General features: G+C 41.0%; 1 protein-coding gene and 2 long non-coding RNA genes across 3 annotated transcripts; 2 read left to right on the plus strand and 1 right to left on the minus strand.

Annotated features, from left to right (window-relative positions):
• Positions 1–31,677: 31,677 nt before the first annotated feature.
• On the minus strand, positions 31,678–33,316 carry LOC306918535. Its single transcript, XR_013789349.1, has 3 exons — positions 33,258–33,316; positions 32,917–33,036; positions 31,678–31,790 (listed from the first exon to the last, which is right to left on the minus strand). It is a non-coding gene; the product is annotated as an uncharacterized lncRNA (long non-coding RNA).
• Positions 33,317–51,611: 18,295 nt separating this feature from the next.
• Positions 51,612–52,882, plus strand: LOC306918534. The gene is made up of 5 exons (XR_013789348.1): positions 51,612–51,689; positions 51,784–51,859; positions 51,953–52,050; positions 52,140–52,208; positions 52,370–52,882. It is a non-coding gene; the product is annotated as an uncharacterized lncRNA (long non-coding RNA).
• A 6,186-nt stretch (positions 52,883–59,068) lies between these two features.
• Positions 59,069–61,775, plus strand: LOC306918536 (uncharacterized protein; the record flags this gene model as incomplete). Its single annotated transcript, XM_079531434.1, has 7 exons — positions 59,069–59,073; positions 59,657–59,802; positions 59,932–60,005; positions 60,237–60,270; positions 60,389–60,472; positions 60,657–60,748; positions 61,641–61,775. The coding sequence occupies 7 exons, from the start codon at positions 59,069–59,071 to the stop codon at positions 61,773–61,775; spliced, it is 570 nt and encodes a 189-aa protein (XP_079387560.1).
• Between the last annotated feature and the right edge of the window lie 82,404 nt (positions 61,776–144,179).

A 144,179-nucleotide genomic window follows, 5' to 3' on the forward strand; every position in this document is an offset into this window, starting at 1 on the left:
ATTATCATCCTTTGTGAAATGTTAAAGGTGCTGTAACTTGTAAGGGATATGTTTTGTTAAAATAGCTCTACTAATCATTGCTATATTGTTTGTTCAGTAACAGAGGTCTTCCCACGTCTCCATACCCATTTCACTAACATAATTATTACTATTTCATAATGTGAAATGTGTTAATAATAAAATTGACCAGTACTATGAAGAGAAGAAGGCCCATGGGCCAAATCTGAAATGTTAACCAGAGAATTGGCCATTTGAGATGCATGATCTGAGTAGGAAAGAGAGAGAATACATCTTGTGATGTCAACGTGCAATGTCAAATATAAAATAAAAAAGGAAATAAAAAAAAAGACAGAAATGCCTCATAAAGTAGAAAAACTAGAAAATAAAAAAATGAATTAAAAGTAATAAAAATCACTCAATGTCAGTGTTTTCAATTAATCTGATGAAAGGAGATGTAGTTCGCACACTGGCCTTGAGCTCAACATTTTTATTTAATGGAGAAGAGGATACAACGTTTCGACCCCTTCGGGGTTAAAATGGTGTTTGAAAATACAATGGGAAGCTTGTATATGGATGTCTGTGACTCCTTTCATATATTTGACCAATGGCTGTAGCCATAATATATAAGGTACACAATATGTATTTTGTAACACGTTTTATTTCATCCATACTTACACATGTATGTACAAAATGTGATTACGTGCTAATTTCTTCCCTGTCACAGACAATGTGTCTAATTTAAAATGTCTTGAAAATGTCCAATAAGAAAATCAACAAAAAATCATTTGGGTTTCTCTCCAGTGTGAATTCTCTGGTGCCTTTTAAGGTGTGCCATTTGAGAGAAGTGTTGTCCACAATCATCACATCCATATGGTTTCTCTCCAGTGTGAATTCTCTGGTGTGTTTTAAGACTGCCCATTCGAGAGAAGCGTTTATCACACTGATCACATCCATAGGGTTTCTCTCCAGTGTGAATTCTCTGGTGCGTTTTAAGATTTCCCATTATAGAGAAGTGTTGTCCACACTCATCACATCCATAGGGTTTATCTCCAGTATGAATTTTCTGGTGTGTTTTAAGGCTTGACATGTGAGAGAAGTGTTGTCCACATTGATCACATCCATAGGGTTTCTCTCCAGTGTGAATTCTCTGGTGGTTTTTAAGGTCAGACAACTGAGAGAAGTGTTGCCCACACTGATCACATCCATAGGGGTTCTCTCCTGTGTGAATTCTCTGGTGGCGTTTAAGGCTGGACATTTCAGAGAAATGTTGTCCACACTGATCACATCCATATGGTTTCTCTCCAGTGTGAATTCTCTGGTGTGTTTTAAGACTGCCCATTCGAGAGAAGCGTTTATCACACTGATCACATCCATAGGGTTTCTCTCCAGTGTGAATTCTCTGGTGTGTTTTAAGATTTCCCATTATAGAGAAGTGTTGTCCACACTCATCACATCCATAGGGTTTATCTCCAGTATGAATTTTCTGGTGTGTTTTAAGGCTTGACATTTGAGAGAAGTGTTGTCCACATTGATCACATCCATAGGGTTTATCTCCAGTATGAATTTTCTGGTGGCGTTTAAGGCTGGACATTTCAGAGAAATGTTGTCCACACTGATCACATCCATAGGGTTTCTCTCCAGTATGAATTTTCTGGTGTGTTTTAAGGCTTGACATTTGAGTGAAGTGTTGTCCACATTGATCACATCCAAAGGGTTTCTCTCCAGTGTGAATTCTCTGGTGTTTTTTAAGGCTAGACATTGTAGGGAAGCGTTTACCACACTGATCACAGCAGTGGCATTTTTGCTTAGCCAAGCTTCTTTGTTCATTCACCTCTGGTAGAACAGGGAAGCCAGACTGATGATGCAACACTGAATTGGAAACAAAGACAAAGGAAATGTTGTTTAGAGGCATTCCTGGACTTAAAATGTGACCACACGCGATGTACGGACTGCCATCGCGGGGGTGGCAACTGTTGAGGACAGCTGAAAAACTATTTTCTTTGTCCTTTTTTATTTTTCTGTCTAAAATAATCTGAAGCTATATTATTATTCATGTCATGTTAGAGCAGGTCTGAAATAAATGTCAGAGCTGATATCGACATATAAATATGAAATAAATGCTTAAACATGTCACTATGTCTAATGTTATAACCATTGGGTTAACCAATGCTAACTAGACATACGGCTTCCCTGATAAAGTATGCAAATTCCGCTAAAATCCGCCTTTTTGTACACAATCGTTTTGGAAGATAATACTAGTCTTTTACTAACTGGCTAACAGAAATAGCAGAGAAAGAAGTATTAACAACGTAAAAAGTGTGTTTATTTTGGTCCGCCTAAAGCTAATTCATGCTAATGTTCCAGCTGGTGACCACAACAATGGAAAATGCGGAAATGGCTTCCTATTTCCAATAGCAGAAGAAGAAGACTCGAATGAATGTAATGTAAACATTGTAACATTATGTCACCATAACGTGGTTATTATTAGTTGCTTTGGAATGTACCTGCCATGAAAATTAAGGTCATAATAACGCAGATCGCATCGATATGTAATATAGCGCGATAATGTACTTGTTTTAGCTACAGGATTGATATCAATATATTAGCTAAATTTAGCTAACGGCTATCGTTGCGGGGTTGCCAGTTTCTGCGAGAGAAATAAGCAACCCGGTATATGAAAACAAGCCCAAAATAGCCGATCTATATGCATACAAACAACACAAATCTTGTGTCTGGCATAAATTATTTTCAGATGGGGGTCTGCAGACAAATAATAATAATAACAGGCTAATCAAACAGGAATTAAGAGAAGAGCCAAGAGGGCACAATTTGTGCTGAGAGTTTGAGAGCAAACTGTCCTGTTGTCTGTTGGTTACTGTTTTTTTTTGCATTCATATAGCTCTTTTATTTGTACTCATCTGGAACATTTACATAGGCCTAATTTATCTGCCACTGTTATTTTCCCTTTTTCATATACAAAATGCCAAATAAATACAGTAGCCTATTTAAAAGAGGAGAGATAACAACATTCTCTAATTGTGTAGACTTATTGTAAATTAAGTAATGCAGATGTTTAACAATTATGAATATCTTGAGAGTGTAAAATTAAACAAAATTTACCTTTTAAGGTTTATTTTTACACTTGATAGTTAAAGATCTAATAAGGGTCCACTTGGTTACCAACTCTCCATAATCAACTACACTTTAAAAACAAGCCCAAATGATCAACTACACTTTATTTTTTGTCAAATACATTTTTATTAACAGGTTATAAATTATTATAAAATTGGTACAGTAGGCCTATGCATTATTTTTCTTTAGAAACAAGGCCAACAAATTATAATAAGCAGACATGGCAACACTGCCGGTTGACTAATGGAGGAATGAAGGGGAAACAGCACCCCCTAAAGTCACAGATCACTGAACTAAAGCTTAGAAGTCCATTTTCTCTGATTGGTCTTTTTTCCACTACTCCTGCAAGACATTTCTCTATAAGCCATATCTCCAAAACTGGTGGGTCAAACTGAACAACCAATATGTCAATTTGAAGCTATGATTCCCTGCTTTCATATGACATGAAAAAACGAAAATTCAAAACAATCCAATGGCAGTCCTTCGATCAAATCGTCACAAATAACAAGACCTATAGTGTTAAGTTAATGTACCCTATTATCAATTTAGCATCCATTTATAATTCGATTCTACAATCATTTTATATTTTAGAAAATACATGACAACGGGTAGTCAATGCTAAAATAAATCAAAACAAACAAATTACTAGATAAAAATAACATCCTTATGGCATGCTGTATATCCATATAGACACAGTAAGTAACTTACAGAGGTCTTGATGATCCTTGGGTGTGTTGAGAGAGTTAATCTTCAGCTGAAGTCTGGAGTCCACAGTCAGATGTGATCAGAAAGTATAGATATCCTGGAGGAGTTGTGGAGAACAACTACAAACTCTTCTTATACTAGAGAGCCTGAGGTGGAACCACTAACTGCTTGGTGTTGATTGGCCAAAGAGTGGAACAATACAGTCATCAGCCACCAATCTCAACCTAACAAACTGCTGCATGTGCTCCACCCCTCTCTGACTCCTCCCCCAGGTCATGCTCTATGCAACATTCTAGAAATAAACTGCTAACTGTGAGATTGCTTTGTAAGCTTCATATTTAATATATGAATCTATCTATATCCAATATAGAGTATCTGGCTATCTGGATAATATATGTATAGTCTAACAATATTGAATAAGTGGATATTAATTATAAATATAGCTGCAAGCAGCGATAAAGCGGGACCAAGATAGAAGAAGAACAATGCGCAATAAGAACAACATGCACAAATGAGACTGACGAGCTGAGTTGTCGGTACCGGGATTTGAACGCACAACCTTGTGGACCGAAGGCAGGAGCTCTACTGATTGAGCTACACAGAGACAATCAGTGACAACATTGTAAACAGTAAAACCATTCAGTGATTTGGTAACAAGAAGGTGTGTCCTCATTTTGGGCATGTCTTTATCCATTACTACAGTGTGTTATCACGCACAGTTAAAGTGCCTGCCTGCCTGCCTGCCTGCCTGCCTGCCTGCCTGGATCGAAGATCATCTCTTTAGTTTTTGTGGAGTTTAACATAAGGTGGCTATTATCACACCAGTCTTTAAAGTTATTGATCTCACTGATATGGCCCACAGGGCGTTCAACAATATGCACAAATGAGACTCACAGGCTGAGTTCTTGGTACCTGGATTTGAACCAACAATCTTGTGGTCCAAGGGTGAGATCTCTACTGACTGAGCTAGACAGAGACAATCTGTTACTCCATTGTTAACAGGAAAATCATTCAGTGTTAGTTCAGCATAAGTACTCAAACTTTAGTGTGTGTGTGTGCGTGTGTGTGCGCGCAATTTTCATTGGCTCATAAAAACTTCATTTTTTCACTTAACAAAAATGTGCTACGTTTATTTGTCCGTATAGGTCCAAAGTTCACGTGTAGAAGTTTTCGTGCATTTTGAGAAAGATTCTGGGAGGAGTTACATTTTAACTGTTTTTCATATAATTCAAAATGGCGGGTGATCTAAAGGTCAGAGGTCAAAAGTCAGAACACGAAAGTTGTTCGGCATGAGGAGACACATATGTGTATCAAAGTGTCATTGCCAACGGTCAAACGGTTCATGAGATATGCACGTTCAAAGTTTGCAAGTTTGCAAGTTTTGCATCAATTGAGTGCTATAGCGCCACCATTTGGCCAATCGTGATGGGCTTCGCATAGTAAAGTGACATAAGCATATGTGTGTATTAGAGGCAGAAGAATAATTTTCACAAACCAGCAATTTTCATTGGCTCATAAAAACTTAATTTTTTCACTTAACAAAAATGTGCTAAGATTATTTGTCCGTATAGGTCCAAAGTTCACGTGTAGAAGTTTTCGTGCATTTTGAGCAAAGATTCTGGGAGGAGTTACATTTGAACTGTTTTTCATATAATTCAAAATGGCGGGTGATCTAAAGGTCAGAGGTCAAAAGTCAGAACTTGTGTATCAAAGTGTCATTGCCAACGGTCAAACGGTTCATGAGATATGCACATTCAAAGTTTGCACGTTTTGCATCAATTGAGTGCTATAGCGCCACCATTTGGCCAATCATGTTGGCCTCGCATAGTCACCGTTTGGTATGGTCCTCTATCATGTTGACAAGTTTTGCGAAAACTGACTGCACGGTTCAGTCAGAACAGCTATTTTCGGCGGAAGGAGAAGGAGAAGAAGTACTGATCATATAATTCAAAATGGCGGGTGATCTAAAGGTCAGAGGTCAAAAGTCAGAACACGAAAGTTGTTCAGCATGAGGAGACGCATATGGGTATCAAAGTGTCATTGCCAACGGTCAAACGGTTCATGAGCTATGCACGTTCAAAGTTAGCATTTTCAATTGAGCGCTATAGCGCCACCATTTGGCCAATCATCTTGGGCTTCGCATATTCACCGTTTGGCATGGCCCTCTACCAGATTACCGCGTTTCGGAAAACCGACTGCACCATTCAGTCAGAACAGCTATTTTTGGCGGAAGGAGAAGGAGAAGAAAAATAAACACAAAAACAATAAGTGACCAAAGTCACTGCGTGACTTCTTGGTCCCTAATACACACTAAAACAATAAGTGACCAAAGTCACTACGTGACTTCTTGGTCCCTAATTAATTGTTACTGCAGCAGAGCCATAAGAGGATTGCTCCACATTCTTTCAGTAACATAGAACCAGCTCTGTGTGAAGAAACAACAAGAAAAACTGTTTTCCAAAATACTATTTGTCTTCCAAAACACAAACTGCCACCCACCCCCTAAAATTATTGCAAACAGTCTTCATAATTAGTACACAAGCCTTCACATCTTGTCTTTTACAAGTATAATACCGCACACCCTGTACGCACACCCCAACTTTAGTCAAGTCAAGTCAATTTTATTTATATAGCACATTTAAAAACAACAGCAGTTGACCCAAAGTGCTTTCCAGAGAACAGGTAGACCGTAGTCTATCACATTGCAATAGTAGAACAAACAAACAAAATAACAAACAATAAACAATAAAATAAAATAAAATATGTGTGGAAGATTATTCCAAAGTGTATAATAGATTTGAAGGGGGGACTGCAATGAGTTTGAGAGTGGAGGATCTGAGTGTCCTGGTGGTAGGGGGAGCAGTTATTAGTTCAGAAATATAGGAAGGGGCAAGGCCGTTTAGGGATTTAAATACAGGACCCTCTGTAGGCGGGAGATGGCGGAGTGGACTTTACAAGACAGTGGTGGGGTTTCTGTACAGGACTGGTCAAGGCCTAACAACAAATTAGTATATTGTCAAATCCTCAAAGTCTCATAGCCAATTGTGCTCTATTGTTCTCATTTAATCGCTTATCTATATTTACAGTGAAATCCCATTGTGTAATGTGTAGGCCTGTGTGCAGAAACATGTGTCATAGTGTAATAAGGCATTATTAATTAATGGTAATGCTGCGTTCACATGGGCAGATGCAAGCAGATACAGTCTACCATTCATTGTCAATGGAAGCCAGCATGAAGATACAAAGATGCATCTGACGTTTGTGGCTGCTGCGAAAGCTACAAAGCTACACAATGAAGCGGAGCTGGGTTCAACTTCCGGATGCAAAGGTACATAATCTGTAGCTGCAATGACACACATGATATATACACCGACACCGACTTTTGTCATCAGGGGCGTCAATATAGCTAGGGGGTGGAGCCGGGGGAAAGTTCAGAGTTCTCCCAACCGGAATAAACAGTGAAGTGTTTTTCAAACACAGATGCTTTAAATACTACTAATTTAAAAGTAGGCGTCATGGCTTGCCAGATCACAGGCACAGATCCTTGTTGCCACTCGACAAGGAACGCTACTTTAGAAAATGAAACAAGCTAGAGGCCGATTGTAATGTTTTTCTTGACTGCATGGGCATGATCCAGCACAACACAATGGACTGATATATTCACTATATGGTAAGAGACACTTTTCTATAGATATGATCACTGAAACTTATCATAATATATACATTTTAAAAAGCCATTAATTCATCAATGATGTTTTAGTGAATTCCAAGTAGACTACCGACACCATTCGTTTCGACCGCACAACGATGGCTCCGTGCCAAGTTCCAACTGTCTCTAAACTACTTAGAATTCACTACAATGTGTTCTATAAACATTATTGATGACTTAATGGCTGTTGGTTTTTGATATTACGTTAAGTTTAATTGATCATATCTATAGAGTGTCTCTACCAGGCGAGTAAACACCGCGCCGCGGTAACACAATGTTTTGTAACATGGAGGGAGAGGGAGATCGATGTCCGATTTCAGTGGTGGTTATGCTTGTGCAACTTGACGCTGCAATAAAGTATAATTAGATAAGGATACTCTGACTATAAACCACTTGAACCCCAGGACCCCAGCATAAACAAAAAATCTACAAACAACGCGTCGCAGCGCGCTGTGAGCTCATGGTAGCCCTGGCCTGGACTGAAGTGTTTTACACAAATGTTCCGATTACAAATATAAAGTGCTCACCCCAGGACCATAGATGTTACAATTCTGCTAGTTCGGGAATAAGTACCGGTATCTTCCGTATTGTTCAATAAAAAGCTGTTTAATCAGTTTATGGCCATGCGCCCCTATCGGTTGGTGCATTATAACTCTGATAAAATGGTCACCGATCGGATAAAAACGCTTTTTATTGAACAATGCGGAAGACACGGGTACTATTACCCACCCGACGAGGATTGTAACATCCCTGGCTCTGGGGCGAGCACTTTATATTTGAAATCTGAACATGTATGTAGACGTTAACGTTCTAAATGGGAAAAGTGCATAAAACAGGTTGAAGTTCCGCCATGACAGACGAGCGCCATGTGAACCATGGCTAAATCGTCTCGTATACGTAGTCAACTTTCCGAGGGCGAGTGTTCCAGATGTCTTTCTGATGGATTTTTCTTGGCTGGCAATATTTCTATCATCCAACACCGCTCTGAACGTGATCCAAAGGATCATACGCTATTATAACTCTATGGGGAAGACCATTTTGTTTACCCCGGGCTAAAACCAGATGTGACATTTGTGGGTGTTCCTGTCTACGATCGTGTCAATGTATACTATTCTATGCTATACATATGTAGGCTACTATGAAGTGCTAAGACTACATACAATGCAATTCTAGTGCTGTCTACATAACATGCTATAAGTATGTGTCAGATGCTATCCAAGTCTACAAAAGTGCTATCTAAGGGGGTAGGGTAAGTGCTACGGGCCATGATGGAGTCTGAAAAGGTGCATTCCATAGTTTTGGAGCCAGAAGGGGGAAGAGTTTGGGACGTGTGGAGCGTTGTCCCGGCGTTTTTAGTGAGGGTACTGCAGCTTCCCTGCGTTGGCTTAGCTTTGTACCTGAGAAACACCACAGGGTGAACCACCGCTATGTAACGCTCCACACAGATACAACACTGGAATGATGGAACAGGGAACCAGAAAAAAACACTAGAAGTAATGCGAAAAAACCCTGAACAAAATTAATGTGCATGTGAAGAGCCATGCAAAGTAAAAGACAGAGGCCAGGGAAGAGATGGTCACAGATACGATCAGGTTGAGATAGAAGAACTCGGAGGCGATCGTCCCACCAGCTCCATTCAGTATCAGCCACAGAACGTAGCTGTTGATGGGGAGACCTAACCTGACTCCGCCAGATGGGGCAGCAGAGAGTACCCAGTGTACTCTCTGCTGCCCCATCTGGCGGAGTCAGGTTAGGGGAGACCCAGGATGAGCTTGATGGAGTTGATAGACGCCATATCATGGATGGACACTGAATCTTATATGATATTGTTTATTAATCTTCTCACATTGTTTATTACACAGACATGGAGAGCCCTGTGACTGAACAAACACTATTACAATGAGTATATCAGAATATAGAGCTTTAACCGCTTAACAAACAAACACACAATAGTCCCATGCTGAACACAGAGCCTAAAGTGATTTCACTTATACACCCATACAGGGCGCCACACCTGCTACATATGTGACCAAGGCCGAATCAGCCACACAGAATTTGGGCAGTAGAATATTCTTTATCGTTATTATTTTATAAGACATACAACCTTTAATTATTAGAGTGGCACCGTTTAAGGTGCTAGAGATATCAAAGTTGTACACCTCACTAGATAATCCTGGGACTACGCCAGCCGTCATTTATTTACAGAGAAACGGCAACTATTTTATCATTATTACTCTTAGCTTCAGTTTGTTCAAGGACACACAGGTTCACGTTTACCAGGCGAGAGAGCAACCATAAAAAGTGGAGAGAGACTGACACTGAATCATGAATCAGAAATATAACATGTTTTTTTTCCTATACATGGGGATCTCTAAAACACCCTTAAAATACAATCTTTAATAAATCTAAAATCCTGTAGCAAAACTAATTATATAACAAAATAACAAAATAACCAACTCCTTAAAACCATTACATTACAAAAGTGCTGCTAAAGTGTGATGGGTTCAGACAGTTCTTTTGTTTCACAGAGAGAGAGTCCAATCAGTCCAACATCATAAGTCCCCTTCAATACATAATTTGGACCTGAAAGCATATAAGGTAGACGCCAGTTTTTCTGTTCCACCAACAAGTACAGCTCGCCTACGCCCCCGTACAGTGATGTAATCGACAGTAGTGCGGGATAGAACAATACTCACACACAACGGGCAGTTACCTGCCCGCCGATGTTGCTGGGTATCCGCACTCTGTAACACCACTCCTGGTCACTGGCTCGTACACGGCCCCCTCTCCGTCGTCAACAGGTAATATATATATATATAAGGAAGGATACTATAAGTCACTGATAGATATACAACAGATAATAAGTATGCAAAACAATTAAAGGAACAACAACAAAAAAAGAAAAACCTATTCCTGACACCGGTCACACATACATATGTTTACATATGTCACTGATCATGTGCAGCAAATGATGTACAAATATAACCAAGTTCCCTAGTTGATTCATACAATGGGAAGCTCCAAGCAATGTCTCTCTTCACAGACAACTCCAGCCATGACAATAATTCCACAGTATTCGCATATATCCAACGGGTTACAGTAGTTTGTTGTTGTCTTCTATGTCTTCATAGTTGTTGTCAAAATGAAAAACCCAAAACATCAAGGTAGAGCAGGGGACAACGACGTGAAGCACCGGACAAAGATTTATGTTCTGACAGTTCGTTTGTGCAAGGAGTCCAGTATTTATAGGTGGTGGGTTGATTGTAGCAGACAGAAAAAAGACTGGAAATGACAGTTTACTCTCTTCCTTCACATCTTGTCTTTTACAAGTATACTACCGCACACCCTAAGTTGCAATGCAAGTTCAATTTGTTTCGACTTTAGAAGACAGTGGTGGGTCTTCTGTACAGGACTGGTCAAGGCCTAACAACAAATTAGTATATTGTCAAATCCTCAAAGTCTCATAGCAAATTGTGCTCTATTGTTCTCATTTAATCGCTTATCTATATTTACAGTGACATTCCATTGTGTAATGTGTAGGCCATGTGTCCATAGTGTAAGGCATTATTAATTCATGACCAGGATAAGTCAGGATAAATCAGGATACGTCATTATTCGTATAATAATCATATCCTATATCCATCATTACATTGCTATTAACAACAGAGACACAATAACAGCAACAACTGTATTTGTTTAAACCTGGAAAACCTGGACAACTTTAAGTCATTGTTCAGGTTGTGTTGCTATGAGGGAATGAGGAGCATGCAGGTGTGTGGAATTAGTTTTAATAGGGTTCGACTGCACTTTTATTCAATGTTTTTTCAAATGCTAAATAATGAACAAAACCCACATTCTTACCCCAGGTTAAAATGTAAACAGGCTAAATGATGATGGCTGATGATTAATTCACTATAGACAATGCATTCAAATGCAGAGATTAAACGTGTTAATGGTCACTGGTTGTCTGTAGTCCGTAGTAGGCCTATTCAACTTGTAGAATCTGATTGTGGACTATGTTTGGTTATGTACGTTTAAAGTCAATACACAGCAACCAATTTTCCATCAGTGACACATTATGAGTGATGATGAAAAACAGATGAATTAAAAGTAGTTCATGAACAGGTCATATTACAGACAGTGGGTATTAAACCGTCACACATGTGTCATGTTCCATTGTATGAATAACCTAAATTAATGGATTCATAAAAATAGTTCATGAACAGGTCATATAATTTAGACCAGTGGTTCTCAGGCCAAGACCCCCCCAAATAATCCTTTTGGACTGGTTCCGCAGATACATGTTGTGATAACAGCTGATTTACAAGATCGTTGTGAGCATGTATCAGCTATGTTCACAATGGTTGCCTCTTTCTAATATTATTTGCCAATTTCGGCAATATTTGACTGGTTTTATAATAGCCGCCTAGCAGTGAAGGTATTTTCTATTATATTGAATTTATATATTTTGTTGTTTAAGCCTTAAACAAAAATTGAATATAGGCCTAATAGGAAAACAACTACTTTACTTTACCATCACCTGGGGGGGAGGGGGCAGATTTCACCTAAGAAACGCTTTACCATTAAAAAATGTATCTACATATGTTAAACATTAATGCAATGAGAGTAATTGTCAACATCTCTAATTACCACGAGTAATTCAATAAAAAACAACATATCAAATAGCTGAATAAATAAAATAGGTTTCTCTGACACAGTGACAGATTTGGATTACATTTGTAGGATTAGAGCCTAGTATCACACACAGGTCTGCATAATAGTGCGTTCACACGGGCAGATGCAAAGATACAGTCTACCATTCATTGTCATGGAAGCCAGCATGAAGATACAAAGATGCATCTGACGTTTGTGGCTGCTGCAAAAGCTACAAATTGAAGCTGAGCTGGGTTCAACTTCCAGATGCAAAGCTACAAAGCTACAACTGTAGCTGCAATGACACACGTCACTACGGACGCACGCTGGATGATGTCAATGACCGTGTGAGCAACAGATTTTACAAAACCACAACACATACAATTATGCTGTGGATTTTGCATCTTTTGCATCTGCCAGTGTGAACGCAGCATTAGAGATCTATCCTGTTTGGCCTGCTTTCAGAGCCCCTTGAAGCATGTTTCCCAGCTTTGTGGAGGTAGAGCAATGGATGGACAAACGCTGAAATCATGGCTACTGTATAAGTATATAGGATGGTATTAACAACTATGTTGGAATAATTCAGTAGTGTAAACACAAAAAGGGAATATAGCTCATTATAGCCACTGACATTACAACCAAGCTGATCAGAATGATTCTAAAAGCTCTTCTCTTCAGGCCGTTTCTCTCCCCACTGTCCCTTTGTCCTTCTCCTGGTCCAGGCTGTTTCAGAGCTCTGAGGACCGAGAGGCAGCAGAAACACACCACAGAAATGCACACCACCCAAAAGCCCAGCAGGAAGTAGTAAGGATACACCGTATCAGATATAACAGTTAACAAGCTGAATGCAAGCCCCGTCAGCCAGACAGCGCAGCAACAGGCCACCCTGTACCGAAGAGCTTTGTACCTGAGAAACACCACAGGGTGAACCACCGCTATGTAACGCTCCACACAGACACAACACTGGAACGATGGGATGGAGAATAAGAAAAACAAATCAAAAGTAAATTTAGAAACCTTGAACAAAATTGAGTTGTATGTGAAGAGCCATGCAGAGTAAAAGACATCAGCCAAGGTAGAGAGGATCACAGATACGATCAGGTTGAGATAGAAGAACTCGGAGGCGATCGTCCCACCAGCTCCACTCAGTATCAGCCACAGAACGTAGCTGTTGATGGGCAGACCCAGGGTGAGCTTAATGGAGCTGAAGGTAATCGGTACGGCCAGATCTGAGAATGTGAAAGAGGATGAGGAGTTGGTGCCATTCGCCAGTGTGTCGTTCATCTTCAGGCTCTGTGTGTGTCCTGTAACCGGTACAGAAGATGGATTTGAGCACAGTTGACCTGATATAACAATGACACAAGTAGTGATAGGAGATTAATCGGCAAACACATCGGTATCGGCCGATTTGAGTTGTTTTTAGATTAATCGGCATCGGTTCGATTAATCAATCAGACTTAATCGGTCCGATGAATCGGTCTGTCTTTAGTCTTTACAGATAAAGAAGCCCAAAGTAACAGCTTGAACAGATCTACAAGCTCACAATATTAAATATAAAGGTATTAAAGTTAAATCTGACTTGCCTAAGCCTGCAGTGCAGACACCCTGTTACATGTATTTTTCAGAATGGACAAAATTATTATATATATTTTGAATACAGAATGATATCATATCGACATCGGTAATATCGGTTATCGGCCATAACAGCAATTAGTTATATCGGATATCGATATCGGCCAAAATGTCTCCGGCACATTCCTAGACAGAAGTTAACATTTTTAACAACTATTCTCAATGTTCGTCTGAAAACAACAACTATTCTAATGAACAATGAACACAAGGTTAAAGGGATCTCACCTTTTGATGCCAGCAGAGTGTCTCAGATCTCTGAGTTGGTGTTTGGGTGAAGTCTCTTCGTCCGACGGTCACTTTCTTCCTGATGAGAGCAGATCCTCCAAATGATGAACTCTGTGCTTTGCCTTCTCTAACTATACCTTTCCCTGCTCCTCCTTCCACTAATGTTTGTGTGTTGCACACCTGCACTAAAAAACATTTTCATATTGTTTTTCTTTCCATGGAAATGTATAGTCACTATGCAAACTTCACCCTTAGATGTGCAGATACTTTATCAACACATGACACATTAAGCTGGCACACAAGGTGGCCCCTAGTTTAACTATGATACGATAGATAGATAGATAGATAGATAGATAGATAGATAGATAGATAGATAGATAGATAGATAGATAGATAGATAGATAGATAGATAGATCGTGACAGAACCTCATGTGGAAGTCTTTCCACGAACGACGGTCGGGGTCAAGGTAGAGAATGACATGTGGAATTCATGAATTATGATGTATTACCGGTCTTGTGCGTGCGTGCGTGTTTGCGTGATTGACAAGAACAGCAATCAGCTACAAATGGCCATTACTTGTTATTAACCCATGACACAACCCATGACTCTGCAGGTGTAAAGTTATGACTGATAGTCATAGATATAGATGGATGGATGGATGGACCCCTGGTGTTCTGAGGTAGCCATGCTCCAATATACAGTACAGGTATATACAAATTGGGAGTGATTGGCCCATTGATAAGGCACCATGTGCTACAAATGAGTGGGCTTGTAGCTCTCCACTATATTCTAAATTGAGGGCCGTAATAACCTTTCTGCTCTGTTTTTCTACTCTTAAATTAAATTTTTGGTGTTCTCAAATGTTTGTTTATAATTGTGTTTATTATGCTCGGTGTCTTGAAGTCTTAATACCTCATGTTTATTTTGTTTTATTTTGTTTTGCCATCCTGTATAGTTTAGTCTAAAATAGGCCTGCATGTGACATTCAAATAATGCGTGGTGCTCGATGATGCAGAAACGACCACAGATGGATGTTCAATGCAAAGTTATGTCCCAGACATCAACATGTTTGAACTGAAGCGAGACTCATTGGAGCTGCTGTCACCACAACATCTAACGTTAAAGGGGTATCAGCCACACACCAAGCAAATAATAATCTTTATTGTTCTGAAGGATATTCATCTTCAAAGTTCTGTTCAAACACCCACATCAAAACAACAAATAATGTAGGGGCGGTGGTGGCTCAGGGGTAGAGTGGCTGGATGGTAACCGCAAGGTTGCCAGTTCGAACCTGGGCTCGCCCAGAGTTAGTGTCGAAGTGTATTGAGCTGAACCCCTAATTGCTCCTGATTTGCTGGTTTGTGCCTTGCGTGGTTTCCGCCGCCAACGGTGTATGAATTTGTGTGTGAATGGTTGAATGTAATGTACAATCTATGTAAAGCTCCATGGATAAAGGCGCTACATAAATGTACCAAGACAATACAAAAACATGAGGTCCCCACGGTATAGAGCACCATCACGGTGGGGCAGTTTGTTTAATGCTGTGATGGCTGAGGGGACAAAACTCCTACTAAAACTGACCATTTTCCACAGCAAGGTTCTGTATCTTTGTCCAGATGGCATTAGTTTAAAAATCACACCCGTGTGAAGTAAGTGGTGCAACTCCGTGTGGCGGTCCCCGGGGGGTCCCCGAAACTTACAGGCCTACAGGAACGCGCCCAGGGTGCCGGCCCTGTTCCGATGAGCCGGACCGCGTCCGAAACGGTCGAGAAATGACAGAGTTACCGTGTGGGGGTCCCCGGAGATCCCCAGGGGGAATCCCCGGAACATCCAGACCCCCATGGGAACGCGCCCAGGGGGCCGGGCCGGTTCCGGCTAGCCACCCTGCGTCCGAAACGGTTGAGAAATGACGTGTAGGGGTCCCCAGGGGTTTCCTGTACTGTACTGTACTGTACTGTACTGTACTGTACTGTACTGTACTGTACTGTACTGTACTGTTACACCTGAAATCATCATACAGTTAATATGTATGTGTGTGTTAGGCTGAGCAGTTATTACATTATGAGTTGCTACAGGCTGCACTGTTTTGAAAACCAACCAAATGCTATTTTCGTGCTCAGACACAGCCAGGTAGCCAGGCAGCCATGCAGGCACACACAAAGCTACTTAATGAAGTGGTTGCACCACTTAAAAAAGCACTACAGAGGAGTTTCATTTGATATTGAAAGTGCTAACCTTAAGCTGTGGTATAAAGACGCCATATCCTGGATGGACACTGGATTTTATGATATTGTTTATTAAACATACATGGAGAGCCCTGTGACTGAACAGACACTATATTACAATGATTATATCAGAATATAGAGCTTTATCCTTTTAACAAACAAACAAACAAAAGTCCCATGCTCAACACAGAGCCTAAAGTGATTTCACATACACACCCATAGGTCCATAGGTAGCGCCACACCTGCTACATACACTTGTCACTGTTCATATGCAGCAAATCATGTGCAAATGTAACAGAGTTACATACAATGGGAAGCACCAAGCAACGTCTCTCTTCACAGACAATTCCAGCCATGACAATAATTCCACAGTATTTATAATGGGTTACAGTAGTTTTTCCTATGTTTGGTTCTGTACGTTTAAAGTCAATACACAGCAAAAAAAGGAAAAGAAAAAAACTTTCTTCACTAGATTTTTATTTTCCATCGATGCTTCATGTTCCATCAGTGACACATTATGAATGATGATGAAAAACAGATAAATTAGTAGTTAATGAACAGGTCATATCAGACCAGATCAAGTAATTTCCCCAAATTCAAGGTACCAAAAGTTAACTCTGAATTTGGTAGATCTGCTTTTAGCTTCTGTGGCCCTAATACATGGAATGACCTGCAAACAACATTAAAATTGACCACATTGGTACCCCTGAGTCATTTTAAAACCTTGGTGAGCATACAGATCCCAACAATATGTAACTGTTTTTAGATCGTTTTGAAATTTATCTTAGCTTTTATTTGTAACCATATGTAATTCACATATACCTTTTGTTTTTCTTTTCCTGATCGTGATGGTCGTGATGTGTTTTCAAATAGCTGATTAAATTAATTAAAATAGGTTTCTCTGACACAGTGGCAGATTTGGATTACATTTGTAGGATTAGAGCCTTACAGTATCACACACAGGTCTGGTAATACTGCGTTCACACGGGCAGATGCAAAGATACAGTCTACCATTCATTGTGGAAGCCAGCATGAAGATACAAAGATGCACACAAGGTGGCCCCTAGTTTAACTATGATACGATAGATAGATAGATAGATAGATAGATAGATAGATAGATAGATAGATAGATAGATAGATAGATAGATATGTGGAATTCATGAATTATGCTGTATTACCGGTCTTGTGTGTGTGTGTGTGTGTGTGTGTGTGTGTGTGTGTGTGTGTGTGTGTGTGTGTGTGTGTGTGTGTGTGTGTGTGTGTGTGTGTGCATGCGTGCGTGCGTGCGTGCGTGTGCGTTTGGTGGGGGTGGGGGTTCTGTACACGATGTGGTTTTATAATAATGAAATCCCAACATGGGTTCCGTTACAGCAAAGCCCCCTGCATGCATTTCTATCTCTGGGACCCCCCAATATGTATTGTAAAATCTATGTTAACACCCTGAGCGGCATAAACGGAGGTCTCCGTCCTATCAAATACGCTCAGCACTCAGGACGGAACATTAATGATATATCATAACCGAGCGCATCACTCCACAGGCTGGGAGCACCTGTTGGGCAACATTTGATGTAATTTACGGTTGGGACGTCATCCAAAGTGATCCCCCCCATTGTAGTGGATGAGATCGATAATCTTAAAACGTGAATAACTATTGATCTAAATCAATCCGTCCAATTCTAACCAAAGATTATGTTTTTGACGGCCCATTGCGGTCCCGTCGCTATAGTCGTGTTAGAATGAATCATAGCTCCCGTTGTTGTCGATCGCCTCGGAAGTGTTTTGGCTACATCTAGCTATACTTCAGCTATATTCAAGATGGCGCCTGGAATGCGCTCCGTAGCTGCAAATCGCTGGGCACCCTGATTTAATTCAATTTGGGGTTCCTTGACATGAAAACGTTTGGGAACCAGTGGCATAGGGCAACCCGCCGAGGAGAGGCAAAAAAATGCGCCAAACCGATACTCATAATAATAATTTTCTCCGCGGCTCCGCAGCTTAATTGTGAATGGTAAATGGTGCATTTACGTACATAGCGCCTTTATCCAAGGCGCTTTACAGAGATTACGCATTACATTCACCCATTCACGCACACAGAGAGAGAGAGAGAGAGAGAGAGAGAGAGAGAGAGAGAGAGAGCAGAGTAGAGATGGGGAAGCGTAGAGCATCCTGTCCAGACAGTGTGGTGGATGGAATGGAAGGGGTGTGAATGGCCTCAGGGTGCATCCATCCGCATCCATCCATCCATCCATCCATCCATCCATCCATCCATCCATCCATCCACCCCTCCCTACTAGTCTCAAATTCTCTCTCTCTCTCTGCACTCCATTATCTCCCATCGTCGGGTTAAAAGAGAGTACCTGGGCTATGCCAAACATCAGGGACGTGCACACATAGACATCAAAGGGGGGCTTCAGCCCCATGCCCTTTTACCCGTCTGTAAAACAAGTGCCCTTTCCAGACCATGATTTACTAGGGATGGTAACCTCAAGGTTGCCAGTTCGAACCTGGGCTCCCCCAGAGTTAGTGTCGAAGTGTATTGAGCAAGACGCTGAACCCCTAATTGCTCCTGATATGCTGGTTGGTTGGTTTCCGCCGCCAACGGTGTATGAATGTGTGTGTGAATGGTTGAATGTAATGTACAATCTATGTAAAGCGCTATATAAATGCACCATTAACCACATGACACCAAGACAATACAAGGTCCCCACTGTATCATCACCTTTATTTATACTCGGAAATACAGTTGAGGGCAAGCCCTCATTTTCACTGTAGCCGAGGTTACAATTCACAAACACAGTCAAAACAATACATCAACACAACATTATAAATCCGGATAAATTACAAACTTAAATGCAGAACAACCAGTAAAATAAATCAATTGAAGCAGGAGCAATCACGGTGAAAAATGTTCTGTATACTGTATAGAGCACCATCACGGTGGGGCAGTTTGATGGCCGAGGGGACAAAACTCCTACTAAAACTGACCATTTTCCACAGCAAGGTTCTGTATCATTGTCCAGATGGCATGAGTTTAAAAATCACACCCGTGTGAAGTAAGTGGTGCAACTCCGTGTGGCGGTCCCCGGTGGGTCCCTGTACTGTACTGTACTGTACTGTACTGTACTGTACTGTACTGTACTGTACTGTACTGTACTGTACTGTTACACCTGAAATCATCATATATACAGTATGTGTGTGTTAGGCTGAGCAGTTATTACATTATGAGTTGCTACAGGCTGCACTGTTTTGAAAACCAACCAAATGCTTTTTTCGTGCTCAGACAGAGCCAGGTAGCCAGGCAGCCATGCAGGCACACACAAAGCTACTTAATGAAGTGGTTGCACCACTTAAAAATCACTACAGAGGAGTGTCATTTGATATTGAAAGTGCTAACCTTAAGCTGTGGTATAAAGACGCCATATCCTGGATGGACACTGGATTTTATGATATTATTTATTAAACATACATGGAGAGCCCTGTGACTGAACAGACACTCTATTACAATGATTATATCAGAATATAGAGCTTTATCCTTTTAACAAACAAACAAACAAAAGTCCCATGCTCAACACAGAGCCTAAAGTGATTTCACATACACACCCATAGGTCCATAGGTAGCGCCACACCTGCTACATACACTTGTCACTGTTCATATGCAGCAAATTATGTGCAAATGTAACAGAGTTCCCTTTTCTAGTTGATTCATACAATGGGAAGCACCAAGCAACGTCTCTCTTCACAGACAACTCCAGCCATGACAATAATTCCACAGTATTCGTAATGGGTTACAGTAGTTTGTCCTATGTTTGGTTCTGTACGTTTAAAGTCAATACACAGAAAAAAAGAAAAAAAACTTTCTTCACTAGATTTTTATTTTCCATCGATGCTTCATGTTCCATCAGTGACACATTATGAATGATGATGAAAAGCAGATTAATTGAAAGTAGTTAATGAACAGGTCATATCAGACCAGATCAAGTAATTTCCCCAAATTCAAGGTACCAAAAGTTAACTCTGAACTTGGTAGATCTGCTTTTAGCTTCTGTGGCCCTAATACATGGAATGACCTGCAAACGACATTAAAATTGACCACATTGGTACCCCTGGGTCATTTTAAAAGCTTGGTGAACATACAGATCCCAACAATAATTATGTAACTGTTTTTAGATCGTTTTGAAATTTATCTTAGCTTTTATTTGTAATCATATGTAATTCACATATACCTTTTGTTTTTCTTTTCCTGATCTTCTGATGTATTGTGATATTTTTATGATATTGTATTACTCACTGAAAATGAGTTTAATTACTCAGTGTAATTTCGAGAATAAATCAAACTTGAATAGACAGTGGGTATTAATCTGTCACACATGTGTCATGTTCCATTGTATGAATAATCCAAATGATTGAATTAAACAAAGTTCATGAACAGGTCATATTATTTAGACCAGTGGTTCTCAACCTTTTCAGGCCACGACTCCCCAAAATAATCCTATTTGAACTGGTTACGCAGATACATGTTGTGATAACAGCTGATTTACAAGCTCGTTGTGAGCATGCAAATCAACATGAGCATGCATGTTCACAATCTTTGCCTCTTTCTTATATAATTTGCAAATTTCTCCAATATTTGACTGGTTCTATAGTGGCCTATAGTTTGTTGATCTTACTTTTGATGCAGTGATGATCTTTTCTATTATATTTAATGTATACCTTTTTTTTTAGGTTTTTTATTTACTTTACCGTCACCTGGGGGGGGGGGGGGGGGGGGGTTCAACTGAGAAACAATGATTTTCCATTCAAAAAAACAAATCTACATATGTTAAACAATAACGCAATAATTGCAGAGTAATTACCACAAGTAATTAAAAAACAACAACATATCAAATAGCTGTATTTTGTAACACGTTTTATTTCATCCATACTTACACATGCATGTACAAAATGTGATTACGTGCTAATTTATTTCCTGTCACAGACAATGTTTCTAATTTAAAATGTCTTGAAAATGTCCAATAAGAAAATCCATTAACAAGTTAAACAAAATCAACACAAAAACTCATTTGGGTTTCTCTCCAGTGTGAATTCTCTGGTGTCTTTTAAGATTTCCCATTGTAGAGAAGTGTTGTCCACACTCATCACATCCATAGGGTTTCTCTCCAGTATGAATTTTCTGGTGAGTTTTAAGGCTTGACATTTGAGTGAAGTGTTGTCCACATTGATCACATCCATAGGGTTTCTCTCCAGTGTGAATTATCTGGTGTGTTTTAAGATGTCCCATTGTAGAGAAGTGTTGTCCACAATCATCACATCCATATGGTTTCTCTCCAGTGTGAATTCTCTGGTGTGTTTTAAGGATGTTCATTTGAGAGAAGCGTTTACCACACTGATCACATCCATAGGGTTTCTCGCCGGTGTGAATTCTCTGGTGGCCTTTAAGGCTGTCCATTCGAGAGAAATGTTGTCCACACTGATCACACCCATAGGCTTTCTCTCCAGTATGAATTCTCTGGTGTGTTTTAAGATTTCCCATTGTAGAGAAGTGTTGTCCACAATCATCACATCCATATGGTTTCTCTCCAGTGTGAATTCTCTGGTGGCTTTTAAGGCTGTTCATTTGAGAGAAGCGTTTACCACACTGATCACATCCATAGGGTTTCTCTCCGGTGTGAATTCTCTGGTGGCCTTTAAGGCTGTTCATTCGAGAGAAATGTTGTCCACACTGATCACACCCATAGGCTTTCTTTCCAGTGTGAATTATCTGGTGGCTTTTAAGGCTTCCCATTGTAGAGAAGTGTTGTCCACAATCATCACATCCATATGGTTTCTCTCCAGTGTGAATGGTCTGGTGTGTTTTAAGTCTAGACATTGTAGGAAAGCGTTTACCACACTGATCACAGCAGTGGCATTTTTGCTTAGCCAAGCTTCTTTGTTCATTCACCTCTGGTAGAACAGGGAAGCCAGACTGATGATGCAACACTGAATTGGAAACAAAGACAAAGGAAATGTTGTTTAGAGGCATTCCTGGACTTAAAATAGCAAGACCTATAGTGTTAAGTTAATGTACCCTATTATCAATTTAGCATCCATTTATAATTCGATTCTACAATCATTTTATATTTTAGAAAATACATGACAACAGGTAGTCAATGCTAAAATAAATCAAAACAAACAAATGACTAGATATATCCATATAGACACAGTAAGTAACTTACAGAGGTCTTGATGATCCCTGGGTGTGTTGAGAGAGTTCATCTTCAGCTGAAGTCTGGAGTCCACTGTCAGATGTGATCAGAAAGTATAGATATCCTGGAGGAGTTGTGGAGAACAACTACAAACTCTTCTTATACTGGAGAGCCTGAGGTGGAACCACTAACTGCTTGGTGTCGATTGGCCAAAGAGTGGAACAATACAGTCATCAGCCACCAATCTCAACCTAACAAACTGCTGCATGTGCTCCACCCCTCTCTGACTCCTCCAAAAGGTCATGCTCTATGCAACATTCTAGAAATAAACTGCTAACTGAGATTGCTTTGTAAGCTTCATATTTAATATATTAATCTATCTATATCCAATATAGAGTATCTGGCTATCTGGATAATATATGTATAGTCTAACAATATTGAATAAGTGGATATTAATTATAATTAATTGTTACTGCAGCAGAGCCATAAGAGGATTGCTCCACATTCTTTCAGTAACATAGAACCAGCTCTGTGTGAAGAAACAACAAGAAAAACTGTTTTCCAAAATACTATTTGTCTTCCAAAACACAAACTGCCACCCACCCTCTAAAATGATTGCAAACAGTCTTCATAATGAGTACACAAGCCTTCACATCTTGTCTTTTACAAGTATAATACTGCACACCCTGTACGCACACCCCAACTTTAGTCAAGTCAAGTCAATTTTATTTATATAGCACATTTAAAAACAACAGCAGTTGACCCAAAGTGCTTTCCAGAGAACAGGTAGACCGTAGTCTATCACAGTGCAATAGTAGAACAAAATAACAACAAAAACAATGAACAACAATAAACAATAAACGTCACACTGTATTAAAAGCCAGATTGCAATGGTCCAAAATCTGTGTGGAAGATTATTCCGAAGTTTATATAGGTCCAGCTACAGACTGATCACCTTTTCTTTTCAGATTTGAAGGGGGGACTGCAATGAGTTTGAGAGTGGAGGATCTGAGTGTCCTGGTGGTAGGGGGAGCAGTTATTAGTTCAGAAATATAGGAAGGGCTAGGCCGTTTAGGGATTTAAATACAGGACCCTCTGTAGGCGGGAGATGGTGGAGTGGACTTTAGAAGACAGTGGTGGTGTTTCTCTACAGGACTGGTCAAGGCCTAACAACAGATTAGTATATTGTCAAAGTCTCATAGCCAATATTGTGCTCTATTGTTCTCATTTAATCGCTTATCTATATTTACAGTGAAATCCCATTGTGTAATGTGTAGGCCTGTGTGCAGAAACATGTGTCCATAGTGTAATACGGCATTATTAATTCATGACCAGGATAAGTCTGGATAAATCAGGATAAGTCATTATCCTTATAATAATCATATCCTATATCCATCATTGCATTGTTATTAACAACAGAGACACAATAACAGCAACAACTGTATTGTCTAAACCTGGGAAACTGGGACTGGGACACTGGGACAACTTTAAGTCTTTAAGTCATTGTTCAGGTTGTGTTGCTCTGAGGGAATGAGGAGCACTCAGGTGTGTGGAATTAGTTTCAATAGGGTTGTGATGACTGCACTTTTATTCAATGTTAATAATACATACCATGTCAATTAAAAGCACTAGGCTACTATACAGACCACTGCCTGTCTCGTTATTTTCACCCAACTATCTGTGTGTGTGTGGGGGTGGGTTCTCTAAGAAGTGTGACTTGATGGCCCATTTCAACGTAGTAGGCCTATTCAACTCCAAGGGGTGCTCCAAGGGGTGCTCCAAGAGGGGCGTTGATGTCTGTTGTAGGTGGCAGTCTTGGAATGGAATGCATTGTTTTGACCCACCCGACACCCCCTCAACTCCTGTGTGTGTGTGTGTGTGTGTGGGGGGGGGGGGGGGGGGGGGGGGGTGCTATAAGAAGTGTGACTTGATGGCCCATTTCAACGTAGTAGGCCTATTCAACTTGTAGACTCAGTGACACATTATGAGTGATGATGAAAAACAGATGAATTAAAGGTAGTTCATGAACAGGTCATATTACAGACAGTGGGTATTAATCTGTCACACATGCGTCATGTTCCATTGTATGAATAACCCAAATTAATGTATTAATAAAAATAGTTCATGAACAGGTCATATCATTTAGACCAGTGGTTCTCAGGCCAAGACCCCCCCAAATAATCATTTTGGACTGGTTCCGCGGATACATGTTGTGATAACAGCTGATGTACAAGCTCGTTGTGAGCATGTATCAGCTATGTTCACAATGGTTGCCTCTTTCTAATATTATTTGCCAATTTCGGCAATATTTGACTGGTTTTATAATAGCCACCTAGCAGTGAAGGTATTTTCTATTATATTTAATTTATATATTTTGTTTAAGCCTTAAACAAAAATGTAATATAGGCCTAATAGGAAAACAACTTTAAGGTATTACTTTTTTTTACTTTACCATCACCTGGGGGGGAGGGGCAGATTTCACCTAAGAAACAATGCTTTACCATTAAAAAATGTATCTACATTACCACGAGTAATTCAATAAACAACAACATATCAAATAGCTGAATAAATAAAATAGGTGACACAGTGACAGATTTGGATTACATTTGTAGGATTAGAGCCTAGTATCACACACAGGTCTGCATAATAGTGCGTTCACACGGGCAGATGCAAAGATACAGTCTACCATTCATTGTCAATGGAAGCCAGCATGAAGATACAAAGATGCATCTGACGTTTGTGGCTGCTGCAAAAGCTACAAATTGAAGCTGAGCTGGGATCAACTTCCAGATGCAAAGCTACAAAGCTACGACTGTAGCTGCAATGACACACGTCACTACGGACGCACGCTTGATGATGTCAATGACCGTGTGAGCAACATATTTTACAAAGCAACAACACATACAATTATGAATTGATCTTTGCATCTTCGCATCTTTTGCATCTGCCAGTGTGAACGCAGCATTATAGATCTATCCTGCTGACGTGCTTTCAGAGCCCCTTGAAGCATGGCAGTTTCCCAGCTTTGTGGAGGTAGAGCAATGGATGAATAAACGCTGAAATCATGGATACTGCATATACGATGGTTTCACAAACTGTGTTGGAATAATTCAGTAGTGTAAACAGAATAGGGGGAATATAGCTCATTATAGTCAGTGACATTACCACCAAGCTGATCAGAATGATTCTAAAAGCTCTTCTCTTCAGGCCGTTTCCCTCCCCACTGTCCCTCTGTCCTTCTCCTGGTCCAGGCTGTTTCAGAGCCCTGAGGACCGAGAGGCAGCAGAAACACACCACAGAAATGCACACCACCCAAAAGACCAGCAGGAAGTAGTAAGGATACAAAGTATCGGATAGAACAATTAACAAGCTGACTGCAAGCCCCGTCAGCCAGACAGGGCAGCAACAGGCCACCCTGTAGCGAAGAGCTTTGTACCTGAGAAACACCACAGGGTGAACCACCGCTATGTAACGCTCCACACAGATACAACACTGGAACGATGGGATGGAGAATAAGAAAAACAAAGGAAAAATAAAGTTGAACAAAATTAACAAAATTAAGTTGTATGTGAAGAGCCATGCAGAGTAAAAGACATCAGCCAAGGTAGAGAGGATCACAGATACGATCAGGTTGAGATAGAAGAACTCGGAGGCGATCGTCCCACCAGCTCCACTCAGTATCAGCCACAGAACGTAGCTGTTGATGGGCAGACCCAGGGTGAGCTTGATGGAGCTGAAGGTAATCGGTAGGCCAGATCTGAGAATGTGAAGGAGGAGGAGGAGTTGGTGCCATTCGCCAGTGTGTCGTTCATCTTCAGGCTCTGTGTGTGTCCTGTAACCGGTACAGAAGATGGATTTGAGCACAGTTGATATTACAATGACACAAGTAGTGATGGGAGATTAATCGGCAAACACATCAGTATCGGCCGATTTGAGTTGTTTTTAGATTAATCGGCATCGGTTTGATTAATCAATCAGACTTAATCGGTCCGATGAATCGGTCTGTCTTTAGTCTTTACAGATAAAGAAGCCCAAAGTAACAGCTTGAACAGATCTACAAGCTCACAATATTAAATATAAAGGTATTAAAGTTAAATCTGACTTGCCTAAGCCTGCAGTGCAGACACCCTGTCACATGTATTTTTCAGAATGGACAAAATTATTATATCTTTTTTTAATACAGAATGAGATCATATCGACATCAGTAATATCGGTTATCGGCCATAACAGCAATTAATTATATCGGATATCGATATCGGCCAAAATGTCTCCGGCACATTCCTAGACACAAGTTAACATTTTTAACAACTATTCTCAATGTTCTTCTGAAAACAACAACTATTCTAATGAACAATGAAAACAAGGTTAAAGGGATCTCACCTTTTGATGCCAGCAGAGTGTCTCAGATCTCTGCGTTGGTGTTTTGGTGAAGTCTCTTCGTCCGACAGTCACTTTCTTCCTGATGAGAGCAGATCCTCCAAATGATGAACTCTGTGCTTTGCCTTCTCTAACTATACCTTTCCCTGCTCCTCCTTCCACTAATATTTGTTTGCACACCTGCGCTTCAAAGCATTTTCATATTGTTTTTGAATCCATGGAAATGTATAGTCACTATGCAAACTTCACCTTTAGATCATTTATCAACTCATGACACATTAAGCTGGCACACAAGGTGGCCCCTGGTTTAACTATGATACGATAGATAGATAGATAGATAGATAGATAGATAGATAGATAGATAGATAGATAGATAGATAGATAGATAGATAGATAGATAGATATGTGGAATTCATGAATTATGCTGTATTACCGGTCTTGTGTGTGTGTGTGTGTGTGCGTGCGTGCGTGCGTGCGTGCGTGCGTGCGTGCGTGTGCGTTTGGTGGGGGTGGGGGTTCTGTACACGATGTGGTTTTATAATAATGAAATCCCAACATGGGTTCCGTTACAGCAAAGCCCCCTGCATGCATTTCTATCTCTGGGACCCCCAATTTGTATTGTAAAATCTATGTTAACACCCTGAGCGGCATAAACGGAGGTCTCCGTCCTATCAAATACGCTCAGCGCTCAGGACGGAACATTAATGATATATCATAACCGAGCGCATCACTCCACAGGCTGGGAGCACCTGTTGGGCAACATTTGATGTAATTTACGGTTGGGACGTCATCCAAAGTGATCCCCCCCATTGTAGTGGATGAGATCGATAATCTTAAAACGTGAATAACTATTGATCTAAATCAATCCGTCCAATTCTAACCAAAGATTATGTTTTTGACGGCCCATCGCGGTCCCGTCGCTATAGTCGTGTTAGAATGAATCATAGCTCCCGTTGTTGTCGATCGCCTCGGAAGTGTTTTGGCTACATCTAGCTATACTTCAGCTATATTCAAGATGGCGCCTGGAATGCGCTCCGTAGCTGCAAATCGCTGGGCACCCTGATTTAATTCAATTTGGGGTTCCTTGACATGAAAACGTTTGGGAACCAGTGGCATAGGGCAACCCGCCGAGGAGAGGCAAAAAAATGCGCCAAACCGATACTCATAATAATAATTTTCTCCGCGGCTCCGCAGCTTAATTGTGAATGGTAAATGGTGCATTTACGTACATAGCGCCTTTATCCAAGGCGCTTTACAGAGATTACGCATTACATTCACCCATTCACGCACACAGAGAGAGAGAGAGAGAGAGAGAGAGAGAGAGAGAGAGAGCAGAGTAGAGATGGGGAAGCGTAGAGCATCCTGTCCAGACAGTGTGGTGGATGGAATGGAAGGGGTGTGAATGGCCTCAGGGTGCATCCATCCGCATCCATCCATCCATCCATCCATCCATCCATCCATCCACCCCTCCCTACTAGTCTCAAATTCTCTCTCTCTCTCTGCACTCCATTATCTCCCATCGTCGGGTTAAAAGAGAGTACCTGGGCTATGCCAAACATCAGGGACGTGCACACATAGACATCAAAGGGGGGCTTCAGCCCCATGCCCTTTTACCCGTCTGTAAAACAAGTGCCCTTTCCAGACCATGATTTACTAGGGCAAAATAAACGCAAATGCCACACTCCTTTCCATGCCATGCCGGAAGGCAGCATTCAGGAGAATTGCTTTTTTTCCGAAGTCTCCTGAACTTCGACGCAGCATTTTGCGTTGAACAAATTTGTTTAGAAATCCATGTCGTTACACACCGCATCTCCACTAGCTAGAGTGCTGGCTAGCTAAATAGCCAGCACTAAGATCAGCTAAATAGCTGATCTCGTAGATCAGCTATTTTTGCTATTTTTGTCCAAAAGTGCCCAGGATTTCAGCCCCTGCCTCTTTAACACTCTCTGCACATCCCTGGCGAGCCTTTCCTGCTTCCTGCTGGCTCTACGGAGCCGGGGGGGGGGGGGGGGGGGTGGTGGGGGGGCAGAACCATGCAGGTATGTAACGTATGGGGGTCCGGTCATTCAACCCTATCGCCCAAGTCAAACGTTACTACATTACGTTTCTGACAAATGAGAAAACGTACCAAACGAACGTAATTCACAGTGAAAACGTTCGGTCTTAACGTTTGCTTATCTGCATTCATTTTAATGATAGCCAGAAAACGTTTGCATACAACGTTTTGTTTTGTTTATTTTGCTGTCCCTCCAGCACTTTCGATCAAAATGAATAATAATAATAATAGTAATTATCAATAAGGAATAGTGCTTACAGCATTTCAAATGTAATAATAATAATAATAATTAGCAATAATTAATTGTTTTATGCGTATTGCGGCCGTTTTTGATCATGTTTCAGCGTCAGTGTAAGAGGAGATCCCCTTCCTGATTTCCAGAAAAGGGGCGGGATTTGATGACGCACGTAACGTGACAGATGAAGTGAAGGGAATTTCCTTTTACTGTGTAATATTTTTATTTCCCCCCTCTGATGTATAACTGACGTTTTGTTTTGTTTATTTACTGTATAATAATACTAATAGCAATATGCCTAATGAATTGTGCTTACAGCATTTAAAATGTATTAATAATAATAATAATAATAATAATAATAATAATAATAATAATAATTAGCAATAAGGAATGATTTGGTGATGCAAAACATATTTGGAGATGAAACAGGGAAATCCATTTAGAACTCTATGAAGCGTAAATCATTCATTCATCCCCCCCCCCCCCCCCCCCCACACACACCTTTATGTAATATGTTTTTATTCCACCTCTGATTTCTGACTGTTGTTATTTGTTCTGTTTGATATGTTATTTGTATGTCTTTAAATGTTACATATTAAACGTTAAATGGTTTGATGAATTGAAAATGGAAATAAATAAATAAATCAGCATTGTTATATTATTTCGTCTGTTTATGAATTGATTGCAATAGCCTGCACATTGAGTTTTACTTTTTTCTTCCAAATTTAGCAGATCAGTATCATTACATTGTCACTTGTCAGTTACAGCTAAACTATTTACTCTCGTTGAATATATTTAATGACTTGTTGAAATGTGTTAAGCTTTCGTTGGGAGTATTAATACTATTAATTAATAGCTATAATCAGTTGTTCCCAAACCCTTTGTCAAGGACCCCCAAATTGACCAAATTAGACCGCGGACCCCCATTTGAAAAGATATGCCAGGGACCCCCATAAGAGAAGCTTTTACAGCTCTAGCAAACCCTGTTTAATTTCAAGGACCCCCAGTTTGACACAGACCCCAATTTAATGACATTTCCATCTCTGGGACCCCCAATTTATATTGTAAAATCTATGTTAATTTAACTCTCAGAGTTACAGACTCATAAGGTTTGGTTCCAAACTATCATTTAGCTTTAACTTAGATTTTGGGAACCACTGATTTATATCATTCCATTTGAGACATGCACAATCAAGACAACTAAATCTGTTTTATGACCCATGGACTGGATAACAACCTTAGAGCAGGCCTACTCTAAGATAACTAAACGTCTGCTTGCTATTCTTGTCCCCCCCCCCCCCCCCACCACAGTGAATCTCTTCGTAATCTCCTAATATGAAGTTTCATGAAGCGTTCTTAGGTCTGCTAGTTCGGTCAATGGGGCCAGCACGTCAAAACAGCGCCACTCATAGTGTCTGGGAGGTAATGACAGCTAAAATGTAGTGGCTATATATTAATATGAAAGGATTTTCTGCCATCTCGTCTTGCCCATTCTTTCAGGTCCGATCTCATTGACCTTGGCCAATTTTATAATATAGGTAGTAGTGATGTAATTTTACATCAACCATCCTCAATGTAATTAATTAGACACAACACCTATACAAAAAATATATATGGGCTCACAAAAAATAATTCATTGTTATTTTAGAAATGTATTGGCCAAAAACAATCTTTCCCCCCACTTTAACATAACCCCCACCCCCCCAACAACACAACTAAAAACACTACTTTTAACTGTAGACATTTTAATTGACTTTTCACCACAAACGGTAATAAAACAGAGAACAGACAGCAGAAACATTTTGTACAAATTAAACAATTCACAGGACAAATTAAAACAATACAAATTAAACATTTGTACAAAACCGTACAAATTAAACATTTGTACAAAACCATACAAATTAAAACAATTGAACTATTGAAAATCATTTTAAAATAGTTCAACTAGCCGATCTACATCTACACGTTGTGAGCTTGTAGATCAGCTATTTGAACTATTTTAAAAGGTTTTTTAAAATAGTAAAAAATTGCAAATAAGTTTAGGGATAAGGGTTAAGGGGTGACACAAGATATAGCCCAAAGTCTCTTACCCTTTATCCCTAAACTCATTAGCCATTTTTTACTATTTTGAAAAACATTTTAAAATATTTCAAATAGCCGATCTACAAGATCACAACGTGTCGATGTAGATTGGCTAGTTGAACTATTTTGTTTTTCAAGATAGTAAAATGTGATAACAGGGTTTGTCTGAAGGGACATTTTCATGTCAAGGACCCCAAAAATGATATGTAATTGGCCGCCAACCCCCATCTGAAAAAGTTGTTCCAGGGACCCCCCAAAGGCAAAGATTTGTTAAAAACGTTAATGAAAAGAATATACATTCAAAGATTTGAGACACATTCTCACGATTTTTCAAAAATAGCAGATCTACAAGCTCGTAGTGCAGCACTCTGTGCCGTGCTACGAGCTTGTAGATCGGCTATTTTTCAATAGCTAAAGTAGAACATAATGCTTAAAACACCAAAAGGGGTTCCCGTCCTTGGGTTGACACAGAAGAGTGAGACACAATACACGAAGAGCTGCCAGCCAGGAAAGTAGTGCTGTGGGAACGATGTGATGTGGGATGACTGGAAGCAATGATGGAGGGCTGAGGACGACCTAGAGAGAAACACAGACGTAAACGGTGTTAAATAGCAGATTTATGAAAAATAAAAAAGTTTAGTTAGGTGGTTTCCTCTAGATAGCAATGATACAAACATCCCATGAGTGATGCAGCTAACCGTTGTGACCTTGTAGATCGGCTAATGTATTTTCACAATATTTATCTGTGGAACCAAGTGAAACTACATGTATTGTCAATTCAAGTCATGTCTCAACCGCTACAATTCCAAGTGGTTGTCAGGGTGGGGGGTCCCTAGTTCAAATATTATTTTGGAGGGTCATGGCTTCTTAAAATTCTTTGGTTCCCATGGAGGCCAGGTATAGTTGCTGTTGATGAAGAAAATGAACACTAAAAATAGTTTCTATCATGAAACGCCAGACAATTAGATCTACTATTTTATCTATAAATGTACCAAGTCTCGGTACGTACGTGTGTAATCCACGTAACTCGACAACCAGTCGCCCCACCAACTTCAAATTCGACACACGCGTTCCACACCCCCACAGGGAGTGCAGTGCCCGGTGTCGGGCACTGTTTCTCTGTCAGTTTTCTCTGCTGTTTTCTACCAGGGAGGGGAGGGTTGGAGGGGGTCTCTGATCGGTGAACCAATACTTCTCCAGCACTTGTAACTTAGAAAGCACGCTGGCTGGGCCAGGCTAGTTCCTTACAGGAGCACGGCTCACAAAATGTAAAAATGTAGCTTATTAGTAATCAATCAAAACAAAAATCACACCTGTGTGAAGTGAGGTGCGCTCTTATCTTACAACATAATATTTGTTTAAGCAACGGGTGCTAATGTTTGTTTTAGTCCTCAAAACAAACATTTCTCTTTGTTGTCTATGGTGTTTTCTTAAACAAGCATTGTTGAAAAACAAACATTAAGCTGTATATAGGAGAGGCTAGCGCCCCTCAAAGATTATTGCACTTGTGTGAAGTGAGGGGCGCTCTTATCGTACATCACTGTCCGTGCCCAGCCAATCAATCATCACATTCGGTGGTACAAACACACAGACACACAAAGCTGGGCAGTGGGCATATGCGGGGCTAGCGCCCCTCAAAAATGAAAGAATAATAGACCAAAATGTATTGGAGAAAAAAAAAGGATTGGGCTACTTTATTTACCTTAGTTTTGAGCATCCCATCGTTTTCCCTTTCGGCACAGTCGGACAACAATTCTCTCTTTGTCGGCCATGGCTTGTGACTCTGCATCCGTAATTACAGAGAGATCCAGAATCACGTCATCTGCAAGGTTATTAGTTAAAATAATCTGTGATTAATCAAATTCACTTACATAAACAAACATGTTCTTAAACACAATATATTATTTATTTTGTATTTACATTTTTGAAAAGATCCAAAAAGTGCCCCAAAAAAGGGTTGCACACACAGTCTTCACTTACATCCCCAAATTTGTAATATAGGCTGAAACGTAAAGTTCCATTACGTATAGTTCCATTACACACCTGTTCCTGTGGCTCCCTGTGGTCCAGGTTCTCCCATGGAGGTCGAGGGTGGAAGTTCCTATAAGGCAGTGGTGGAAGAAGTACTCATTTTACTCAAGTAAAAGTATAATTCTAAGTACTCATTACACAAAAGGGCCCATTTAACTTTTTCCAGTTTTTAGATTTGAATTTAACAAAGAATAAAATGGGGCCAAACAAGGTCCCTTCTCTTAACAATTGACTTCTGCAGTGCAATGTCCATCTGTGTTTCTGCCAATAATGATTGATTGGACTTCCATTGAGTGTAACTTAATCAAAGTATGGACTTTTGAATAATTGTATTCCTATGCTCTTATAATACAATAGAGAAAAGGCTATCATGAATTCACAGAGATAGTCCTACTTATTTACCATCTCCACCGCACGTCTTTTAGTGGCGGACCTCTTCTTCCCCCTTTTCCCTTTACCAGGGATCTCTGAAAAACAGATTTAAAAGAGAGAAAGACAGACGGATTGAACTTGATTGGCATGTACAAATGAGGGTTGAGTCACAAGGTAGCTCTCCACCGCTCCACTGCAGTTGGCCGAGTAGGAAGTCTCCTACCGTCTTCCGACAACTTATACGGTGGATTTTTGAGGGGGGCTCTGATCATACACTTTTGCCCTCACTTTTATATTCAATATGTACTTTGCTCAGCCTATCAAAACATAGGCCTCCCAGTTCTCTGCTGCAGAGTTCTCTGCTGGAGGATGGGAGGCTACCACAGAGGTTGACAGAGGAACCTCCTGGAAGACAGTGGAGGAGAAGTATACCCAGTGGTTTTAATGAAGTGGAAGTAGCAATTTCACGTTATGTACTCATGAAGAATGTCCTTTACCACAAGATTTACACAATATTTGCAACCCGTTGTGAACTTTTAGAGATGATTGTTTGAATAACCAAAGTATAAAAAAGGCTAATAAGGTTAAACATTTGGAGTAAAATGTACAATATTTGCCTTTGAGATGTAGTGGATTAGAAGTTTTGAAAAATGGGAATGTTCAAAATTGTTACAGTACTTAAATGCACTTTGAAGGACTAACTAGGTGCTCAATGGAGATAAAGATGAGTTAAAAACATTGGTGCTGCTAAAATCAACGGGAATAATAACATGAAAAAGATGAGTGATCCGAGCACTCAAAAATAAATACTTCAAACATCACTCAGAATTGCCCTGACGAAGACCAGCATGATTTTACATTTTATTTTCGAGTGCTCTTTCACTTAAATGCACTTAATTACCTTCCTGCACTGCTTGGAAGCTGAGGTGGCCATCACATCCGTGGAGGTGGAGGGACAGGGACGTACATCCTTGGAGGCTGAGCTGCTGCTATTGACATACACTGAGACAAGCCATATGTATTAATAGCTTTGCTGCTTTTTTTTGTTTTGTTTGGGTTGCACCAAACATTGACAGCCCATTCATGAATTAGAAAAGTCCTATTGATTGTTATAAACAACAATAAGCCCATTCTGTCAACCAGTATGGACAGATTGGGTTATCTTCCGACTCTGGCAAGACTTTAGAGCAGTCAATGCATCTTCTTACAACGTAGATAAGTTGCTTGCAGCTACGTAAAAAGCCAATAAATTACAAAATATCAAGACATTCAGTACATCTTCACTCATAAACCAACTAAATGGAAAAAGCGACACTCAAAATAAGAGTTCAGAGCGGACTAAAAAGTATTTTTTTAATTCAGTCCAATCAGTACATCTGTAATAAAGGTCTAAACTAAAGGTCACAATGTGTTGCAACATGACACATTGTGAGCTTGTAGATCTGCTATTTTCAGTGCATGTTCCCCCAGAATAGGAATGTTAGTGGTAAAAAAGTTAATGGTTCCCATCAATGATTTGACTGCCCACCCTATAGTAACTCTGAGGACCCTATAGTAACACTGATATCCATGTTTAAACCTTTGTAAAACATTTATACATAGGCATTTTGATAATATAGAAGACTATTACTTACATTTTACTAAGGTCTCATATGTGGTCTTTAAGGTCTTCTCCAGTTTCTCACTGAGGTGAAATTCCTGCGGGTATTTAATGTCGCAGACAATCTTGCCCTTGAACTCCCTCGCCAAGAGGAGGACTGGAAAGGTGTAGTCCAAGTAAGAAAGTTCATCCAACTGCCAAAAGAAAAGTATACCGTTATTCAGCTGTCTTACACACAGAGTGAGGACCACTTAATTCACCCTTTGTCAAGTCCCGCCCGTGGTTGTGCCCCTCTTCACACCCATTGTTTGCCGTATTTGTTTTTAAGTTTCTTCGTATTGATATTCTGTGTATTCAATTCTTATTTTAAACTTAAGTAAAAAGGAACACAGATGCCTGGGCATATCATGTTCATTTCTAGTTTTTTCCAAAATTGATGTTTTAGCAAATTCAACATAAACAAGGTGGAAACAGTGCTGAACAAAGCAGAAAGAGCCTGCTGGTTAGTCAGTCGGGGATCAACCAGGAGGCTGACAAATGGTGAATTGATTTAGGGAGAACACAACAACATAACAGCTTGACTTTAAAAGAAATAGTGCGTTACCCATTACACCTATAACGGTTCCACTCTGGTCCCACCAAGTCCAGAAGATGCCATTGTGCATAAACCGCAAAGTTTATGCAAATGTTATCTTCTGCATCTAATTTGTGACACTCCCTCCATTGACAGCTTGTTCAGAAAACAGAAAAGTCCTGTAGGATTGTATAAATGTGGGATAGAAATAATCAATACACCTGTAAGGACAGCTTGGGTAACCCTTTGTCAAGACTTTGTTCATGTTATGAGCGACTTACTGTCAATAAACTGTGCAGTCCGTTAGGAAGCACTCGTTTTAAATGACTCCATGTCCTGTGCCATTTAACTGAGGTGGTGTACGCAGGACGTTGAGTGAATTATAACAAACACTTCCAAACTTGAACACAAGTTGCTCATAACATGATCTACATCAGACAAAGTCTCGACACAGACAAAGAGGATCACCCAAGCCATCTGTACAGCTGCAATGTTGATGATTTTATACTCTTAAAATGGGACTTCTTTTTCAAGAATAGACTGTCAATGAACTTAAGGGTATTGCAACTACTGCATATAGCAGATCTAAGTTGCTTGCGTTTGGCCCGAGGCCGTGCCAAACTAAATGGAATTAAGTGAACCTTGATGCACCTGACTGCAAGCCGTGTTTGCTGGTTACTTCATACTATTCAAAGTATTAGGTCTAATCAGATCAAGATGTAGATGTTTTAAATAATTGACTGCACAGTAAGTGTAACTGATGATTCAGCAGCTGTAAAGAAACCAATAACAATCAATGAACATATACATATCGGTAAAGTTATTTCCTTTAGTACGACTGTGGAAACTGACTGAAAAGGACTTGCTGCATGAAGACTCCTTAGACAGACTTGAGAAAACAATTAGTTATTTTTTGATGCTCATAAAAGTGCTTTGTGCTCAAAAAGTGAGGTTAAAACGTTTTGGCACAGGGACCTTCGTCAGTGCTATACAGGTGGATCACAGACAGGGTGCTCTTTTAGGGCTCAACTCAGGTGTTCAGGAGGAGGCGTGGACATCATTACAGAAAAATAAATCTAATGTTACACTTACAGAGCGTTGCATTTGGAATAATGAAGTACTATATTATTAGTACTATATTATTAGTATTTCAACATGTTAGTGTTACTATAGGTAGCACTGGACGGAGGTCTTCATTCAGCCACCCTGGTTAACAAACTGTAAATAAAAAATCCATCTAGATTCAGTTTGAATGAGTCTATCACCAAATCTTCTGGATTTCTTAACTTGTTCTATCATAATATAAATCATAAATGATAGATCTGCTATGGAGTGACCAGCTTCCATAAAGTGTCTAGCAATTGGAGATTTGATGTCCATTGTCCTTACGTCTAAACAAGTTTTATATGAGCATCAAAAAATACATTTTATTTTTTAAGTATGTCTAATGAGTCTTCCTTAAATGTTCATGCAGTGAGTCTTAGTTTTCCTTTACATTTTTGAGACACCTGCAATACAACACTGTGAAGTCAAACAAGCTTGAAGCTTCTACCCACACCACAGCAAAAATTAAAATGTAATGCCCATGCTAAGCTTCTTATCCTATTCATGTGTGACTGTTTCACCCACAATTTTACACCTGTAAATGATGATGTGATGTCACAAAGTTGATTCTGACTGACTTCAAACCCAAACTCCACCCACATATAATTCTGTAGGATGGAAGATGTGAAACAAGTGCCATCCATCCATCTACAAGAGTGTGTGTGTGTGTGTGTGTGTGTGTGTGTGTGTGTGTGTGCCTCGCAGTCCTCTGAATATATCAAGACAATCAATTTACTTCAAACTTGGCATGTGAACATAATGACTTTCTGCCATTAACGAGCCCCCTGAAATGCAAAACTGTCCCAAATAACGAGTTCCTTTGAGTGTAACGGCCGGGCTCCACCGGGCGCGTCAGCGTCGCGTCTCCGTCACCGTCAGGGAATGTTCCCTTTTTAATCAATGAAGGGTGGCTCCACTGCCCGCGTTGACGGAGACGCGATGCGTGCATTAAAATTGAACCGGTGCGTTTTTTGACGCGACGCAGACGCAACGCAACGCGTCCGGTGGAGCCCTGGCGTAATAGAGCTCAAGGAACGTCATGGTTCCCACTTAATTTATCCTAGTTGTATGAACATTGGAATGCTTTGTTAATTCTATGCACTCTACACTTAGCCTAATAAAATAAAACAGTTAAAAAAATAATAAAAAAAAAATAGTGAATCAATTGCCATTGATTCTGTACAGTACAGTACTTACTTTCTTCGTGATGTCATCAACCACCTTATGGCAATTCCCATGCCTTTTCTTGCGTGCACAATAGGCCTCCTTTTCAGCATGTAGCTTAGCACGGGCGTCTTTGAGACGCTGCTTATGCGGCTGTTCGGCAGCACATTTCGGGCACTTTTTGCAGGCAATGCCGATGGTAGCAAGGCATTGCTTGCATGTTTTTGTGGTCTTCCCATGGCCAGCCATCCTAGTGTAGCAGAGAGAGAGAGAGAGAGAGAGAGAGAGAGAGAGAGAGAGAGAGACTGATTTAACTGACTGATGTGTGCAATGGACCCATGAGGGACGGGTTGATTTACAATCTCCTGAAGTAAATTAACAAGTTACAACACTGCAGATATTGCTATGAAAGTGTACTAATCCACAATTTATAAACGTTGTGTCCAGGGAGGGAACAAGAGGCTACGAATAGACCCTTACTATAAATCAGACAGTGTACAAATGGAACCAAATAAACCATATGGGTCTTCAACAGTGGGTCCTCCTACAGGGCCTGGGGGGCCGCCAAATCTTTGTGATGGGATTATGGTGGTACCAATTGCCAAAAGAAAGAAGCAGCTCTACAAGCTCACAACGCATTGCCAACGCATCATGCGCGAGCAGACCAAGTACAGAACAAAAAAGCTGTACTTGTTATGTATGGAATTACACATTAGCATGATTGCATCCAAAACTGATGGATGAAGCAAGTCTATGAAGCTATTAAAGAAATCTATGAAAAACTTTAATTTGCAACACAATTTTGTGCAAATGTTAGTGGGGATTTTTAGGAAATACTTGCCATTAATAGTGGTTGGAAATATATTAATTGATTCCCAGAGTCCCGTGGTGGGGGTATTGGTAAAGTAGTTCCGGTCATTTTGAGGGGGTCTGGGGGCCACCCATTAAAGGTGTAGGGAAACGGAAATGGTGGACATTTTATTTTGAAGTTTCAGCTTGAAACACTGGCTATGAAGTTTCTGAACCAATCAGAGCGTGCATCCCTCCAGGATATGGGGGTCTCAAAGTCTGACTTCCTGCACGTGAATTTAGTTTGTAAACAAATTTCTAACCTATATACATATTTTAGCGTGATGATTACGTTTAAAACAAGTAATACACTGTCTGGATGTCATCTTGAATGAGATTAAAAACAGAGTAGTTCTTTAATCAAAACCAGCTGTGGAGGATCGACAATATGAAGCATGGGAATCAAACTGGTGAGCTTCATTTTTATTGTCTTTTATTGATGTGTATCTCTACTGTGAAGTAGAGCAGCAGCACAAAACCATTGCTCCATGTTACAAAGGGGTCAAAGTTGAACAAAAGCTGCTCTATAAGCTATGGTAGAAATAGGTCAACAATACAAATTATGCTAGATTTGTGGATGAATTCATTTTTAATGCGTGGTCCCAGTGACCCCCACCTTATGACCGGAACTAATTCATATTTACCAAAACCAGACCAGGACTCAGGCAATCAATTAATACCTTTGCAACCACTATATTAATGGCAAGTATTTCCTACAGCTTTAAGTCCAAACATCTGAACTAATATGTTAAGGTGTCCTTGGCCTGAAAAACGTTGAAGACCCCTGAACTAGATCCTTAGGTTCTGATTGTTTACATGTATACACTGTGAAAGTTAAAATCACACTAAGGACTTTACAGTGTAGTAGAGAGAAAACATAGCCAATTTTATTTTTACATTGAGAGCAGAGCCCATGATGGAAACAAGATGGGTGGGCAGGACATCTGGGCACCTCCATGTGAAATAATGTTATACATTTATACTTATTTTATCCTTCGACTTCTTGTTTATGCCCCAATATGACTGTATTGGGCAGGCCTATACGGGTTTTGCAGCAATTGTAAACCTTGTCCAAATGTCTAATGCTTAAGCATGTTCTAATCAAGTATACTTAAAAACATTTCATTTTAGGAGCAGCTTGCTTGTATCCTATCCTAGACACTATAGCCTACTAGGCTGTGTCGAGGTCGATTCTATTGTGATGTTTTCATTTTGTCTTTGAATCTTTAGCTATTAGGGTTAGCCTTTGTAGCCTATTCCATAAATTATACGTTTCATATTTTGCAATGAAAAGGTAAAAGTAGTAACACTGCATGTGGTTTGGGGGGAAACGGAGGGCAAACTACATCTTTGCAAACTATTCCAACAAAAAACTGCATTCGCCTAGCCTACTTCTTTCCACGTCAGACGAAAATTGCATCTGTTGTAGACTATGCACTCATGCAGAAACTCAGAATAACACATCGCAAATGTAATTTAGACGTGGGCCTACTAATACTCACTTTTACACGTGTATCCAAACTCTTCTCTTCAGTTTGACTTGGGAGACTTGGCTTCAGTCAGTCAGTGCAGGGCTGCAGGCTTCTGTGCTGTTCAGACTTGGACTGTGGAGGTAGTTCGAAAATGGAAATGTTTCCCGCGGGTCGATTTGATCAAATAGGCTTCACAAATTACTAATTACTGGCAGCTGCCAATACAAGCGGACAGGCGCGTGGGGTGCGCATTTCCGAACGCACCCTTGATTATGATGGATGACATGTCCTTCAAAGTAAAGTTTTTTTCAAAATAAAGTCAATACACCATTTGGCCTTATCCCAGAGTGAATGTGATATGTGTCGTAAAGAATACATAATAATCCAGAACAAAATTAATTAATAGTATATGTGTGTAAATTAACATGGCTATATTTAATCTGATCGATTGAATACTTTATTAGCAGTATGCAAAAAGCACAGGAGAGTATACCACAGTTCAATACAAGGTCTACTCTGCTAAGAGGATTAAAATGCAACTTATGCAAGAAAGCACTAGATGATTTCCATTGGTGTCCTTTGTACATTGAAACATTAAATCAGTGATTCTCAGTCAGTGGTCCAGGGGCCACCAGTGGTCCTTGAGGGGGTTCCACGTGGTCCCCAGCTAAATGATAGAGTTGTTAACCAAATGGACCCTAGTTCGATCTTTAACCCTTGAGTGTAAAATGAAACCAAGTGGACCTTTACATGTCCATTACATTATACTCTCTAAATAGTTAAATTGTTGATAAACATTTGCATTACTTAATTTGCAAGTCTATTACAAGTCTATTACACAATTAGAGATTGAATGGAATTGTTATTTTGCCTGTTATTATCTTTCCTATGGTATCAAGTACCAACATCAATACAGCATGGAATAGTGGACAAAATCTTATCCAACGACAACAACATTTTGAAGGTTTGGGCCTGAGAGGCTAAATGTCATCAAATGGTGGCCCATTCGTGGCCCTCCATAAGTACTGGACCATATATGAAAAGGGTTGAAAACCACTGCATGACAGACACATATGTGCAGCAAATGAATACTATGCAAACCCAATGTTATGATTCATGCCATATACAGCTAATTAAGTCTGTGTACTGAACTTGAGATACAGTGTACTTAAGTTACAGTGCAGCTTGCATTCTGCTGGATAGCAAGATGTTTCTCTGTCTGCATTGTACTGTCTTGATATGTGAGGCTTCCTGTTACAGTAGATATGCTACCCATGTTGACCTGTCAAACTACTTGTCAAAGATGTCCACAATCACAACACCAGAGGCAGCTCCACTAATCACGTTTAACCCAGATTTTGCTCAGACAAAGGGTTCAATTTGTTTTCCAGCTATGTGACCAACGGCCTTATAGAGCTAACCCCTTCTCTTCTTTAAAACCGCTGTAAAAGAGCACTACTTTTATAGTAGGTGTTGTGATCTCTAAATGGACCCTCGCTCGGTCTGGCTCTGACAGGCTGGTAGTGTGTGCCGGCTGGGTGGTTTGTGTGATGATCCAGTTGAAGTACCTCTGTTGGTACGGAGACAGTGCTGGATAATAGAAACGAGACAGTAAGATATGAAGATGTGCGACATAGGAACGTATATGTGGCATGATGATGTGCAACAGTGCAAGGTTGACCTCACGTACAAGCCTAGCCTTACTGTCGGCATAGCAGGCAGATCTTATGGGTGCCACCTTGTAGACCAGGCCCATTTAAAGTTGCTGCAGTCTAGTCCTCTAGTAAGTCTACCTGTAGTTCACAATAGCCATGATATAGCCCATGATGGCTCAAACACCAAGAAACAAACATACCTAAATAAGCTTCAGCCCAACAGGCGTGCTTTTGTGACGTGTGGCCGATTAAGTCACAAGAAACTATTAATAAAGTGCACTGTTTTAAAGTGCGGGTGCATATTCACTGTGATACTCTATAAAAACTTTGTAGCCGAACTACGCCACCTTTGAGAGGTCTGGTCCTCTATTAAATAATACAAAATATAAAAAACAAGGCAACACAGGTTCGAGTTTAAAACCAGGTAAAAGAGCATAAAAATAGCTAAAAACACAGGGAAGGACTGAAACGGAAACCAGCTATAAGGAAGATAGAAAATTACAATATTTATTATAAAATTAGGCCTAATTACATGGGTACCTAAAACACCAATTAAAGACAAGACAAATGCTAAAAACTCTTAAAACAATCTAGTCCTTCAACATGTGCAACATTAGCTCAGAGGTAGGGATTGGTGCAGGGGAGGTTCTCTGGAAGAGTAGCCTGGAATATCCTGGTCCTCTTCACAAACAGCTCCTGCAATCACATACACAGGTAGGCCAGTACAACGGTTCCAACATCTCCTATTAAGCAAACGGCTCTGGTAGACAGGTATGTGAGCGAGTACTGCATCAGAAGGTTACTTACAGCGGCGGCCGGCATCAGAACCGGCCACCTACGCTGACACGTAAGCAGCACTCGCTCCCTCTCTCCAGCCTCGTCCGTCTGGGTCGTCTCTCTCGGTCCCCTCGATCCGTCACTCTTTCCGTCCCCTGCTGCATTCTGTGGGTCTCTCTCATGTTCTCCGGACAGCCCCCCCATGGGCAAGGCCAAGCCGGGCACACACCAGCCAGGGGCCGCGGTCGTGGCGCTTACAGTGTCGAAGGCATGGCTCTCATGGCACTTACAACCCATCTGTGGTCGACGAACATGGCTACCGCTGGCCCCCAGCTGGGGTGTCCTGGCCCTAGCCCATGGAGCTGCCCCCATTCCTCCTTCTCCCAACACAGCCTTCTCCTTCCTCTGTTTTCTCTCTGTTTCCAAACACTGTCTTCTCTTATATAGAGGCTCCTGGTTGACCACACCCAACCCAGGTGCAGGTCCTTAAAGCTGCAGGGCTTTAATTAGTCAGTGGGTTAGTGGCAGTCAGTGGAAACAAGGTTATATAATATCATGCAACTCAAAACACAAATACATAAGCAAAACAATAAAGTAAAATCACTCGACAATAATCTCACTCTACAGCAACTTAAAGAAAACATTTCAAACATGCAAAAGGATAACACAGCAAAAGCACAAATATCACAATAAACCAAACATCTACATTTCCACCGGCTCACATCCCCCCACACTGAATGGTTAGCAGTCCCTGCAACCTGGACTCCATTCTTCCCCACCTACTGTAGCTCACCTGCTAGCACCCACCACACAAGGGTACTAAACAAAATGGCCAGTTCGGACCCCAGCAACCCTTGCATTTGCTCTTTCCATTCTGAATATTTTACATCACCATCTGGTCCTTTAAAATGTAGGCAGCCAATGGGCACCCGGATACACAGGCATCATCATCAAGAAAACCCAAACAAAAAACAAATGAATATCTAACAAAGTTCAGTCCTTCCCGTTTCAAATGCTCTTAAATACCTGGTCCTGCCGCGCTACGTCAATTTGTGACGTGTGGCCGATTAAGTCACAAGAAACTATTAATAAAGTGCACTGTTTTAAAGTGCGGGTGCATATTCACTGTGATACTCTATAAAAACGTTGTAGCCGAACTACGCCACCTTTGAGAGGTCTGGTCCTCTATTAAATAATACAAAATATAAAAAACAAGGCAACACAGGTTCGAGTTTAAAACCAGGTAAAAGAGCATAAAAATAGCTAAAAACACAGGGAAGGACTGAAACGGAAACCAGCTATAAGGAAGATAGAAAATTACAATATTTATTATAAAATTAGGCCTAATTACATGGGTACCTAAAACACCAATTAAAGACAAGACAAATGCTAAAAACTCTTAAAACAATCTAGTCCTTCAACATGTGCAACATTAGCTCAGAGGTAGGGATTGGTGCAGGGGAGGTTCTCTGGAAGAGTAGCCTGGAATATCCTGGTCCTCTTCACAAACAGCTCCTGCAATCACATACACAGGTAGGCCAGTACAACGGTTCCAACATCTCCTATTAAGCAAACGGCTCTGGTAGACAGGTATGTGAGCGAGTACTGCATCAGAAGGTTACTTACAGCGGCGGCCGGCATCAGAACCGGCCACCTACGCTGACACGTAAGCAGCACTCGCTCCCTCTCTCCAGCCTCGTCCGTCTGGGTCGTCTCTCTCGGTCCCCTCGATCCGTCACTCTTTCCGTCCCCTGCTGCATTCTGTGGGTCTCTCTCATGTTCTCCGGACAGCCCCCCCATGGGCAAGGCCAAGCCGGGCACACACCAGCCAGGGGCCGCGGTCGTGGCGCTTACAGTGTCGAAGGCATGGCTCTCATGGCACTTACAACCCATCTGTGGTCGACGAACATGGCTACCGCTGGCCCCCAGCTGGGGTGTCCTGGCCCTAGCCCATGGAGCTGCCCCCATTCCTCCTTCTCCCAACACAGCCTTCTCCTTCCTCTGTTTTCTCTCTGTTTCCAAACACTGTCTTCTCTTATATAGAGGCTCCTGGTTGACCACACCCAACCCAGGTGCAGGTCCTTAAAGCTGCAGGGCTTTAATTAGTCAGTGGGTTAGTGGCAGTCAGTGGAAACAAGGTTATATAATATCATGCAACTCAAAACACAAATACATAAGCAAAACAATAAAGTAAAATCACTCGACAATAATCTCACTCTACAGCAACTTAAAGAAAACATTTCAAACATGCAAAAGGATAACACAGCAAAAGCACAAATATCACAATAAACCAAACATCTACATTTCCACCGGCTCACACTTTGACAGAAGCCATATGGAGTCAGTGGTGATGCTCATTGCTGTGCTGCTGATTATGCTACTGCTGCCTTTAGTTTATACTATTGTAATCAGTGTGACTGACACTGCCTGTGTTTCGTTAGCACCACCCCCTCAGCTCAGCATATTACGTAGCTAGTCAGGCATAGGGTGAAGCTGTGTATTGCCCAGGTTGCCCACTTCCGGCGTCGGTTCAAACGGTCTGGCGTCGCGTCAAGTTTGTGCTCACTTACAGCGTCGAGGTAAGCCGTAGTTTTAATTAATATAGTGCTGTCTAGTTTCTAGGTTGACTTATGTAAACAACCTCTTACTTACGTTTATCTCTTCTCTTGTTAGACGTTGGTGGAGCTCTGACTTAGAGCGGACAGCCGTCATTGTGTGCATGTTGGTATACAGGCTGCTAGAAACAAAGGTAGGCTACCTCGTACGGCGATAGCACAAACAACCCGTTGAATCTAAGAAATGGTGCCCCAGTTATTTATGTCAATGCTTATCTCGTTGGTAGACGCTGTGAACGAGAGCCCTGCTAGAGTGTGTGTGTGTGCGTGATACACACACAAGCTGGAACGAGAGCACTTTAGACCCAGGATAAATTGTGAGGCTAATTCCATGTTTGCTCTATTACAGGATCGTGTACTGTTGAACCGCTGTTCTTTTTTACCTTTTATTTTGGTTTTAAATTCTATGCTGCTACGTTTTTATTCTTTTATACTGTACCTGAAATAGCCCATGTGGCTTTAAACGAGTCCTTCATTGTCGTCTTTACCAAACTTGCTTTAATAGGCATCAAAGACAGACATATACTTGGTTAATGGTTATGCTGCAGACTGGCGCTTGATTACTGCCCCTTTTGCTGTGTTTATGGCTTTTAGCCTTTTGATATTGTTTTGCAGTGATCTTTGCTGTGTTTAAAGCGTTTAATGCCTATTACCTTTGGCTCTGAGTGGCTTCGATTTGCTCATTTGCAGTGTTACCTGTGTGTATGGAACTAATCAAATAAGACATCTCAGTACAGCTATTTACCCAAGTTATGATCTGACTAATTAAGCCTTTTGCAATCTATATTGGTGACATTTGGAAATGTGTTTTGATTAAATGCCAATACTGTGTACTTTTCTAAATAAAGTTCTATGTACATGAGCAACCGACCATCATTATTTACCATTGTTCACTCAACTGAACACTTACCTTTCGGGTCTCCCACCCTGTAATTGGGAGTGGCGTAGTAACTGTGATATTAGGAGTACTGTGTGACTCCATTTGGTTACAATTGGCGTAGCCGGCAGGACCTTTAAATGTTGGTCGGTTGTTGAATGGTACATGGTATTGGTTTAGTAGCAGCATAGTTGGGTTTTTATTTTTGGAGTTTTAAAGAACAGCGGTTGGCAGTTGAGGCTGCTCCCACGTGAAGTAATCCCCTGGTGGCTCTCCCTGGGACTGCAGTCGCTATGGAGGAGGAGCTCCGGAGACTACGGGAGGAGATGGCTCAGCTTCGAGCTGAAAATCAAAGACTCTCTGTGTCAGAACAACCATCTGACACTGTAAACAATGCACCTACACCCCCACCCCCACAGAGAAGAGAACAGACCGTTTACCTCCCTAGGGAGCGCAAATGCCCCAAATTCTCAGGGTCTTCACTTTCTGGGGCTTTAACTGTGGATGAGTGGGTGGAGGAGGTGGAGGGTTGTTTGAGGGCAAGGCACATGTCCACAATTGACAAAGCATTGTTTGTGTACGACCATTTGGAAGGTACTGCTCGTACTGAAATTAAATTTAGAGATCAAGGGGTAAGGGAGGATTCTGAGCAGATTATTACAATACTACAGGAGGTCTATGGGTGCTCAAAATCCTATGTATCTTTGCAACAAAAATTCTTTGAGAGAAAACAGAAAGAGGGAGAATCATTGCAGGATTTCTCCCACGCTCTTATGACTTTAATGGAAAAAGTGCAATTGTGTAACGCTATGTCCAATTCACAGATTTTGCTGCGAGACCAGTTCTGTGAAAATGTGAGAGACCATATGCTGCGCAGACAACTAAAGACATTGGTGAGGCAAAATGGAGAACTGTCTCTACTTGACATTCGCAAAGAGGCGATCCGATGGGTCGAGGAGGGTCAGCCTTCCAGAGAAAAGTATGTACGCCCCATTCCACAAACTTGTGAAGCTCAGGCCACTGCAACTAGTGAAGCAGTTGGAGTAGGTAAATCGGAATATGAAGAGTTGAAAAACATGTTTGTTAAGCAACAAGCTCAACTGGATTTGATCACACAGACTCTAAATTCTAATGGGGGTGCAGGTAGAGACAGATCGTTCTCCAGGGTTAATAGATACCAGCGTGCCCCTGATGGCCGACCCATATGTCTTAAGTGTGCGCAGCCAGGCCACATCGCTCGTTATTGTACCCAAGACACCACGCCCTCACAGGCTAGCACTACTGCTGCACAGATTACACCGGCGGGAAACTAGAACCTTCCAGTGTGCAGAGTCAAACGCTGGGAGGGGGGTTTTCCGACTCACATATTGAACACCAAGAGTTAATCCGCAAGTTAATTGGGCCTTGCTCGGTAGTGGTGGTGCCCATGGGCGGAGTGGAGGTTCCTTGTCTGTTGGACACTGGCTCCATGGTTACCACTATTACAGAAAGCTGTTTTCATGAACATTTTGCACACTTATCTAAACATGAACTGCGCGATTGTAAGTGGCTTGGTCTCAAGGCAGCTAATGGGTTGGACATACCGTATTTGGGCTATATTGAGCTTGATGTAAAAGTGCTTGGCACCTGTCTGCCTAGTATGGGTATATTAATTGTGAAAGACCCACCTGATGGTGTTCTAACCAGTCGAAAGAAAGCCACCCCTGGTATCCTTGGCATGAATATCATCATTGACTGTTACCGTGAACTATTTGCACAACATGGCACCAACTTATTCCAGAGCTCTGCTGTACAGTCTGCTGCGGTGGCGTGGAAGCTGGCCTTTCGCCACTGTGAGAAAATAGAGGCTATAGTAAGTTCATCTTCTGCCTTTAAAGTCAGGGTACAAGGCAAACGCCCCATATGTGTTACAGCTGGAACACTGTCAATGGTCCCTGTTACTTGTCCCCAGGTTCCACCTATGGCGTTTTTGCTCGAACCCCTTGGGCCATTGGATGTTGGTCTCCCCGAAGGCTTGCTTGTCTCTCCTGCCCTAGTCCATGCTGAGAAAGGTACCCTCTATGCCCCTGTCACTAATGTAGGTCAGTCTGATGTATGGCTAGTGCCCCGTAGAGTGATAGGAACTGTGCAGGTTGTAGAGGGTAGAGATATTGTAGCGGGTAATACGCCTTGCATAGACCTATCCATCGATGCATCCACCCAAGAATGTACGGCGTATGTTTCAGTACAGTCTGTAGAGATGGACAGTAATGCTTCCATTGACCTTGAACAGCTTGACTTTCCTGGCCTCTTGCCTGAAGATAAGATTGATGCTAAGCGCCTATTGACTAAATACAAGCATGTATTTGCTAAAAGTGAGGGTGATTTAGGATGTACCAACCTCATTACACATGAGATCCCACTCTTAGAGGACGCACCCGTGCGTCAACCTTATCGCCGCATTCCCCCCTCGCAGTATGAGGCAGTCAGGGCACACATTAAACAGTTACTTGAAAGTCAAGTGATCAGAGAGAGTTGCAGCCCGTATTCATCCCCTATTGTGCTGGTGGCTAAGAAGGGAGGGGGCCTACGCATGTGCGTTGACTACAGGCAGCTGAACGCGAAGACCCGGAAAGATGCATATCCACTTCCAAGGATCGAAGAGTCCCTTGATGCCTTAACGGGAGCCAAGTGGTTCTCCACACTAGATCTAGCCAGTGGCTACAACCAAGTGCCGATGGCTGAAGCAGATCGGGCTAAAACTGCATTCTGTACCCCCTTTGGCTTATTTGAGTTTAACCGAATACCTTTTGGCTTATGTAATGCACCCGGGACTTTTCAGCGCTTAATGGAGCGCATGTTTGGCAACCAGCGTTTCCAATCAGTCTTGCTATATCTTGATGACATCATTGTGTACTCCTCTACTGTACAACAACACTTGGAACGTCTAGAAGTGGTCTTTTCCCGTCTCGATCAACAAGGCCTGAAGGCAAAGCTATCCAAATGCCATTTCTTCCAAAAGAAAGTCAAGTATCTCGGCCATGTTGTCTCTGAACAGGGGGTAGCCACAGACCCAGACAAGTTAGCTGCAGTGCGTGAGTGGAGGCGGCCTTCGCATTTGGCTGAACTAAGATCCTTCCTGGGCTTTGCCTCCTATTATAGAAGGTTTGTGGAGAATTTTGCCAAGCTAGCAGCCCCTCTCCATCACCTGGTGGCGCGGTTGAGTGGACCCAACAAGAAGGGTAAGACGCCTAAAACCCCCTTGTCCACCTTCTGGGACGAACACTGTGAACAGGCATTCATGGCGCTAAGAGAAGGCTTGACTACAGCCCCAGTCCTTGCTTACGCCGACTTTCAGAAGCCCTTCATTCTTGAGACCGACGCCAGCCATGGTGGTTTGGGTGCAGTTCTTTCTCAAGACCATGACGGGAAGCGCAGGCCGATAGCCTTTGCTAGTCGAGGCCTTAAACCAACCGAGAGAAACATGGATAATTACAGCTCCATGAAGCTTGAGTTCCTTGCCCTTAAATGGGCCGTTACAGAAAAATTTAGAGAATACCTCTTGGGCAATAAAGTAACTATCTACACAGACAACAACCCCCTCCGACACCTCCAAACCGCTAAGCTGGGAGCACTGGAGCAGCGATGGGCTTCCCAATTGGCTTCCTTTGATTACACCTTGGAATATCGTCCAGGTCGTAGTAATGGCAATGCTGATGCTTTATCGAGACAGTATCTGGACCGGTTCACCCCTGGGGTAGAAGTTCCGGCGGCTTTACACCACTCTCAGCCTGCCTCGCCTGTCTCCCATGAAACTCACATTCGTGAGATGGCTGCCTTGCCTAGTTTGTCACTGCTGGAATTGTCATCACTACAGAAACAAGATCCAGTTATTGGCCCTGTGGAGAAATACTGGCGCGAAGGGCGGAACCCTGGCCGGGAAGAGCGTGAACAGCTGAGCCAAGAGTGCAGAGAGCTGCTTCGCCAGTGGAGACGCCTGGTGGAGAGGGAAGGGGTGCTGTACAGAAAGATCTACCCTCCAGGTGGGGGTAAAGAACTTCTCCAAATACTATTACCCCAGTGTCTCAGGGAAAAGGTTTTCCAGAGTGTGCACGATGGCCATGGACACCAGGGTGTAGACCGCACCTTACAATTGACACGGGATCGGGGGTACTGGCCAGGTATGTCAAAGGACATTGAAAATTGGTGCCGTAACTGTGGGAGATGCATCCTAGCAAAAGAAGGCCCTAGAGTAAGGGCATACAGGGGAAGCCTCCAGGCATCTCGACCTAATGAGCTACTAGCTATGGATTTTACTCTATTAGAACCAGCCAGTGATGGACGAGAAAATGTCCTAGTGATTACAGATGTTTTTTCCAAGTTCACACAAGCGATCCCAACAAGAGACCAGCGGGCGAGCACGGTGGCAGACATCTTGGTGAAACACTGGTTCCACCTGTTCGGGCCCCCCAGCCGCATTCATTCCGACCAAGGCCGAGACTTTGAAAGCAAGATAATAAAGCAGCTGTGTGACACCTACGGCATCAAAAAAAACCAGGACGACCCCATACCATCCTGAGGGAAATGGCCAGTGCGAGCGGTTCAATAGGACGCTCCATGACCTCCTCCGTACTCTACCACCAGAGCAAAAAAGACGCTGGCCTCAGCACCTGTCCCAAGATCCAAGACCGTTGGCATTCCTGCCTTTATCGGGTGGTGAACAGACCCCATGAACAGGGAATGGTATATACCGTCGCCCCTGTCCACCAGGAAGGCCCTGCCTTGCGACTACACCGAACAGAGCTGCGGCGTGCACCAGAGAGGGAGGGACCCGATGTCCAACCGGTAGATCTAGTGCCTGTCACTCGGGACCGTACACCTCCAGGTCATGCCATAAGTGACTCGGAGGAATCAATCGTTCTGGTCCTGGAAGATGATGTGAGAAGAGATCCAGGAATACGAACACCAGAACCTGAGGATCAAGGGAGCCCACTGCATCCGGGACAAGACCAGGGAAGTAGCCCGGGATCCTTTGAAGGCTCAGAAGAACATCTATCGCCACCTTCCCCTGGTCTGCGCCGTAGCAGTCGAAGTAATGCTGGTTGCCACCCCAACCCTCACCGGCTGCCATATCGTCAAACAGTATGTCACCAGCACAAGGGGGGAGAATAGGGGCCCGCTTCTCAGGGGGCATATCGTCGGGACGCCGATTCAATTTGGGGGGGGCGAATGTAATCAGTGTGACTGACACTGCCTGTGTTTCGTTAGCACCACCCCCTCAGCTCAGCATATTACGTAGCTAGTCAGGCATAGGGTGAAGCTGTGTATTGCCCAGGTTGCCCACTTCCGGCGTCGGTTCAAACGGTCTGGCGTCGCGTCAAGTTTGTGCTCACTTACAGCGTTGAGGTAAGCCATAGTTTTAATTAATATAGTGCTGTCTAGTTTCTAGGTTGACTTATGTAAACAACCTCTTACTTACGTTTATCTCTTCTCTTGTTAGACGTTGGTGGAGCTCTGACTTAGAGCGGACAGCCGTCATTGTGTGCATGTTGGTATACAGGCTGCTAGAAACAAAGGTAGGCTACCTCGTACGGCGATAGCACAAACAACCCGTTGAATCTAAGAAATGGTGCCCCAGTTATTTATGTCAATGCTTATCTCGTTGGTAGACGCTGTGAACGAGAGCCCTGCTAGAGTGTGTGTGTGTGCGTGATACACACACAAGCTGGAACGAGAGGCTGCTAGTGTGTGTGACATGAGTCTAGAGGTAGGCTTAGCGTCTGTATTGCGACAGCATTGCGTCTTTTTATATAATGTGTAAAATGTGAGTTCTCATAATGTGTTTATATTACACAGATCATGGTGTGCTGAACGAGCAAACACACTGTTCAAACAACCTGGGATGCCCTGACACCTGTTAACAGGGTAGGTGCTAACCTGCATACTAAAACAATACCTTGAATGCACTTTATAGTACTAGTGTAATGCTAATGAGGGCTACGCCCAAATTGTATTCTAAGTACTATGGCAAGCACTTTAGACCCAGGATAAATTGTGAGGCTAATTCCATGTTTGCTCTATTACAGGATCGTGTACTGTTGAACCGCTGTTCTTTTTTACCTTTTATTTTGGTTTTAAATTCTATGCTGCTACGTTTTTATTCTTTTATACTGTACCTGAAATAGCCCATGTGGCTTTAAACGAGTCCTTCATTGTCGTCTTTACCAAACTTGCTTTAATAGGCATCAAAGACAGACATATACTTGGTTAATGGTTATGCTGCAGACTGGCGCTTGATTACTGCCCCTTTTGCTGTGTTTATGGCTTTTAGCCTTTTGATATTGTTTTGCAGTGATCTTTGCTGTGTTTAAAGCGTTTAATGCCTATTACCTTTGGCTCTGAGTGGCTTCGATTTGCTCATTTGCAGTGTTACCTGTGTGTATGGAACTAATCAAATAAGACATCTCAGTACAGCTATTTACCCAAGTTATGATCTGACTAATTAAGCCTTTTGCAATCTATATTGGTGACATTTGGAAATGTGTTTTGATTAAATGCCAATACTGTGTACTTTTCTAAATAAAGTTCTATGTACATGAGCAACCGACCATCATTATTTACCATTGTTCACTCAACTGAACACTTACCTTTCGGGTCTCCCACCCTGTAATTGGGAGTGGCGTAGTAACTGTGATATTAGGAGTACTGTGTGACTCCATTTGGTTACACTATCTCTCAATAAAAGAGGCTGCGTGAGATAGACTATGTCCACGATGCTACACATCTATGTATGTGTATTATAGTATGCATGTATGCGTCTCCGTCTCTGGAGCTGACCCTGAATGTAGGCCTGATCACTGATTGGTTGAATGAAGAGACAGCCTATACATAAAGAGAGACGTGGATAACCATGACGTTAGAGTGTGCGTGCGGATAGACACACATGGCACCAAAGCATGGAGCTATTTGCTCGCGCGCTCTGGCGACTAAGTGTTTGTTCTGAATGGTTTGTTTTGATGACATGTATGTAACTTTGATGTATTTATATGATGACAAGCAGCCTGTTTTTGTATGTAATTCCAAGCCTTGATATGTACTGTGATGCCTTGTAATTTGTGGAAATTCAATAAAATACTTTAAAATTGATAACCATGACACACAATTATGCCCACAAGAACCTCAGTTCCCAAAGCACACATAAACTGGCTGGTACAGTAGTCTATGGCCAACCTATTTTGCTATATTCTCACACAATCTTGCTAGCCCTTTACAAATGCTTTTTATAGTATACTGAGTATAGTTGATGTTTAGAACGTCACACAGCTTTCTGGTGTAGCACCCATCTAGTAATATCTGAAGGGCAGTCAGGGCAGGCTTCACATGCATTCACAGCTGTATAGTAGAATAGCTACAGATAATACGGGGGGCTTGATTATGTTAGGGAAGGTACAGCACACATGAAGGGTGTGGAGGGTGACTTCATATACAATACAACTTTAAATTAATTCAACAGGGCAGCTGTAGTGAATGCAAAGTCTGTATGACCAGTATACACTATGCACTACAAGGGAATATGATGTTGTATTCCTGAATTTGCAGATTGGGACAGTAAATTACAGGGTTAGTCAATTCATCGACAACAGAGACAGTACAGGCCAGGAACACATACAGTATTAGAACTTACAGAATGTACAGCCAACACAGAGCAGAGGAAATAATAGTGGAAGTGAGTTGATTATTGTGTGCACAGAATAGAATAGAATTTAATAGAATCTGGAAATGCTGCAAACTTAAAGTGAGGTATAGCAGAGAGGGGTTGTTGAAGGAATCAATTGGAAGAAATGGGTGCATGGGAGCATGGCACAGCGAAATAGCTGTAAATAAAGTCTAAACTTGAGATTTGCAGAGAAGATATGAGGTCAACATGGTCAAGATAGTGGGTAATGTGTGTACAGCAGCTGGGGTTGAGCTTGGCAAGGTCACTGTGGAATGTACACCAGTAAGATGCAAGGGCAAGAAGCGACCTCACCCTTCCAATCCGCCTCGTTGACGGTAGACTGCTGGGCAAGCGCTGGTACTTTGGCATGGGGGGTCAGATCAACATATGGAATGAATTCTGTACTGGCCATATAGGGCCTATAAGGAGCGTCTATAAGGAGCGTGTCTTGAGTGTACAGGGTTTGATGCGGTCAGATCAACATATGGAATGTCAGAACAGGTCAGCTCCATATATGGAGATCTAAGGGTGGCAGTATAGAGGATATGCGCATGCATAAAGTGAATGGGAAATCGAGTAGCAAAGTGACTTGGCAGAATGAGTTTAATGTCCTTTAACGTTGTTTAATGCAATCAGAAAGGACTTTTCTGTGTGGATGTATGGGCTGTCAAGGCCATAAAAGTAGTTTTTTGCCACTCAGTAGGCGTTCCAGCATAACTTCCGGGTATGATGATGATGTCACGTGCATACCCTCTATAGATGACATCAGTGATCTCCATATACTGTATGGGCATTCCCATATATTAATATTGGCTTAATATTGAACTCCATCCCTGATGATGTCTGATGATGTCACATGATGTCACGTGATGTCACGTGATGACCATATGGTCATGCCTGGTGTGACTCACTAACTAAATAACTGACTGACTGTTTTCATATTAAATGGGACCTGCAGTCACAATTATATTGTAAAAAGGGTGTAATTTATATATAGATGTGAAAATACATATTTAGTCACTTGTTCAAATGCCCCTGCCCCCCTGTCAAAAAATTGCTGAAAACGAAAGAAAGCAGCAAATGAAAAAAGTAACTCATCTTTTACTTTCTAAAAAAAAAGATGAGTTTGGGGATTTATTTTTTTAATTCTTAAATAATTGAAACATTTCTAAGGTTTCTAGGTTGATTTCAACTTTCAAACAAAATGAAGACAATACTGCAGTGCGTTCCTTCCTCAATTTAAACCGTAGCAGTACACGCAAATATCATGATTTTAAATAAAACATCACCGACCATTGGACCATCTTTGGAATTGGAACCCATGATTATAGGCTCTTGCTGCTTCTCTCTGGTGTTTTGTTTGACTTCATGCGTCTGTTTCTGTTTGCTTTCATTACAGTCACTATGTCTGATACTGATAGCAGTGCTGACGATGCAGAAGAAGCTCTTCATTCTATAGGTGCCATTGTGGCTGATGCCATTCTAGCCGAGGTCTATGACACTGAAGTGAGTTGATTACATTTTATCATCACATGGGCACTATGATGATGATGATGTTTGGATTGATTGATTGATCTTTAACAGCAGAAAGATTCAAATGAGCAAAAGAAGAAACACTCTGACAAACCGGTGCGCTGGCGGAAGAGGGACCATTATGGAGTATTGATTCCAGAGCGACCATCATCTTCTGCAGGAGGTACCCTCTTAGTGAGACGACAACAACAACAAAAACAATTCTTTGTCCAGTCAGTGTCCCAGTATGAACGGGCATGAAGGGGGCAGTTGATGTTCTTGCAGCCCACTGAAAGGTTGATATGTTAATGAATTATGATGACCGTAATCGTATGATATTTGTCTGGCAGTTTCCCGATCATCCTCTCAATTAAACCCGAGGCAGCATGATGATGACCGTGCTACCACATCAACAGAGGGTAAACAATATTATTTGCATGGTCTGACACTGGGAGGGATGCTAGTGTAGAAAGATATCAAAACCATGAATTCCTGGTTTTGTTATGTGGATGCTGTAGATCAGTGGTTCCCAAAGTGGGGTCCGGGGACGCCCAGGGAGTCCCCAGCTAAATGATAGTTTGGAACCAAATGGACCCTTATGGGTCTGTAACTCTGAGAGTGTACAAATGGAACCGAACTGACCATGACGGGTCCATTTGGTTCCATTTGTACACTCTCAGAGTTAAATTAACATTGATTTTCCAATATAAATTGGGGGTCCCAGAGATAGAAATGCCATTAAATGGGGTCCGTAGACTAATGCATGTCAAACTGGGGGTCCTTGAAATTTAACGGGTTGAGAATCTCTGCTAGAGCCGTAAAAATCCTGGCATATCTTTTCAAATGGGGGTTTGTGGGATAATTGGTGTCAATTTGGGTCTCCTAGACATGAAAAAGTTTGGGAACCACTGCTGTAGATCACTGTTTCCTGTGGGTCGATGCATTGTGCACTTGCTATTTTCACTAGTTTGGGTCCCGGGCAAACCTCTAAGCTCTCTTCTGCGTCTCGACCAGAAAAGTTTGGGAATCACTGCTGTAGATGATTTACATATTACAAACGGGCATGAATTTCTAAAAGTTATTTGGTTGTGGACATTCCATTTTCTTTCTTTCTTTGTCTATTCGTCACATTTCAGGTATCCCGTTTGAAGTGCAAGAAGCACAGCAGATAATTGGTATAGTGAACATGTCTTTGTGTGCGGGTGTTAAATGAAAATGAATACAATTATAATACTGGTGACGGGTTTAGTTGTTGATATATTTGACTCACTTTAATGTCATTGCTTTGTCTTTCTTTTTTAGATTTACTTAAGTACTTTAATATTGTGCCGGACATTTCATCTTATACATCCACTTAATACTCATTAATATTTTCCCTCTCTGCTTTAGACTTACAGCTCCAGTTGCTAAATGAAAGCTTGATGGAAGATCCATTCCAGGGTTCAGAAGCAACACCAGCGGTTTCTAGGACCTGGGAGATGCGACAGACACTGTCAGATGAGAGATGGGAGATTGCAAGGCCACAACTTTTAGAACTGCTGCTTGCAGCAGACAAAATCTCAAATGCATATAGCAAATGTTCCCACTGCAAAAAGAAACAAACGGCAATTAGATGCCGGGATTGTCTCCCCAAAGAACTATTTTGCAGTGAGTGTGATGTGCAAATTCATAAACATTTTCCTTTACACAATAGAGACTCTCTGCTCCAAGGATTTTATAAACCAATACCACCAACTTGCTACGTATCAGTAAATGATGATGGAGCAGTTTCATTATGTGAACAAGGTATGTATGAAATAGTACATTTCAAATGTATGTTTTATGCATTATTGTGTGTGTATTTTATTATATATTGTTGTGGTGATCACATGTATTTCCACCCCTGTGTGCTTAAGTTCTTGTCCTATCTTTTTGTAGCATGTCTGTTACCGGTTGCTTGGCCCAGCATCATTTGCAGCTGTTCTGAAGAGTACACTGTTGGTATTGGAAGACACATTATCTTGGTCACCATAGACGGTAAGCAGGCAATCATTGAAGCTTGAGGCTATGATGTTAATGTCTATTTACTGTATTTTGAGAAACAAGTTTTATAGTAATGTTAAATTATAAAACGTAATGTTTCCTTTGTTGAAATAGGACGCTATGATCTGTCCCTGCCTTCAATTACCTGCAACTCTTGCTCTGAATCTTGGACTCCTGGACTGAAGGACCTCCAGGCCAGTGGCTGGAGGTCATGTAGTTAATTTTCAGACGATATACACAATTGATGTGTTTACCACATTTGAAGAGATGAAACTAACTGCACCAGGTTTATCCCGGCAAGCATTTGTTAAAATGCTGGACCATCGTTCCAGCAGCTTTGGACGACGTGTAAGTCATGAAACATTTTCCTATGTTAGAGATTATTTATAGAGTTGTACCGATACCATACCGGGCCTGATACCATACCCATGTACTCGATATCGGTAACGGTACAGATACTCTGACCCGATACCAAACCATTCGATTGATTGCTGTGTTGTGACCAAAACGGCACTTTCTTTTGAAAGTACTTTTGTACATTTTTAGAATCAATGTTTAGCCTATTGAAAAATGTATATGACAACACAAAATGCATCAAATTCTGTGAGTAGGCTATATGCAATATGGCCAATATATTGACAGCCATACACATTACATTTACATTGTAGTTATTTTATAATTTAGACATCAAATAACTCTAAAAGGCTATTAAGCCTTTTATGTATTTATTTATTTATGTTTAAAAAAAAAAAAAGGAAAATGAGTGGTTGCACAACAAAAAAACAGTACTCGTATCAGTACTTGGTATTGGCGATTACTCAAAATGAAGTGGTTGTACTCAGTCAGAAGAAAATGGTATATTAGGAGTATCTACCGTATATACATTTATACTCATTAATCTTCTTCCCCTTCTTTGTTTTTCTTTCTTGGAAAAATGACACGATGGGAACTGCATAAAAAATAATTTAATTTAATCCACTTTTTTCCTGTAAAACTGATGTGACAGTAAATTGTGTTTGTGATAACACTAACAGGATGGGACTATATCTGCTGACAGTCTACAGCGCAGCTTCTTAGAGTGGACATACTGTCGGTGTGAGAAAGAGAAACTTCTAGACATACAACATTTCTCCTGCCCAGCCTGCCCTTCCAAAGTGGCCGCCATATCCATTGACGGAAATCGAAAGATGTACCGGTTCAGTCGAACTACAGGGTATTGGTTATTTAATTACTTTCATTCAACAACCATTTATGAGCCAATGGATGTCAAACGCAATATCAAAAGAGCTCTTCTGCATGGATTCTAATCTAATCTATCTCCTTTTAAATGTTTAGAATGATTGAAAAAAGTGCATTCTTTGAGGGTGCATTTTTGGCAAAGGACAAGGAAGTGGCTGAATTTGTGGAGACTGTTCGGACTCGAGTCCAGCCTGTGAGTTGTGCTTATAAGTTGATGGCAATAGTGATTGTATAGGTGTATTGATTAAAATATCTCTCAATATTAACCCTTAAGATACAGCAACACAGCTAACTTATGGTGTCTGCACACTCGCCTGACGGGACTCCCTTTTTTACTGAGCCGATTGTTTATATATAACTCCATGGACTAGATCCAGACGGAGGCCCGGCGTCTCAAGCTAACTTGAGCCACGTGAGACACCACCGAGCGAGTTGCCGTTGCGAAGTTCGCTTAGCTGACTGAGGGCTGTTCGAGGTGCGACCCGATAGTCAGAGAATAGTACATTTTCTGGCAAGAGCGTTTTCCCCATAATCTCGCCCGACTAGTAGCCGGCACTGTGAAACAAGCGTCCCATCAGCACCCATCGACTTCCAGGCTCCGCAAATAAAGGAGTCCCTTCTCCCGACAGCAGTATGCCTTGTATTCTTGCATAATAAAGTTAAATGAAAAAGCGTTCCGAGTTCCCACACAGATGTATACAGTGACTTAGACTTGATTGAAAGAACATTTACAAATGTTAAATGTGCAGAGGGAAACTGTCCACTTTTATTGACTAATTCAAACTCTAAAATACATGCGGGCTCTTGGATTACAATATCCTTTGTTAACTTTGAAGAGATGATTAATGTGTCCATTTGTTTTCTTGTGAACATATTTGCATAGGTGTCAGGCAAAGGTATCTGTGGAAAGTCACAATGGAGAGCTGCAAGAGACTTCGAAAAAGTTTGCTTCCAATGTGGATGAAGATGGCGTGGAGGTGGCTGTGTGTCGTCATGGAATATTGTTTAAGGCACTGAACATGTTCAGAGGTGAGATATATGCATATCCTCTTTTCCTGCACAAAGAGCTGGCGATGGCATACAATATAGACTTCATATGCACAGATATAATGTGCAAATACTACCCGTACTTAAAAAGGTTGTGTCAGTCCATTCCAGATCTGCAACCATTATTGCAGAATAAGCCATTCCTGTCGGTCATGCATGCCAAGAGCCACGCTGCCAAATGTGAAGTAAGTTAACACACACACACACACACACACACACACACGCACAGAGGGTGGAAGTGGCTCAGGTAGAGAGGCTGTCTCGGAATCAGAAGGTTCCAGGGTTGCCTTGCATGGTTTCCTATGCCATCGGTGAATGTAAAGTTGTTTGGATAAAAGTGCTTTATAAATGCAGTCCATTTACCATGATGAAAATGAGCGAATGTGACTTTTCATTGCACTACAATTCTTTTACAGGTGCAGTGGGGTGGATGGAATCAGGAAGGAGCAGGTTAGTTTTCCAACATGCAGAGAGAATGAATATGACTAAATAAACTAGATTATTTCACTGTCTGTGAAATATATCTGACATACAATGTTATTTGGTTTTTACCTTGTTTTCCAATTAGGTTTGACTGTTGGTGAGGAAGTTGAACAGGTTAATTCGTTTTTGTCACGTGTTGCACTGACAACAAAGTACATGACCAAATCTGGTAAGAAAATAATGTTCTCTAGTACAGGATTTGTTTTAATATTGCATCAAGTAGCTTATTTACTCTTGCTCACATCCAATAAGTCAAGAAACTTGACAAATACAATTGTTATTGTTATGTTATATGCTGAAATCACTCTGCATTGTAAGAGTTTAAAATGATAAATGTCTTCTTTCATTCATAGCTCGGACAGATATGATTACCATACAAGCACGAGGATGGAATGTGAGGAAAAAGAAACGCCTACACAGTTACCTCTCTCGAAGATATGTCAAGGTACTATACACGCAATGTTTATTTTTGATTTTTTGATTCACTAACAGGGAGCACTCTCTTAAAGTGGGTGATGGCAGCATCAAATCAAAGCTATTTATAACTGTCTAGTTACATTTCTTATAGTAGATATGGTACATTTATGAACCCGCAGGGGAAATTTAGGGCACGTTCGGAAATACCGCACCGGAGCACACTCGCATATTAGTTTGCATTGCACAGTGCACTATTTCCGAACGCGCCCTTAGTCACCCAGAGGCGGCACAGCACTTAAGGTTGTACAATTACAGGTAAAGAGTATGGAAAAGTAATGTCGTGAAAGTGCTCACAGCAACAACAAAACTGCATTCAGCAGTACTGTTGAACAATGTTTTGTTAACCCATTCTGGGCGGGAACCCCTTTTGGTGTTTTAAGCATTATGTTATACTATTGAAAGCTATTGAAAAATGGCAGATCTACAAGCTCGTAGCGTGGCACCGAGTGCCACACTACGAGCTTGTAGATCTGCTATTTTTGAAAGATCTTGAAAATGCTTTGCTTATGGAGAGTCCCTGGAACAACATATTTTCAGATGGGGGTCGGTGGCCAATTTCATATAATTCTGGGGGTCCTTGACATGGAATTGTATGAGAACCACTGACACAGAAACATAGGTTTTTCAGAAAACTGTCAGGGTTTAGAAGGCATTTGTAGAATCTTGTGTCAGGTCTAGAATGTGATACATGACATCCTGTGTTTTATACACTCCAGAGGAGACATCCTGTGTTTTATACACTCCAGAGGAGACAGACAACAACGGTTTACTGACTATGTTTACTGAGACTCACAACATATTCTGAATTTTAGTAGAAACTATAAAGAAAATTCTAATTCTACCACTAATATCCATTGCAGATCATAAAGAGAACAATTGATGCTGAGACAGACCTTCACACAAAAAAGAGAGATCTGAACATCACAGATGAGGAGCTTCTGCTGTGGATTGAAGATGTCAGGAACTGGGCCATATCAAGTATGCACTGCTTCTAGCTCAAAATAATGAAGTGTGGCCATTCTGGACTATAGTAGGGGAGCCTATCACTTTCCGTGATTTTGGAATGTAAATTTTTGGAGACAGGTATATCTTGATTCTTGGGGTTACCAGAATGCCAAAAAAACATGTCTCCAATTTTTTATGTCAGGTTTAGCATGTTTAATTAGCATAATTAGCTAATCAATTGTCAAAAACGGAAATGGCAATAACTTTGCTTCTAGGTAACTTATAAAGGTGATCTAAGAGTCTGAGTCCATGTTTGTGATGTCCAGAAATGCATCTGTTACCATTGTGAAGTCATACAAGCTTTCCTAATTAGCATAATTCCCATAAATTATGCAAAAACGAGGTGACATCAGCAAATTGCTTTGAAAGCTTCTCACAGACTCCATGTGTATGTTTACAACTCCAGGAATAATTATCATCCTATGAATAAATCATGCAACCTTTTGTCTATGTAATAATTATGTAATAATCACACCAAAACCAGAAATAGCTATATTTCGTTGCTTTAAGTTAATTAATAAATGTGATCTTACAGACAGTAAGTCTGTTTGCATGTCTAGAAAATATTCTCTTTCCATAACTAGGATATGCAACCTTTCCATTATTAGCTTTATATATATATATATATATATATATATATATATATATATATATATATATATATATATATAAATCCCTCATAAAATAAAGAACAATATGAGAAATGGTCACAGAATTATCACATGATTTTTATTCTAATATTTACAGAAAGTTTTGAAAACACATTTAATTGAAGGGTCTTCGTCATCGTCAATCCCCAACAGATGTGCCTTGTTTACATTACCACACACCTCTAATCATCGGCCCTACACATGCACATCTCAGAGCAGTTCAAATTTTGAGATCGACAAGAACAATGTGATATGCACTGTGATTTCTTGCAGACACATTTTATCAGTTGGGTAATGGTGGCTGGGCCGTGGGTATCCCGTGTTGTGACTGGCACCAGTTGATCTCCCTCAGCCTCCCATCCATTTTTAGTTTCTGGTGGCATCTGTGGGTTAGGTACGTGGTCCTGATACCATACCATTGCCTGATAATATGCATGGGTAATGGCTTGATTTAATGCTGCTTGTGTAGGTGGCAGCTTCTCGGCTTCTAATTGTTTCTTTGTGAATAACCTCCACCTGAGCTCATCAACATCCACAGGATTTGTACCGGGCTCGTACAGCTGGCAAACAAATGCTTCAATCTTTTTTGACAGTTGTACCCTTCCAGCTAAGAGTGTAACTGTCATAGATGGAATGGCATTGGTACAGGCAATGGGAAAGCCACCATGGATCAAGACATGTTCCCAGTAAGCTGACCACTCCATAGCCACACTGGACAGGAAGACCAAAGAACATAGTGAGATCCATGTAGTATTTGACCGACGCCAGGGTGGAAAGCCCCGGGCCCCTACCACTTATCATGTGGAAGACAACACACCGATAGGGAAGTGTCAGAAAAACAGTTCTTGTCAGGTATCAGCACCAAAGATGAGCTGACTGTCTTATCTTGCTAAGAAAGCCCTCCAACACTTCCAGGTGAAACCCAATGTTTTTATAATTACGTCAAGGCAGGCTGTCCACTCAAACTCTATCGATGTAAAACATCTCCACAGCGTACAGGAAGAGGCTGACACAAGGATAATCCTGCACAGCCTGGATGCTGTCCGAAGAGGGGCAACACAGCTCTACATTGAGTCCCCTGACACTGATGTCTTTGTTCTTACAATACGACGGTACCATCAGCTGTGCAAGGACATCTATTTCATCACCGGTGTGGGGAACAAAAAACGTATCATCGCTGGAGCCAGTAGTGCAGGCACTGGGTAAAACGAGGACTTCAGCCTTACCAGGGTTCCATGCCGTCTCTGGAGCTGATCAGACAGCTCCAGGGAATTTAACCTGTTGGCCAGGTCTAAACAGGTGTCCTGTGGAGGTGGTATCTGCAGTTGCTACTGTATATACTATGAGCTACAAAAAGGCTCAGTTCTGACGCAGCACGTACCTAACCCACAGATGCCACCAGCAACTGAATATGGATGGGAGGCTGAGGGAGCTCAACTGGTGCCAGTCACAACACGGGATACCCACGGGCCAGCCACCATTACCCAACTGATCAAATGTGTCTGCAAGAAATCACAGTGCATATCACATTGTTCTTGTCGATCTAAAATTTGAACTGCTCTGAGATGTGCATGTGTGGGGCAGATGATTAGAGGTGTGTGGTAAGCAAGGCACATCTGTTGGGGATTGACGATGACGACGAAGATGGAGACCCTTCAATTTTCAAAACTTTCTGTAAATATTAGAATAAACAATCTGATAATTCTGTGACCATTTCCCATATTGTTCTTTCTTGCGACTGCAGGTCGCCTTTAGGAAATTATGGACGGGCCTGCCCCAAAGTTATTAGTTCTCAACAGGCCCGAAAATTAAATTAGATCTCTATATGGAGCTGACCTGTTCTGACATTCCATATGTTGATCTGACCTCATCAAACCCTGTACACTCAAGACACGCTCCATATATGGCCAGTTCATTCCATATGTTGATCTGACCCCCCATGCCAAAGCACCAGCACTCGCCCAGCCCTTTAGTGCGAGGTCGCTTCTAATATTTTCTAGACATGCAAACAGACTTACACTGTCTGTAAGATCATGCGTATTAATTAACTTAAAGCAAAGAAATACAGCTATTTCTGGTTTTGGTGTGATTATTACATAATTATTACATAGACAAAAGGTTGCATGATTTATTCATAGGATGATAATTATTCCTGGAGTTGTAAACATACACTTGAAGTCTGTGAGAAGCTTTCAAAGTTGACTAAAAGTAAAACATGCAGCAATTTGCTGATGTTCACCTCGTTTTTGCATAATGTATGGCAATTATGCTAATTAGGAAAGGTTGTATGACTTCACAATGGTAACAGATGAATATCTGGACATCACAAACATGGACTCAGACTCTTAGATCACCTTTATAAGTTACCTAGAAGCAAAGTTATTGCCATTTCCGTTTTTGACAATTTATTAGCTAATTATGCTAATTAAACATGCTAAACCTGACATAAAAAATTGGAGACATGTTTTTTTGGCATTCTGGTAACCCCAAGAATCAAGATATACCTGTCTCCAAAAATTAACATTCCAAAATCACGGGCATCAAAATGTGATTGATAGGCTCCCCTACTACTATTTGAATGTGTGTTTTCTAACCTCTGACAATGTAATCAACAGCTCCAGATGACCTCAGTCCAACTGAAGGAGCTACCGGGCTGCAGCATATGATGGAAAGCTTGGCTTTAAGCATCCAGCAACGTCAGAAAAACAAATATAGTCAGAATGGTATGTTCAGATCAACTAAGTTTGTACATTGCTCTTTTGAACAACTGGTTGTTATTATATTGCACGTTAAATCAATAAGACAACATGTTGTTAAAGCTTGGATCGATGTTTTACAATTTTCTTTTTATATTTCTTTCAGACAGCAACAAGGCCCGGCAACGCATTCGTTCTAAGATTCAGAAGGAGAAAAAGCAACTGGTCGAGGCCATTGCTCTCTACAATGGTCTGGTTTCAGAAGAAGAGACTGTTGGTTCAGTTGACACTGTCCTTGCAGAGGGGCATTTATGGCCATGGGACAATGGTATGTATCTTTACAATCAACTTGTATATATATGAATACAATATCTGTGATAACACTGTATTTAACCTGAATTCTTACATCAATCTTGTCTCATTGCAGCACATGACATTTCATTAAAGACGAAAAAGATGGTTTTTGACAAAGTCATGCTGCTGCATCGGCTGCGAGAAGAAGACCACATTCTTGTTCAAGAAATGCAGCAACACTGGCTGTCGCTTTGCACCTACTCTAAGCACCTGCAAGAAGATCTCTCTAGCGACATAATGAAAGAATGTAAATATATTGATACACGTCATGTTATTTCATATGTTAATATAAACAAACAACCATAGCCTGCCCTGCACTCATCACAAAATATTATTGTTTTATTGATTTAAGAAATCATATATAATCACATTTGATGAAAAAGTAAATGTATCTTTTTCTTCATTAGGTCTTCCAGCAGAATGCACAGCTCTGGAGGCTTATGAGGGACTGCGGTGCATTATTAAAGAACAACTGGATGAAACGAGAACCTTGATGACGGAGGTGCACGCTGTGTATAAAAGCATTGTTGACCGAAGTGTCCTGCATCAAGTGGAAGAAGTGGAGCAAGAGGAGGAACAGTTTTTGGAATATATTATGGACTCTAGTGATGACAGTGATACTGACAGTGACTAGCAGTGGTGGACACGTAATGGTTACGTTCCACTGTGTTTCTTGTGTGTTGTGTTCTGTCTAGCTCTCTTTCCCTCTGTCACTCTCTACAGGCCTGATGTCCCAAATCATCTCAATGTTCAGCCACCAATCCCTTCATCAACTGTGATTTCGTCCCCATTCATCAGCCTCTGATTCCCTAACTCCTTCAACAATCATGCTCCAAATTTCAAGCTGTGACTCTCCAAAATAATCATATTGGAACTCGGGACCCCACACCCTGACAAACACTTGGAATTGTAGGAGTTGAGACATTACATTTAGTTTCACTTGATTCCACAGATAAATATTGTGAAAATGTGTACACTTTGTGTTGGTTTGTTTACTGTTGAGTGAGAAAATGTTTTAGCCCATTAATATCTCTGCTGTCGAGAAGAAACCACCTAACTCCAAAATATTCATTTTGAAAACAAAGCAACACTGCCTCATATTTTAATTCAATTACTTGCATGAGAGGGGGAGAGGTGGTGGAGTTTAGCAGACAGTTTGAGGGTCCAATGGAGTTAAGAGGTTTTGTTATTTTTAGTACTTTCCATTTTTTAAACAACAGACGTAAATGGTGTACAATAGATTTATGTAAAAGAAAATAAAGATTTGTTTTTTTAGTTAGGTTTCCTCCTGACAGCAATGATCTGTAAAGGTAGTTACATGTTGATGTGGTGGGTTGTGTTAAAAGAAATAAAAATGTTGATTTTTCTTTGGTCAATACATTTCTAAAATGTTTATTTTGTGACAAGCCCATATATGTTAGTAATGGAACATAATAGGTGTTGTGTCGAATTGCATTATAAGGATGGTTGAAATTCAATTGAAAGATTCACATTTACATCTTCATAAATGGAAATGTCTCAAGTATTGCATGGCAGAAAATCCATTTAATAGACATTTTAGCTGGAGGTGTCATTACCTCCCATACACTTTGAGTGGTGCTGTTTTGACCTGCTGGCGCCATTGACCAAACTAGATAAGAATTAATACTATCATAATTCATTAATGATTCTATCTTGCTACATGAATTAAACTTTCATATTAGATTAATGTGTCATTGTTCATTGTAAGTGAGGGGGGAAAAACAATGGCAAGCAGACGTTTAGTTGTGTTCTACTCTAAGGTTGTTATCCAGTCCACATGGGTTCCATAAAATAGATTTAGCTGTCTTGATTGTGCATGTCTCAAATGGAATGATATAAACCAATGGTTCCCAAAGTGGGGTCCTGGGAACCCCAGGGGTCCTTGAGGGAGTTCCAGGGGGTCCCCAACTAAATGATAATTTGGAACCAAATGGACGTTCCATTTGCACACTCCGAGTTAAATTAACATCGATTTTACAATATAAATGGGGGGTCCCAGAGATAAAAATGTAATTAAATTGGGGTCCGTGTCAAACTGGGGGTTTTGACATTATACAGGTTTTGCTAGAGCTGTAAAAAGCTTCTCTTATGGGGGTCCCTGGCATATCTTTTCAAATGGGGGTCCGCGGTCTAATTCGTGTCAATTTGGGGGTCCTTGACATGAAAAGGTTTGGGAACAAATGATGATAAAGCTTAACACGTTTCAACTCATTAAATATAACGTGGTCCTTGTAACTGACAAATGACAATGTAATGATACTGATCTGCTAAATTTGGAAGAAAAAATAAAACTCAATGTGCAGGCTATTGCAATCAATTCATAAACAGATGAAATAATACAACAATGCTGATTTATTTATTTATTTCCATTTTCAATTCATCAAACCATTTAACGTTTAACATGTAACATTTAAAGACATACAAATAACATATCAAACAGAACAAATAACAACAGTCCGAAATCAGAGGTGGAATAAAAACATATTACATAAAGGTGTGTGGGGGGGGGGGGGGGATGAATGAATGATTTACGCTTCATCGAGTTCTAAATGGATTTCCCTGTTTCATCTCCAAATATGTTTTGCATCACCAAATCATTCCTTATTGCTAATTCTGGGTGCCTGCCATGCAATGGCAGAAACACAGGTTGAAATCTAACACGCATACTTAACTAGAAACAAATTTCAGGAAATTTGACTGGGTGCCTGCAGCTCGCCAAGTCTGTGCAGCATTTGAGCCACGGACCACCATTTGATGACATTTAGCCTCTCAGACCCTGTAAGGGTCCATTTGGTTGACTTTCAATGGGGTATTTTGTCTAAGTTTATTGCACATTACGTTGCCACCAACATTCTAATGCTAACATGCTAACATGCTAATACTAACATGCTAATGCTAACATGCTAATGCTAACATGCTAACATGCTAAAATGCTAATGCTAACATGCTAATGCTAATATGCTAATGCTAATATGCTAATATGCTAATGCTAACATGCTAATGCTAACATGCTAATGCTAACATGCTAATGCTAACATGCTAACATGCTAATGCTAACATGCTAACATGCTAATGCTAACATGCTAATGCTAACATGCTAATGCTAACATGCTAATGCTAACATGCTAATATGCTAATGCTAACATGCTAATGCAAACATGCTAACATGCTAATGCTAACATGCTAACATGCTAATGCTAACATGCTAACATGCTAATGCTAACATGCTAACATGCTAACATGCTAATGCTAACATGCTAATGCTAACATGCTAAGGGGTCCATTTGGTTTCGCTCAGGGGGGCGGCCCGGTTCTGGCGAGCCGCCCCGCATCCGAAACGGTTGAGAAATGACAGAGTTACGTGTTTCCCCGAATTTCTCTATTGACTTTCAATGTGTGTGTGCGTGCACATGTGTGCATGTGCGTGCATGTGCATGTGTGCGCGCGTGTGTGAGAGTTGGTCAGGTGACCTTGAATCATTAACAAAGTATCATTTTCACCTGGGCTAGTCTATGCAAATGCAAACAGTATTGCAAGTTAAAAGCCCACTGACTCTCTATGAGAGAACGTATGTCCGAACAAATTGCTCTATCGCAAAAAGTAAAAGTCGAATGCGATTTTTGTTTTCACCGTGAGTGACCCGAGGAATTGAGGTACGCCGTGTGCGATCGTGGTATTGGTACGATAAAAAACGTGGTTATAAGAGCGAGTTAAGAATTGTGCTTGTGATGAAAAAATTGCTGACTCATTCAGGCATTTAACATGGAGTTTATGACACATTATGATGGTACACCTGTCGCTTTCAGGGCTGTAGTTCACGTACTGTATGTATCTGGGCTATGGTTGTGACATTGGGTGAAAGAGGACGAGTGTGGCTACAAAATTACCGAAACCCATGCGTGTAAAGTGAATATTTTGGCCGTGAGGACGATTTGTTCGGAGAATTTCGGTATAGTCTTCACATTGGCTTCTCACTCTGATCCGCTCTCTCTCTGGGCGTGCGACACTCTGAGTCGAGAATATTGCTCAGACCACACACACTTTGAACTGCGATAGCGGGCAAACCGTGCAACGTATTCGAATTCCGTCTGAACCACCACAAAGTCGATGGCCTCGTGTGCTGTTTGACGTTTAAATCGTGTTTCTACGTACCAGTATGCCAGAGCAATGTGGCTCCAAAGTAACGTGTCGTTTTCTGTTTTCACCCGCGTCTCCCCATCGACTTTGAATGGGGCATTTTTCGCGTCGTTTATTGCGAATTACGTCGGCACGGTAACGCGAATCGGAAAGAAAAGCACAAGCACACCATTCCCGGCCGAGCCGCACGTTTTGATGTATATATTGCGGGGCTTTGGCAAACCGTGCGGCCGGCCATAGACGTCGAAGTTTCGCGTATTGATTATTATTATTACGATTAAGTATGCGTTTTAGATTTCAACCTGTGTTTCTGCCATTGCATGGCAGGCACCCAGAATAATAATAATCGTAATAGATGTTCCGGAACTTCGACGTCTATGGCCGGCCGCACGGTTTGCCAAAGCCCCGCAATATATACATCAAAACGTGCGGCTCGGCCGGGAATGGTGTGCTTGTGCTTTTCTTTCCGATTCGTGTTACCGTGCCCACGTAATTCGCAATAAACGACGCGAAAAATGCCCCATTCAAAGTCGATGGGGAAACGCGTGGAAAAACAGAAAACGACACGTTACTTTGGAGCCACATTGCTCTGGCATACTGTTACGTAGAAACACGATTTAAACGTCAAACAGCACACGAGGCCATCGACTTTGTGGTGGTTCAGACGGAATTCGAATACGTTGCACGGTTTGCCCGCTATCGCAGTTCAAAGTGTGTGTGGTCTGAGAAATATTCTCGACTCAGAGTGTCGCACGCCCAGAGAGAGAGCGGATCAGAGTGAGAAGCCAATGTGAAGACTATACCGAAATTCTCCGAACAAATCGTCCTCACGGCCAAAATATTCACTTTACACGCATGGGTTTCGGTAATTTTGTAGCCACACTCGTCCTCTTTCACCCAATGTCAAAACCATAGCACAGATACATACAGTACGTGAACTACAGCCCTGAAAGCGACAGGTGTACCATCATAATGTGTCATAAACTCCATGTTAAATGCCTGAATGAGTCAGCAATTTTTTCATCACAAGCACAATTCTTAACTCGCACTTATAACCACGTTTTTTATCGTACCAATACCACGATCGCACACGGCGTACCTCAATGCCTCGGGTCACTCACGGGGAAAACAAAAATCGCATTCGACTTTTACTTTTTGCGATAGAGCAATTTGTTCGGACATACGATCTCTCATAGAGAGTCAGTGTGCTTTACCTTTCAATACTGTTTGCATTGCATAGACTAGCCCAGGTGAAAATGATACTTTGTTAATGATTCAAGGTCACCTGACCAACTCTCGCACACACGCACACACACGCACATGCACGCACATGCACACATGTGCACGCACACACACACATTGAAAGTCAATAGAGAAATTCAGGGAAACACGTAACTCTGTCATTTCTCAACCGTTTCGGACGCGGGGCGGCTCGCCAGAACCGGGCCGCCCCCCTGAGCGAAACCAAATGGACCCCTTAGCATGTTAGCATTAGCATGTTAGCATTAGCATGTTAGCATGTTAGCATTAGCATGTTAGCATGTTAGCATTAGCATGTTAGCATGTTAGCATTAGCATGTTAGCATTAGCATGTTAGCATGTTAGCATTAGCATGTTAGCATTAGCATGTTAGCATGTTAGCATTAGCATGTTAGCATTAGCATGTTAGCATGTTAACATTAGCATTAGCATGTTAGCATGTTAGCATTAGCATATTAGCATGTTAGCATTAGCATGTTAGCATGTTAGCATTAGCATGTTAGCATGTTAGCATGTTAGCATGTTAGCATTAGCATGTTAGCATTAGCATGTTAGCATTAGCATGTTAGCATGTTAGCATGATCATGTTAGCATTAGCATGTTAACATGTTAGCATTAGCATGTTAGCATGTTAGCATTAGCATGTTAGCATGTTAGCATTAGCATGTTAGCATGTTAGCATTAGCATGTTAGCATTAGCATGTTAGCATGTTAGCATTAGCATGTTAGCATGTTAGCATTAGCATGTTAGCATTAGCATGTTAGCATTAGCATGTTAGCATGTTAGTATTAGCATGTTAGCATGTTAGCATTAGCATGTTAGCATTAGCATGTTAGCATTAGCAAGTTAGCATGTTAGCATTAGCATGTTAGCATTAGCATGTTAGCATGTTAGCATTAGCATGTTAGCATTAGTATGTTAGCATGTTAGCATTAGCATGTTAGCATGTTAGCATTAGCATGTTAGCATGTTAGCATTAGCATGTTAGCATGTTAGCATTAGCATGTTAGCATTAGCATGTTAGCATGTTAGCATTAGCATGTTAGCATTAGCATGTTAGCATGTTAGCATTAACATGTTAGCATTAGCATGTTAGCATGTTAACATTAGCATTAGCATGTTAGCATGTTAACATTAGCATATTAGCATGTTAGCATTAGCATGTTAGCATGTTAGCATTAGCATGTTAGCATGTTAGCATGTTAGCATTAGCATGTTAGCATTAGCATGTTAGCATTAGCATGTTAGCATGAGCATGTTAGCATTAGCATGTTAGCATGTTAGCATTAGCATGTTAGCATGTTAGCATTAGCATGTTAGCATTAGCATGTTAGCATGTTAGCATTAGCATGTTAGCATTAGCATGTTAGCATTAGCATGTTAGTATTAGCATGTTAGCATGTTAGCATTAGCATGTTAGCATTAGCATGTTAGCATTAGCAAGTTAGCATGTTAGCATTAGCATGTTAGCATTAGCATGTTAGCATGTTAGCATTAGCATTAGCATGTTAGCATGTTAGCATTAGCATGTTAGCATGTTAGCATTAGCATGTTAGCATGTTAGCATTAGCATGTTAGCATGTTAACATTAGCATGTTAGTATGTTAGCATTAGCATGTTAGCATGTTAGCATTAGCATGTTAGCATTAGCATGTTAGTATTAGCATGTTAGCATGTTAGCATTAGAATGTTGGTGGCAACGTAATGTGCAATAAACTTAGACAAAATACCCCATTGAAAGTCAACCAAATGGACCCTTACAGGGTCTGAGAGGCTAAATGTCATCAAATGGTGGTCCGTGGCTCAAATGCTGCACAGACTTGGCGAGCTGTAGGCACCCAGTCAAATTTCCTGAAATTTGTTTCTAGTTATTATTATTATTCTGGGTGCCTGCCATGCAATGGCAGAAACACAGGTTGAAATCTAAAACGCATACTTAACTAGAAACAAATTTCAGGAAATTTGACTGGGTGCCTGTAGCTCGCCAAGTCTGTGCAGCATTTGAGCCACGGACCACCATTTGATGACATTTAGCCTCTCAGACCCTGTAAGGGTCCATTTGGTTGACTTTCAATGGGGTATTTTGTCTAAGTTTATTGCACATTACGTTGCCACCAACATTCTAATGCTAACATGCTAACATGCTAATACTAACATGCTAATGCTAACATGCTAATGCTAACATGCTAAAATGCTAATGCTAACATGCTAATGCTAATATGCTAATGCTAACATGCTAATATGCTAATGCTAACATGCTAACATGCTAATGCTAACATGCTAATGCTAACATGCTAACATGCTAATGCTAACATGCTAATGCTAACATGCTAATGCTAACATGCTAATGCTAACATGCTAATATGCTAATGCTAACATGCTAATGCTAACATGCTAACATGCTAATGCTAACATGCTAATGCTAACATGCTAAGGGGTCCATTTGGTTTCGCTCAGGGGGGCGGCCCGGTTCTGGCGAGCCGCCCCGCATCCGAAACGGTTGAGAAATGACAGAGTTACGTGTTTCCCCGAATTTCTCTATTGACTTTCAATGTGTGTGTGCGTGCACATGTGTGCATGTGCGTGCATGTGCATGTGTGCGCGCGTGTGTGAGAGTTGGTCAGGTGACCTTGAATCATTAACAAAGTATCATTTTCACCTGGGCTAGTCTATGCAAATGCAAACAGTATTGCAAGTTAAAAGCCCACTGACTCTCTATGAGAGAACGTATGTCCGAACAAATTGCTCTATCGCAAAAAGTAAAAGTCGAATGCGATTTTTGTTTTCCCCGTGAGTGACCCGAGGCATTGAGGTACGCCGTGTGCGATCGTGGTATTGGTACGATAAAAAACGTGGTTATAAGTGCGAGTTAAGAATTGTGCTTGTGATGAAAAAATTGCTGACTCATTCAGGCATTTAACATGGAGTTTATGACACATTATGATGGTACACCTGTCGCTTTCAGGGCTGTAGTTCACGTACTGTATGTATCTGTGCTATGGTTTTGACATTGGGTGAAAGAGGACGAGTGTGGCTACAAAATTACCGAAACCCATGCGTGTAAAGTGAATATTTTGGCCGTGAGGACGATTTGTTCGGAGAATTTCGGTATAGTCTTCACATTGGCTTCTCACTCTGATCCGCTCTCTCTCTGGGCGTGCGACACTCTGAGTCGAGAATATTTCTCAGACCACACACACTTTGAACTGCGATAGCGGGCAAACCGTGCAACGTATTCGAATTCCGTCTGAACCACCACAAAGTCGATGGCCTCGTGTGCTGTTTGACGTTTAAATCGTGTTTCTACGTACCAGTATGCCAGAGCAATGTGGCTCCAAAGTAACGTGTCGTTTTCTGTTTTCACCCGCGTCTCCCCATCGACTTTGAATGGGGCATTTTTCGCGTCGTTTATTGCGAATTACGTGGGCACGGTAACACGGATCGGAAAGAAAAGCACAAGCACACCATTCCCGGCCGAGCCGCACGTTTTGATGTATATATTGCGGGGCTTTGGCAAACCGTGCGGCCGGCCATAGACGTCGAAGTTTCGCGTATTGATGATGATAATAATTACGATTAAGTATGCGTTTTAGATTTCAACCTGTGTTTCTGCCATTGCATGGCAGGCACCCAGAATAATAATAATAATAACTAGAAACAAATTTCAGGAAATTTGACTGGGTGCCTACAGCTCGCCAAGTCTGTGCAGCATTTGAGCCACGGACCACCATTTGATGACATTTAGCCTCTCAGACCCTGTAAGGGTCCATTTGGTTGACTTTCAATGGGGTATTTTGTCTAAGTTTATTGCACATTACGTTGCCACCAACATTCTAATGCTAACATGCTAACATGCTAATACTAACATGCTAATGCTAACATGCTAATGCTAACATGCTAACATGCTAAAATGCTAATGCTAACATGCTAATGCTAATATGCTAATGCTAACATGCTAATGCTAACATGCTAACATGCTAACATGCTAATGCTAACATGCTAATGCTAACATGCTAATGCTAACATGCTAATGCTAACATGCTAACATGATAATGCTAACATGCTAATGCTAACATGCTAACATGCTAATGCTAACATGCTAATGCTAACATGCTAATGCTAACATGCTAATATGCTAATGCTAACATGCTAATGCAAACATGCTAACATGCTAATGCTAACATGCTAACATGCTAACATGCTAACATGCTAATGCTAACATGCTAACATGCTAATGCTAACATGCTAACATGCTAATGCTAACATGCTAATGCTAACATGCTAAGGGGTCCATTTGGTTTCGCTCAGGGGGGCGGCCCGGTTCTGGCGAGCCGCCCCGCATCCGAAACGGTTGAGAAATGACAGAGTTACGTGTTTCCCCGAATTTCTCTATTGACTTTCAATGTGTGTGTGCGTGCACATGTGTGCATGTGCGTGCATGTGCATGTGTGCGCGCGTGTGTGAGAGTTGGTCAGGTGACCTTGAATCATTAACAAAGTATCATTTTCACCTGGGCTAGTCTATGCAAATGCAAACAGTATTGCAAGTTAAAAGCCCACTGACTCTCTATGAGAGAACGTATGTCCGAACAAATTGCTCTATCGCAAAAAGTAAAAGTCGAATGCGATTTTTGTTTTCCCCGTGAGTGACCCGAGGCATTGAGGTACGCCGTGTGCGATCGTGGTATTGGTACGATAAAAAACGTGGTTATAAGTGCGAGTTAAGAATTGTGCTTGTGATGAAAAAATTGCTGACTCATTCAGGCATTTAACATGGAGTTTATGACACATTATGATGGTACACCTGTCGCTTTCAGGGCTGTAGTTCACGTACTGTATGTATCTGGGCTATGGTTGTGACATTGGGTGAAAGAGGACGAGTGTGGCTACAAAATTACCGAAACCCATGCGTGTAAAGTGAATATTTTGGCCGTGAGGACGATTTGTTCGGAGAATTTCGGTATAGTCTTCACATTGGCTTCTCACTCTGATCCGCTCTCTCTCTGGGCGTGCGACACTCTGAGTCGAGAATATTGCTCAGACCACACACACTTTGAACTGCCATAGCGGGCAAACCGTGCAACGTATTCGAATTCCGTCTGAACCACCACAAAGTCGATGGCCTCGTGTGCTGTTTGACGTTTAAATCGTGTTTCTACGTAACAGTATGCCCGAGCAATGTGGCTCCAAAGTAACGTGTCGTTTTCTGTTTTTACCCGCGTCTCCCCATCGACTTTGAATGGGGCATTTTCGCGTCGTTTATTGCGAATTACGTGGGCACGGTAACACGAATCGGAAAGAAAAGCACAAGCACACCATTCCCGGCCGAGCCGCACGTTTTGATGTATATATTGCGGGGCTTTGGCAAACCGTGCGGCCGGCCGTAGACGTCGAAGTTTCGCGTATTGATGATGATAATAATTCTGGGTGCCTGCCATGCAATGGCAGAAACACAGGTTGAAATCTAAAACGCATACTTAACTAGAAACAAATTTCAGGAAATTTGACTGGGTGCCTGCAGCTCGCCAAGTCTGTGCAGCATTTGAGCCACGGACCACCATTTGATGACATTTAGCCTCTCAGACCCTGTAAGGGTCCATTTGGTTGACTTTCAATGGGGTATTTTGTCTAAGTTTACGTTGCCACCAACATTCTAATACTAACATGCTAATGCTAACATGTTAATGCTAAATGCTAACATGCTAAAATTCTAATGCTAACATGCTAATGCTAACATGCTAATATGCTAATATGCTAATGCTAACATGCTAACATGCTAATGCTAACATGCTAACATGCTAATGCTAACATGCTAACATGCTAATGCTAACATGCTAATGCTAACATGCTAACATGCTAATGCTAACATGCTAATGCTAACATGCTAATGCTAACATGCTAATGCTAACATGCTAATATGCTAACATGCTAATGGTAACATGCTAATATGCTAATGCTAACATGCTAATATGCTAACATGCTAATGCTAACATGCTAATATGCTAATGCTAACATGCTAAGGCTAACATGCTAATGCTAACATGCTAACATGCTAATGCTAACATGCTAACATGCTAATGCTAACATGTTAACATGTTAGTGCTAACATGTTAGTGCTAACATGTTAATGCTAACATGCTAATGCTAACATGCTAATGCTAACATGCTAATGCTAACATGCGAATGCTAACATGCTAACATGCTAATGCTAACATGCTAATATGCTAACATGCTAATGCTAACATGCTAATATGCTAATGCTAACATGCTAACATGCTAATGCTAACATGCTAATGCTAACATGCTAACATGATAATGCTAACATGCTAACATGCTAATGCTAACATGCTAACATGCTAATGCTAACATGCTAATGCTAACATGCTAATATACTAACATGCTAACATGCTAATGCTAACATGCTAACATGCTAATGCTAACATGCTAACATGCTAACATGCTAATGCTAACATGCTAATGCTAACATGCTAACATGCTAATGCTAACATGCTAACATGCTAACATGCTAATGCTAACATGCTAACATGCTAATGCTAACATGCTAACATGCTAATGCTAACATGCTAATGCTAACATGCTAACATGCTAATGCTAACATGCTAACATGCTAATGCTAACATGCTAACATGCTAACATGCTAATGCTAACATGCTAACATGCTAATGCTAACATGCTAATGCTAACATGCTAATGCTAACATGCTAATGCTAACATGCTAACATGCTAACATGCTAATGCTAACATGCTAACATGCTAATGCTAACATGCTAACATGCTAACATGCTAATGCTAACATGCTAATATGCTAACATGCTAATGCTAACATGCTAATATGCTAATGCTAACATGCTAAGGCTAACATGCTAACATGCTAATGCTAACATGCTAACATGCTAACATGCTAATGCTAACATGCTAATGCTAACATGCTAATGCTAACATGCTAACATGCTAATGCTAACATGCTAACATGCTAACATGCTAATGCTAACATGCTAACATGCTAATGTTAACATGCTAACATGCTAATGCTAACATGCTAATGCTAACATGCTAAGGGGTCCATTTGGTTTCGCTCAGGGGGGCGGCCCGGTTCTGGCGAGCCGCCCTGCGTCCAAAACGGTTGAGAAATGACAGAGTTACGTGTTTCCCCGAATTTCTCTATTGACTTTCAATGTGTGTGTGTGCGTGCACATGTGTGCATGTGCGTGCATGTGCGTGTGTGCGCGCGTGTGTGAGAGTTGGTCAGGTGACCTTGAATCATTAACAAAGTATCATTTTCACCTGGGCTAGTCTATGCAATGCAAACAGTATTGAAAGGTAAAGCACACTGACTCTCTATGAGAGATCGTATGTCCGAACAAATTGCTCTATCGCAAAAAGTAAAAGTCGAATGCGATTTTTGTTTTCCCCGTGAGTGACCCGAGGCATTGAGGTACGCCGTGTGCGATCGTGGTATTGGTACGATAAAAAACGTGGTTATAAGTGCGAGTTAAGAATTGTGCTTGTGATGAAAAAATTGCTGACTCATTCAGGCATTTAACATGGAGTTTATGACACATTATGATGGTACACCTGTCGCTTTCAGGGCTGTAGTTCACGTACTGTATGTATCTGTGCTATGGTTTTGACATTGGGTGAAAGAGGACGAGTGTGGCTACAAAATTACCGAAACCCATGCGTGTAAAGTGAATATTTTGGCCGTGAGGACGATTTGTTCGGAGAATTTCGGTATAGTCTTCACATTGGCTTCTCACTCTGATCCGCTCTCTCTCTGGGCGTGCGACACTCTGAGTCGAGAATATTGCTCAGACCACACACACTTTGAACTGCCATAGCGGGCAAACCGTGCAACGTATTCGAATTCCGTCTGAACCACCACAAAGTCGATGGCCTCGTGTGCTGTTTGACGTTTAAATCGTGTTTCTACGTAACAGTATGCCAGAGCAATGTGGCTCCAAAGTAACGTGTCGTTTTCTGTTTTTCCACGCGTTTCCCCATCGACTTTGAATGGGGCATTTTTCGCGTCGTTTATTGCGAATTACGTGGGCACGGTAACACGAATCGGAAAGAAAAGCACAAGCACACCATTCCCGGCCGAGCCGCACGTTTTGATGTATATATTGCGGGGCTTTGGCAAACCGTGCGGCCGGCCGTAGACGTCGAAGTTTCGCGTATTGATTATTATAATAACTAGAAACAAATTTCAGGAAATTTGACTGGGTGCCTACAGCTCGCCAAGTCTGTGCAGCATTTGAGCCACGGACCACCATTTGATGACATTTAGCCTCTCAGACCCTGTAAGGGTCCATTTGGTTGACTTTCAATGGGGTATTTTGTCTAAGTTTATTGCACATTACGTTGCCACCAACATTCTAATGCTAACATGCTAACATGCTAATACTAACATGCTAATGCTAACATGCTAATGCTAACATGCTAACATGCTAAAATGCTAATGCTAACATGCTAATGCTAATATGCTAATGCTAACATGCTAATATGCTAATGCTAACATGCTAATGCTAACATGCTAATGCTAATGCTAACATGCTAACATGATAATGCTAACATGCTAACATGCTAATGCTAACATGCTAATGCTAACATGCTAATGATAACATGCTAATGCTAACATGCTAACATGCTAATGCTAACATGCTAATGCTAACATGCTAACATGCTAATGCTAACATGCTAACATGCTAATGCTAACATGCTAATGCTAACATGCTAAGGGGTCCATTTGGTTTCGCTCAGGGGGGCGGCCCGGTTCTGGCGAGCCGCCCCGCATCCGAAACGGTTGAGAAATGACAGAGTTACGTGTTTCCCCGAATTTCTCTATTGACTTTCAATGTGTGTGTGCGTGCACATGTGTGCATGTGCGTGCATGTGCATGTGTGCGCGCGTGTGTGAGAGTTGGTCAGGTGATCTTGAATCATTAACAAAGTATCATTTTCACCTGGGCTAGTCTATGCAAATGCAAACAGTATTGCAAGTTAAAAGCCCACTGACTCTCTATGAGAGAACGTATGTCCGAACAAATTGCTCTATCGCAAAAAGTAAAAGTCGAATGCGATTTTTGTTTTCACCGTGAGTGACCCGAGGCATTGAGGTACGCCGTGTGCGATCGTGGTATTGGTACGATAAAAAACGTGGTTATAAGAGCGAGTTAAGAATTGTGCTTGTGATGAAAAAATTGCTGACTCATTCAGGCATTTAACATGGAGTTTATGACACATTATGATGGTACACCTGTCGCTTTCAGGGCTGTAGTTCACGTACTGTATGTATCTGGGCTATGGTTGTGACATTGGGTGAAAGAGGACGAGGGTGGCTACAAAATTACCGAAACCCATGCATGTAAAGTGAATATTTTTGCCGTGACGACGATTTGTTCGGAGAATTTCGGTATAGTCTTCACATTGGCTTCTCACTCTGATCCGCTCTCTCTCTGGGCGTGCGACACTCTGAGTCGAGAATATTGCTCAGACCACACACACTTTGAACTGCGATAGCGGGCAAACCGTGCAACGTATTCGAATTCCGTCTGAACCACCACAAAGTCGATGGCCTCGTGTGCCGTTTGGCGTTTAAATCGTGTTTCTACGTACCAGTATGCCAGAGCAATGTGGCTCCAAAGTAACGTGTCGTTTTCTGTTTTTCCACGCGTTTCCCCATCGACTTTGAATGGGGCATTTTTCGCGTCGTTTATTGCGAATTACGTCGGTATGGTAACACGAATCGGAAAGAAAAGCACAAGCACACCATTCCCGGCCGAGCCGCACGTTTTGATGTATATATTGCGGGGCTTTGGCAAACCGTGCGGCCGGCCGTAGACGTCGAAGTTTCGCGTATTGATAATTATAATTATTACGATTAAGTATGCGTTTTAGATTTCAACCTGTGTTTCTGCCATTGCATGGCAGGCACCCAGAACTAGAAACAAATTTCAGGAAATTTGACTGGGTGCCTGCAGCTCGCCAAGTCTGTGCAGCATTTGAGCCACGGACCACCATTTGATGACATTTAGCCTCTCAGACCCTGTAAGGGTCCATTTGGTTGACTTTCAATGGGGTATTTTGTCTAAGTTTATTGCACATTACGTTGCCACCAACATTCTAATGCTAACATGCTAATACTAACATGCTAATGCTAACATGCTAACATGCTAAAATGCTAATGCTAATATGCTAATGCTAATATGCTAATGCTAACATGCTAATATGCTAATGCGAACATGCTAACATGCTAATGCTAACATGCTAATGCTAACATGCTAATGCTAACATGCTAACATGCTAATGCTAAGATGCTAATGCTAACATGCTAATGCTAACATGCTAACATGCTAATGCTAACATGCTAATGCTAACATGCTAATGCTAACATGCTAATGCTAACATGCTAACATGCTAATGCTAACATGCTAACATGCTAACATGCTAACATGCTAATACTAACATGCTAACATGCTAATGCTAACATGCTAATGCTAACATGCTAACATGCTAATGCTAACATGCTAACATGCTAACATGCTAATGCTAACATGCTAACATGCTAATGCTAACATGCTAACATGCTAATGCTAACATGCTAATGCTAACATGCTAATGCTAACATGCTAACATGCTAATGCTAACATGCTAATGCTAACATGCTAATGCTAACATGCTAACATGCTAATGCTGACATGCTAATGCTAACATGCTAATGCTAACATGCTAACATGCTAATGCTAACATGCTAATGCTAACATGCTAATGCTAACATGCTAACATGCTAATGCTAACATGCTAATGCTAACATGCTAATGCTGACATGCTAATATGTTAATGCTAATATGCTAATGCTAACATGCTAACATGCTAATGCTAACATGCTAATGCTAACATGCTAACATGTTAATGCTAACATGCTAACATGCTAATGTTAACATGCTAACATGCTAATGCTAACATGCTAATGCTAACATGCTAATATGCTAATGCTAACATGCTAATGCTAACATGCTAACATGCTAATGCTAACATGCTAATGCTAACATGCTAACATGCTAATGCTAACATGCTAACATGCTAATGCTAATATGCTAATGCTAACATGCTAAGGGGTCCATTTGGTTTCGCTCAGGGGGGCGGCCCGGTTCTGGCGAGCCGCCCCGCGTCCGAAACGGTTGAGAAATGACAGAGTTACATGTTTCCCCGAATTTCTCTATTGACTTTCAATGTGTGTGTGTGCGTGCACATTTGTGCATGTGCGTGTGTGCGCGCGTGTGTGAGAGTTGGTCAGGTGACCTTGAATCATTAACAAAGTATCATTTTCACCTGGGCTAGTCTATGCAAATGCAAACAGTATTGCAAGTTAAAAGCCCACTGACTCTCTATGAGAGAACGTATGTCCGAACAAATTGCTCTATCGCAAAAAGTAAAAGTCGAATGCGATTTTTGTTTTCACCGTGAGTGACCCGAGGCATTGAGGTACACCGTGTGCGATCGTGGTATTGGTACGATAAAAAACGTGGTTATAAGAGCGAGTTAAGAATTGTGCTTGTGATGAAAAAATTGCTGACTCATTCAGGCATTTAACATGGAGTTTATGACACATTATGATGGTACACCTGTCGCTTTCAGGGCTGTAGTTCACGTACTGTATGTATCTGGGCTATGGTTGTGACATTGGGTGAAAGAGGACGAGTGTGGCTACAAAATTACCGAAACCCATGCGTGTAAAGTGAATATTTTGGCCTTGAGGACGATTTGTTCGGAGAATTTCGGTATAGTCTTCACATTGGCTTCTCACTCTGATCCGCTCTCTCTCTGGGCGTGCGACACTCTGAGTCGAGAATATTGCTCAGACCACACACACTTTGAACTGCGATAGCGGGCAAACCGTGCAACGTAATCGAATTCCGTCTGAACCACCACAAAGTCGATGGCCTCGTGTGCTGTTTGACGTTTAAATCGTGTTTCTACGTACCAGTATGCCAGAGCAATGTGGCTCCAAAGTAACGTGTCGTTTTCTGTTTTTCCACGCGTTTCTCCATCGACTTTGAATGGGGCATTTTTCGCGTCGTTTATTGCGAATTACGTCGGAACGGTAACGCGAATCGGAAAGAAAAGCACAAGCACACCATTCCCGGCCGAGCCGCACGTTTTGATGTATATATTGCGGGGCTTTGGCAAACCGTGCGGCCGGCCATAGACGTCGAAGTTTCGCGTATTGATTATAATAATTATTAAGTATGCGTTTTAGATTTCAACCTGTGTTTCTGCCATTGCATGGCAGGCACCCAGAATAACTAGAAACAAATTTCAGGAAATTTGACTGGGTGCCTGTAGCTCGCCAAGTCTGTGCAGCATTTGAGCCACGGACCACCATTTGATGACATTTAGCCTCTCAGACCCTGTAAGGGTCCATTTGGTTGACTTTCAATGGGGTATTTTGTCTAAGTTTATTGCACATTACGTTGCCACCAACATTCTAATGCTAACATGCTAACATGCTAATACTAACATGCTAATGCTAACATGCTAATGCTAACATGCTAACATGCTAAAATGCTAATGTTAACATGCTAATGCTAATATGCTAATGCTAATATGCTAATATGCTAATGCTAACATGCTAATGCTAACATGCTAATGCTAACATGCTAATGCTAACATGCTAACATGCTAATGCTAACATGCTAATGCTAACATGCTAACATGCTAATGCTAACATGCTAATGCTAACATGCTAATGCTAACATGCTAATATGCTAATGCTAACATGCTAATGCAAACATGCTAACATGCTAATGCTAACATGCTAACATGCTAATGCTAACATGCTAACATGCTAACATGCTAATGCTAACATGCTAATGCTAACATGCTAAGGGGTCCATTTGGTTTCGCTCAGGGGGGCGGCCCGGTTCTGGCGAGCCGCCCCGCATCCGAAACGGTTGAGAAATGACAGAGTTACGTGTTTCCCCGAATTTCTCTATTGACTTTCAATGTGTGTGTGCGTGCACATGTGTGCATGTGCGTGCATGTGCATGTGTGCGCGCGTGTGTGAGAGTTGGTCAGGTGACCTTGAATCATTAACAAAGTATCATTTTCACCTGGGCTAGTCTATGCAAATGCAAACAGTATTGCAAGTTAAAAGCCCACTGACTCTCTATGAGAGAACGTATGTCCGAACAAATTGCTCTATCGCAAAAAGTAAAAGTCGAATGCGATTTTTGTTTTCCCCGTGAGTGACCCGAGGCATTGAGGTACGCCGTGTGCGATCGTGGTATTGGTACGATAAAAAACGTGGTTATAAGAGCGAGTTAAGAACTGTGCTTGTGATGAAAAAATTGCTGACTCATTCAGGTATTTAACATGGAGTTTATGACACATTATGATGGTACACCTGTCGCTTTCAGGGATGTAGTTCACGTACTGTATGTATCTGGGCTATGGTTGTGACATTGGGTGAAAGAGGACGAGTGTGGCTACAAAATTACCGAAACCCATGCGTGTAAAGTGAATATTTTGGCCGTGAGGACGATTTGTTCGGAGAATTTCGGTATAGTCTTCACATTGGCTTCTCACTCTGATCCGCTCTCTCTCTGGGCGTGCGACACTCTGAGTCGAGAATATTGCTCAGACCACACACACTTTGAACTGCCATAGCGGGCAAACCGTGCAACGTATTCGAATTCCGTCTGAACCACCACAAAGTCGATGGCCTCGTGTGCTGTTTGACGTTTAAATCGTGTTTCTACGTACCAGTATGCCAGAGCAATGTGGCTCCAAAGTAACGTGTCGTTTTCTGTTTTTACCCGCGTTTCTCCATCGACTTTGAATGGGGCATTTTTCGCGTCGTTTATTGCGAATTACGTCGGCACGGTAACACGAATCGGAAAGAAAAGCACAAGCACACCATTCCCGGCCGAGCCGCACGTTTTGATGTATATATTGCGGGGCTTTGGCAAACCGTGCGGCCGGCCGTAGACGTCGAAGTTTCGCGTATTGATAATTATAATTACGACTAGAAACAAATTTCAGGAAATTTGACTGGGTGCCTGCAGCTCGCCAAGTCTGTGCAGCATTTGAGCCACGGACCACCATTTGATGACATTTAGCCTCTCAGACCATGTAAGGGTCCATTTGGTTGACTTTCAATGGGGTATTTTGTCTAAGTTTATTGCACATTACGTTGCCACCAACATTCTAATACTAACATGCTAATGCTAACATGTTAATGCTAACATGCTAACATGCTAATGCTAACATGCTAATGCTAACATGCTAATGCTAACATGCTAACATGCTAATGCTAACATGATAATATGCTAATGCTAACATGCTAACATGCTAATGCTAACATGCTAACATGCTAACGCTAACATGCTAACATGCTAATGCTAACATGCTAATGCTAACATGCTAACATGCTAACGCTAACATGCTAACATGCTAATGCTAACATGCTAACATGCTAAAATGCTAATGCTAACATGCTAAAATGCTAACATGCTAACATGTTAACATGCTAATGCTAACATGCTAATGCTAACATGCTAACATGCTAATGCTAACATGCTAATACTAACATGCTAATGCTAACATGCTAATGCTAACATGCTAACATGCTAACATGCTAATGCTAACGTGCTAATATGCTAACATGCTAATGCTAACATGCTAATATGCTAATGCTAACATGCTAACATGCTAATGCTAACATGCTAATGCTAACATGCTAACATGCTAATGCTAACATGCTAACATGCTAATGCTAACATGCTAACATGCTAACATGCTAATGCTAACATGCTAACATGCTAATGCTAACATGCTAATGCTAACATGCTAATGCTAACATGCTAACATGCTAACATGCTAATGCTAACATGCTAACATGCTAATGCTAACATGCTAACATGCTAACATGCTAATGCTAACATGCTAATGCTAACATGTTAACATGTTAATGCTAACATGCTAATGCTAACATGTTAACATGCTAATGCTAACATGCTAATGCTAACATGCTAACATGCTAATGCTAACATGCTAATATGCTAACATGCTAATGCTAACATGCTAACATGCTAATGCTAACGTGCTAATATGCTAACATGCTAATGTTAACATGCTAATATGCTAATGCTAACATGCTAATGCTAACATGCTAACATGCTAATGCTAACATGCTAATGCTAACATGCTAACATGCTAATGCTAACATGCTAATATGCTAACATGCTAATGCTAACATGCTAACATGCTAATGCTAACGTGCTAATATGCTAACATGCTAATGCTAACATGCTAATATGCTAATGCTAACATGCTAACATGCTAATGCTAATATGCTAATGCTAACATGCTAATGCTAACATGCTAACATGCTAATGCTAACATGCTAATGCTAACATGCTAACATGCTAATGCTAACATGCTAATATGCTAACATGCTAATGCTAACATGCTAACATGCTAATGCTAACGTGCTAATATGCTAACATGCTAATGCTAACATGCTAATATGCTAATGCTAACATGCTAACATGCTAATGCTAACATGCTAATGCTAACATGCTAACATGCTAACATGCTAACATGCTAATGCTAACGTGCTAATATGCTAACATGCTAATGCTAACATGCTAATATGCTAATGCTAACATGCTAACATGCTAATGCTAACATGCTAATGCTAACATGCTAACATGCTAATGCTAACATGCTAACATGCTAATGCTAACATGCTAACATGCTAACATGCTAATGCTAACATGCTAACATGCTAATGCTAACATGCTAATGCTAACATGCTAATGCTAACATGCTAACATGCTAACATGCTAATGCTAACATGCTAACATGCTAACATGCTAATGCTAACATGCTAACATGCTAACATGCTAATGCTAACATGCTAATGCTAACATGTTAACATGTTAATGCTAACATGCTAATGCTAACATGTTAACATGCTAATGCTAACATGCTAATGCTAACATGCTAACATGCTAATGCTAACATGCTAATATGCTAACATGCTAATGCTAACATGCTAACATGCTAATGCTAACGTGCTAATATGCTAACATGCTAATGTTAACATGCTAATATGCTAATGCTAACATGCTAATGCTAACATGCTAACATGCTAATGCTAACATGCTAATGCTAACATGCTAACATGCTAATGCTAACATGCTAATATGCTAACATGCTAATGCTAACATGCTAACATGCTAATGCTAACGTGCTAATATGCTAACATGCTAATGCTAACATGCTAATATGCTAATGCTAACATGCTAACATGCTAATGCTAACATGCTAATGCTAACATGCTAACATGCTAATGCTAACATGCTAACATGCTAATGCTAACATGCTAACATGCTAACATGCTAATGCTAACATGCTAACATGCTAATGCTAACATGCTAATGCTAACATGCTAATGCTAACATGCTAACATGCTAACATGCTAATGCTAACATGCTAACATGCTAATGCTAACATGCTAACATGCTAATGCTAACATGCTAATGCTAACATGTTAACATGTTAATGCTAACATGCTAATGCTAACATGCTAACATGCTAATGCTAACATGCTAATGCTAACATGCTAACATGCTAATGCTAACATGCTAATATGCTAACATGCTAATGCTAACATGCTAATATGCTAATGCTAACATGCTAAGGCTAACATGCTAACATGCTAATGCTAACATGCTAACATGCTAACATGCTAATGCTAACATGCTAATGCTAACATGCTAACATGCTAATGCTAACATGCTAACATGCTAATGCTAACATGCTAACATGCTAACATGCTAATGCTAACATGCTAAGGGGTCCATTTGGTTTCGCTCAGGGGGGCGGCCCGGTTCTGGCGAGCCGCCCCGCGTCCGAAACGGTTGAGAAATGACAGAGTTACGTGTTTCCCCGAATTCCTCTATTGACTTTCAATGTGTGTGTGTGCGTGCACATGTGTGCATGTGCATGCATGTGCGTGTGTGCGCGCGTGTGTGAGAGTTGGTCAGGTGACCTTGAATCATTAACAAAGTATCATTTTCACCTGGGCTAGTCTATGCAAACGCAAACAGTATTGAATGTTAAAAGCCCACTGACTGTCAATGACAGGTATGTCCGAACAAATTGCTCTATCGCAAAAAGTAAAAGTCGAATGCGATTTTTGTTTTCACCGTGAGTGACCCGAGGCATTGAGGTACGCCGTGTGCGATCGTGGTATTGGTACGATAAAAAACGTGGTTATAAGAGCGAGTTAAGAATTGTGCTTGTGATGAAAAAATTGCTGACTCATTCAGGCAGTTAACATGGAGTTTTTGACACATTATGATGGTACACCTGTCGCTTTCAGGGCTGTAGTTCACGTACTGTATGTATCTGGGCTTTGGTTGTGACATTGGGTGAAAGAGGACGAGTGTGGCTACAAAATTACCGAAACCCATGCGTGTAAAGTGAATATTTTGGCCGTGAGGACGATTTGTTCGGAGAATTTCGGTATAGTCTTCACATTGGCTTCTCACTCTGATCCGCTCTCTCTCTGGGCGTGCGACACTCTGAGTCGAGAATATTGCTCAGACCACACACACTTTGAACTGCCATAGCGGGCAAACCGTGCAACGTATTCGAATTCCGTCTGAACCACCACAAAGTCGATGGCCTCGTGTGCTGTTTGACGTTTAAATCGTGTTTCTACGTAACAGTATGCCCGAGCAATGTGGCTCCAAAGTAACGTGTCGTTTTCTGTTTTTACCCGCGTCTCCCCATCGACTTTGAATGGGGCATTTTCGCGTCGTTTATTGCGAATTACGTGGGCACGGTAACACGAATCGGAAAGAAAAGCACAAGCACACCATTCCCGGCCGAGCCGCACGTTTTGATGTATATATTGCGGGGCTTTGGCAAACCGTGCGGCCGGCCGTAGACGTCGAAGTTTCGCGTATTGATGATGATAATAATTAAGTATGCGTTTTAGATTTCAACCTGTGTTTCTGCCATTGCATGGCAGGCACCCAGAACTAGAAACAAATTTCAGGAAATTTGACTGGGTGCCTGCAGCTTGCCAAGTCTGTGCTAATGCTAACATGCTAATGCTAACATGCTAACATGCTAATGCTAACATGCTAATATGCTAACATGCTAATGCTAACATGCTAACATGCTAATGCTAACATGCTAACATGCTAATGCTAACATGCTAACATGCTAACATGCTAATGCTAACATGCTAACATGCTAATGCTAACATGCTAATGCTAACATGCTAATGCTAACATGCTAACATGCTAACATGCTAACATGCTAATGCTAACATGCTAACATGCTAATGCTAACATGCTAACATGCTAACATGCTAATGCTAACATGCTAATGCTAACATGTTAACATGTTAATGCTAACATGCTAATGCTAACATGTTAACATGCTAATGCTAACATGCTAATGCTAACATGCTAACATGCTAATGCTAACATGCTAATATGCTAACATGCTAATGCTAACATGCTAACATGCTAATGCTAACGTGCTAATATGCTAACATGCTAATGTTAACATGCTAATATGCTAATGCTAACATGCTAATGCTAACATGCTAACATGCTAATGCTAACATGCTAATGCTAACATGCTAACATGCTAATGCTAACATGCTAATATGCTAACATGCTAATGCTAACATGCTAACATGCTAATGCTAACGTGCTAATATGCTAACATGCTAATGCTAACATGCTAATATGCTAATGCTAACATGCTAACATGCTAATGCTAATATGCTAATGCTAACATGCTAATGCTAACATGCTAACATGCTAATGCTAACATGCTAATGCTAACATGCTAACATGCTAATGCTAACATGCTAATATGCTAACATGCTAATGCTAACATGCTAACATGCTAATGCTAACGTGCTAATATGCTAACATGCTAATGCTAACATGCTAATATGCTAATGCTAACATGCTAACATGCTAATGCTAACATGCTAATGCTAACATGCTAACATGCTAACATGCTAACATGCTAATGCTAACGTGCTAATATGCTAACATGCTAATGCTAACATGCTAATATGCTAATGCTAACATGCTAACATGCTAATGCTAACATGCTAATGCTAACATGCTAACATGCTAATGCTAACATGCTAACATGCTAATGCTAACATGCTAACATGCTAACATGCTAATGCTAACATGCTAACATGCTAATGCTAACATGCTAATGCTAACATGCTAATGCTAACATGCTAACATGCTAACATGCTAATGCTAACATGCTAACATGCTAATGCTAACATGCTAACATGCTAACATGCTAATGCTAACATGCTAATGCTAACATGTTAACATGTTAATGCTAACATGCTAATGCTAACATGTTAACATGCTAATGCTAACATGCTAATGCTAACATGCTAACATGCTAATGCTAACATGCTAATATGCTAACATGCTAATGCTAACATGCTAACATGCTAATGCTAACGTGCTAATATGCTAACATGCTAATGTTAACATGCTAATATGCTAATGCTAACATGCTAATGCTAACATGCTAACATGCTAATGCTAACATGCTAATGCTAACATGCTAACATGCTAATGCTAACATGCTAATATGCTAACATGCTAATGCTAACATGCTAACATGCTAATGCTAACGTGCTAATATGCTAACATGCTAATGCTAACATGCTAATATGCTAATGCTAACATGCTAACATGCTAATGCTAACATGCTAATGCTAACATGCTAACATGCTAATGCTAACATGCTAACATGCTAATGCTAACATGCTAACATGCTAACATGCTAATGCTAACATGCTAACATGCTAATGCTAACATGCTAATGCTAACATGCTAATGCTAACATGCTAACATGCTAACATGCTAATGCTAACATGCTAACATGCTAATGCTAACATGCTAACATGCTAATGCTAACATGCTAATGCTAACATGTTAACATGTTAATGCTAACATGCTAATGCTAACATGCTAACATGCTAATGCTAACATGCTAATGCTAACATGCTAACATGCTAATGCTAACATGCTAATATGCTAACATGCTAATGCTAACATGCTAATATGCTAATGCTAACATGCTAAGGCTAACATGCTAACATGCTAATGCTAACATGCTAACATGCTAACATGCTAATGCTAACATGCTAATGCTAACATGCTAACATGCTAATGCTAACATGCTAACATGCTAATGCTAACATGCTAACATGCTAACATGCTAATGCTAACATGCTAAGGGGTCCATTTGGTTTCGCTCAGGGGGGCGGCCCGGTTCTGGCGAGCCGCCCCGCGTCCGAAACGGTTGAGAAATGACAGAGTTACGTGTTTCCCCGAATTCCTCTATTGACTTTCAATGTGTGTGTGTGCGTGCACATGTGTGCATGTGCATGCATGTGCGTGTGTGCGCGCGTGTGTGAGAGTTGGTCAGGTGACCTTGAATCATTAACAAAGTATCATTTTCACCTGGGCTAGTCTATGCAAACGCAAACAGTATTGAATGTTAAAAGCCCACTGACTGTCAATGACAGGTATGTCCGAACAAATTGCTCTATCGCAAAAAGTAAAAGTCGAATGCGATTTTTGTTTTCACCGTGAGTGACCCGAGGCATTGAGGTACGCCGTGTGCGATCGTGGTATTGGTACGATAAAAAACGTGGTTATAAGAGCGAGTTAAGAATTGTGCTTGTGATGAAAAAATTGCTGACTCATTCAGGCAGTTAACATGGAGTTTTTGACACATTATGATGGTACACCTGTCGCTTTCAGGGCTGTAGTTCACGTACTGTATGTATCTGGGCTTTGGTTGTGACATTGGGTGAAAGAGGACGAGTGTGGCTACAAAATTACCGAAACCCATGCGTGTAAAGTGAATATTTTGGCCGTGAGGACGATTTGTTCGGAGAATTTCGGTATAGTCTTCACATTGGCTTCTCACTCTGATCCGCTCTCTCTCTGGGCGTGCGACACTCTGAGTCGAGAATATTGCTCAGACCACACACACTTTGAACTGCCATAGCGGGCAAACCGTGCAACGTATTCGAATTCCGTCTGAACCACCACAAAGTCGATGGCCTCGTGTGCTGTTTGACGTTTAAATCGTGTTTCTACGTAACAGTATGCCCGAGCAATGTGGCTCCAAAGTAACGTGTCGTTTTCTGTTTTTACCCGCGTCTCCCCATCGACTTTGAATGGGGCATTTTCGCGTCGTTTATTGCGAATTACGTGGGCACGGTAACACGAATCGGAAAGAAAAGCACAAGCACACCATTCCCGGCCGAGCCGCACGTTTTGATGTATATATTGCGGGGCTTTGGCAAACCGTGCGGCCGGCCGTAGACGTCGAAGTTTCGCGTATTGATGATGATAATAATTAAGTATGCGTTTTAGATTTCAACCTGTGTTTCTGCCATTGCATGGCAGGCACCCAGAACTAGAAACAAATTTCAGGAAATTTGACTGGGTGCCTGCAGCTTGCCAAGTCTGTGCTAATGCTAACATGCTAATGCTAACATGCTAACATGCTAATGCTAACATGCTAATATGCTAACATGCTAATGCTAACATGCTAATATGCTAATGCTAACATGCTAACATGCTAATGCTAACATGCTAATATGCTAATGCTAACATGCTAAGGCTAACATGCTAATGCTAACATGCTAACATGCTAATGCTAACATGCTAACATGCTAATGCTAACATGCTAATGCTAACATGTTAACATGCTAATGCTAACATGCTAATGCTAACATGCTAATGCTAACATGCTAATGCTAACATGCTAATGCTAACATGCTAACATGCTAATGCTAACATGCTAATATGCTAACATGCTAATGCTAACATGCTAATATGCTAATGCTAACATGCTAAGGCTAACATGCTAATGCTAACATGCTAACATGCTAATGCTAACATGCTAATGCTAATATGCTAACACGCTAACATGCTAATGCTAACATGCTAATGCTAACATGCTAACATGCTAATGCTAACATGCTAATGCTAACATGCTAACATGCTAATGCTAACATGCTAACATGTTAATGCTAACATGCTAACATGCTAATGCTAACATGCTAATGCTAACATGCTAATGCTAACATGCCAAGGGGTCCATTTGGTTTCGCTCAGGGGGGCGGCCCGGTTCTGGCGAGCCGCCCCGCGTCCGAAACGGTTGAGAAATGACAGAGTTACGTGTTTCCCCGAATTTCTCTATTGACTTTCAATGTGTGTGTGTGCGTGCACATGTGTGCATGTGCGTGCATGTGCGTGTGTGCGCGCGTGTGTGAGAGTTGGTCAGGTGACCTTGAATCATTAACAAAGTATCATTTTCACCTGGGCTAGTCTATGCAATGCAAACAGTATTGAAAGGTAAAGCACACTGACTCTCTATGAGAGATCGTATGTCCGAACAAATTGCTCTATCGCAAAAAGTAAAAGTCGAATGCGATTTTTGTTTTCCCCGTGAGTGACCCGAGGCATTGAGGTACGCCGTGTGCGATCGTGGTATTGGTACGATAAAAAACGTGGTTATAAGTGCGAGTTAAGAATTGTGCTTGTGATGAAAAAATTGCTGACTCATTCAGGCATTTAACATGGAGTTTATGACACATTATGATGGTACACCTGTCGCTTTCAGGGCTGTAGTTCACGTACTGTATGTATCTGTGCTATGGTTTTGACATTGGGTGAAAGAGGACGAGTGTGGCTACAAAATTACCGAAACCCATGCGTGTAAAGTGAATATTTTGGCCGTGAGGACGATTTGTTCGGAGAATTTCGGTATAGTCTTCACATTGGCTTCTCACTCTGATCCGCTCTCTCTCTGGGCGTGCGACACTCTGAGTCGAGAATATTTCTCAGACCACACACACTTTGAACTGCGATAGCGGGCAAACCGTGCAACGTATTCGAATTCCGTCTGAACCACCACAAAGTCGATGGCCTCGTGTGCTGTTTGACGTTTAAATCGTGTTTCTACGTAACAGTATGCCCGAGCAATGTGGCTCCAAAGTAACGTGTCGTTTTCTGTTTTTACCCGCGTCTCCCCATCGACTTTGAATGGGGCATTTTCGCGTCGTTTATTGCGAATTACGTCGGCACGGTAACACGAATCGGAAAGAAAAGCACAAGCACACCATTCCCGGCCGAGCCGCACGTTTTGATGTATATATTGCGGGGCTTTGGCAAACCGTGCGGCCGGCCATAGACGTCGAAGTTTCGCGTATTGATGATGATAATAATTACGATTAAGTATGCGTTTTAGATTTCAACCTGTGTTTCTGCCATTGCATGGCAGGCACCCAGAATTATTCTGGGTGCCTGCCATGCAATGGCAGAAACACAGGTTGAAATCTAAAACGCATACTTAATAATTATCATCAATACGCGAAACTTCGACGTCTACGGCCGGCCGCACGGTTTGCCAAAGCCCCGCAATATATACATCAAAACGTGCGGCTCGGCCGGGAATGGTGTGCTTGTGCTTTTCTTTCCGATTCGTGTTACCGTGCCCACGTAATTCGCAATAAACGACGCGAAAAATGCCCCATTCAAAGTCGATGGGGAAACGCGTGGAAAAACAGAAAACGACACGTTACTTTGGAGCCACATTGCTCTGGCATACTGTTACGTAGAAACACGATTTAAACGTCAAACAGCACACGAGGCCATCGACTTTGTGGTGGTTCAGACGGAATTCGAATACGTTGCACGGTTGGCCCGCTATCGCAGTTCAAAGTGTGTGTGGTCTGAGCAATATTCTCGACTCAGAGTGTCGCACGCCCAGAGAGAGAGCGGATCAGAGTGAGAAGCCAATGTGAAGACTATACCGAAATTCTCCGAACAAATCGTCCTCACGGCCAAAATATTCACTTTACACGCATGGGTTTCGGTAATTTTGTAGCCACACTCGTCCTCTTTCACCCAATGTCACAACCATAGCCCAGATACATACAGTACGTGAACTACAGCCCTGAAAGCGACAGGTGTACCATCATAATGTGTCATAAACTCCATGTTAAATGCCTGAATGAGTCAGCAATTTTTTCATCACAAGCACAATTCTTAACTCGCTCTTATAACCACGTTTTTTATCGTACCAATACCACGATCGCACACGGCGTACCTCAATGCCTCGGGTCACTCACGGTGAAAACAAAAATCGCATTCGACTTTTACTTTTTGCGATAGAGCAATTTGTTCGGACATACCTGTCATTGACAGTCAGTGGGCTTTTAACATTCAATACTGTTTGCGTTTGCATAGACTAGCCCAGGTGAAAATGATACTTTGTTAATGATTCAAGGTCACCTGACCAACTCTCACACACGCGCGCACACATGCACATGCACGCACATGCACACATGTGCACGCACACACACATTGAAAGTCAATAGAGAAATTCGGGGAAACACGTAACTCTGTCATTTCTCAACCGTTTCGGACGCGGGGCGGCTCGCCAGAACCGGGCCGCCCCCCTGAGCGAAACCAAATGGACCCCTTAGCATGTTAGCATTAGCATGTTAGCATTAGCATGTTAGCATTAGCATGTTAGCATGTTAGCATGTTAGCATGTTAGCATGTTAGCATGTTTGCATTAGCATGTTAGCATTAGCATGTTAGCATTAGCATATTAGCATGTTAGCATTAGCATGTTAGCATTAGCATGTTAGCATTAGCATGTTAGCATTAGCATGTTAGCATGTTAGCATTAGCATGTTAGCATTAGCATGTTAGCATTAGCATTAGCATATTAGCATGTTAGCATTAGCATATTAGCATTAGCATGTTAGCATTAGCATTTTAGCATGTTAGCATGTTAGCATTAGCATGTTAGCATTAGCATGTTAGCATTAGCATGTTAGCATGTTAGCATTAGCATGTTAGCATGTTAGCATTAGCATATTATCATGTTAGCATTAGCATGTTAGCATTAGCATGTTAGCATTAGCATGTTAGCATATTAGCATGTTAGCATTAGCATGTTAGCATTAGCATGTTAGCATGTTAGCATTAGCATGTTAACATGTTAGCATTAGCATGTTAGCATTAGCATGTTAGCATTAGCATGTTAGCATGTTAACATTAACATGTTAGCATTTTAGCATGTTAGCATTAGCATGTTAGCATGTTAGCATTAGCATGTTAGCATTAGCATGTTAACATGTTAGCATGTTAGCATTTTAGCATGTTAGCATTAGCATTTTAGCATGTTAGCATGTTAGCATTAGCATGTTAGCATTAGCATGTTAGCATGTTAGCATTTTAGCATGTTAGCATTAGCATGTTAGCATTAGCATGTTAGCATTAGCATGTTAGCATATTAGCATTAGCATGTTAGCATTAGCATTTTAGCATGCTAGCATTAGCATATTAGCATTAGCATGTTAGCATTAGCATGTTAGCATGTTAGCATTAGCATGTTAACATTAGCATGTTAGCATGTTAGCATTAGCATGTTAGCATGTTAGCATGTTAGCATGTTAGCATGTTAGCATTAGCATGTTAGCATTAGCATGTTAGCATGTTAGCATGTTAGCATTAGCATGTTAGCATGTTAGCATTAGCATGTTAGCATGTTAGCATTAGCATGTTAGCATTAGCATGTTAGCATTAGCATGTTAGCATGTTAGCAATAGCATGTTAGCATGTTAGCATTAGCATGTTAGCATTAGCATGTTAGCATATTAGCATTAGCATGTTAGCATTAGCATGTTAGCATTAGCATGTTAGCATTAGCATGTCAGCATTAGCATGTTAGCATTAGCATGTTAGCATGTTAGCATTAGCATGTTAGCATGTTAGCATTAGCATGTTAGCATGTTAGCATTAGCATGTTAGCATGTTAGCATTAGCATATTATCATGTTAGCATTAGCATGTTAGCATTAGCATGTTAGCATTAGCATGTTAGCATATTAGCATGTTAGCATTAGCATGTTAGCATTAGCATGTTAGCATGTTAGCATTAGCATGTTAACATGTTAGCATTAGCATGTTAGCATTAGCATGTTAGCATTAGCATGTTAGCATGTTATCATTAACATGTTAGCATTTTAGCATGTTAGCATTTTAGCATGTTAGCATTAGCATGTTAGCATGTTAGCATTAGCATGTTAGCATTAGCATGTTAACATGTTAGCATGTTAGCATTTTAGCATGTTAGCATTAGCATTTTAGCATGTTAGCATGTTAGCATTAGCATGTTAGCATTAGCATGTTAGCATGTTAGCATTTTAGCATGTTAGCATTAGCATGTTAGCATTAGCATGTTAGCATTAGCATGTTAGCATATTAGCATTAGCATGTTAGCATTAGCATTTTAGCATGTTAGCATTAGCATATTAGCATTAGCATGTTAGCATTAGCATGTTAGCATGTTAGCATTAGCATGTTAGCATTAGCATGTTAGCATGTTAGCATTAGCATGTTAACATGCTAGCATGTTAGCATGTTAGCATGTTAGCATGTTAGCATTAGCATGTTAACATGCTAGCATGTTAGCATGTTAGCATGTTAGCATGTTAGCATGTTAGCATGTTAACATGCTAGCATGTTAGCATGTTAACATGCTAGCATGTTAGCATGTTAGCATTAGCATGTTAGCATTAGCATGTTAGCATGTTAGCATTAGCATGTTAGCATTAGCATGTTAGCATTAGCATGTTAGCATTAGCATGTTAGCATGTTAGCATTAGCATGTTAGCATTTTAGCATGTTAGCATTAGCATGTTAGCATTAGCATGTTAGCATTAGCATGTTAGCATTAGCATGTTAGCATGTTAGCATTAGCATGTTAGCATGTTAGCATGTTAGCATTAGCATGTTAGCATTAGCATTTTAGCATGTTAGCATGTTAGCATTAGCATGTTAGCATTAGCATGTTAGTATTAGCATGTTAGCATGTTAGCATTAGAATGTTGGTGGCAACGTAATGTGCAATAAACTTAGACAAAATACCCCATTGAAAGTCAACCAAATGGACCCTTACAGGGTCTGAGAGGCTAAATGTCATCAAATGGTGGTCCGTGGCTCAAATGCTGCACAGACTTGGCGAGCTGTAGGCACCCAGTCAAATTTCCTGAAATTTGTTTCTAGTTCTGGGTGCCTGCCATGCAATGGCAGAAACACAGGTTGAAATCTAAAACGCATACTTAATCGTAGTAATAATAATAATCAATACGCGAAACTTCGACGTCTATGGCCGGCCGCACGGTTTGTCAAAGCCCCGCAATATATACATCAAAACGTGCGGCTCGGCCGGGAATGGTGTGCTTGTGCTTTTCTTTCCGATTCGTGTTACCGTGCCCACGTAATTCGCAATAAACGACGCGAAAAATGCCCCATTCAAAGTCGATGGGGAGACGCGGGTGAAAACAGAAAACGACACGTTACTTTGGAGCCACATTGCTCTGGCATACTGGTACGTAGAAACACGATTCGAACGTCAAACAGCACACGAGGCCATCGACTTTGTGGTGGTTCAGACGGAATTCGAATACGTTGCACGGTTTGCCCGCTATCGCAGTTCAAAGTGTGTGTGGTCTGAGAAATATTCTCGACTCAGAGTGTCGCACGCCCAGAGAGAGAGCGGATCAGAGTGAGAAGCCAATGTGAAGACTATACCGAAATTCTCCGAACAAATCGTCCTCACGGCCAAAATATTCACTTTACACGCATGGGTTTCGGTAATTTTGTAGCCACACTCGTCCTCTTTCACCCAATGTCAAAACCATAGCACAGATACATACAGTACGTGAACTACAGCCCTGAAAGCGACAGGTGTACCATCATAATGTATCATAAACTCCATGTTAAATGCCTGAATGAGTCAGCAATTTTTTCATCACAAGCACAATTCTTAACTCGCACTTATAACCACGTTTTTTATCGTACCAATACCACGATCGCACACGGCGTACCTCAATGCCTCGGGTCACTCACGGGGAAAACAAAAATCGCATTCGACTTTTACTTTTTGCGATAGAGCAATTTGTTCGGACATACGTTCTCTCATAGAGAGTCAGTGGGCTTTTAACTTGCAATACTGTTTGCATTTGCATAGACTAGCCCAGGTGAAAATGATACTTTGTTAATGATTCAAGGTCACCTGACCAACTCTCACACACGCGCGCACACATGCACATGCACGCACATGCACACATGTGCACGCACACACACATTGAAAGTCAATAGAGAAATTCGGGGAAACACGTAACTCTGTCATTTCTCAACCGTTTCGGACGCGGGGCGGCTCGCCAGAACCGGGCCGCCTCCCTGAGCGAAACCAAATGGACCCCTTAGCATGTTAGCATTAGCATGTTAGCGTGTTAGCATTAGCATGTTAGCATGTTAGCATTAGCATGTTAGCATGTTAGCATTAGCATGTTAGCATTAGCATGTTAGCATGTTAGCATGTTAGCATGTTAGCATTAGCATGTTAGCATGTTAGCATTAACATGTTAGCATTAGCATGTTAGCATGTTAGCATGTTAGCATTAGCATGTTAGCATTAGCATGTTAGCATTAGCATGTTAGCATTAGCATGTCAGCATTAGCATGTTAGCATTAGCATGTTAGCATGTTAGCATGTTAGCATTAGCTTGTTAGCATTAGCATGTTAGCATGTTAGCATGTTAGCATTAGCATGTTAGCATGTTAGCATGTTAGCATTAGCATGTTAGCATTAGCATATTAGCATGTTAGCATTAGCATATTAGCATTAGCATGTTAGCATTAGCATTTTAGCATGTTAGCATGTTAGCATTAGCATGTTAGCATTAGCATGTTAGTATTAGCATGTTAGCATGTTAGCATTAGAATGTTGGTGGCAACGTAATGTGCAATAAACTTAGACAAAATACCCCATTGAAAGTCAACCAAATGGACCCTTACAGGGTCTGAGAGGCTAAATGTCATCAAATGGTGGTCCGTGGCTCAAATGCTGCACAGACTTGGCGAGCTGCAGGCACCCAGTCAAATTTCCTGAAATTTGTTTCTAGTTCTGGGTGCCTGCCATGCAATGGCAGAAACACAGGTTGAAATCTAAAACGCATACTTAAAGGATCAGTTCGCCACTATAACATGGCATTTGTCATGCTTTAGTATGATATGCGTTCATGAAAAAAATATAAATATTTTCATTTGGCGATATAGTGGCTGACAACGGCTCGTGTAACGAGCCGAGGAACGGTGCGCTCATTTCCTACATTACCCACAGTGCATTGCGCGACAGACAGACAGGCAGCCCCAGGCACCCAGGAAGCTGAAAGTTTCTCGTGTTGTTGTTGTTTGGAGTTGCAAGCGATAGAAGTAATAATAGCTAATATTTAGCGGTAGTAATAGTAACAGCAGTAGTGGTGGTATAGTAGTTAGTAGCCTAGTCTCTGGTAGTAAGTAAGTAGCGGTAATAGTAGTGAGTTCGAACGTGCGTCGGACTCGAGATGCCACTGGCTGGCTTTGTTTTTAGAACTCGTTATGACGAAAATACAGATGCAATCATCCAGCTTTACTCTGTACTGTACTCGGACCACTTTGGGTGTGCAGTGAACATTTCACCACCGCAGATATCTTCCAGTTCGACCGCAATCTAATGGAAGAATTGACGCGGATCATCATCATCGAAGCAGAACAGAGGTATGTCGTAATAAACTAAAGCTACGACCACATGCATTTCCTTTCAAAATACATGGTTGTTGTTACACGTGGTTGTTGTTGTGATGTCTATAAATGAATTTGACATGCCGAGTGTCTCTGATGCTTACAGCTAAAGACCTTTTTTGCTGTTTGTAACTGGAACACCCTCCACATAAACACCACCATTTTTCCTAGCTCTGGTCCATAGCCCTGCAGAAGGCTATGGACCAGAGCTACATTTTTCCATATCAAGCTTCAAACTACAAACCAAACATAAAAGCATTTAAAACAGGGAAAGCATCTGTATTAGCATTGGCTATTCAAAAATAGCAGATATACAAGCTCAGTGCGTCACTTGGTGCCGTGCTGCGAGCTTGTATACATTTGCTATTTTTCAACATTTTTGCAAAAATGAAAAACCTTATTGTTTACCATATTGTCTCATGATTGGTCAGATAGGCCCATAATTGCATAATACTTTATTTGATGCAGGAGCTGAGGTCTCGGTGGCTGTCTTCGACTCAAGAGATGAAGAAGTGGCTTTCAAGGAACTCCCATGAAGTATACAGTATATTATATAGATACAATTTACTTTGTATGTTGCTGTTGTACACAATCTGGATTGATAAATCAATGTACTACTCTTAAGCCTTTACCAATATTGTCGTGCTTTTACTGAAGTACATTTTAAATTCTGGACTTTTACTTGTAACAGAGTATTTCTATATAGCAATATTGATACTTTACAAACTTTGCCTGTGTGGCCTTGTTTTTTAAACCTTATGTTACAGTACAATAAAACACATTCACTTATTCACTTATTTCCATTGTGGTCTTGTTTGCATTCAGATGTGAATGAGTATTAGGAATTGGTCAAAATGTATAAATACCATACGCCTACATGAGATAAAATAAAACAAACTTGTCATCAAATCAACTATCTTTTAATAGTACTGATTTACATAAATCTACAGATATATATAAAAACAGGGGTCTATGGTTGAACTGGAAACTAACAAACTAGATGTTCTATAGTCAGAGGTCACTGAGGCAGGTGGTTTTTCAGGCTTTCTGCATGATGACACGTCACTGGAGCTGCTTCTGGCCGAGACAGGACAGGAGCAGACGCACATTCTGTGGTGAGAGACGTAGAGTCAGTAATGGTGAAAGCACTCAAGGATTACTGGAATGGACGATTGAGTGTGTAGGCTATGTACAGTATGTTTCTTTACTGATCAAATGAGTAGGTAGGCTACAACTGAGTATCACATATCAATCATAATAATAAGCAGACTTGGCAACCTGACTGTAGAAAGTAACAGTACAGTAAAGAACTTGGGGGTCATTATTCTGAATTGAATTTTAATTCACACAATCATGTTACCAAGATTGCCTTTTTCACCTTTAGAAATATTGTATGAATCAGAGCCTGTCAGTCATTAGATGATGCAAAAACACTGATCCACGCCGTTGTTTTTTCTGGGCTTGATTACTGCAATGCACTTTATTCTGGACTGCCAAAGAAAACAACTGACCGATTACAACTTGCGGCAGCCAGAGTTTTAACTAAAACTAAGAGTGTCACGGCATTGGCTTCCGGTTGTTTTTAGGATTGATTTTACAATTATTGGTCTGCATCTGTGACCTACCGACCTACATGACTGCCTGCCTAGATATGTCCCAAACCACCCCCTCAGGTCCTCACAGCTGCCTTGCTCGATGTGCCTAACAAATGGCAACAAAAAAACACAGTGAAGCAGTTTTCAGCTTCTACGGGCCGACGGCGTGGAACAAACTCCCACTGTACCTTTGACAGGCAGTCTCTAGACATTTTAAAGCACAGCTCAAGACCACCTTATACACTCTTGCTTTTAGATTTATTCATGTCCTCACTATTGCATTACTGCCATTTCAATGTTTTATGCCTTGCGTTTCTTTTTTTTCACCATTGCTCTGTAAAGCACTTTGAGCTGCATTGCATGTCATGAAAGGTGCGATACAAATAGTTTTATTATTATTCAGTGCAAGGCACTTTGCTTGTGTAATTTGTACAATGTTGTCATCAGTTTTATAGTTTGTTGATTACTTTTGATGCAGTAATGATCTTTTTTCTTTTGAGATATTACAAAAGGTTAAAAGTCAATTCACTGTCATCTAGTGTGATTTACAGATACAATTCAATACTACAGTGTGAAACCGTCTGTGTGAGACACAGTAGGCCTATAGTATAAATGACAGTATATTTACTACATTTTACAGGACTTTGGTTGACCACTGACTGGTCTTTGTAAAAGCATATATAAATATATGAACCTTTATTGAAAATGATATGCCCTTGAGACGTGTCATCTAGTTTTCTAGGGGGTCAAACAAAATACAGCAAATACAGTAATGTGCTTTATGTATAAAGTTTGAGTTGAGTATGTATGGCTCACCATCAGTCCATCAAAGACATCTTCAGCTTCATCAGCCTTCTGTACCCATCTGGGCTGACCTAATGGACACAGGTATAACACTTGAATGTTTACATTGCTAGCCCTGAAACATACGAGCCCATGGCTAACATTGCTTCAGATGGCATGCCATACAGTTTTGAATTGAATTAATGAATAGTTGAACGAATAGAAGATGTTTGGACCGAAAAGTTGTAGGCTGAAGCCGTGCCTAGCCTCTGACACTTTATGTAAACAATACGGTGTGGCGACACACACGTACACAAATAAGCTGTAAATACATTGAACACTTACTTCAATCTGAATGTCCCTCTTCGTCCATCAGGCTTCGGTTGCAACTTCCAGTTTATTTAGGCATCCTGAACGCAGGTTCCCAGTAACACAGTCAACAAACACTATCTGGGCAGAAAAAACTTTTCCTGGGCAGAAAGGTTTGCATGTGCGACGCACTGGACCAGGGAAAGCTACTAGCTAGGTCGCTCCAGCAGGCAACAGTCCACACCTCCAGATGCAGCAACTAGCAGCTGCTCTTGTCCCCGTCACTGCATTTCTTCCTCCGTATATTTCTGGTTCATATAACGACCCTAACGCAGATTCTGCCAATATGTGTAAGGGAAAAATCCCCTGGAGCAGCCATACTGACTCGTTGTTTTCGTTTGTTGTTGTGTAGACAGGGGTGTCCTTCGCGGCTAGGCTAGCTACGGCAAGCCTACCTGTCCATTGTCCCTGTAGTTTCTGAAAGCCTACCGAGTGTCCACCACCTACGTCATTTTTGGACAAATACGTACATGGTGGACAGCTTTGGAAGTGCGCCCACGGAGCTACAGAACACCAATGATAATAAACGGGCGCATTTTAGCATATATGCTAATGATTAAAAACACACAGACTAGGTTGAATAGTGGCGAAGTGGTCCTTTAATTATTATCATCATCAATACGCGAAACTTCGACGTCTACGGCCGGCCGCACGGTTTGCCAAAGCCCCGCAATATATACATCAAAACGTGCGGCTCGGCCGGGAATGGTGTGCTTGTGCTTTTCTTTCCGATTCGTGTTACCGTGCCCACGTAATTCGCAATAAACGACGCGAAAATGCCCCATTCAAAGTCGATGGGGAGACGCGGGTAAAAACAGAAAACGACACGTTACTTTGGAGCCACATTGCTCGGGCATACTGTTACGTAGAAACACGATTTAAACGTCAAACAGCACACGAGGCCATCGACTTTGTGGTGGTTCAGACGGAATTCGAATACGTTGCACGGTTTGCCCGCTATGGCAGTTCAAAGTGTGTGTGGTCTGAGCAATATTCTCGACTCAGAGTGTCGCACGCCCAGAGAGAGAGCGGATCAGAGTGAGAAGCCAATGTGAAGACTATACCGAAATTCTCCGAACAAATCGTCCTCACGGCCAAAATATTCACTTTACACGCATGGGTTTCGGTAATTTTGTAGCCACACTCGTCCTCTTTCACCCAATGTCACAACCAAAGCCCAGATACATACAGTACGTGAACTACAGCCCTGAAAGCGACAGGTGTACCATCATAATGTGTCAAAAACTCCATGTTAACTGCCTGAATGAGTCAGCAATTTTTTCATCACAAGCACAATTCTTAACTCGCTCTTATAACCACGTTTTTTATCGTACCAATACCACGATCGCACACGGCGTACCTCAATGCCTCGGGTCACTCACGGTGAAAACAAAAATCGCATTCGACTTTTACTTTTTGCGATAGAGCAATTTGTTCGGACATACCTGTCATTGACAGTCAGTGGGCTTTTAACATTCAATACTGTTTGCGTTTGCATAGACTAGCCCAGGTGAAAATGATACTTTGTTAATGATTCAAGGTCACCTGACCAACTCTCACACACGCGCGCACACACGCACATGCATGCACATGCACACATGTGCACGCACACACACACATTGAAAGTCAATAGAGGAATTCGGGGAAACACGTAACTCTGTCATTTCTCAACCGTTTCGGACGCGGGGCGGCTCGCCAGAACCGGGCCGCCCCCCTGAGCGAAACCAAATGGACCCCTTAGCATGTTAGCATTAGCATGTTAGCATGTTAGCATGTTAGCATTAGCATGTTAGCATGTTAGCATTAGCATGTTAGCATGTTAGCATTAGCATGTTAGCATTAGCATGTTAGCATGTTAGCATGTTAGCATTAGCATGTTAGCATGTTAGCCTTAGCATGTTAGCATTAGCATATTAGCATGTTAGCATTAGCATGTTAGCATATTAGCATGTTAGCATTAGCATGTTAGCATGTTAGCATTAGCATGTTAGCATTAGCATGTTAGCATGTTAGCATTAGCATGTTAGCATTAACATGTTAACATGTTAGCATTAGCATGTTAGCATTAGCATGTTAGCATGTTAGCATTAGCATGTTAGCATGTTAGCATTAGCATGTTAGCATGTTAGCATGTTAGCATTAGCATGTTAGCATTAGCATGTTAGCATTAGCATGTTAGCATGTTAGCATTAGCATGTTAGCATGTTAGCATGTTAGCATTAGCATGTTAGCATGTTAGCATTAGCATGTTAGCATGTTAGCATTAGCATGTTAGCATTAGCATGTTAGCATGTTAGCATTAGCATATTAGCATGTTAGCATTAGCATGTTAGCATATTAGCACGTTAGCATTAGCATGTTAGCATGTTAGCATTAGCATGTTAGCATATTAGCATGTTAGCATTAGCATGTTAGCATGTTAGCATTAGCATGTTAGCATTAGCATGTTAGCATGTTAGCATTAGCATGTTAGCATTAGCATATTAGCATGTTAACATTAGCATGTTAGCATATTAGCACGTTAGCATTAGCATGTTAGCATGTTAGCATTAGCATGTTAGCATATTAGCATGTTAGCATTAGCATGTTAGCATGTTAGCATTAGCATGTTAGCATTAGCATGTTAACATGTTAGCATTAGCATGTTAGCATTAACATGTTAACATGTTAGCATTAGCATGTTAGCATTAGCATGTTAGCATGTTAGCATGTTAGCATTAGCATGTTAGCATGTTAGCATTAGCATGTTAGCATGTTAGCATGTTAGCATTAGCATGTTAGCATTAGCATGTTAGCATTAGCATGTTAGCATGTTAGCATTAGCATGTTAGCATGTTAGCATGTTAGCATTAGCATGTTAGCATGTTAGCATTAGCATGTTAGCATGTTAGCATTAGCATGTTAGCATTAGCATGTTAGCATGTTAGCATTAGCATATTAGCATGTTAGCATTAGCATGTTAGCATATTAGCACGTTAGCATTAGCATGTTAGCATGTTAGCATGTTAGCATGTTAGCATTAGCATGTTAGCATTAGCATGTTAGCATGTTAGCATTAGCATATTAGCATGTTAGCATTAGCATGTTAGCATATTAGCACGTTAGCATTAGCATGTTAGCATGTTAGCATTAGCATGTTAGCATATTAGCATGTTAGCATTAGCATGTTAGCATGTTAGCATTAGCATGTTAGCATTAGCATGTTAGCATGTTAGCATTAGCATGTTAGCATTAGCATATTAGCATTAGCATGTTAGCATGTTAGCATTAGCATATTAGCATGTTAGCATTAGCATGTTAGCATATTAGCACGTTAGCATTAGCATGTTAGCATGTTAGCATTAGCATGTTAGCATATTAGCATGTTAGCATTAGCATGTTAGCATGTTAGCATTAGCATGTTAGCATTAGCATGTTAGCATGTTAGCATTAGCATGTTAGCATTAGCATATTAGCATGTTAACATTAGCATGTTAGCATATTAGCACGTTAGCATTAGCATGTTAGCATGTTAGCATTAGCATGTTAGCATATTAGCATGTTAGCATTAGCATGTTAGCATGTTAGCATTAGCATGTTAGCATTAGCATGTTAACATGTTAGCATTAGCATGTTAGCATTAACATGTTAACATGTTAGCATTAGCATGTTAGCATTAGCATGTTAGCATGTTAGCATGTTAGCATTAGCATGTTAGCATGTTAGCATTAGCATGTTAGCATGTTAGCATGTTAGCATGTTAGCATTAGCATGTTAGCATTAGCATGTTAGCATTAGCATGTTAGCATGTTAGCATTAGCATGTTAGCATGTTAGCATGTTAGCATTAGCATGTTAGCATGTTAGCATTAGCATGTTAGCATGTTAGCATTAGCATGTTAGCATATTAGCATGTTAGCATTAGCATGTTAGCATGTTAGCATTAGCATGTTAGCATTAGCACAGACTTGGCAAGCTGCAGGCACCCAGTCAAATTTCCTGAAATTTGTTTCTAGTTAAGTATGCGTTTTAGATTTCAACCTGTGTTTCTGCCATTGCATGGCAGGCACCCAGAATAATTATAATCACCAATACGCGAAACTTCGACGTCTACGGCCGGCCGCACGGTTTGCCAAAGCCCCGCAATATATACATCAAAACGTGCGGCTCGGCCGGGAATGGTGTGCTTGTGCTTTTCTTTCCGATTCGTGTTACCGTGCCCACGTAATTCGCAATAAACGACGCGAAAAATGCCCCATTCAAAGTCGATGGGGAAACGCGTGGAAAAACAGAAAACGACACGTTACTTTGGAGCCACATTGCTCTGGCATACTGGTACGTAGAAACACGATTTGAACGTCAAACAGCACACGAGGCCATCGACTTTGTGGTGGTTCAGACGGAATTCGAATACGTTGCACGGTTTGCCCGCTATGGCAGTTCAAAGTGTGTGTGGTCTGAGCAATATTCTCGACTCAGAGTGTCGCACGCCCAGAGAGAGAGCGGATCAGAGTGAGAAGCCAATGTGAAGACTATACCGAAATTCTCCGAACAAATCGTCCTCACGGCCAAAATATTCACTTTACACGCATGGGTTTCGGTAATTTTGTAGCCACACTCGTCCTCTTTCACCCAATGTCACAACCAAAGCCCAGATACATACAGTACGTGAACTACAGCTCTGAAAGCGACAGGTGTACCATCATAATGTGTCAAAAACTCCATGTTAACTGCCTGAATGACTCAGCAATTTTTTCATCACAAGCACAATTCTTAACTCGCTCTTATAACCACGTTTTTCATCGTACCAATGCCACGATCGCACACGGCGTACCTCAATGCCTCGGGTCACTCACGGTGAAAACAAAAATCGCATTCGACTTTTACTTTTTGCGATAGAGCAATTTGTTCGGACATACGATCTCTCATAGAGAGTCAGTGTGCTTTACCTTTCAATACTGTTTGCATTGCATAGACTAGCCCAGGTGAAAATGATACTTTGTTAATGATTCAAGGTCACCTGACCAACTCTCGCACACACGCACATGCACACATGTGCACGCACACACACACATTGAAAGTCAATAGAGAAATTCGGGAAAACACGTAACTCTGTCATTTCTCAACCGTTTCGGACGCGGGGCGGCTCGCCAGAACCGGGCCGCCCCCCTGAGCGAAACCAAATGGACCCCTTAGCATGTTAGCATTAGCATGTTAGCATTAGCATGTTAGCATGTTAGCGTTAGCATGTTAGCATGTTAGCATTAGCATGTTAGCATGTTAGCATTAGCATATTATCATGTTAGCATTAGCATGTTAGCATGTTAGCATTAGCATGTTAGCATTAGCATGTTAGCATGTTAGCATTAGCATGTTAACATGTTAGCATTAGCATGTTAGCATTAGCATGTTAGCATTAGCATGTTAGCATTAACATGTTAGCATTTTAGCATGTTAGCATTAGCATGTTAGCATTAGCATGTTAGCATGTTAGCATTAGCATGTTAGCATTAGCATGTTAACATGTTAGCATGTTAGCATTTTAGCATGTTAGCATTAGCATTTTAGCATGTTAGCATGTTAGCATTAGCATGTTAGCATTAGCATATTAGCATTATCATGTTAGCATGTTAGCATTAGCATGTTAGCATTAGCATGTTAGCATGTTAGCGTTAGCATGTTAGCATGTTAGCATTAGCATGTTAGCATTAGCATGTTAGCATGTTAGCATGTTAGCATGTTAGCATGTTAGCATTAGCATGTTAGCATTAGCATATTATCATGTTAGCATTAGCATGTTAGCATGTTAGCATTAGCATGTTAGCATTAGCATGTTAGCATTAACATGTTAGCATTAGCATGTTAGCATTAGCATGTTAGCATATTAGCATGTTAGCATTAGCATGTTAGCATATTAGCATGTTAGCATTAGCATGTTAGCATGTTAGCATGTTAGCATTAGCATGTTAGCATGTTAGCATTAGCATGTTAGCATGTTAGCATTAGCATGTTAGCATTAGCATGTTAGCATTAGCATGTTAGCATGTTAGCATTAGCATGTTAGCATGTTAGCATGTTAGCATTAGCATGTTAGCATGTTAGCATTAGCATGTTAGCATGTTAGCATTAGCATGTTAGCATTAGCATGTTAGCATGTTAGCATTAGCATATTAGCATGTTAGCATTAGCATGTTAGTATATTAGCATGTTAGCATTAACATGTTAACATGTTAGCATTAGCATGTTAGCATTAGCATGTTAGCATGTTAGCATGTTAGCATTAGCATGTTAGCATGTTAGCATTAGCATGTTAGCATGTTAGCATGTTAGCATTAGCATGTTAGCATTAGCATGTTAGCATTAGCATGTTAGCATGTTAGCATGTTAGCATGTTAGCATTAGCATGTTAGCATGTTAGCATTAGCATGTTAGCATGTTAGCATTAGCATGTTAGCATTAGCATGTTAGCATGTTAGCATTAGCATATTAGCATGTTAGCATTAGCATGTTAGCATATTAGCATGTTAGCATTAGCATGTTAGCATGTTAGCATTCGCATGTTAGCATTAGCATGTTAGCATTAGCATGTTAGCATTAGCATGTTAGCATTAACATGTTAGCACTAACATGTTAGCACTAACATGTTAACATGTTAGCATTAGCATGTTAGCATTAGCATGTTAGCATTAGCATGTTAGCATGTTAGCATTAGCATGTTAGCATGTTAGCATTAGCATGTTAGCCTTAGCATGTTAGCATTAGCATATTAGCATGTTAGCATTAGCATGTTAGTATTAGCATGTTAGCATGTTAGCATTAGAATGTTGGTGGCAACGTAATGTGCAATAAACTTAGACAAAATACCCCATTGAAAGTCAACCAAATGGACCCTTACAGGGTCTGAGAGGCTAAATGTCATCAAATGGTGGTCCGTGGCTCAAATGCTGCACAGACTTGGCGAGCTGCAGGCACCCAGTCAAATTTCCTGAAATTTGTTTCTAGTTATTATTATTATTATTATTATTATTATTATTATTATTATTATTATTATTATTATTATTATTATTATTATTAGTAATACATTTTAAATGCTGTAAGCACAATTCATTAGGCATATTGCTAATTAGTATTATTATACAGTAAATAAACAAAACAAAACGTCAGTTATACATCAGAGGGGGGAAATAAAAATATTACAGACAGTAAAAACAATTATGTCACGTTACGTGCGTCATCAAATCCCGCCCCTTTTCTGGAAATCAGGAAGGGGATCTCCTCTTACACTGACGCTGAAACATGATCAAAAACGGCCGCAATACGCATAAAATAATTAATTATTGCTAATTATTATTATTATTATTACATTTGAAATGCTGTAAGCACTATTCCTTATTGATAATTACTATTATTATTATTATTCATTTGGATCGAAAGTGCTGGAGGGACAGCAAAATAAACAAAACAAAACGTTGCATGCAAACGTTTTCTGGCTATCATTAAAATGAATGCAGATAAGCAAACGTTAAGACCGAACGTTTTCACTGTGAATTACGTTCGTTTGGTACGTTTTCTCATTTGTCAGAAACGTAATGTAGTAACGTTTGACTTGGGCGATAGGGTTGAGACTACATACAATGCAATTCTAGTGCTGTCTACATAACATGCTATAAGTATGTATCAGATGCTATCCAAGTCTACAAAAGTGCTATCTAAGGGGGTATGGTAAGTGCTACGGGCCATGATGGAAGTCTGAAAAGGTGGGTTTTCAGACTATGGCGGAAGATTGGGAGTGATGCTGCAGTTCTGACTGTAATGGGAAGTGCATTCCATAGTTTTGGAGCCAGAAGGGAGAAGAGTTTGGGACGTGTGGAGCGTTGTCCCGGCGTTTATTAGTGAGGGTACTGCAGCTTCCCTGCGTTGGCTTAGCTTTGTACCTGAGAAACACCACGGGGTGAACCACCGCTATGTAACGCTCCACACAGATACAACACTGGAATGATGGAACAGGGAACCAGAAACAACACTAGAAGTAATGCGAAAAAACCCTGAACAAAATGAATGTGCATGTGAAGAGCCATGCAAAGTAAAAGACAGAGTTCAGGGAAGAGATGGTCACAGATACGATCAGGTTGAGATAGAAGAACTCGGAGGCGATCGTTCCACCAGCTCCACTCAGTATCAGCCGCAGAACGTAGCTGTTGATGGGGAGACCTAACCTGACTCCGCCAGATGGGGCAGCAGAGAGTACAGTACTCTCTGCTGCCCCATCTGGCGGAGTCAGGTTAGGGGAGACCCAGGATGAGCTTGATGGAGTTGATAGCAGTGGTATAAAGATGCCATATCATGGATGGACACTGAATCTTATATGATATTGTTTATTAATCTTCTCACATTGTTTATTACACAGACATGGAGAGCCCTGTGACTGAACAAACACTCTATTACAATGAGTATATCAGAATATAGAGCTTTCAAACAAACACACAATAGTCCCATGCTTAACATAGAGCCTAAAGAGATTTTACTTATACACCCATACAGGGCGCCACACCTGCTACATACTGTACATATGTGACTGATCATGTGCAGCAAATGATGTACAAATATAACCAAGTTCCCTAGTTGATTCATACAATGGGAAGCTCCAAGGAATGTCTCTCTTCACAGACAACTCCAGCCATGACAATAATTCCACAGTATTCGCATATATCCAACGGGTTACAGTAGTTTTGTTGTCAAAATGACAAACCCAAAACATCAAGGTAGAGCAGGGGACAACGACGCGAAGCACCGGACAAAGATTTATGTTCTGACAGTTAGTTTGTGCAAGGAGTCCAGTATTTATAGGTAGTGGGTTGATTGTAGCAGAGTTCACAGGTTTGTAATTGGCTGGGCTGATGAGAGTGGAACCAGGTGTGTAACTAAGACTGAGGGCTGCAATGGGAAGTGGGAGTGGCTGAAGTGGAAAGACAGACACAACTGGGCAGAGGGAGAGATACAGAAAGAGGGGAATAAACAGTACAAGACAGAAAAAAGACTGGAAATGACAGTTTACTCTCTTCCTTCACATCTTGTCTTTTACAAGTATACTACCGCACACCCTAAGTTGGAATGCAAGTTCAATTTGTTTCGACTTTAGAAGACAGTGGTGGGTCTTCTGTACAGGACTGGTCAAGGCCGAACAACAAATTAGTCTCATAGCAAATTGTGCTCTATTGTTCTCATTTAATCGCTTATCTATATTTACAGTGAAATTCCATTGTGTAATGTGTAGGCCATGTGTCCATAGTGTAAGGCATTATTAATTCATGACCAGGATAAGTCAGGATAAATCAGGATACGTCATTATCCGTATAATAATCATATCCTATATCCATCATTACATTGCTATTAACAACAGAGACACAATAACAGCAACAACTGTATTTGTGAAAACCTGGACAACTTGAAGTCATTGTTCAGGTTGTGTTGCTCTGAGGGAATGAGGAGCATGCAGGTGTGTGGAATTAGTTTTAATAGGGTTCGACTGCACTTTTATTCAATGTTTTTTCAAATGCTAAATAATGAACAAACCCCACATTCTTTCCCCAGGTTAAAATGTAAACAGGCTAAATGATGATGGCTGATGCTTCATTCACTATAGACAATGCATGCAGATGCAGAATGCAGAACGTGTTAACTGTCACTGGTTGTCTGGCATTGGACAGATCACCTGTTAATGATCACATTATGGATGAACTGAGACCATGTTACACCTCTTTGAGTTTCAACAGAACTACAGAAATAGGTCTATGACACAGAACTTATTATCATCCTTTGTGAAATGTTAAAGGTGCTGTAACTTCTAAGGGATATGTTTTGTTAAAATAGCTCTACTAATCATTGCTATATTGTTTGTTCAGTAACAGAGGTCTTCCCACGTCTCCATACTCATTTCACTAACATAATTATTACTATTTCATAATGTGAAATGTGTTAATAATAAAATTGACCAGTACTATGAAGAGAAGAAGGCCCATGGGCCAAATCTGAAATGGTAACCAGAGAATTGGCCATTTGAGATGGCCAATTGGCCATTTGAGATGCATGATCTGAGTAGTAAATATATATTTAAAAAAAAAAGAGACAGAAATGCCTCATCAAGTAGAAAAACTAGAAAATAAAAAAATGAATTAAAAGTAATAAAAATCACTCACCCTCACACATTATGACAGTCACCAGAATATGGGTGTTTTCAATGAATCTGATGAAAGGAGATGTAGTTCGCACACCAGCCTTGAGCTCCACATTTTTATTTCATGGAGAAGAGGATACAACGTTTCGACCCCTTCGGGTCTTCGTCAGGATATGTTCAATTAATCTAACATGGTTAAAATGGTGTTTGAAAATACAATGGGAAGCTTGTATATGGACGTCTGTGACTCCTTTCATATATTTGACCAATGGCTGTAGCCATAATATATAAGAACGTACACAATATCTATTTTGTAACACGTTTTATTTCATCCATGTACAAAATGTGATTTCTTCCCTGTCACAGACAATGTGTCTAATTTAAAATGTCTTGAAAATGTCCAATAAGAAAATCCATTAACAAGTTGAACAAAATCAACAAAAAAAATCATTTGGGTTTCTCTCCAGTGTGAATTCTCTGGTGTGTTTTAAGAGTTCCCATTATAGAGAAGTGTTGTCCACACTCATCACATCCATAGGGTTTCTCTCCAGTATGAATTATCTTGTGTCTTTTAAGATTTCCCATTATAGAGAAGTGTTGTCCACACTCATCACATCCATAGGGTTTCTCTCCTGTGTGAATTCTCTGGTGGCTTTTAAGGTCAGACAACTGAGAGAAGTGTTGCCCACACTGATCACATCCATAGGGTTTCTCTCCAGTATGAATTCTCTTGTGTGTTTTAAGATTTCCCATTTTAGAAAAGTGTTGTCCACAATCATCACATCCAAAGGGTTTCTCTCCAGTGTGAATTCTCTTGTGTGTTTTAAGATTTCCCATTGTAGAGAAGTGTTGTCCACAATCATCACATCCATATGGTTTCTCTCCAGTGTGAATTCTCTGGTGGCTTTTAAGGCTGTCCATTTGAGAGAAGTGTTGTCCACAATCATCACATCCATATGGTTTCTCTCCAGTGTGAATTCTCTGGTGTGTTTTAAGATTTCCCATAATAGAGAAGTGTTGTCCACACTCATCACATCCATAGGGTTTCTCTCCAGTATGAATTCTCTGGTGTTTTCTAAGGCTTGACATTTGAGCGAAGTTTTGTCCACATTGATCACATCCATAGGGTTTCTCTCCAGTGTGAATTCTCTGGTGTTTTTTAAGGTCAGACAACTGAGAGAAGTGTTGCCCACACTGATCACATCCATAGGGTTTCTCTCCTGTGTGAATTCTCTGGTGCCTTTTAAGGCTGGACATTTCAGAGAAATGTTGTCCACACTGATCACATCCATAGGGTTTCTCTCCAGTATGAATTCTCTTGTGTGTTTTAAGACTTCCCATTGTAGAGAAGTGTTGTCCACAATCATCACATCCATATGGTTTCTCTCCAGTGTGAATTCTCTGGTGTGTTTTAAGATTTCCCATTATAGAGAAGTGTTGTCCACACTCATCACATCCATAGGGTTTCTCTCCAGTATGAATTTTCTGGTGGCTTTTAAGGCTGGACATTTGAGAGAAATGTTTTCCACACTGATCACATCCATAGGCTTTCTCTCCAGTGTGAATTATCTGGTGGCTTTTAAGGCTGGACATTTGAGAGAAATGTTGTCCACACTGATCACACCCATAGGGTTTCTCTCCAGTATGAATTATCTGGTGTTTTTTAAGTCTAGACATTGTAGGGAAGCGTTTACCACACTGATCACATCCAAAGGGGTTCTCTCCTGTGTGAATTCTCTGGTGCCTTTTAAGGTTGGACATTTCAGAGAAATGTTGTCCACACTGATCACATCCATAGGGTTTCTCTCCAGTATGAATTATCTTGTGTGTTTTAAGATTTCCCATTGCAGAGAAGTGTTGTCCACAATCATCACATCCATATGGTTTCTCTCCAGTGTGAATTTTCTGGTGTGTTTTAAGATTTCCCATTGTAGAGAAATGTTGTCCACACTGATCACACCCATAGGGTTTCTCTCCAGTATGAATTATCTGGTGTGTTTTAAGTCTAGACATTGTAGGAAAGCGTTTACCACACTGATCACAGCAGTGGCATTTTTGCTTAGCCAAGCTTCTTTGTTCATTCACCTCTGGTAGAACAGGGAAGCCAGACTGATGATGCAACACTGAATTGGAAACAAAGCCAAAGGAAATGTTGTTTAGAGGCATTCCTGGACTTAAAATAGCAAAACCTATATTGTTAAGTTAATGTACCCTATTATCAATTTAGCATCCATTTATAATTCAATTCTACAATCATTTTATATTTTAGAAAATACATGACAACAGGTAGTCAATGCTAAAATAAATTAAAACAAACGACTAGATACATCCTTATGGCATGCTGTATATCCATATAGACACAGTAAGTAACTTACAGAGGTCTTGATGATCCTTGGGTGTGTTGAGAGAGTTCATCTTCAGCTGAAGTCTGGAGTCCACAGTCAGATGTGATCAGAAAGTATAGATATCCTGGAGGAGTTGTGGAGAACAACTACAAACTCTTCTTATACTGGAGAGCCTGAGGTGGAACCACTAACTGCTTGGTGTTGATTGGCCAAAGAGTGGAACAATACAGTCATCAGCCACCAATCTCAACCTAACAAACTGCTGCATGTGCTCCACCCCTCTCTGACTCCTCCCCCAGGTCATGCTCAATGCAACATTCTAGAAATAAACTGCTAACTGTGAGATTGCTTTGTAAACTTCATATTTAATATATTAATCTATCTATATCCAATATAGAGTATCTGGCTATCTGGATAATATATGTATAGTCTAACAATATTGAATAAGTGGATATTAATTATAATTAAGTGTTACTGCAGTAGATCCATAAGAGGATTGCTCCACATTCTTTCAGTAACATAGAACCAGCTCTGTGTGAAGAAACAACAAGACAAACTGTTTTCCAAAATACTATTTGTCTTCCAAAACACAAACTGCCACCCACCGCCTAAAATGATTGCAAACAGTCTTCATAATTAGTACACAAGCCTTCACATCTTGTCTTTTACAAGTAAAATACAGCACACCCTGTACGCACACCCCGACTTTAGTCAAGTCAAGTCAATTGTATTTATATAGCACATTAAAAACAACAGCAGTTGACCCAAAGTGCTTTCCAGAGAACAGGTAGACCGTAGTCTATCACAGTGCAATAGTAGAACAAACAAACAAAATAACAACAAAAACAATGAACAACAATAAACGTCACACTGTATTAAAAGCCAGACTAAAATGGTCCAAAATCTGTGTGGAAGATTATTACAAAGTGTATATAGGTCCAGCTACAGACCGATCACCTTTTCTTTTCAGATTTGAAGGGGGTACTGCAATGAGTTTGAGAGTGGAGGATCTGAGTGTCCTGGTGGTAGGGGGAGCAGTTATTAGTTCAGAAATATAGGAAGGGGCTAGTCCGTTTAGGGATTTAAATACAGGACCCTCTGTAGGCGGGAGATGGCGGAGTGGACTTTAGAAGACAGTGGTATAGGGTTTCTGTACAGGACTGGTCAAGGCCTAACAACAAATTAGTATATTGTCAAATCCTCAAAGTCTCATAGCCAATTGTGCTCTATTGTTCTAATTTAATCGCTTATCTATATTTACAGTGACCAGCTGGTTTACATTCTTACCCCAGGTTAAAATGTAAACAGGCTAAAGGATGATGGCTGATGATTAATTCACTGTAGACAATACATTCAAATGCAGAGATTAAACGTGTTAATGGTCACTGGTTGTCTGGCATTGGACAGATCACCTGTTAATGCTCACATTATGGATGAACTGAGACCATTTTACACCTCTTTGACTCTGAGTTTCAACAGAACTACATAAATAGGTCTATGACACAGAACTTATTATTATTATTATCCTGTGTGAAATGTTAAAGGTGCTGTAACTTGTAAAGGATATGTTTTGTTAAAATAGCTCTAGTAATCATTGTTATATTGTTTGTTCAGTAACAGCTGGTCTTCCCATGTCTCCATACCCATTTCACTAACATAATTATAATGTGAAATGTGTAATTGACCAGTACTATGAAGAGAAGAAGGCCCATGGGCTCTACAATTTAAGAACTTATGACACAATATTTCGTTCACAGGTTTTAATTTTAAAAAAATGCTCACATGTGCTTACCACATATATCACTATAAAATACATTAGGCCTATGTTAGCAGAGCTACCATTGCAGTGTAGGAAGAATCTAGACAGCCTAGGAGCTAGTCTGATATACGGAGGAAATAATGAGACGAGTAGGCAGCAGCTGACATCCACTCCTTCAGTGTCAACACAACTGAAGCCAGACGTTTATTCAGCCAATATATACACAATGTTAATAGGCACTTCCTGTTAAGCGCTTGGCATTTCAGAATAAGAGCAGTTATATAAAAGACAATAAAGATCACAGTGACATGATATTAGCCAGACAGAAGTTCCCGCAATAGTCCGAAAACCGCAGTTTAGACGAGGCAATGTTTAGACGAGGCAATAGTCCGACACGGGAGACCGAGCGTGCAAGCGTGCAACGCAAGTGACTGCGTGCGTGCGGAGGCAACGCAAGTGAGTGTGCGTGGGCGCGGTGCACGTGTGTGAGAGAGGGGGGGAGAGGGGGAGTGAGAGAGAGAGAGGGGGGAGATTAGCCTGGTTAATTAAGACAGACCTAGGGGGAGATAGGAAGAGAGAAGAATATAGGGATGTGAAGAAATTATAATCCAGCGTGATTCATAGCGACATAATACATACCATGTCAATTAAAAGCACTAGACCACTGCCTGGCGCGTTATTTCCACCCCACTATCTGTGTGTGTGTGTGTGTGTGTGGGGTGGGGGTTCTCTAAGAAGTGTGACTTGATGGCCCATTTCAACGTAATAGGCCTATTCAACTTGTGTGTGTGTGTGTGTGGGGGGGGGGTGCTCCAAGGGGTGCTCCAAGGGGTGCTCCAAGGGGTGCTCCAAGGGGTGCTCCAAGAGGCGCGTTGATGTCTGTTGTAGGTGGCAGTCTTGGAATGGAATGCATTGTTGTGACCCACCCGACACCCCCTCACCTCCTGTGGGGGGTGGGGGGGGGTGCTCTAAGAAGTGTGACTTGATGGCCCATTTCAACGTAGTAGGCCTATTCAACTTGTAGACTCTGATTGTGGACTATGTTTGGTTCTGTACGTTTAAAGTCAATACACAGCAACCAAAGTTTCTTCACTAGACTTTTATTTTCCATCAATGGTTCATTTTCCATCAGTGACACATTATGAGTGATGATGAAAAACAGATGAATTAAAAGTAGTTCATGAACAGGTCATATTACAGACAGTGGGTATTAATCCGTCACACATGTGTCATGTTCCATTAATGGATTAATAAAAAATAGTTCATGAACAGGTCATATAATTTAGACCAGTGGTTCTCAGGCCAAGACCCCCCCAAATAATCCTTTTGGACTGGTTCCGCAGATACATGTTGTGATAACAGCTGATTTACAAGATCGTTGTGAGCATGTATAAGCTATGTTCACAATGGTTGCCTCTTTCTAATATTATTTGCCAATTTCGGTAATATTTGACTGGTTTTATAATAGCCGCCTAGCAGTGAAGGTATTTTCTATTATATTTAATTTATATATTTTGTTGTTTAAGCCTTAAACAAAAATGGAATATAGGCCTAATAGGAAAACAACTTTAAGGTATTACTTTTTTTTACTTTACCATCACCTGGGGGGGAGGGGGCAGATTTCACCTAAGAAACAATGCTTTACCATTACAAAATGTATCTACATATGTTAAACATTAATGCAATGAGAGTAATTGTCAACATCTCTAATTACCACGAGTAATTCAATAAACAACAACATATCAAATAGCTGAATAAATAAAATAGGTTTCTCTGACACAGTGACAGATTTGGATTACATTTGTAGGATTAGAGCCTAGTATCACACACAGGTCTGCATAATAGTGCGTTCACACGGGCAGATGCAAAGATACAGTCTACCATTCATTGTCAATGGAAGCCAGCATGAAGATACAAAGATGCATCTGACGTTTGTGGCTGCTGCAAAAGCTACAAATTGAAGCTGAGCTGGGTTCAACTTCCAGATGCAAAGCTACAACGCTACGACTGTAGCAGCAATGACACACGTCACTACGGACGCACGCTGGATGATGTCACCGACCGTGTGAGCAACAGATTTTACAAAGCAACAACACATCCAATTATGCTGTGATCTTTGCATTTTCGCATCTTTTGCATCTGCCAGTGTGAACGCAGCATTATAGATCTATCCTGTTTGACCTACTTTCAGAGCCCCTTGAAGCATGGCCGTTTCCCAGCTTTGTGGAGGTAGAGCAATGGCTGGACAAACGCTGAAATCATGGATACTATACAGTATGTGATGATATATACGATGGTTTCAGCAACTATGTTGGAATAATTCAGTAGTGTAAATACAACAATGGGAATACAGCTCATTATAGCCACTGACATTACAACCAAGCTGATCAGAATGATCTTCTCTTCAGGTTGTTTCCCTCCCCACTGTCCCTCTGTCCTTCTCCTGGTCCAGGCTGTTTCAGAGCTCTGAGGACCGAGAGGCAGCAGAAACACACCACAGAAATGCACACCACCCAAAAGCCCAACAAGAAGTATAGTAAGGATACACCGTACTACCGAATATAACAGTTAACAAGCTGACTGCAAGCCCCATCAGCCAGACAACGCAGCAACAGGCCACCCTGTACCGAAGAGCTTTGTACCTGAGAAACACCACAGGGTGAACCACCGCTATGTAACACTCCACACAGATACAACACTGGAACGATGGGATGGGGAAGAAGAAAAACAAAGCAAAAGTAAAGTTAGTAATCCATTGCAAAATTGAGTTGTATGTGAAGAGCCAGGCAAAGTAAATGACATCGGTCAAGGTAGAGAGGATCACAGATACAATCAGGTTGAGATAGAAGATCTCGGAGGCGATCGTCCCACCAGCTCAGTATCAGCCACAGAACGTAGCTGTTGAAGGGGAGACCCAGGAGCTTGATAGAGCCGATAGTAATCTGTAGGGCCAGAAATGAGGATGCGGAGGAGACGGAGGAGTTGGTGCCATTCGCCAGTGTGTCGTTCATCTTCAGGCTCTGTGTGTGTCCTGTAACCGGTACAGAAGATGGATTTGAGCACAGTTGACCTGATATAACAATGACACAAGTAGTGATGGGAGATTAATTGGCAAACACATCGGTATCGGCCGATTTGAGTTGTTTTTAGATTAATCGTCATCAGTTTGATTAATCAATCTTTAGTCTTTACAGATAAAGAAGCCCAAAGTAACAGCTTGAACAGATCTACAAGCTCACAATATTAAATATAAAGGTATTAAAGTTAAATCTGACTTGCCTAAGCCTGCAGTGCAGACACCCTGTTACATGTATTTTTCAGAATGGACAAAATTATTATATATATTTTTAATACAGAATGAGATCATATCGACATCGGTTATCGGCCATAACAGCAATTCGTTATATCGGATATCGGCCAAAATGTCTTCTAATGAAAACAAGGTTAAAGGGATCTCACCTTTTGATGCCAGCAGAGTGTCTCAGATCTCTGAGTTGGTGTTTTGGTGATGTCTCTTCGTCCGACGGTCACTTTCTTTCTGATGAGAGCAGATCCTCCAAATGATGAACTCTGTGCTTTTCCTTCTCTAGCTATACCTTTCCCTGCTCCTCCTCCCACTAATGTTTGTTTGTTAAGCATGTTCATATTCCATTGGATTCATGGAAATGTAAATAATCTTTATGCAAACGTTGTCCTTAGATAACCTCGGGCAACACCTATGTACCGATAATTTGTTTATTAACCCATGACACAACCCATGACCCTGCAGGTGTAACTATGACTGATAGTCATAGATATAGATGGATGGATGGATGGACCCCTGGTGTTCTGGGGTAGCCATGCTCCAATATACAGTACAGGTATATACAAATTGGGAGTCACTGCTTCGATTGGCCCATTGATCAGGCACCATGTGCTACAAATGAGTGGGCTTGTAGCTCTCCACTATATTCTAAATGTAGGGCCGTAATAACCTTTCTGCTCTGTTTTTCTACTCTTAAATTACATTTTTGGTGTTCTCAAATGTTTGTTTATAATTGTGTTTATTATGGTCTGTGTCTTGAAGTCATGTTTATTTTGTTTTAAAATGTTTTGCCATCCTGTATAGTTTAGTCTAAAATAGGCCTGCATGTGACATTCAAATAATGTGTGGTGCAGAAACGACCACAGATGGATGTTCAATGCAAAATTCTGTCCGAGACATCAACATGTTTGAACTGAAGCAAGACTCATTGGAGCTGCTGTCACCACAACCTCTAACATTAAAGGGGTATCAGCCTGTCGAGGAAATGTGAAATACACTGAGTTATACATTTAAGGAGATCATTTCACCCATGGGAAACTAAGCTATGGGAAGCTGTTAACTATCTATTATTATCTTTTATGACTTGACCTATGACTTGTGGTCTGAGGGAAGGGTCTTCCCATTGTCTCAGCTGTTAAGACCCACCTACTCCCTGGGGGGGGGGGGGGTCGGACATGTATATAAGCTGAGACCTGACTGAGTTGGGGTGAGTCAGAATGGACGTTCCTTTGCTAATGCTTAATCTGACTCCGTATTCGAATACATGATTCTAATACTGTTAAACTCTGAATTGTGTCTGTCTCATTATTTTGTTTAACTGTTATGAGTGCTCTCCAAACAGATTTCTTTGACATTTTGGAGGTTCTGCCGAGACAAGGGTGAACGGTGCTGTGCCGCGGTGTGTTGGCCGACAGGAAGGGAGAGTGCTGTCTGTTGCTGTTGGTCAAAATTCCACCGTGAGTACTTGGGAATCTGTTTGGTGTTTGTGCTGAGTTGAGCTATTCAGAGTTTTAAAGTATCAATGATGAATTTGTGATCACATATAGGATAGGCCTAGGGAGACATAAAAGTCTTGCCTGAAACATGCGCGTATGTACAGAGACTGGGACTTAAGTCGCCGGTTGTCTGATAAAAGGTGAACTGGTGTTCAGCCTTGAGGGTCCTGTTTGCCTAAGGGAGCAAGCGAAGCTAGCTGTGTGTGTGTGTATTGTAAGTGTATGTCTGTGAGTGTTAAATGTATGGCCTAAAAAGGGAGACAAGTTGTCTTGCCTAAGTTCGTAGCTACTAGGGTACCTTTGCTAGCAAAAGCATAAAACAATTGTGAAGCGCTATGTATGGATATATCGTTTGAAAGTGAATGTGAATGGTCTGTCATGACAACTGATTGAGTGTTGAATGGAGTGTGTGTGAAAGTGTGTGAAAGGCAGACAGTGTGAGACAGAAAAGGAGTGAGAGGTAATTGGAAAAGTGATGTTAAATAGTTAACAGCCTAGAGCCTAAAGTAAAGATAGATATGGAAATTATAATGAAATAATAATTAGTATAACTGGAAATAGATAAATACGTTTTAAATCAAGTGTTGAAATCCCCTAGATGAGGAATTATAGGAAGTTATGGTAAAACACATATGTCTAAAGAGTGATCTGATGTGTGTATGTTGACATGTGTACACATGTATGATGAGAAAAAGGAAATACTGTATGTATTGTATTGCTTTAGAGTGAAAAATAGTATCGCTATAGGATACGACCTGAGATGTGGCCCATAGCGCTGCTTAGAGCAGCTCTCCTTATCTGACCTAATGATCAACAGACCCTCATATGTTACATGTGAACCCAGCTGTTGCTCATTGAGCCATGTTGGGTCTTTAGAATTATTTTTGTAGTAAGGACGAGTAAGTCCTAAATTGTACGATTTCTAAAATATATACCAATATATTACTAAATGGTCATCCCCTGTAATCTAGATTTAAGAGGCATGGTGCCATGACACCATGGTACGACATGTTTATGGAAACAGGAATGTAAAATAGCAGCAACTTACAGATTTCCTTAAACATATCCGTACCACATATAGTGGGCATTGTTTTTTAAACAGTCAAGTGCATTGTGGACATTGTCTGTGTCAGAACGTGGAGCTAAAAGTATTTTGGGTAGATATAGTAACCGCGATAGCCTAGTCTATTAACTTCACTATAATTTATAGTGTGGGGTTAATACCCTCATGAAAATGGTAGCTATAATGACTATTGATAAAATAGTGTATTACCTCGTTCTGATCAGCTGATGTTCTAACATTGGTCTTATACATTTTAAATAGTTAAGTAGTAATTAACTATTACATACTATTACATTGGTAAAATTGCACATATATTTGCCCCTGACGTATTTTTGAGTAAAATGGAGCACATATATTTTCTTTTTAAAGGAAATTATTAGGACAGTGACTAGTGAAATACGATTATTAAGATGATACATTTGAAATAGTGTGTACTGATAGGTTAAAGTGTTCTAAGAATAGCAGTTCTGCAAGCATGTTGTTTAAAATATAGTCTGATTAGTAGTGAAAAGGTAGGAATAGTGTTGATGCTGAAATGTTTACATTTTGGGTTAGACTTTAAAGAGCCCTAAGCTAGCTAAAACCAGCTGTGTTTGTTAAACTATTCTTAACCCTTGGTTATCAGTTTAGCGGGGGGTGGGTCAAGCTGTTTTGTGAGATAATTACCCCCCTGTTGTAATGAGTTTTATTACAGGCAGGAGAGGAGAAAAGTGAACCACAGCATGTGGCAGGATTTAAGAAAGAAAAGACATAGGAATGCCCATTCGGCTTGAGATAGATAGACATTGACCAAGCCATTAGTAAATTGTAAATTAGGTATTTGGTTTTTAATAAGGGAACATCTGTAAGTATGTGTTCCCTAATGAGAATGTAAAGGGTTACTTCCCAAGATAGTTACATTTTGTAACTGTCATTTGTAAAGGCCTACAAATAACGAACCTTCATTTACCACCTACAGTATATTGCGTCCTTTTCACCCCTAGGCCAACTCGTAGTGTTAGGGTTAATTTAAGAACGTAAAATGTGCTGGGGGAGTAGTAGAAGCTCCAAGCCGTCGGCTTGTAAAAGCAGAAAAGGCAAAGAATGTGAAGTCTTTTACCCCAGGTGGTTCGCAAAATGCCTGGGGGTAGTGTTTAGTCAGTATAGGGAGAACCAGCTGGTGTTCTATTTAAGGACTTAGGTCTTAGGGAAAAATGTAGTGTAAGTCATAAGTATACCCGGTTTGGGTTGGGTTGTAATCTACAGTATGTCTTAAAGTGTAATCTACAGTAGGCCTATGTCTTAAAGTATATACAGATTTGTAATTTTGAAAGTCCAAATAAGGCATAAAATAAAATGAGTATGCCCACATGTTAAATATGGAATAGAATATAGCAGCTATAATTGCAAACTTTAGTGTACAGTGGATTGCAATATTATGCAAAAATAAATGTACAGCTGTCGACAACACCTCATCCTGTTCCGTTGGAAAGAGGATACCGCATGTACGGGCCAAACTACTGGTTTTGTTTTTTCCAGTATGAGGGTGCAACTCTGTGTCAGGGTTGAGATGAGAACGAACTGAACATTGGGAACTGAGCATGGACATTGATGCACTGACATTGAGATGGAACATTATGGCACACAGTGATGGGGGATCACTGGACAATGATACGATCGGAATCTGAAGGAAATAAAGATTCTTGAATCGGAATCCCGACATGAAGGAGTACGCGTTTGTGACAACTGAATTGCGACAGAAGTGCTATTTTTGTGCCTGATTGGGTTTCTCTCTGCAGTTATGGAGGAGGGGTGAGGTGAAGCTGACAGGTGTGCATTGGGATCAATTGTGAGTACAGAATTGCGTTGTTGCACTTATGGCTGCTATAAAACAAAAAAATAGGTAAACAAAGGGATTTCCAGCTGTTTCAGGGCACTTATCTAAGTTCCTGTGACATGGTCAATAAAACCCCCTTCTGGGAATAGACGTTTAAGTGCTGCCTAGAGGCTTCATTCGGCTAAAAATTCAGACCAAGGTATAGCGAAAGTACAAGTTAATTTAGTTTAATTAGTGGTGCCGAAGTTATGAGTGGTTTTAGCAAAAAGGTCTATTGATTACATGGCTGTTATTGATGTATTGGCTGTATGAGTTAAATTTAAGACATACTGTACTGATGTAACCTGTTTACATGATCAGATTGTGATCAAGCTTTAGGAGTAGCCTGGGCTTACTAAAAATAAGAATTATATTGATGGGTAACACATTGTTATCAGATAGTCATCGTAGGGAAATATTAGTCTATTACGTCCTAGGAAGACAGGGAATAATGATGGACCACAGGCAGTGCATTTTTGCTGCTGACCAAGTACTGAATTGTATTTGGTCGAACATTGGTACAAGTATTTGTAATGATGCATGACAGTTTGGTTGACGCTATATTGTGCTATACTCTTGTCTTCAAGACCGGTTTAAAGTACAGCGGAAAGTATTTTCGCATCTCACCAATAGTGCGAACATATCAGTAGGGTGATACATTAATAAATAGGGCTACGGTAGTAGGAGCAGGTATGAGCTGAATAAGGATTTGAGCAGGAAGAGAAGAGCCCATTGACAAAATAGGTCATATTGTGATCTATTTTTTGGACACCCCAAGGTGGAGTATCATATTGGTGAGTCATCACACATTGTTCAATTATTTTAATTAAAATAAAATATGAATTAAAATCTGGTAAGAGGCTGTACACCGATGGTGGAATGGAACCTAGGACAGGGATTTTTTTTGTACACTTATATGACAGCTTTGTTTGATACAGAAATAGAAGTATATGGTGTATTTAAAATAGGACAAAGTATGTGTTTCACTGTAAACATTATTCATATACGTGTGACTACGAAACATGTCTTGCAGTAGGAGGATGTCTAAAAAGTGTTGACATTCCATTGTTGATTATTGGCTAGATGGCCATGGGGGGATTTCTGCTGGACATGTTGAAACGGTCTGGGACATGATGGTCACATTTTGCTGCTTCTCAGTATGCAGTATAACGTGAGTGGGGTCGTTTTGGGCCTGGGTTAAAAGGGGTTTGTTTTCGAGGGACGCCTTGAAACAAACAAAAGTATGTAAGAGTGTACTAAAATTGTTATGTTTCCTGTATGAATATTCTGATCCAAGTTTTCTTAGGTCCATGGTGGAGGCGATCCAGATTGATGTAACATGAGATTGATTTCTCTCATATGTTTGTGGCATGGTGTTACTAACTAAATTGACTAAATTTAAATTGTGTATGTGTTGAAATTGTGCATGTGTGCATGTACGCCGAATGTTATCTTGCTGTATTTGCAGGAAAAAGTATCAAAATCTGTGAGTATTACGTGGGTAAGTTATGCAACAACTTGATGTTTCCTGGTGGAATAATTGAGCATAGGAGGATGTTCTAAATCATGTTCTGTTGCAGTTATGCGATTAGTTCTGAACAACGGTATTGTTTGATGATGCCATACTAAAGAGACATATAAGAATGTGTTCAGAGATAAGATATCTGCGCAATAGATAGTTGCACAAACACACATATGCTTACTGAGAGTTAGAGTTGTACGTTAGAGCTGAGCATAGCTGCCTGGTTGTGTCAGAAAGGGCATTGAGAAGTGGTGGACTAGCAGTAAATGAAATTCGATAATACATGTTTATTGCTGCTGTAGCTACGTAGTATTGAGTCCACCATCAACATTCAAATTAGTAGTAATGTGACTGTATCTGAGCTGGATATGACATAGCGAAGGAAATGTGATCCAGGTAGAGTAGGGGTTTTTCCAATGGTGTTGTAGTTTTTTCTTTCAGCTCCATAATAATGAGAAGAGTCGTGTTGGAATAACATGACGAATGATGAAGTGGATCTGATGACATGGCTAAGTATCGTTTGGGGATGATATGGAATATGTGTTGATGAGAAGTTGTCAACTAAGTCAACTAACTAAGGTCAACTTAGATGCGGAGTCAGGTTGAATGAATGATAGTATGTATAGACTGGTTTATGAATGAATAGTTAATTTTGGTACTTACATTTCCGTGTTTAAAAGACATGATCATGTTACATGATCGGGTTTAGCACCGGGAAGGTGAAGCCAAAGCTTATTATGCCTATCCATGTTGAGATAACACAAGGTAATAATGTGCCAGCTGATTGTTGTGGACAGGAGATAAGTACGATTGATTAATGCAGGTTAGGTTCAAGACCCGACTTAACCTACCCATAATATAATTGACGAAATAGACCAGGGGTTGCTGTGACTGCTCCTGCAGGCTGGGGGCTTAAATGCAGGCATGCCCACGGAGCGGGACCCGTGATTTTTATAAGGTCAGGGGCCATCTCGAATGAATGCCCGGCTCCGGTTAGGTGTGGTTAATGACATATTACTCACATTGGGTTTCTTTCTTTTTCAGAAATGAGTGGTTAGTCTGCTGTCCGCGACGTGTCCATGCTGATGTCCCTAACTGGGGGATCAAGTGCTGTTAGCACTCTGGACTCTGAATCCTGCGATCATGTGCTCGGGAGCCGTTTCTGAATGATGTTGCATCACCTGTGCGGTGACAATTTCTGGTCTTTGGAAAGCTGTGACGTGTGCAGCTGTTTTGTCAAAATGGCCAATCTGCAAGATCACAACATGTCTGGAGCTTGCTCTGTGCAGTTACACTGTCAAGTGTGCAAGTGGACAGTTCTGAACGGACATTTTCTGGTGCTGTTATTTTTTTCTCGAGTCTGATGACTACGATGTTTGATGTATGTTATTTTGGCTTTGCCTTGTTATGGTTGTGACGCTGTGTAACGTAGGCCCGAGGGCGGTTGCTCTGAAAGACTTACAGAGAGCCATGTGGGAATTTTTTACCTGATTGTGAATTCAGGGTCGTTTTGCCTACTTCTACGTTCAGTGGGGTGTGATATGGGTGTTTGTGTTTCTTAAATGAATAAATGGGGGAAATGTCGAGGAAATGTGAAATACACTGAGTTATACATTTAAGGAGATCATTTCACCCATGGGAAACTAAGCTATGGGAAGCTGTTAACTATTGTGGAATCGTAAAATATAGTCCATAGCCAATAATGCTATATTCTGTCAATAACTACACTACATTTTGGTACTACAGGTTAGTGGAGTCACATTGTCTGGTCAAAAGTGCTTGGGTCTGAGAGCAAACACCTCAGAGGTTCTCATGAAGTACCCTGTGGCTAAAGCTTTGTTATACTGCTTGGAGCTTGGTCACAGGTGTGAATCAAAACACACAGTGGGACAGCCATTTGTTGTCTCTCTGCCATCTGTTGATCTGTATGTTAATTTTAACTCCACCTCTGAATTCAATTCTGTACTATATCATGTCATGTTGTCAATGTGAAAATCACTAGTCTGGGCTGGCTACGGTCAGTCATATGGGGCTCTGGGCTCCAGGCTCAGGGTCTAAAGGCGAAGCTATTCTCTCTGTACTTGTACTCCTGCAATAAATACTACTCCGATGGGATTCCAGTTCACCTGCCTGCCTGTTCTTTCTCCGATCCGATCTGATGCTTTGACGAGGTTTTTTACTACTCTACAGTTTGCGTTAGCCTAGTTCATCTCTCTAGAGTTTACTACGGTTTAGTGAGTTTTAGGGTGTGAAAATACACCACATAGATGTTGCCCTGAAACCCGGTGTCTTTGGTGCATCCAGTGCCAGGCAGCAGAGGGCCAGCGGGGGCTTTTGGATGATTTCAGTCTAATTTTGGCGGTTGGAGGGTTGGTTTGATTTTTCGGCGATACGGCGTTCGTCTACAGCGGGAAGAAGTGGTCTTCTCTTCGGCGAGTATGGACGACGACAGCGCGAACGGTGCGCTCCGGAGCTCTGATGGACAGCGGCCTGGACTCGGCGACGAGGCGGAGTGCAGCGGGCCTCTACAGCGCGTCGACGGGGAACCATTCTTCTCTTCACGTCTCGGCGGGGAGCAGCGGATCTCCAACCCAAGGAAGGGGACGTCTCTGCGCGGCCTTCACCAAGCAGCGGACCGGGGGTTCATCAGCGGTCCGTGCACCGGGAGAGGAGGGCGCACGGCTCGGCACGGTTCATTTCATCGACAGGGAGAAGGGAGCGATCAGCGCATGGTTCATCATCATCGGCGGAGGTGGTCACGGACGGATCACTGTTCGTTTCATTCTTCAGAAACAGCGGATCTGCAAGCTCGTTTTGCGGCGTTTCTTTGTTTCGATGAGGCCTGTAGCTACACGTGCGTTCATGTTTTTCTTTCCAGTCATTTATGTGATATTTCATATTCATATAATGTCTGGAGGGGGGAGTATGGTGCTGTGTTGGATGGGACAATGGAAGCGGAGCGGCGGTGCGAGAGAAGTTGGCAACTTTCATGCAGCTTCTGTTTGACTCGATCGCATGGCTGTACGGACGAGGTGAGACAATGAAAATGCGACATTATAAGAAGTTTATTAATAACAGATGGAGATATTCATTTAGTCTTTATCTGTATTCAAAAAGTGTGTCTAAATGTGAGTCTATTCAGCGTATATGTAGGCATACGTTGATGTTTGTGTGTTTTGTCGAATTTAAATTAGTTAAGAAGTTGATTCAAGAAATAGAGCCTAAGGGAGATTTGGATCTGAATGGAAATAATTACTGGAGTAAAATTAGTTAGATGTTTCTTTGTCAGGCGAAAGACAGTGCTCCTGTCGTACGCATAAGTGTTAATCGTCCTAATTGTGCATAAAGTGCTTAGTTTTGTTCGAATAAATTTAGTTTACGATAATGTCAACTAGAGGCAGTTAGGGTGCCACGACGTGCAAGATTTCTTTTGTTATTATTGAGAGAACTTTTGCCTTTAAACGTGAGGGAGTTAGCGTTCATCAAGTAGTTACTTGAAAAGTTAGGGTCAGGATAAGTAACGTAACCCGATAGTACCCTGGTTAAGTTGAACTGTGACTTGTTAGTCTGAAGCAGGAGGTGGCCTCTGGCTAGGATCGTATTGGCATCGGATCTTATTTTGTCCCACTCCTTCCCCGCATCGCGCTCACCAAGCCTTTGAAGGAGTAGTTTCAAAATATAAATGAATTTATCAAACATGTCCGAAAAACTTATTTGAAAATGAAGGTTATGACTATGTTTTACTCTTAATATCATATTAAACTGGGTGTTTAGTTATTAAGATTGAAGGTCAATAATTATTCCAAACAAAGTGGGAGTTTCAAAGTGAAACAAAGGGGTTAAGACGGAAAGTGTTGTGGTGATTTAATGTCAGTATGTGTAAAGTTTCATTTCTATCATTGATCGATAAGGTTATGTGAAATTCGTTTGGAAAAAGTGATTTGAAGTTACAGACAGGGTATTGTGAGTGATGAAGTTGTATGGATGTAGAAGAAGAATCATTTAGAAGAACGTAAACATGTAATTTGAACCAGTTGTAATCATTTTGGGAACTTTGTGTAATGTTGTCATTTGTTGTTGTTTTTCCTGATGTGTGTTATAGGCTGTGATGGAGTCAAAAGGGGGGTGTACTACAGTTGAATATGGACTATATGTATTGTTTTTGTATGCCAATCTTGTGATTGTCATAAGGGGGGAGTGTGGAATCGTAAAATATAGTCCATAGCCAATAATGCTATATTCTGTCAATAACTACACTACATTTTGGTACTACAGGTTAGTGGAGTCACATTGTCTGGTCAAAAGTGCTTGGGTCTGAGAGCAAACACCTCAGAGGTTCTCATGAAGTACCCTGTGGCTAAAGCTTTGTTATACTGCTTGGAGCTTGGTCACAGGTGTGAATCAAAACACACAGTGGGACAGCCATTTGTTGTCTCTCTGCCATCTGTTGATCTGTATGTTAATTTTAACTCCACCTCTGAATTCAATTCTGTACTATATCATGTCATGTTGTCAATGTGAAAATCACTAGTCTGGGCTGGCTACGGTCAGTCATATGGGGCTCTGGGCTCCAGGCTCAGGGTCTAAAGGCGAAGCTATTCTCTCTGTACTTGTACTCCTGCAATAAATACTACTCCGATGGGATTCCAGTTCACCTGCCTGCCTGTTCTTTCTCCGATCCGATCTGATGCTTTGACGAGGTTTTTTACTACTCTACAGTTTGCGTTAGCCTAGTTCATCTCTCTAGAGTTTACTACGGTTTAGTGAGTTTTAGGGTGTGAAAATACACCACACTATCTATTATTATCTTTTATGACTTGACCTATGACTTGTGGTCTGAGGGAAGGGTCTTCCCATTGTCTCAGCTGTTAAGACCCACCTACTCCCTGGGGGGGGGGGGTCGGACATGTATATAAGCTGAGACCTGACTGAGTTGTGTTGAGTCAGAATGGACGTTCCTTTGCTAATGGTTAATCTGACTCCGTATTCGAATACATGATTCTAATACTTTTAAACTCTGAATTGTGTCTGTCTCATTATTTTGTTTAACTGTTATGAGTGCTCTCCAAACAGATTTCTTTGACAGAGTCTGAAAAGGTGGGTTTTCAGACTATGGCGGAAGATTGGGAGTGATGCTGCAGTTCTGACCGTAATGGGAAGTGCATTCCATAGTTTTGGAGCCAGAAGAGAGAAGAGTTTGGGACGTGTGGAGCGTTGTCCCGGCGTTTTTAGTGAGGGTACTGAAGCTTCCCTGCGTTGGCTTAGCTTTATACCTGAGAAACACCACGGGTGAACCACCGCTATGTAACGCTCCACACAGATACAACACTGGAATGATGGAACAGGGAACCAGAAAAAAACACTAGAAGTAATGCGAAAAAACCCTGAAGCACCGGACAAAGATTTATGTTCTGACAGTTAGTTTGGGCAAGGAGTCCAGTATTTATAGGTGGTGGGTTGATTGTAGCAGAGTTCACAGGTTTGTAATTGGCTGGGCTGATGAGAGTGGAACCAGGTGTGTAACTAGGACTGAGGGCTCCAATGGGAAGTGGGAGTGGCTGAAGTGGAAAGACAGACACAACTGGGCAGAGGGAGAGATACAGAAAGAGGGGAATAAACAGACCATGACAATACTAGACTTACGTACAATCATGTTTGCTTGTGCATATCACATTCTACGTTGCCTGTAGATGTCCCTATCATCAGATAGGTCATTTGTTAAATAATGGCTTGACGTACTTGACCTCACCACAAAACTTAAGGGCTGTACCAGACAGAAAAAAGACTGGAAATGACAGTTTACTCTCTTCCTTCACATCTTGTCTTTTACAAGTATACTACCGCACACCCTAAGTTGCAATGCAAGTTCAATTTGTTTGACAGTGGTGGGTCTTCTGTACAGGACTGGTCAAAGCCTAACAACAAATTAGTATATTGTCAAATCCTCAAAGTCTCATAGCAAATTGTGCTCTATTGTTCTCATTTAATCGCTTATCTATATTTACAGTGAAATTCCATGTGTAATGTGTAGGCCATGTGTCCATAGTGTAAGGCATTATTAATTCATGACCAGTATAAGTCAGGATAAATCAGGATACGTCATTATCCGTATAATAATCATATCCTATATCCATCATTACATGGCTATTAACAACAGAGACACAATAACAGCAACAACTGTATTTGTGTAAACCTGGAAAACCTGGACAACTTTAAGTCATTGTTCAGGTTGTGTTGCTCTGAGGGAATGAGGAGCATGCAGGTGTGTGGAATTAGTTTGAATAGGGTTCGACTGCACTTTTATTCAATGTTTTTTTCAAATGCTAAATAATGAACAAACACCACATTCTTTCCCCAGGTTAAAATGTAAACAGGCTAAATGATGACGGCTGATGCTTCATTCACTATAGACAATGCATTAAAATGCAGAAATTAAACGTGTTAATGGTCACTGGTTGTCTGGCATTGGACAGATCACCTGTTAATGATCACATTATGGATGAACTGAGACCATTTTACACCTCTTTGACTTTGAGTTTCAACAGAACTACAGAAATAGGTCTATGACACAGAACTTATTATTATTATCATCCTTTGTGAAATGTTAAAGGTGCTGTAACTTGTAAGGGATATGTTTTGTTAAAATAGCTCTACTAATAATTGTTTGTTCAGTAACAGAGGTCTTCCCACGTCTCCATACCCATTTCACTAACATAATTATTACTATTTCATAATGTGAAATGTGTTAATAATAAAAATTGACCAGTACTATGAAGAGAAGGCCCATGGGCCAAATCTGAAATGGTAACCAGAGAATTGGACATTTGAGATGCATGATCTGAGTAGGAAAGAGAGAGAATACATCTTGTGATGTCAACGTGCAATGTCAAATATAAAAAGAGACAGAAATGCCTCATCAAGTAGAAAAACTAGAAAATAAAAAAAATGAATTAAAAGTAATAAAAATCACTCACCCTCACACATTATGACAGTCACCAGAATATGGGTGTTTTCAATGAATCTGATGAAAGGAGATGGAGTTCGCACACCGGCCTTGAGCTCAACATTTTTATTTCATGGAGAAGAGGATACAAAGTTTCGACCCCTTCGGGTCTTCGTCAGGATATGTTCAATTAATCTAACATGGTTAAAATGGTGTTTGAAAATACAAAGGGAAGCTTGTATATGGACGTCTGTGACTCCTTTCATATATTTGACCAATGGCTGTAGCCATAATATATAAGAACGTACACAATATGTATTTTGTAACACGTTTTATTTCATCCATACTTACACATGTATGTACAAAATGTGATTAGGTGCTAATTTATTTCCTGTCACAGACGATGTTTCTAATTTAAAATGTCTTGAAAATGTCCAATAAGAAAATCCATTAACAAGTTAAACAAAATCAACAAAAAAAAATATTTGGGTTTCTCTCCAGTGTGAATTCTCTGGTGGCTTTTAAGGTGTGCCATTTGAGAGAAGTGTTGTCCACAATCATCACATCCATATGGTTTCTCTCCAGTGTGAATTTTCTGGTGTTTTTTAAGGTCAGACAAACAAGAGAAGCGTTTACCACACTGATCACATCCATAGGGTTTCTCTCCAGTGTGAATTCTCTGGTGTGTTTTAAGATTTCCCTTTGTAGAGAAGTGTTGTCCACACTCATCACATCCATAGGGTTTCTCTCCAGTATGAATTTTCTGGTGTGTTTTAAGGCTTGACATTTGAGAGAAGTGTTGTCCACATTGATCACATCCATAGGGTTTCTCTCCAGTGTGAATTCTATGGTGTGTTTTAAGGTCAGACAAATGAGAGAAGTGTTTCCCACACTGATCACATCCATAGGGTTTCTCTCCTGTGTGAATTCTATGGTGTGTTTTAAGGTTGCTCAAGTTAGAGAAGTGTTGTCCACACTGATCACATCCATAGGGTTTCTCTCCAGTGTGAATTCTCTGGTGTGTTTTAAGATTTCCCATTGTAGAGAAGTGTTGTCCACAATCATCACATCCATATGGTTTCTCTCCAGTGTGAGTTCTCTGGTGTGTTTTAAGGCTGGACATTAGAGAGAAATGTTGTCCACACTGATCACACCTATAGGGTTTCTCTCCTGTGTGAATTCTCTGGTGGCTTTTAAGGCTGGACATTTCAGAGAAATGTTGTCCACACTGATCACATCCATAGGGTTTCTCTCCAGTATGAATTATCTTGTGTGTTTTAGGATGTCCCATTGTAGGGAAGAGTTTACCACACTGATCACATCCAAAGGGTTTCTCTCCAGTGTGAATGGTCTGGTGTGTTTTAAGTCTAGACATTGTAGGAAAGCGTTTACCACACTGATCACAGCAGTGGCATTTTTGCTTAGCCAAGCTTCTTTGATCATTCACCTCTGGTAGAACAGGGAAGCCAGACTGAACTAACACTGAATTGGAAACAAAGACAAAGGAAATGTTGATTAGAGGCATTCCTGGACTTAAAATAGCAAAACCTATAATGTACGTTAATAAGTAAGTTAATGTACCCTATTATCAATTTAGCATCCATTTATAATTCGATTCTACAATAATTTTATATTTTAGAAAATACATGACAACGGGTAGTCAATGCTAAAATAAATCAAAACAAACAAATGACTAGATAAAAAAACATCCTTATGGCATGCTGTATATCCATATAGACACGGTAAGTAACTTACAGAGGTCTTGATGATCCTTGGGTGTGTTGAGAGAGTTCATCTTCAGCTGAAGTCTGGAGTCCACAGTCAGATGTTTTGGAGAACAACTACAAACTCTTCTTATACTGGAGAGCCTGAGGTGGAACCACTAACTGCTGATGGTGTTGATTGGCCAAAGAGTGGAACAATACAGTCATCATGCCACCAATCTCAACCTAACAAACTGCTGCATGTGCTCCACCCGTCTCTGACTCCTCCCCCAGGTCATGCTCTATGCAACATTCTAGAAAAAACTGCTAACTGTGAGATTGCTTTCTAAGCTTCATATTTAATATATGAATCTATCTATATCTAATATAGAGTAGCTGGCTATCTGGATAATATATGTATAGTCTAACAATATTGAATAAGTGGATATTAATTATAATTAATTGTTACTGCAGCAGAGCCATAAGAGGATTGCTCCACATTCTTTCAGTAACATAGAACCAGCTCTGTGTGAAGAAACAACAAAATAATATTTGTCTTCCAAAACACAAACTGCCACCCACCGCCTAAAATGATTGCAAACAGTCTTCATAATTAGTACACAAGCTTTCACATCTTGTCTTTTACAAGGATAATACCGCACACCTTGTACGCACACCCCGACTTTAGTCAAGTCAAGTCAATTGTATTTATATAGCACATTTAAAAACAACAGCAGTTGACCCAAAGTGCTTTCCAGAGAACAGGTAGACCGTAGTAGAACAAACAAACAAAATAACAACAAAAACAATGAACAACAATAAACAATAAATGTCACACTGTATTAAAAGCCAGACTAAAATGGTCCAAAATCTGTGTGGAAGATTATTCCAAAGTGTATATAAGTCAAGCTACAGACGATCACCTTTTCTTTTCAGATTTGAAGGGGGGACTGCAATGAGTTTGAGAGTGGAGGATCTGAGTGTCCTGGTGGTAGGGGGAGCAGTTATTAGTTCAGAAATATAGGAAGGGGCAAGGCCGTTTAGGGATTTAAATACAGGACCCTCTGTAGGCGGGAGATGGCGGAGTGGACTTTGAAGACAGTGGTTAGAAGACAGTGGTGGGGTTTCTGTACAGGACTGGTCAAGGCCTAACAACAAATTAGTAGATTGTCAAATCCTCAAAGTCTCATAGCCAATTGTGCTCTATTGTTTTAATCGCTTATCTATATTTACAGTGAAATAACAACAGAGACACAATAACAGCTACAACTGTATTGTCTAAACCTGGGAAACTGGGACTGGGACACTGGGACAACTTTAAGTCTTTAAGTCATTGTTCAGGTTGTGTTGCTCTGAGGGAATGAGGAGCACTCAGGTGTGTGGAATTAGTTTCAATAGGGTTGTGATGACTGCACTTTTATTCAATGTTTTTTTAGAATGCTAAATAATGAACAAAACCCACATTCTTACCCCAGGTTAAAATATAAACAGGCTAAATGATGGTGGCTGATGATTAATTCACTGTAGACAATACATTCAAATGCAGATATTAAACGTGTTAATGGTCACTGTTTGTCTGGCATTGGACAGATCACCTGTTAATGATCACATTATGGATGAACTGAGACCATTTTACACCTCTTTGACTCTGAGTTTCAACAGAACTACAGAAATAGGTCTAGCCTATGACACAGAACTTATTATTATTATTATCCTTTGTGAAATGTTAAAGGTGCTGTAACTTGTAAGGGATATGTTTTGTTAAAATAGCTCTAGTAATCATTGTTATATTGTTTGTTCAGTAACAGAGGTCTTCCCATGTCTCCATACCCATTTCACTAACATAATTATAATGTGAAATGTGTTAATAAAATTGACCAGTACTATGAAGAGAAGAAGGCCCATGGGCTCTACAATTTAAGAACTTATGACACAATATTTCGTTCACAGGTTTTAATTTAAAAAAAATGCTCACATGTGCTTACCACATATATCACTATAAAATACATTAGGCCTATGTTAGCAGAGCTACCATTGCAGTGTAGGAAGAATCTAGACAGCCTAGGAGCTAGTCTGATATACGGAGGAAATAATGAGACGAGTAGGCAGCAGCTGACATCCACTCCTTCAGTGTCAACACAACTGAAGCCACACGTTTTTTTCAGCCAATATATACACAATGTTAATAGGCACTTCCTGTTAAGCGCTTGGCATTTCAGAATAAGAGCAGTTATATAAAAGACAATAAAGATCACAGGGAGGCGGCCTTTTTCCGACACCCAAATAGCCGACGGGGAAATGGTCTAAGCAATGGTCCGACATTGTGTGTTTGTGTGTGTGTGTGTGTGTGTGTGTGTGTGTGTGTGTGTGTGTGTGTGTGTGTGTGTGAGAGAGAGAGGGGGGGGGGGGGGGAGAGAGAGGGGGAGTGAGAGAGGGGGGAGAGTGAGGGAGAGGCGCACGTGTGTGTGTGTGGGTGTGGGGGAATGAGTCCCCTCTCGCTGCATGTGGCAGAGAGAGAGAGAGGGGGGGGGGGAGAGAGGGGGAGTGAGAGAGGGGGAGATTAGCCTGGTTAATAAGCCAGACCTAGGGGGAGATAGGAAGAGAGAAGAATATAGGGATGTGAAGAAATTATAATCCAGCGTGATTCATAGCGACATAATACATACCATGTCAATTAAAAGCGTTGACTTCTACTCTGCCCATCCTCCTCCCAGTAATCAGTGAGCTGATTGCTTGCAGTATTTAAGCAGCACACACTCTGCCTGTGTTAGGTTCTCCTCAATTGGTGTGTTCCTGCACGGAGCTGGCCCTTCGGGCTTCAGCATGCCACGCAGTCCCACAGCGTGTGTGTCATGAAGGACCCTTCATGACAATCCCTCAAACAAGGCTGGTCTAATGGGCTTCAGTAGTGTTTGTTTCATTATGCTCAAGCCAGGTAAGCCTCTCTCATGCCTGTAGTCAGTGTATTGTCGACTAGAGTTATGGTCATGAAATTGACCGGTTGTCTCTTGCTTTTTAGTCTGTGTGCTACGGTCTGTCTCTGCACGGTCAGCACCCCCCCCCCCCCCCCCCCTCTCGGGTTGTCTACCCCTTGTGTGCCTGGAGGCTGCCTGTGCAACCTGCCCCTAAATGAGTGGTAGGTTTGTTGGTCTAGATGTTCCTTAATTGTTGTGTAATATAATTAACTTAAACTTATTGAAATTTAAAGCACTAGGCTACTATACAGACCACTGCCTGTCTCGTTATTTCCACCCCACTATCTCTGTGTGTGTGTGTGTGTGTGTGGGGGGGGGGGGGGTGGGGGGGGGTTCTCTAAGAAGTGTGACTTGATGGCCCATTTCAACGTAGTAGGCCTATTCAACTTGTGTGTGTGTGTGTGTGTGTGTGTGGGGGGGGGGGTTCTCTAAGAAGTGTGACTTGATGGCCCATTTCAACGTAGTAGGCCTATTCAACTTGTGGGGTGCCCCAAGGGGTGCTCCAAGGGGTGCTCCAAGAGGCGCGTTGATGTCTGTTGTAGGTGGCAGTCTTGGAATGGAATGCATTGTTGTGACCCACCCCCTCACCTCCTGTGGGGGGGGGGGGGGGGGGGGTGCTCTAAGAAGTGTGACTTGATGGCCCATTTCAACGTAGTAGGCCTATTCAACTTGTAGACTCTGATTGTGGACTATGTTTGGTTCTGTACGTTTAAAGTCAATACACAGCAACCAAAGTTTCTTCACTTTTATTTTCCATCAATGATTCATGTTCCATCAGTGACACATTATGAGTGATGATGAAAAACAGATGAATTAAAAGTAGTTCATGAACAGGTCATATTACAGACAGTGGGTATTAATCCGTCACACATGTGTCATGTTCCATTGTATGAATAACCTAAATTAATGTATTAATAAAAATAGTTCATGAACAGGTCATATAATTTAGACCAGTGGTTCTCAGGCCAAGACCCCCCCAAATAATCCTTTTGGACTGGTTCCGCAGATACATGTTGTGATAACAGCTGATTTACAAGATCGTTGTGAGCATGTATCAGCTATGTTCACAATGGTTGCCTCTTTCTAATATTATTTGCCAATTTTGGCAATATTTGACTGGTTTTATAATAGCCGCCTAGCAGTGAAGGTATTTTCTATTATATTTAATTTATATATTTTGTTGTTTAAGCCTTAAACAACTTTACCATCACCTGGGGGGGAGGGGGCAGATTTCACCTAAGAAACAATGCTTTACCATTAAAAAATGTATCTACATAATTATGTTGAGCTGGGCTGGGTTCAACTTCCAGATGCAAAGCTACAAAGCTACAACTGCAGCTGCAATGACACACGTCACTACGGACGCACGCTGGATGATGTCAATGACCGTGTGAGCAACAGATTTTACAAAACAACAACACATACAATTATTCTGTGGATTTTGCATCTTTGCATCTTTTGCATCTGCCAGTGTGAACACAGCATTAGAGATCTATCCTGTTTGGCCTGCTTTCAGAGCCCCTTGAAGCATGGCAGTTTCCCAGCTTTGTGGAGGTAGAGCAATGGATGAACAAACGCTGAAATCATGGCTACTGTATATAGGATGGTATTAACAACTATGTTGGAATAATTCAGTAGTGCAAACACAACAAAGGGAATATAGCTCGTTATAGCCACTGACATTACAACCAAGCTGATCAGAATGATTCTAAAAGCTCTTCTCTTCAGGCCGTTTCCCTCCCCACTGTCCCTTTGTCCTTCTCCTGGTCCAGGCTGTTTCAGAGCTCTGAGGACCGAGAGGCAGCAGAAACACACCACAGAAATGCACACCATCCAAAAGCCCATCAAGAAGTAGTAAGGAAACACCGTGCCGGATAGAACAATTAACAAGCTGAATGCAAGCCCCGTCAGCCAGACAGGGCAGCAACAGGCCACCCTGTACCGAAGAGCTTTGTACCTGAGAAACACCACGGGTGAACCAGCGCTATGTAACACTCCACACAGATACAACACTGGGACGATGGGATGGAGAATAAGAAAAAGCAAACAAAAGTAAAGTTAGTAACCTTGAACAAAATTGAGTTGTATGTGAAGAGCCATAGTGATGGGAGATTATTCGGGAAACACATCGGTATCGGCCGATTTGAGTTGTTTTTAGAATAATCGCCATCGGTTCGATTAATCAATCAGACCGATTAATTAATCGGTCCGATTAATCAGTCTGTCTTTAGTCTTTACAGATAAAGAAGCCCAAAGTAACAGCTTGAACAGATCTACAAGCTCACAATATTAAATATAAAGGTATTAAAGTTAAATCTGACTTGCCTAAGCCTGCAGTGCAGACACCCTGTTATGTGTATTTTTCAGAATGGACAAAATTATTATATATTTTTTTAATACAGAATGAGATCATATCGACATCGGTAATATCGGTTATCGGCCATAACAGCAATTAATTATATCTGATATCGATATCGGCCAAAATGTCTCCGGCACATTCCTAGACACAAGTTAACATTTTTAACAACTATTCTCAATGTTCTTCTGAAAACAACAACTATTCTAATGAACAATGAACACAAGGTTAAAGGGATCTCACCTTTTGATGCCAGCAGAGTATCTCAGATCTCTGAGTTGGTGTTTTGGTGAAGTCTCTTCGTCCGACGGTCACTTTCTTCCTGATGAGAGCAGATCCTCCAAATGATGAACTCTGTGCTTTGCCTTGTCTAGCTATACCTTTCCCTGCTCCTCCTTCCACTAATGTATGTTTGTTGCACACCTGCACTTAAAAGCATGTTCATATTCCATTGGATTCATGGAAATGTAAATAATCTTTATGCGATTGTAGCAGTATGGGCGTTGACTTCTACTCTGCCCATCCTCCTCCCAGTAATCAGTGAGCTGATTGCTTGCAGTATTTAAGCAGCACACACTCTGCCTGTGTTAGATTCTCCTCAGTTGGTGTGTTCCTGAACGGAGCTGGCCCTTCGGGCTTCAGCATGCCACGCAGTCCCACAGCGTGTGTGTCATGAAGGACCCTTCATGACAATCCCTCAAACAAGGCTGGTCTAATGGGCTTCAGTATTGTTTGTTTCATTATGCTCAAGCCAGGTAAGCCTCTCTCATGCCTGTAGTCAGTGCATTGTCGACTAGAGTTATGGTCATGAAATTGACCGGTTGTCTCTTGCTTTTTAGTCTGTGTGCTACGGTCTGTCTCTGCACGGTCAGCACCCCCCCCCCCCCCCCCCCCCCCCCCCCTCTCGGGTTGTCTACCCCTTGTGTGCCTGGAGGCTGCCTGTGCATCCTGCCCCTAAATGAGTGGTAGGTTTGTTGGTCTAGATGTTCCTTAATTGTTGTGTAATATAATTAACTTAAACTTACGCCTTATTGAAATGGCCGAGTAACACTGCGGCTTGTGTTTCCAGGGCTTGGTGAAAGGAAGCCACGCTGCTGTTTTGCCTTTCCTGAATAATGGTTTCAACACTGACCAACCACTGATCCACTAATCAAAGGAAGAAACATTATATATTTATTACATGTGAACTGGGAATGTCCTATCGGACACTGTCTATGGAGACCTGTGTGTAACAGTGTAACCCTGTGTTGTCTGGATTCTCATTAATGTGTTTTCATTCTCTCTTTGCTAGTTCCGGTGCTGAGGCCTCTGGGTCTGGACCAGGCGACGCCCGTCCCAGTGGTAGTGGTATCCCCTTCCCTTTCTTGTGTGCCTTGAGTTTGTTTTTGTTGTGTTCTGTGGTTTGGGGTGCCACTACCCTGGGCGGGTTAGCTGGTCCCCTGTCTCCCCTGGTAACCCTCAGCACCAGTCCCTGAGTGTCACAATCTGTAATTCTGAAGTACTTTAATACAGTTTTTAACCTGTTTATGTCCAAGAAACATCTTTTACCTAAAGTAACTGAATAAAGCTTTGTACTTTTGTAAACCCGATTCTGCCTTTATTAATTAAATGTACAACGAATCTGTGAGTCATAAGTAAATCAGATGTTTAACTATTTCCTGGGGTGCAACTCCCCAGGTGGCGTAGTTGGCTATATATCAATTCATACCGCCATGCCACACAAACTTTGTCCTTAGTTGGATAACCTCGGGCAACACATATGTACCGATAATTTGTTTATTAACCCATGACACAACCCATGACCCTGCAGGTGTAACTATGACTGATAGTCATAGATATAGATGGATGGATGGATGGACCCCTGGTGTTCTGGGGTAGCCATGCTCCAATATACAGTACAGGTATATACAAATTGGGAGTCACTGCTTCGATTGGCCCATTGATCAGGCACCATGTGCTACAAATGAGTGGGCTTGTAGCTCTCCACTATATTCTAAATTTAGGGCCGTAATAACCTTTCTGCTCTGTTTTTCTACTCTTAAATTTAATTTTTGGTGTTCTCAAATGTTTGTTTATAATTGTGTTTATTATGCTCTGTGTCTTGAAGTCTTAATACCTCATGTTTATTTTGTTTAAAAAAATGTTGCCATCCTGTATAGTTTAGTCTAAAATAGGCCTGCGTGTGACATTCAAATAATGTGTGGTGCTCGATGATGCAGAAACTACCACAGATGGATGTTCAATGCAAAATTCTGTCCCAGACATCAACATGTTTGAACTGAAGCGAGACTCATTGGAGCTGCTGTCACCACAACCTCTAACGTTAAAGGGGTAGAAGCCACACACCAAGCTAATAATAATATTTATTGTTCTGAAGGATATTCATCTTCAAAGTTATGTTCAAACACCCACATCAAAACAACAAATAATGTAGGGGCGGCGGTGGCTCAGGGGTAGAGTGGCTGGATGGTAACCGCAAGGTTGCCAGTTCGAACCTGGGCTCCCCCAGAGTTAGTGTCGAAGTGTATTGAGCAAGACACTGAACCCCTAATTGCTCCTGATTTGCTGGTTGGTGCCTTGCGTGGTTTCCGCCGCCAACGGTGTATGAATGTGTGTGTGAATGGTTGAATGTAATGTACAATCTACGTAAAGCGCCTTGGATAAAGGCGCTATATAAATGCACCATTTACCACATGACACCAAGACAATACAAAAACATGAGGTTCCCACTGTACGGTATAGAGCAGACCGGTTGTGCCACTGGTACGCGAGAAGTGAATCACAAGTTTTCCCGTCGTATTTTCAAAATCCACAAGAAAAAAGGACAAACACAGGCAGCGGATTGGCAGTGGATTGGCCGTTGCGCATAGTAGAGTGCGCAACCCTCAATCACCCATTGTAATGCAAAGCATGCCTTTCAGGCAGCCTTTGTTTCCTACTCGTCTGGCAGGTATATCTCTTTGAAAACCTTTTGTGTTACTGATTGTGCGACGGGGGGCGACGACGACCCATCTTGCCTGCCCAAAATGTAATTCCTAGAAACTGGGAAACTGTTTGGAAAATCAGCGTGAAAAGTTGACTCTTTCTCTTCACCTCCTCCTATGATCTTCACCCGTTCATATGTGTGCACAGCCACGGAACAACAGCTGCAGCCTATTTCATCACGATCGCGCTAATGAAACAAAACGCTACACGGTGACGGTACAGGATTATCATTTCATGTCAAGTATACAGTATGTATCAGAAGTTGATGTTACCCAGGTAAAGTAGGCTAATGCGTCAATCGCGCATGTTTA

The sequence above is a fragment of the Electrona antarctica genome, assembly GCF_951216825.1.
Source record: "Electrona antarctica genome assembly, contig: scaffold_278, whole genome shotgun sequence".
Classification (NCBI taxonomy): Eukaryota; Metazoa; Chordata; class Actinopteri; order Myctophiformes; family Myctophidae; genus Electrona; species Electrona antarctica.